This window comes from Nicotiana tabacum, chromosome 17 (genome assembly GCF_000715075.1).
Source record: "Nicotiana tabacum cultivar K326 chromosome 17, ASM71507v2, whole genome shotgun sequence".
Classification (NCBI taxonomy): domain Eukaryota; kingdom Viridiplantae; phylum Streptophyta; class Magnoliopsida; order Solanales; family Solanaceae; genus Nicotiana; species Nicotiana tabacum.
In genome coordinates, this window is record NC_134096.1 from 81,519,316 (window position 1) to 81,663,494 (window position 144,179).

The following is a 144,179-nucleotide window of genomic DNA, read 5'->3' on the forward strand; positions in this document are numbered from 1 at the left end:
CCTTTAGGGGATCGTATGTAAGAGATTTCTGGAGAAATGCAAGAAACAATTTAAAGGACAAGATGTTTGTGCACAAGGAAAAGACTTCTTTTTATTCTTGTGCATAATAGTTATACATGTATACATGCTTTGTCTAGGGTTTGAGTAGTCTATGTGGGCATGATTCATTTGAGCGTTTGGCCCTTACAATAAATCCTATCGATTGAGACCCTTCAATCACGAAGTCTCTTTCCTTGCTAAAGTCGATATCCGAGGGTAATGCCCCTCAGTGTTCGAGGCTGATCGAAGAGAGGCCTCGAATGCTGTTGTGATCATCGTCACCGGTTCATAACCGGCCTTCGATTCTAAGTTAGCACGATTTACTTGTTGCCTCATTAAAAACCTTGCCAGAAAAACCATTTGGGACAAAATTGATTCAAGGGAAAAAGCGTGCAACGCGTGCTTTCAGACCTAAAATCTCGTATTGTCCCTTGTTGGTTACCTACAAGCGTTAGTTTAAAATGTAAATAAAAAAAAAGAACGGGGTCGTACCTTAGCAGTAATATCGCTTCAGGTGAGTTATATTCCAGTTGTTCGTCAGTTGCTTACCGTTTATTGTTCCGAGTTTATAGGATCCCTTTTCGGTGATCTCAATAATTTGGTACGGCCCTTCCCAGCTCGACCCCAATTTCCCTTCGTTCGGGTTCTGGGTGCTCAGTGTGACCTTCCTTAGAACCAAGTCCCCGGTACTGAAGTGTCGAAGGTTGGCCCTATAATTGTAATACCTTTCGATCCACTATTTTTGAGCGGCCTACCGAACAAGGGCATCTTCGCGCCTTTCATCTAATAGCTCCAGGCTCTTACTCATGGCCTCATCGTTCGATTCCTTTGCTGTATATCGGAATCTGATACTTGGTTCTCCAACTTCGACCAATATCAGAGATTCGATACCATAAACCAAAGAAAACGGGGTGGCCCCACTTCATGAACAGCCACAGTGACAAAATCGAATGCAGCAGCTCCCCGGGTTGATGGATCATCAGAGCATGTCTTTGGCATCCATCACATTTTTGAACGAAATCCTTTGCATCTTTTTCCATGTTGATCCAGTAGTAACCGGCTCTGATTATTTTTCGAACCATCGATTCAGCGCCTGAATGATTTCCACAAGTACCTTCGTAGATTTCTCTCAAAACATACTCGGTATCCCCTAGCTCTAGACATATTGCAAGTGGGCCATCGAATGTTTTTCTGAACAAGGTTTCGTCTTCTGACAGGCTAAACCGGGCTGCCTTTGTACGCAGGGCCCTCGATTATTTTGGATCCGAGGGCAGTTTTCCGGTCCTAAGAAATTCTACATATTTATTCCTCCAATCCCAAGTTAGGTTCTCTGAGTTGATCTCGGCATGGAATTCTTCCACCACCGATCTCATAAGTTGTACGACTGCCCCCGAATTGAACTCGTCATCTTCGACCGATGACCCTAAGTTAGCGAGGGCATCGGCCTCACTGTTTTGATCCCGAGGTATGTGTTGCAAAGTCCATTCTTTGAACCGATGTAATGTCACCTGTAACTTGTCTAAGTATCTTTGCATTTGTTCTTCTCTGACCTCGAATGCTCCATTAACTTGGTTTACCACATGGAGGGAATCACACTTGGCTTCGATCACTTCTGCCCCCAATCTTCTGGCTAGTTCAACGCCTGCAATCATGGCCTCATATTCGGCCTCGTTGTTAGTTAATTTCGCAGTCTTAATAGATTGTCTAACTATATTGCATGTTGGTGGCTTCAATACGATGCCAAGTCCAGACCCTTTCGCATTTGATACACCATCTATAAAGAGGGTTCAGATTCCCAAGGAAGTCCCAGAGTTAATTAATAACTCTCTTTCGACCTCGGGTATTGGGGCTGGCATAAAGTCGGCTACAAAGTCTGCTAAAATTTGAGACTTAATGGCGGTTCGGGGTCGGTACTCAATATCGTACCCGCTTATTTCCACGGCCCACTTGGCCAACCGGCCCGAGAGCTCGGGCTTATGCATAATGTTCCTCAATGGGTAAATAGTTACGACACATATGGGGTGACACTGAAAGTATGGTTTTAGCTTCCTAGAGGCGCTTAGCAAAGCGAGTGCCAGTTTTTCGAGGTGAGGGTACTTAGTTTCGGCCTCACCTAGGGTCCTGCTAACCAGTGTTTTAAAAGGCGTGGGCGTAAGGCAAGGCATTTTACATATGCCTCAGCGGGGCGTAAGCCCCATAGGTATTCAATTTTTAATATTTTATAAAATAATATAGTGACAGTAAATATTTATAAATAGGTAAAATTGCATAAAAATTATATGTGTGTGTGTGTGCGCGCGCGCGCGCGCTCCATCCCCCCACAAAAAACTAATCAAAATAATCTATTATACGTTACTTACAAACACAAGTAATTTGAGTCTAAAAGAATAAAGTTTTCTATATGGAGAAACAAAAAGGATGATTAACCCCCAATTTGAACTTTGAATTTGCTGCTATAAAGGAGAATGTAGTTCTCTTTGTATTTGTAAAAAAAATTAAATATTCATTGCTTTTTGGAGATATTAGCAGACTAGCGGACAAGAAAAAAAATTGGGAAAGACCATGAATTAGGGCTTAAATCAATAAAAAAGGTTTTGACTTTTAAATTTAATACTTTTGAGTAATTACCAAACTGACTTTTGAGAATTTGGGTATAATATGAAGGACTTATTCAACAAATTTTGTTTTAATTTGAAAAAGTCTCTAGGGCTTACCCCTCACTAAAGAAAAGCGCCTCGAACGCCCGGGTGTATGCCCCAAATTGTTGGGCGCACGCCTCTTGAGACTTTCGTCCCACACCATCGTCCCGGGGCATTTTTGGTACGCCTCGCCCCGGTGCTGCTAACATAGTAAATTGGAAATTGCGTACCTCGCTCTTCCCGGACTAGGACTCCACTTACCCCTATCTCTAAAACCGCCAAGTACAAGTACAATTGTTCGTCCGCCTTCGGTGTGTGAAGCAACGGCGGGCTCGATAAGTACCGTTTGAGTTCCTCCAAAGATCGTTGACATTCCGGGGTCCATGAGAAGTTATTCTTCTTCTTCAATAGTACAAAGAATCGGTGGCTCTTGTCGGACGACCTCGAAATGAATCGCCCCAGGGCGGCTATGCGCTCGGTTAACCTTTGCACGGCCTTCACATTGTCCACTAACCGTGATGTCTTCGATGGCTTTGATTTTGTCGGGGTTGATCTCGATTCGTTGGTTGGATACCATGAACCCGAGGAATTTACCTAATCCAACTCCAAACACACATTTCTGCGGGTTCAGCTTCATATTGTATTTCTTCAATATGCTGAAGGTTTCCTGTAAATGTTTTAAATGGTCCTCTACTCGCAGGGAGTTAACCAACATGTCGTCAATGTAAACCTCTATTGATTTTCCTATTTTTTCCTCGAACATCCTATTTACTAGGCGTTGGTAAGTGGCATCGGCGTTCTTTAAACCGAACGGCACCACGTTATAGCAGTATGTGCCATATTTAGTGATGAAGGAAGTTTTTTCCTGATCACCCGGGTCTATCTGTATTTGGTTGTACCCGGAATAGGCGTCAAAAAAACTGAGGATCTCGTGGCCGGTCGTGGCCTTATTCAAATCTTTGTAATCTACACACATTCTTAGTCATTCTCTTTTTTTAGGGACTACCACTACGTTCGCTAACCAATCTGGGTATTTAACCTCCCGAATGGACCCTATTTTAAGGAGTTTAGATACCTCGTCCTTGATGAAAGCATGTTTGATCTCAGATTGGGGCTCCTCTTCTGTTTGACCAGGTGGAACTTTGGGTCCAGGCTTAGCTTGTGAGTGGTTATCTCTGACGGGATCCCTGTCATGTCAAAGTGGGACCAAGCGAAATAATTTTCGTTAGTTATAAGAAATTGAATGAGTCTTTTCCTGAGCTCAAAGCTTAACCCCGTGCCCAGGTATACCTTTCGATCGGGCAAGCGTTCTCTCAGTACGACTTGTTCCAGCTCCTCGACCGTCGATTTAGTGGTATCGGAATCATCGGGCGCTATAAAAGATCTCGGAAACCCGTAATCATCATCCTCACCTTCATTTTGTCCGTCTGAATCTGCTGAGGATGGTATCAGTGATTGCTATATGGCCTCGTTTTTGACCATCTGGTTCGGATCTTTCGATGTTGTAGATGCCGGTATCACCTCCTCGACCGCAAACATTTCCTTGGCGGTCGGTTGTTCACCGTAGACTGTTTTGAATCTGCTAGGTGTTGGGAATTTCAGTGCCTGGTGCAGTATCGAGGGGACCGCCCTCATGTTGTGGATCCATGGCCTCCCGAATAAAGCATTGTACCTTATGTCTCCTTCGATCACATAAAATTTTATTTCCTGGATGGTCCCGGCGGTGTTTACTGGTAACGTTATTTCGCCCTTAGTGGTTTCACATGCCATGTTGAATCCGCTTAAAACTCATACTGCAGGTATGATTTGGTCTTGTAGACTGAGCTGCTCCACGACCCTAGATCGAATGATGTTGGCCGAGCTACCTGGATCAATTAGCACATGTTTTACTCGAATTTTATTTACGAGTACAGATATTACCAGTGCATTATTGTGAGGTTGTATAATCCCTTTCGCATCCTCGTCGTTGAAAGATAAAGTTCCTTCCGGCAAGTAGTCTCGAGTTCGTTTCTCCCTAATGATGGATACTTTGGTGCGTTTCAACATCGGCCCCTGTGGAATATCGACCCCACCGATGATCATGTTAATGACGTGTTGAGGTACTTCTTGTTCCATCTGTTTATTAGAGTCCATGTTCCTGAAATGATTCTTGACTCGATCGCTCAAGAATTCTCGAAGATGCCCATTGTTGAATAGTCAGGCTACTTCTTTTCTCAGCTGTCGACAATCTTCTGTTATGTGACCGTGAGTGCCATGATATTTGCATATCTTGTTAGGATCCCTTTGGGTTGGATCGGATTGTAAAGTTCGAGGCTATTTGGTATCTTTGATGCGCTCGATAGTTGATACAATGGTGCCAACATCGATATTAAATTTAAAATCCGAAAGCCTCGGCGCTTCTCTAGGCCCGATGGACCTATCAAAACTATTTCTGGTCATGAGTCCCCGATTGCTCTGACCTCGATCATTTCTCCTTTCGTTTCCTATGGAGTCCCTCCCGGAGCCACTTCTTATCCGATCTCCATTATATAGTTGATACTGATCCCTGTTTGGTCTCGGTTCACGATCGATGTCTCTCTTGAGTCTGTCGAGGGTTCTGACAATATAAACAGACCCTGAAGGGGTCCCGAGTTAATCATCTTCAACTTTGATTTTCAATTGATACCGGATATGCACGTCAGCCCAGGTAACGGCCGGGTATTCTATCACGTTCTGCTTCAGCTACTGTGAAGCCACCGAGCTTCGAATATTGAGTCCCTGAGTGAAAGCCTGAACAACCCAATCATTAGCGACCAGTGGCAGATCCATTCGTTCCATTTGAAAATGGGTACACGAACTCTCTGAGCATCTCGTTATCCTTCTGTTTTACTTTGAAAAAGTCTGATTTCCTGGTCTCCACCTTGATGGCACCAGCGTGTGCTTTCACGAAAGAATCTGCAAGCATAACAAACAAGTCAATAGAATTAGAAGGTAAGTTGTGATACTATATCATAGCTCCCTTTGACAGGGTCTCTCCAAAGTTTTTCAGTAGAACAGACTCGATCTCATCGTCCTCCAAGTCGTTTCCTTTGATGGCATATGTATAAAAGATTATATGCTCGTTTGGTCGGTCGTTCCGTTGTACTTAGGTATTTCGGGCATACGGAATTTCTTGGGGATTGACTTCGGAGTCGCGCTCGGAGGAAATGGTTTTTGCACGAACTTCTTGGAATCCAAGCCTTTAAATATCGGATGTTCTCCTGGGATTTGTTCTACCCTGGAATTGTAGGTTTTCACCTTTTTGTCATTAGCTTCAATTTTTTTCTCCCCTGATTCTATCCGTTTTGTCAGCTCCTCGAGCATCTTTATGATCTCGGGGTTAGCTCCTGATTCATGTTCATTTGACCTTCCTATGACCGGTTCATCCCTGCGAGTGACTTCCCAGGGCGGATCGGGCTCAACCCTACTCGGTGCACGGCTTTGGTTCTGTAACTGAGCTATCGCTGCCTATTGAGCATGTAGCATTTCGAAGATCACCCGTAGACTGATCCTGTCTCCTTCAATGTTTTGTGTGTTTCGAGTTGCCGATTGGGCTCCACCACGGACGCTATTTTTGGGGTCGGTAGGCAAGTTTACGTCGACAACCACATGTGAATTAGCGCTAATCGGATCTACGATCGGAATTCCAACGGGATCAGTAGGCGGTACCTCATTACCGGGCGCTATGTTGTTATTTTCACCTTGATGACCGGACTCGTTGTCAACATGTAGGAGTGCTGATTGAGAGTTTGACATTTTGTATTTTACCCTGGAATCAAAGACACTTTAAAGAGCAAGTGTAAAGTAGTGTGTGTTACGGAGATTTGTATTCAAATAACCACTACTATTCTTAGCCCCACGGTGGGCGCCAAACTGTTTACCCTCAAAATCGGATAACAATTGAATTTGTACGTGGTTTTAAGGACACGTGATCTAACTTTGATACAAAATGATAAATCAGATTGAAGTTGAAATAAATAATGAGAAAGTAAATGCAAACCACTTAAGTTGAATTATCTTAGCCTTGGAAAGTTAGTCACCCTTGGGCAAAAAATGCTTTTGTCAACGCTGGAATAGAATGACAAGATAATAAGAACTAGAAATAACAATAAATTTTCTTGGGATACATGTTACAATGTCTTTTATAAGTAATGAGATTCCCCTTTATATAGTGGGGGAGTCTTACTTTAGATACAATTCTATAAAAGGTAAAAATCTCCTAGTTTGCTGATTTGCCGGTTCTTTACTAACACATGCCGTGATTCCCGCCGAAATATCCGATCGACTACGGATATTTCGGCCTTCTGTTATTTCGGTCTTCTGTTATTTTATACCGGCAATGTTTTCTCGAGCTTATTCGGGGTCAGGGTCGATTCCGGGATCACGGGCTCAATGTTCCTGATGACGGATATTCTGACCTCGTATTCTGGTTCGATGAATTTCAGGGTCGATGTTCAACCCTTCGCGTTCTGAGCCCGATCTGGGGTACAATAGTCGAGCCCGATTTCGACCGTATACAAAGGACAAACAAGTAGTACAATATTGTTCATGTTGAAAGGCACCACTTGTGATACGGTGACATTGAAATATTGGAAAGCGATAGTTTCGCTAAGTGCTGCTAATACATTTAATTTTACATATCTCAAAACTGAAGAATCAATATCCGACATCTCGGTCTTTCTGTTCCTGCTGGAACAACATGACACGGACCTTATTATAAGCTCTTCCTCGGCTCTTTGTTATTTGTATTAATTGAACTCAACATAATACTAAGAAGAAACTGCCATTTATCGATACCCTACATGCTAAAGCCAATCAAGTTGTGGCCAAAATTTCAAAGTACCTTTCCAACTTTGATCCCCATTTCCCTTTTCCAAAGGAGAACTTCTGAAATGCTTTTGTCGTTCTCAAATCTCACACTTCAAACTCAATGGACATTGTATTAAATTGAACTATATGTCAGCTTATTAATTTATCAAATATCAATCCGTATACATATATATCCCAAAAACTCAAGTATTGAAAAGGACCTTGCGATATATAAGTACATACATGTAAACTAGCACTGCAGGTCTCTATCTCTAGGATTCCACACTCACAACAACCACATGAGAAGGTACAAAAGCAGTCTATGAAAACCATAGCACGTATAACAAAATATATGCACACATCGAGCAAATACAAAGAATTTTATAATGTAGTAACGATGAAAGTGATAATAGAAACCAAACATATCTCCAAGGTTCAGTGAAAAGGCACACTGAAAACTCGACTGAAACTAGAAAAAGTTACTGTAAACGCAAATTTCGTAATTCATATGTTTACAGTTACATATATGGCTAAGATTATAATCACTGCTTCAACAACCCCAAGTATCTTGACTCTTCAAGTACATAATAGGGTGATATTTCTTGCTGGGTTTCAGAACAGGATACTGATGGAGGGTAAACAATTAAAGGGCTCAACTCTTCCCAGCCTGTACTAATATCTGGTGATGTAGTGCTAATAGTGCGGCTATTGACCATTTCCAATACACTTTTATCCATTTGTTGAGAATGACTAGAAGTACTGTTAAGCACGTTATCGGACAGGCCAACGGGAACGTAATTATTATACTCTTGGAAACTGTTGTTGCTAACTCCATTAATAATGCTGGGGTAATAGCTGCTTGTCACTGAAGAATCACATGTATTGATATTAAGAGGATTAATAGAGGCAAGCTGATTTGTCGAGCTTTGGCACAGTTGATCTTGGCAGAAATAAACCTGATCAAGGGAATACTGAAAATTGTGGGTGTTTGCACTGCTTTCTGCCAGGTCACTTTGTGGAGCAATTAGTGTAGAGAATAGTAGTGATTGGGGAGGCCAAGAATAATATGCATTTATATCTGGATTAGCAAAGAAATTCTCGTTTTCCTTCATCATCTCTAGCTTATTATTATGATGGTATCCTGTCCGAGGCCGATGATCCTTTCGCTGTTTGCCTAGTAGTTTTTTCTTCAGCTTTGTATTCCAGTAGTTCTTGATATCATTGTCCGTTCGTCCAGGTAATTGAGCAGCTATAATTGACCACCTATGATATTGAAAAAGTTTAACATGTTAACGACTATCAAGACTCTTAATTAAATTAGCAAAGAGAAGCAAGGGCGAAGCTTCGTCTAAAAATTATACTATTATTAATTATTGATCAAATATTATTAATTATTGATCAAAAAATAGACTTAGAGAAGTACTAACACAAAGGATCAAAGAATAATAAATACAATAGCCTCGAGCGTAACCCTAAAAACTGAAATGAGTAATGCATAGGATCGACAAGTTATTGACTAATTATTACCTGCTGCCAATACTTAGATAGAGACTGCATATTATGTTGTCTTCCTCCTCAGTGAACTCCCCGTGCTTGATGTTTGGTCGGAGGTAATTCAGCCATCTAAGCCGACAACTCTTCCCGCATCTCTTGAGACCTAATTAAGAGATAAAAAACAAGATGAAATATAAACTTTAAAGCTCACCACTAAGATGAAATTCACCCTTTTCTCCCTTTCCTTTTCCCGATCCTAAATGTGTAAGTAAAAACTAAACCTTTGAGCTCAAATTAATTATTCGGAGAGAAGCAAGATCATATCTTGGAATTTTGGCATGGCATATATAGGAGTGCAAGGATTACTAACCAACTTTCTGAGGAAGGGTGATCCAGTTACCACCAGTGCCATGTTGCTGGATATAGGACTTGAGCTTGGCATCTTCTTCAGGTGACCATGGTCCTCTCTTCACGTTGGCTTTGTCACAGCAAGGAGCTCTACCCATTCGATCTCAATCGTTTAGTGGCAGGCGCTGAAGCTTCTCTCTGAAAATATTAATTACTATCACATCTGTTTATATATATAGAGAGATAGATAGAAGCTCAAGGGGAGAGAGAGTGAGGGTAAGTATATTAAATTAAAGAATAAGGAGACTGTAATAGCTGGAGAAGGAGAGACATAGGGATGGGAATGATTAGCGGCTTTTTCTAAAAAGTAGGATTGGAAAAAGCTATAGTAGTAGTCTTTTATTAAGATATTAAAATAATAGGGCAATTTGAATGCCAGAAGAGTGAATCAAATGTTTTCTCATTGTCTTACTTAATTAGTTCGGAATCTTATATATCATCATGCAATTCATCATCCACCTACTTTTCACACTCCCACACACATAGTATTCTCTCGCTCTCTGATACACATACGAATTATCAAAATCCTTAAAGTTAGATCTTGAACGTTCATTTATTGATGTGTATACTTGGACATTTAGAACATAGTATATACAAACATAGCAGTGTATATATGCATAATCAATTAAGAAGTACTGTGCCACATTCGTCCTATGTGTGGAAATTTAAGATGGTAATTTATCGCTTTTATATCATATTAGCAATATTTGAAAAGTTTAAAAAAATTTACAAAGTTAATTAGCTCGAAACTTAGAAAATATATTACCTCAAATTTTATGACTTCAATTATATATACTCCCTTCTTATGTTCCTTGACAAATGATACCACAACAACAACAACAAATCTAGTGAGTTTCCGCAAATGGGTCTGGGGAGGGTAGTGTGGGGATAAATGATACCACGGTCTAGCATTTTCTACATCAACAAAAAGCATTTCCGGCAAGCTCAATTTCAAAGATTATTACTTAAAAATCATTTTAAAACTATGAACTGTGGATGTTCTATTCCGACCTTCTTATTTCTTGATCCTAACCAAAAGGCTGAAAAAGGTAGGTTTCTATGTACAATATAATCTAGCTATTACAAAGTTTTCCTCCTCCTGTTTTCTTTTCCTTTTGTGTGCCTCTAGATCTCAAAATTACCATCCAGCACCTCAGGTCCTCAATCCCTTAAGTGCAGATCCCCCTCTGTGAAATTGAATCAAAATACGAAGATTCAAGTATCGAAGAGATCGAAAAGGTGGAGAACTGTCGACAAACCCGTTGGTTCCGACTTAAATTACATGTGTTATTTTCCCTACTATTCATTAAGTCATAATTAGCTGTGATCTTCACGCAAATTTTCCTCTATTATCAGTTTTCATTTTCTCCGATATCTTTTGGGGCCAAATAGTAATGTTCAATTCCCTCTCTAACTTGAGGTCGTTTTGGTCCGCCGCCGTCAAATTCTAGTTGGAAGATTCCTTGTTCGATAGGAGGGACATTGCTCGCAAAGTCCTTTTTTGTCCCTATGAATTGTTGAGGGTTAATTAGAGGGCCTTAGCTAGACATATGGCACGACTCAACGTGCGTCAACCTAGCTATACAATTACAAATTGATGTGATTAGTAACACAACTGGTAGAGTAGCATTTGTATCTCAAGCTTGAGAGACAAGCCTAATAAGCTAATGATACAGTGTTGTCCACACATCATCACGATACCAATTATGAGAGTAAAATATATGCTGTAGTATCTTAAATTTTGAACTTTTGGCGCTCCTGCGATTTAACCACGGATCACACACGCATAAGTAGGGGTGTACAAACTGAATCGAAAAACCGCACCAAATCGAAAAGTCAAATCAAACCGATTAAAACCCCGATTAGATTTGGTTTGATATTGATTAAAAACAATCCGAACCAAACCGACATATAAGTATATAATTTTTATATATACTTAGTCTCTCCATAGTAGTCTACTAGTAGAAGGCTTAGATTATGACTTGATCCAATAGAGTCAGAACACCTTTCTATCTAAAAGAAATGGTGCTCGATGAAAGGATCCAGATTCCACACTATGTTGTGGGCCGGGGAGAGAGCCGCTCTGCGAAGCTGGGCGTTCAGTGTTCTTATGGAGGAACTATACTAGAAAGAGAATTGAAAGGGCCTTCACATTTTTCATAAATTTTATGAACCCAAGCTCTTATTTTCATATTTCTCATTCCTTACCTTAATTCTGAATCTATTTCTTGGAAGAAAATAAGTTTCTTGAAATTATTCATCTCGAATTGTATTCCCACGAAAGGAATGGTGAAGTTGAAAAATTAATCCTTCAAATCTTTGTGGTGGAGTCGATAAATTATACGCTCGTAAGAACTTACTTCAATTTTTACTCTATCTCCTAACAATATCCGTATAAAACTACACCAGATCTTTCTTGAAACATAATTTATAATCAGATCTAAATGAACTCGGAACAGACCGTTGGGAGCGCTTCAATAATTAAAGCTTCATGACTCCATTTTGGTTCTTAAAGTTCCCATGAGGTATCAACTAATAAGAAATGACAATCATATGTTACTAAGAAAATTCTCCCATAAGAATATATTAATTAATCATATGTTAGTCAATTTTTTAAATTTTTACTAAACATATATTTAATTATCAAAAATTTAACAAAGTAAGATTGAAATAATATTCATGTAATAAAAAAATTCGAAAACCCCGACAAAACCGAACCAAACCAAATCGAAATAGTTGGTTTGGTTTAGTTTTGATAAAAATCGTATCAACCCGATCCGTGTACACCCCTGCATTAAGTACACATACAAGGAAACAAATTAAGAAACAATTGCTAATTGACCTCTATCAAGGGTCTATTTTAGGAACAATAATAATCTGAGACAAGATAATCGAAGGAAGATATTTCAATAATCATGTATATTAGCATGACCATATCTTAGTTAGAAGAGGCGAAAAGGAATTTAGGATTAAAATACTGTCCACTATCACATCTTGTGCCTGAATTGCCGTCACCTAAATTGACCGCTGCCCCTATTTTCTTATTGTTGCTGTTGTTTCTTGGACGTTGCCTTCAGCTTTCAAGTTTTAAACTTCAATAGTAAAAAGGGATCCATCTTTTTCAACATAAAAATATAAAATAAAGAACTCAAGGCTACCAAAAAATAAAATTGGCTTACCCGCACCGTGCGTCGGCGTGATGTTTATCTTCAATTTAACACAAGAAAAACATTAGGTGGCGTTTGGTTAAAAATTTCGAAACTTTTCAATTTTGTAAATAAAACTACTCTTCAATCAATAGACCAAAAAAAAGTTTTCAACTTTTGCAAAAAACTAAACTACTCTCAAAGAGTAATACGACTATGTCAAATGCGGAGGATGAAAAGTATTGCCATCAAATTGTCACTATACTAACTTTTATTTTTCAAAGAATTATAATCCAGAACTATTTAATTGTCTTACGACTCGTACTTAGTTTTCCTAGAATAATTTTTAGTCTGGATGTTTAATCAGAGTCTTAAGACTCGTACCTTGGTTTCCCTCTATATAGCCACAATTTTGAGTAATTATCTTAATCAAATCACCATATTATATAAAAGTAACTGCAAATTTCTTAATGCCTCTCAAAACAAATATGGGTTTAGTAGCAAGTAGCAACTTCTTTTGCATAACGTCAATTCTTTCCTTTCTAAAGTATATATATATATATATACATATATTATCAAGGGAAGAAGTCAAGTAACACCTAGAGTGCAGCTATAAAGCAATGGAGAAGAAGCTGTATAATGCATTCTACCAACAGTACACACAAAGGAGTCGGAAAAGTCCATCCTAAAAGTAATCAATAATTAGGGTTTCCATACTGAAAGACACTGGATAAGAATGTCTCAAACATGAGAGAGAATTTATGGTGGTGGCCTACTGCGTGGACCGTTTCCTTCTTTCCGTGTTGAAAAAATCTGTATCTTCTTTTAACAATGGTTTAATTTCCGGAATCACTTATTTTTATGAACTAGTTGTTATATGAAAAACACTTACCAAAATAAGGAAAGACTGTGAAATTCAACAGCCATTTCTAGGTAAACGATAAAATAAAAAACCACCTTTGACTTGTTGCAATTTCATCTTCTAAATTCAGTCCTCAGATATGACCTCCTATTGGTGTTCATACACCTTTAATTTCTTAAGCGCAATATCTCTCTACGACTCTATGAGATACCTGTGTTTTTCTCTATTTTGTTTTCTAGTGGTTTTTTGGGCCTACCTGAAATTTGAGTATCACAAGCCCTACAGCTCATTCTCTTCTAATGTAATGACTAGAGTGGACTTTTCCAAGCTCACAATATTATTTTATTTCTCTTCTTTATCTCAAAAGCCTAAATATTGATGTCGATTAGCGCCAATAATATTACGGAGGTTTATGAAAAGAATTATACAAGCTTGTGTTCATTGATGGAAAGACAAGAAAACATGGAAACACAAGAAAAGTAAATAATGAGAAGAAAAAAAAAAATGATGCATGGAAGAATTAACGTGAAATATTAAGTATAAACAAAAAGATAATGATAAAATTAGATAGACAGAACATGGTAATCCCTAGTTATGACATGGAAAAAATATTTACTAATGATCTATTGGGCAACATATATAATTTTGGTCGGTTGATCGAAATTAATTGTATTAGCTATATATATATACAAAAATATATATTTTATCAATTATTATTTTTGGGAGCAACTAAAAATATACATTTGCGTTTGGTGGAGATTGAGGGCTGGCATTGTGGTGGGTTGTCCAAGGGGAAACCCCAATAAAACTTTACACTTGACAGTAGCTAAGTCCACCCTTAGGTCATTTGGATTGAGAGACTGGACTAGCAATGGTATGGCTTTCTACAACTACAACACCAATTCAGAATCAGGCTCGCTTTGCTTGTTTGATTTTATTTTTGCAAATAGTTTATATGAATATATGGGATTCAATCTTTTGGTACAAGTTATTTCATTCTACTTTTCGGTACAAAAATCATTTTTATGAATACAATGAAATTGGAACACACAACTAAGTATAACAAAAGAGCTAAGCTTTAAAGCATGAGATGTCAGCCATTCCAATGCTTAAGACAGTAAACATGAGTTTTAATTATTTGACTTTAATCTATGGAAAAACACTGTATCGCTAGCTTATTAGGTAGAAAGTAGTATTGGGCCTTTACAGTGGGCCTGTGACTGTAAAAGGCCCATAATCCCCAGTTGGCCCGCTGAAGCATCTGGTGATCCGGTTCACTTAAAGATGGACCCCCACAGGCTAACCGACGCCTATTCCCAACAAATAAATAAATAAATAAATGCTATAGACTTAACATGTTACAATTATTAGCTTTTTAAGGAACGGCCTGATCCACTCGTTGTACATTTAGCATATTCAAACTAGGGTTTAATAAACCATACTACGAATTAATTTTTATGATTGGCGTGGTCTAGTCAATATTGGATAGATATGTAAAAAGCATAAGTCACCAAATATAACAGCAGACACATTTTTTTATAACAGTCTTTACCAAAATACATCTGTTAATTTTCAACGCCGGAGCAAGGAGGCCGTGCATAGAGATAACACAAGGATAATAAATGGAGAGCGCCGCCGTGTTCGCCGGCCTTCAGCCTAATCCCGGCCACCATCACCACCTTCTTGCTCCATCACGAAGTGCTATTAAGCTTCTTCCTCCTCCTGTCACCGATAAACACCACTTTTGTCCTCTTCCTCTCAAGGTTCTTTTTTCTTTTCTTCTCAGCTATTGAAATGTCGTTTACTCGTGGGTTTCGATTGAACTTGTTGATGGTTAATGGATACGTGTTTGTTTGTTGTTAGCTAATGTGTACGTGGCTACATAAATCCGTGCATGCCTATGGTTTGTGTTTAGATTGGCTCATTCGTGTAGATTTGGTTAATTTTGTGTGTTGAAATTTGTATTGCAGCTTCAGAAGCAGTCGCATTATGCTTCTTGCATTAATGATAACGCCATAAACAATGGAAATACACTTCGTGTGGCATCTCCGGCAAGGTATTTTTGCTTTTTTCTGTCGGCTTCTATTTCTTTTAATTTTAGTATTCAGATGTCCTGCTCTTAAAGCATATATACTGAATCCTAATTGTGTTGTATCGTGTGTGTAATTGGCAATTACTACTTTTTAATGGTGCATGACCGTAGAATACTCTAGATTAAGGAAATAGAATCAGGTTCATGTGACAAATTGTTGATAGAGAATTTAGAGATCTTTTTGGTCTTGTCTGTTCCCCATCTGCATTTAGGTACCTACATTGAGCAGAACCTGGCAACATGTAGAAACTTTTAGGACCGTTCTGCTCTCAGCTGCATTTAGGTGACAACAAAAATTACACAATGATGCTACTTCTCTTTTGCCACTTTTGCCTTCTTCTATACTCATGATTTATTTTAGAGAGAGAGATTGAACTTGGAATATGTTAGTAACTATTTTCTTGTCCTTTCACACAACCAGTGGTGGTAGTAATTAAGCTATCAACTTATGAAAAAAATGCTCACTACTATGAACTAGTGACACATGACCTGAACAAACTTGCATAGAATCTTATACTTTCAGGGGCTTGATAAAAAAAAATTCTTTTACTTTCAGGGGGCTTGATCTTAAAACATTCTACTTAGTTTCCTTAACCTTAAAACTCTAGCATCATAGGCTAGTCATTCTAGATGTCTAAGATTATACGTTTTTGAAGAACAGAAATGCCTTAACATATTAATCAATTATCTGAAGGACAACGGTGTCATGGAATGCTATTTACAGTGTGAAAGGGAAGTGATTACTTCCTCCAATGCAAGTACCATCAGAATGCATCAATTAAAAAGAGAAAAAAAAACTTCTTGGTAGAGCTCGCGGACTTAGTCAAATGCAGTTTCCATGTGGGTCATACAGTTATTTAATTTACAGACGATCTGTGAAGTGGCTCTACATCTTTTGCATTACTTGTATATTGCTTTCCACATAACTGATAAGATCTTTGTTTTTATAACAGCAACATAACATCTGAATTGGCCGACATTGATTGGGACAACCTTGGGTTTGGCTTTATGCCTACTGATTATATGTATGTCATGAAATGTTCGCAAGGTGAAAACTTTTCTAAGGGTGAATTACAGCGTTTCGGTAACATTGAATTGAGCCCATCTGCTGGAATATTAAATTATGGACAGGTTAGTTTTTATCCTTTTGTATTATGACAGTATCTCACGAAACCTTTCTTATTCTTAAATATATTTCTTCTTTGTTACTCATTTGAATGGTTACTGATTCACTTCATGTGTCAGAGTCACTAAAAATTCTATTGGAAATATTAACAGGGATTGTTCGAAGGTTTAAAAGCATATCGAAAACATGATGGCAATATATTGTTGTTTCGACCTGAGGAAAATGCAATGCGCTTGAAGATGGGTGCTGAACGCATGTGTATGCCTTCACCGTCTGTTGAACAGTTTGTGGAAGCAGTAAAAGCCACTGTTTTAGCAAATGAAAGATGGGTAATGTGTTACTTCTCTTCAATTAAAAATTATGTTATTGAGTGACTCGTGCGCCCACTAAATCCTTTTTTCTTTGCTTACTTCAGATTCCTCCTCCAGGAAAAGGTTCATTGTACATAAGACCTCTGCTTATGGGGAGTGGAGCTGTCCTTGGTCTTGCACCGGCTCCTGAGTACACATTTCTGATTTATGTATCTCCTGTTGGAAATTATTTCAAGGTATTTTTTCTGGATCCTTGGTTTTTCTGATCCATGCTTATTACTGGTTTTAGTGTACCTTCTCCTTTTAGTGCTTGCTTCTGCCAATAAAGACTCTAGTTTCTGCATGTCAATATTTGAAATACAGCTCAGACTATTAAATGTTTGATATGTAGTTAAACTATCTTTTTTATTTGATAATTGCTAAGTGAGCATCATGAGAAAAGCTAGAGTTACAATATCAGTCTGGTCTCAGTGTATCTTCTCTTTTTAGTGCTTGCTTCTGCCTATAAAAAAACTAGCTTCTGCATGTCAATATTCGAAGTACAGCTCAGACTATTAAATTTTTGAAATGTAGTTAAACTGTCTTCGTTAGTTTGATAATTGCTGACTGAGTATCATGAGAAAAGATAGAGTTACAATGTCGGAGTGTAAGTTATATCAAAATAGTTAACTTTTACTATGATATATCTCATTAGTCATTGGAATACCTTCAACTAGCTATGAGATCTTGAAACTTTGAGTGTGGTATATAAGTCCTTGACATGATGGATTTTAGCAAATAATTTGGGACTGAGAAAAGGGGAGGTATCTCAACAGCAGTTACTGGAACAACTTAGATACTTATACAAAAGTAAAAATAAGTTACTATTTTTTTAAATCTTTTGAAAAGTTGTACGAATGTAAAAAAAAATTGACTGCAAGACAATCTCACAACCTAAAACACAAAAGAGGATGGTGTCCATGGTCCAGAATTTAGAAAGGACTGGAGGATTGTAGTTTTGTTGTTTATTATCAAAAGGTTTGAAAAATAAACATGAAAATTTTACAACAATCATGCTTATTTTTCAAACCTTTTGATAATCATGTTATATGGCAGGTCCCTCTCTCTGCTCATCTGTTTCCCTTTTTTCTTTGTCCGCAGGAAGGTTTGGCACCAATAAATTTGGTAGTTGAGACTGAAATGCACCGCGCAACCCCTGGTGGTACCGGAGGCGTCAAGACTGTTGGAAATTATGCTGCAGTAAGCTATCCTTGTGGAGCTTTAGTTTATTAGAATATTTGTTTGAGTAAAGCACAAATTTATCTGCCAAACGCCTTAATTGTAGCCTTAGCCCTTAGTTACATTTTCTTCATAGAGATTCACAAGAATTAACAACCATGAGTTCCCACTTGAGCTTCTTTATGTCATCCTCATCTTTTTGTATTTCACAAAGATATGATCAAATATTTTGCAATTAGTTTTCCCCTTACACTTCGATATCTCTCTTAACAAGTTTGTGAAGTCATTTTCTAAGAATTGTTTGAATTCTTACGCAATTGACCTAACTGGAGTTCCTTCATGTATTTTGGACTACACTTCATGTCATTACTTCACATGTATCAAAGGTGAAGAACATTAATCTAGTTTTTGCCTACACATATGTAAAAAGAAATGCGAGATGGATTCAACAACAACAACAATAAACCCAGCATAATCCCATACTAGGGGTCTGGGGAGGGTAGTGGGTACGCAGCCTTACCCCTACCCTTTAAAGGGAGATAGACCGTTTCCGATAGACCCTCGGCTTAAGGAGCGAGATGGATTCATGGGAAGAAATGCTACTTGCACAGTTCACTAATTGTTGATATTTTATCAAGTTTGCCATCCTTGATGATTTATTTTCATCTTTGGGTTTTAACTGTAGGTTCTGAAGGCACAGAGTGCTGCTAAAGCAAAAGGCTATTCCGATGTTTTGTACCTCGATAGTGTTCAGAAAAGATACCTAGAAGAGGTTTCCTCTTGCAATGTCTTTATTGTGAAGGTATAAAGTTAGGCCAATACTCCGTGTCCTCCTTGTAAGATATTTTGTGGTGCCTGAATGAGAATGTGATACTGGTTTTGTAGAAGTAACCAATGACATAAGAACTTTATTTTCGATAGAGAAGACAAAAAATTTCTTTCTGAATATGTTCTTGCAAAAAATTCTTTTATGCCTTTTACCTTTATTCTTTTTGTCTTAATTATGAACATGTGGGTTTTCTGCTAATAGATGGACTTTTGTAATGTCTTAGCTTTTCAGTTATCACAATCTTTTCATAAGTTTTGGTTCTTGTATTTGAAAGTTCAACCCTTGATACATACGTTCTATTTTTACACTTAGACTTGGTTTTGTAGAAGATAATGTCTTATTAATATGTGAGCTAATATTCTGTGGATTTGTTAATCAATTTAATCTTCTGGTAGTCTAGAGAAGAATTGTCTCTACTGATCACCCAAAAAAAGAGATCTTAGGATTCTTGTGTGCAAAATCTTTTTCGACTTTTATCTACACAAAATCTTTTTTTTAAGCTTTCTCAAAGATTTGCATAGGACTTATTATTATTACTCCCTGTGTTCCAATTGTTTAGCATTATTTCCTTGTTATTCTCTCCTAAAAAATTGGTATATTTCAATATTTGGAAACAGTCAATTTTAAAATTCATTTTACCTTTAATAAGAAGCTTTTATAGCTACAAAAATGTGATGGCATGTTTAAGACCACTAGTTTCAAAAATCTTATTGCCACACAAATGTTCTTTAAGACCAAAAGTTTTAAGATTCCATTTTCTTTTTAACTTTGTGTAAAACTATGCCAAACAAATTGGAACAAGGGATTATTTTATTTATTTGTTTGTTGCACATGGATATATGTAACTATGAGTTCTCTGAACAATCTCTTTACTTAAATCGATATGAAACTGTCATATTAATGAAGGCAACTATGTTATTTGATACCATGTTTCCAGGGTAATCTGATAGTAACTCCTGCAATTAAAGGGACAATTCTACCTGGTATTACACGAAAGAGCATAATTGATGTAGCTCTTAGTCAAGGATTCGAGGTACCCCAGATTGTTTTCAACATAATATGCTTGCACTTATGCTAATGCTGGTTTAAATTCTGTTTATTTTTTGTGGTAGATAGTTTCATTCTTAATTTATTTAGTGACTGTCATATAAAAATATTAAGATGTTTGATAGACTTTAGGAAATTGACCAATGCTTGATTAAAATTATCACATAATTACTAAACTAAGTTTGGATTGGATCTACAAACTAGATTTGTTTTCCGCCATTTCTAGGAGTATTTTGCCCCTGGTTAGTGGTATTAAAATGCTCTGATATTCTCTCTAAGTTTGATGAAAAGGGGCCATTTTATCTGCCAATAGTATTGGCCCAATACAATTATCACTGATGATCTATTTTTCCCAATTCGCTTCTTCCTTTTTCTTCCTCTCAGCTCCAGCTATCCGCATTCTCCCAATGACCTCCTGTGAGTGTTAACTACCCCAGCAACCATCTGGTCACCATGTCCCCCCTCCCCCTCCCCAAAACAATCCCCTTACCATCAGTGTCTTCTCTTTTGTCTTCTTTACCTTGTGCCGGAACTACGCCTCCCCTAATCCATCTTAGTCACCTTGCCTCCCATAAATTTGCCTCCCATCTCTGTTAGTCATCCTTGCCATCGCTCTTCCTCTCTTGACTATTTCTTTTTCTTATACTTGTTCATGAACTTTATCCTTTTTTTCTTAGTTTTCTTTTTCATTTGCAGGAGGGAGGGGGTCCTCTTCTTTTCTGCATTTTCTTTTCCTTTTTTCGAGGTGCCTTTGTTGATCCAAGACCCCAGGATGCACAACATGTTACCGAGCAGCCCATAATAAGATCCCCTAGTCTTTACCCATAAGGAAGATTCAAACTTATTGTGTTATATTTTTTATGAACCATAGTCTAGAAGGCTCTGAAGCATTGTTTTTTTACAAAATCAAAATGACGATATAATCGAGATCAGTGAAACTGAGATCAGTGAAACTAATACCTGGGAAGCTATAATTTTTACAATGACTAAGCATTATAAACTAAGTTGGTCGGATTCTTCACTTTCAATGCCGCACCCGTGTCGACACGACGTGGGTGTGGGTGTGGGATCCGTGTCGGATCTGGTCAACCGATTTTGGGTACTGTGACCAAAATCAACGGAGAAATTTGGGACAAATACAATGATTTTTGAAAACAAATCAAAAGCTAGGGTGATATGGAAGAAAATCGAATACCTTGTATATATAAATTTCTATGTCAATCCTTTTCCTTTTATCTCCTTCTAAAATTCTACTCTTGTTCAATATTTTCTCCTTCTCGGAATACCTTGTAAGTTTTCCACATAATGTCTCATAATTTAGACATATTTTTATAACTCTATTTTTAAATAATTGAATTATTTTTAACCAAATCCCCGCACCCGTATCCGTACCCTCGAATCTTTAAATTTAGATCATGAAGGATCTGACCTCTAGATCCGCACCCGTATCGGACACCCGCACCCGAGTTCGAGCAACTTAGATTATAAATATTGAGGATTGAACATGTGAATGAAGTGAGGCACTTAAGGAAGTGTTGGTGGTGAATATCCTTCATAGAGAATCATGTTTGCCATTAGAATTCCACTATTTTCACTAAGTCTCTTACTGGTTCTCGTATTAGTTACATGTGTAACAAGCTCGGTACATATGATGTGTATGCACCGGCTTGAGGGGGAGTGTTAGTTTATAGATATGTATAGTGTAGTCTTGTCCCACATTGGAAGAGGAGTAATATCTCCTTGTAGTGTATAGCTATAAATAGGGACCTCTTGTATTGTATTTATCATCCAATATCAATAACATATTTTCTCCCGTGCCTTCTCACATGGTATCAGAGCATTAGTGAGAAAAGATCGTTGTGCGTCATTCCAGCGTTAACCGGGAAGAAAGAACTTAGTCATCGTGTAATTTTTCCGGTGACCTAAGGCTTGTCTAAGTGAAAGTCACTTTCTGTCGGTGTTGTGCTAAAACCAACACCACCATCAGGTAGATCACCCTCCGACTACCAACCCCTTGAAATTTTATCCGGCAGAAAAGCCGCCACGCTCCTCCACGCGCCGGAAACAACTTTTCCGGCGAGGGTTCCGGCCACTTTCCGGCCATTTTTTCGCGAAGCTTCTTCAGGACAGTGTGTTCTCCTCAAAATTCCGAGCCTACCCATCTAATTCAAATCAAATTCCGGCCACTTTTATATTTTTCCGGCGTGAACAGTGACTTTTCTGGCCATTTTTTGAAAATATTTCTTCAGGACAGCTTGCTCACAAAGGAATTCCGAGTCTATCCATCCTGGTTACAACAAATTCCGACAACTTTGGAATTTTCCCGCGAGCTACAGTGTTTCCGGCGTGAACAGTGTTCCGGCGCAGAACAGTGTTCTGTTTTCCTGCTGTAAACAGTGTTTTTCAAGCTATTTCTTCAGCTACTACTACAAATTGTAGCGACATGGGGACCGATGCTTTGAATAGTCGGATGGTTTCTTTAGCAGAGTATATTGAGTTCCTTCAGTATAAAGCATGTAAGCAGACATCGTCTGAGATAGCTTCTGTTGTTCAAACAGGTAATAGCGTGACTTGTTTCTCCCAATCTTCATCCTCTGAATTTTGGGTCATTGATTCAGGTGCATCAGATCATATTTCTGGTAACAAATCTCTTTTCACTACTATTTCGTATTCTCAATCTCTTCCAAAAGTCACAATGGCCAATGGGTCTCAAACCATGGCAACTGCAATAGGTCAAGCAAGCCCACTTCCTTCCTTACCTTTAAATTCAGTCCTTTATGTTCCCAATAGTCCTTTTAATCTCATAGCTGTTAGTCGCTTAGCCAAATCACTTAAATGCGTTGTTTTATTTCTTGATGACCATGTTTTTATACAGGAATGCAGTACGGGGCGGATTATTGGTACCGGGCGTGAATCAAACGGACTTTATTACCTTATCCTTGCTAAATCACATGGACTCACATCTTGTCTTCCTTCTACAACTTGTCCTGTTACTGATTCACCAGATTTATTACATAAACGGTTGGGACATCCCAGTTTGTCAAAACTTCAGAAAATGGTATCCGGTTTATCTCACTTGTCAGCTCTAGAGTGTGAGTCATGTCAGCTTGGTAAGCATACCCGCTCCCATTTCCCTCGACGTCTTGATAATCGAGCAGTCACTTTTTACTTTAGTCCATTCAGATATTTGGGAAGCTATAATTTTTACAATGACTAAGCATTATAAACTAAGTTGCTCGGACTCTTCACTTTCAATGCCGCACCCGTGTCGACACGACGTGGGTGTGGGTGTGGGATCCGTGTCGGATCTGGTCAACCGATTTTGGGTACTTTGACCAAAATCAACGGAGAAATTTGGGACAAATACAATGATTTTTGAAAACAAATCAAAAGCTAGGATGATATGGAAGAAAATCGAATACCTTGTATATATAAATTTCTATGTCAATCCTTTTCCTTTTATCTCCTTCTAAAATTCTACTCTTGTTCAATATTTTCTCCTTCTCGGAATACCTTGTAAGTTTTTCACATAATGTCTCATAATTTAGACATATTTTTATAACTCTATTTTTAAATAATTGAATTATTTTTAACCAAATCCCCGCACCTGGATCCGTACCCTCGAATCTTTAAATTTAGATCATGAAGGATCTGACCTCTAGATCCGCACCCGTATCGGACACCCGCACCCGAGTTCGAGCAACTTAGATTATAAATATTGAGGATTGAACATGTGAATGAAGTGAGGCACTTAAGGAAGTGTTGGTGGTGAATATCCTTCATAGAGAATCATGTTTGCCATTAGAATTCCACTATTTCACGTATACACCTAGTATGCCGGGCTTTCTCATCACATCGATAAAAAATTATCTTCACAAAAGAATAAAAAGAGGTGAGACACATTAGCATCAAAATGTCTGACGTATCTTTCAAAGTTAAGCAACCAGAACATTGATTTTCTGTTGCTTAAATCACCTGTGTAGACATCATTTGTTTTGAATAACTCTGACTTATATGTTTATCTTCTTGCTAGTAGGATGTTAAGAAATTCCTCTGAATTCAGCTTACTACAATAAGTCAGCTTTTTTCTTCTACCTCACCAAATTTATGTCGGGGTCACTTGGAAAACCTGGGAAAAAGAAAAGGCTGGCCTGCAGCGAGGGGAACTGCATGCGCCGCACGGGCTATTCGGTGCCGCTGAAGAGCGTAAGAAAGTCGGCCCGTGACACGTGGTGTCAGAGCTGATAAAGGCCATACTATGCCATGACGATGTCAAGGAAAGCAGTTGAGATGACGAGTGCATTTTGGATGTTAGTGCGGAGATCACGTCAAAGCAGATATCGAGAACCCGATACTACTGGTCGAAGAAAGAAATGGGTGACTCCAATTTCTTTCGAAAGTCTGTGCTTCTATTGAATGTGGTGATATGCCGATGAGTCGGGTGGTCAAGAAAAGGCCATGTTTGCCAGGTCGAGCAACCGTATTGCAAAGAGTGGGAGCTGTGGACTATAAACTTTGGGCATGATTGCATCGGAGATCTTGCCAAGGATGCGTGCATCGCATCACTTGAGTGTCTTTCCTGCGGGATAGACTTGTGGACTGCCTGAGGGCATTGAGAGGAGCCAAACCATTGTCATGGGGAGGCCTAGTGCTGAAATGCCAAGGTGAGGAGACGGATTCGAAGGAAATAGCGAAGCTTCAGAATTGGGCGGATTTCCAAGTTGGAACGTGTCATTCTGGAAAGGGGTACGCCGAATGATCGGGGACCATTGAGATGGGGCTAAGTGCGAAGCACACCGGACCGGGAAGCCGTGCTAGCAGAACTAAGAGAGTTCTTGACTATAGGGCGAGTACAGACGTACTACCGGGAACATTGGGTACTTGCTGAGGAAGTGGCAGTTGGAAAACAAAGAGCTTTGTTCGTGAATGTGGCGATGCTATAACTTTGAGAATGTAGTACTCACCAAGAGTACGTCCCAAGAGCTGGCCGAATGCCAAGTGGGACGAGAGCGCTGAGAAGTATCCTTGATGTGTCATCGGGGACGATGACAGAATGAGTGTGGGAGGATGTCACAACCCGCATTTTGGGGTTGTAATTTCGTTCGGAACCGGTGAGAAAAGGTCCTTCTGATTCTCTAGCGTAGACAAGTCTATTCAGGAACCTTGGGCTTTTTAATTTTAAGCATATATAAGGGGGTATAGGTGTTGAAAGCTCAACCTGCCTCTTCCGTGCGTGCTGCCACCAAGCCGTACAGAATGAGCGACCTTGAGGGGGACCTCAAGGGCCTGCCTGGACAACTCAAAGGAGTGTCATAGGTATCCATACGAGTTTGGGAACTCTATGGACGGTGCGATGCCTTAGGGCTAGCGTTGGGCACCAAACGGGCGCTGGAGGCTCGACGTGTGGGACGGGTATGCCCCGCGGGCTACCGAAATATTGGAAGAAGACCTCCGTGCCGATTGGATACTTGAAGCACCTATCTTCGGGGCTTCATGTGTCGACTTGTGAGCATGGCTCGGGTTCAGCCATGCGAGCAAGGGTCCGTTGGCCTAGACGTGCAGTTGTGGGGCGACACTGCACTATACGGGATGGACGTGTGTCGCGAGGGCCATGTATGGGCATGCCACGAAAGAAGCACATAACAATGGCCAAGGACTAAAGGTTGCCTTACTCAGGTGAAGCACAAGTAGGGTGCAGATGTACGAGGTGAGTGTCAAGCTTGAGGATTGGACTGTGCACGCGAGGGCGATGCTCAGTGTCCGGCGAAGGACAAGACATGTCCTTAGCCAACCCCAGGGCGCACATGGATTATGATCCTAAGATGAAAAACGCCACAGCTAGTCGAGGCCAAGAGCCTAGACATCATACGGGCGACACAGTTGGAGCGAGCCTCCTAGGCAAGCTTCACCACATGCACAGGATCGTGCTTGGAAAACGTGGGAAAAAGGAAAGGCTGGCCTGCAGCGAGGGGAACTGCAGGCGCCGCACGAGCTATTCGGTGCCGCTGACGAGCGTAAGAAAGTGGCCCGTGACATCAGTGAGTAATAATACTTAACCACAACCGTTTTTAATGGGGACAAGTCAGAAAACATGCCATATATAATATGCAACAAAATGCCCATTTAAAAACGATAAACAATAATCAGTCTTATGTATTTCCTGTAAACAAAAATCAATTTAACAATTCGATAATAAACTCGGGAATTACTATTTCATGTCAAATATTCATGTTTGGGAGGTTTCTAAGAGTGGATCATGTAATGGGTAATAACTGTGGACCTCTTCGCAAGAAGTCAAATATAATAGTAGTCCCTACTCCAGAAAAATCAGTAATTGTATGCTAGTTCTACCTCCCGTTAGCTACAGGATCCTTCAAAGTCTCCTATTTATACTTGTCTTTGTAATCAGTCAATACTTACATGAAAATATTTTTAAAACAGTACAGGGCATTTCAGTTCTTATCAAATCATGTAATTTCATTCGGTAACGGTAAAGTATGTCTAGTAGCAGTGAGAATATTTAAAATAACGGTAATCATCTCAAATAAATATTTCGATATCATATCAAGTAAAGAACTTGTCCCACATGCAAATTCAGAATATTCGATAACACTTTTTTTTTTAAAATCATGTATAAATCATGCAAGTTATAGGAACACAAATTGCGGTAAGGTTACTACTCACAGTACTCATGCCGAAATACCAACAGCGTCAACTCGTGCAATCTGTACGACCTCCTTCAGTCAATCTTTAATCACATCATATCGATCTCGTATCAATTTTGTTGTTTAGGCTAATCCGTAACTAATTTACAATATCCAACTCTTGGAGTTTCCTGTTGATTCTCAATTATTTTTTTTAAGTTGGATTCGCCTGTGCGAAACCAATTCTATATCTTAATCATGCTCATTAAGTCATATGTAAATTTTTGAGATTTTACTGTAGAAAACATAATTCCATATTACTTTTAAAAACTTCTAAAACATGCTTAAGTTAAATAATTGCACTATGTCATCATGGAAGCAATTTTCTGTAAGGAGTTCTTCACTCAAATTGATCTTTAATCTATCAATTTCAACCATTTCATAGAACATATTCATCTGATTTTAATACCACATGATGCCCGATATGCGCACAAGTCTAAACCAAATAGAACCACTGTCCATAATAAAAAATTTTCCCAGTACCCTATGAAGTTTCATAAATCAAAGAACAAGGGAAACAAAACTATAGAGAAGAACTTACCCTTCTTTAGTTGAAAGAGACCTGCCACAATTTACTTAAGCTTTAAAGCTTCTTGCTATTTGGTTTCGATTGTTTGATGAATCTAAAACCTTTGCCGATAGGTTTAGTTGTGGCAGAAGCTTTGGCTTCGTTTCCCTCAATCCCCTTTTCTGTTCTTGTTTAGTCTTTCCTATTGGGCTTTATCCTTTTTTATTATTATTATTATTATTATTATTATTATTATTTTTTTTTGTTTAAGCTATTAAATGACTAGTATGCCCTAACTTAAATATGGGGGTATTACAGCATCACTACTATTCTGATACCATGATGTCAATTTGTAGGTTGAGGAACGACTGGTGTCCGTGGACGAATTGCTTGATGCTGATGAAGTTTTTTGTACGGGAACAGCAGTGGTTGTTTCTCCTGTGGGTAGCATTACTCATCAAGGGAAAAGGTATACACATATTTTTTGGTTTGGTTTTGTTTTACCCAGCTGATGATGCATCAAATGATGTTTTCCTGTATATATTGATTGTGTCGATGTGTGATTCTAATATGTGCGCATCTATACTAGATATCAATTCTTATTGGAGTTACTTTTGCAGGGTAACATATGGAAATAATGGGGTTGGTCTTGTGTCTCAGCAATTATACTCTGCACTTACTAGGCTACAAATGGGACTCACAGAGGATAAGATGGGTTGGATTGTCGAGCTTAAGTGAGCTTCCAATCAAGAGTAGTATTTTCTGTTGGTGCAAAAAATTTTAACTTGGAAGTTTTCAGACACTTGTGATCCAGAATGTATCTTGATTATTCATCCCATGATGCTTGTCAAGTATATCTGTGTATTTGATATGTATCCTTCATCTATAAATAGTCATTTCCACCCAAAATTTGCTGATTACTCGTAAAATTTTGTTATTTCACAAAATCACCGTCATCTGGTTGTTGCACAGTAAATAACTTTATGTCAGAAAACGTCAAAGGACAATATGTTCTGAACTTGGGTCGTCTGTTATGACATACCAATGGTTATCTGGAAGCTGGAAGAGGACACTTAATTTAAGCAAGTTGGAATTTCGAGATCTTCCTAGTGAATTTCTTATTATCCCATAAGTTTTTGCAAGTAGAATGAAGGGAAATTAATACTATATGGCCTATAATGAACTAGCATGTGAATAGCATAGTGTGGCATCTTCTAAAGAGTTTAAACTTGCGAAGAAGAAAGACCAAACCCAGAAATCTATTGATTGAGCGTTGATCATTAGACTATCCAACATTGACATTGGTGAACCTTGCAAAACTGCCAAGTTGGTACATGGTGTGGGTCGTTGACTAGGAGCGGGATTAAGTTTACGGTGTAGAAAAGGTGGACAATCAAATTTTTTGCTGATTCCCTGCTCTACATTGTTTGATTGTTGTAAATCCTGTCTCCATTAAAAGTTGTAAATCCTAACACCAAACAAAATTTAACTTTTCTCCATTTGACATGCTTTGATCATTTATGGATTCTATGCGAGATTCAGATTTGTGCGACATATGAGCGGATTACATTATCAATGGGACAACAGAGAAGTTTGACTTCAAAGTAAGTTTGAAAAGTTGACAGAGTAAGTTCATTGTTGGAAATTTGTCTTAAGCAAGATCATTGTTGGACTTCAATTGCTCCAATTTCTCTTGTATAGGTCCTGATGTCAAACAGTCGTCCACCTTAAATTCCAACATATCTCCGAAAATAAAGTTAGAAACGCTTTCTTCATTTCCTTCTCGAATCCAAAGGGGACTTTCTCATATTTAAAATCTTTCTTCTCTGTGTTCCATTTATTATTATTTTTACCACAGGATAGGTCTGCAAAGTGAACCATACAAAAAGAAATGAGGAAAAAAATGACTTGGCCAGAGCGCCTTAAATTGAACCTAGAAGCCTTAATAATTCCGTAAATGTAAACAAAGAACTTGAAGCATGGTCCTGTATTTAATGTGCAATTTACATTTTCTGTTAAATAATAAAAGAACTCTAGAGATCAAAATCTCATACCAAATTTTACGTTCTTTTTGGAGAGCAATAAACGTAAGCCTACATTTTAGTATAATGGACATCACACATTCTACATTTACCAACTTGAATATTGTCAAATAATACATAAGTTTTACAACCACAACACTTACAGATCATTGAGAGAACCCATCTCCTCATTCATCCCCTGATACCTCGTCATTGCTCAAGCATCATCCTTAGAAGTAGATACACAAATAAATCTAAGGAAGTTCAATATATATATATATAATTTTTACCTATCTAAGAGGTGGATAGATATTGTATCTTTGTATTATTGCTTCAGTTTTATAATTGGTGCGATTGTTGTTGCCCTTCCTTTTTTCTTTCCTAAGCCGAGAGTCTTTCGAAAACAGTCTATCTGCCTTCTTGAAGGTAGGGGTAAGATCTGCGTACATACTATCATCTCCAAACCCCACTTGTTGGATTACATTGGGTTTGTTGTTGTTGTAAAAGGTGGAACACCCCTTGGAGCTATGTGGCTCCGCCACGGTAAACATACATGGTATAATAATAAAATAGATCAACCAAATACTAATGCCTTGGTCTAAAAACTCGTAGAACTGGGGAAAAAGCACAAATAACTCGAATTCACTACTACATAATCCCCAAAATCTCAGTGCTAAGTTGCATTTACCACAATAAGCAGAACAAAATAGCAGATAACACGCAAACCACTTGATATAATGTTACTTACAACCACAGCTCTTTGATAAACACTAAACATTCACAACCGTACCTATTCTAAAAATTACCATTTACAAAATACTTAAAGAGTATGAGTTAGCCTGAGACATTTACATGTTTGGGATGCACATAATGAGTCAACAAACATGGCACCACCAGTCACGATCAGTCGTTAGCTTGAAATTTTTTGTAGGAGGACCTGAAAATTTCAAATAAAGAACAAAAAGCAAACAGCAAATTATTTGAGGCTCAAGTGCTACTCTTCTCACATCTGGCAATCTCACTACTTCCTCTTTGCCCTAGTCCTTCGGGATCTGCCCTCAAGCTTCCCATTTTGATCTGATTCCAAGCTACCATTGTTCCTCACCTTCTGACCACTTTCCCCAGACAGAGTCTCCTGCAGCAGCATGCTTTAATGATTCACATCAAACAGAACATGAAAAGAAAAAGGTAATTTGGGGAAATTCTCACGTAAAAAAAGATAATTTGGGGAGAAGAGAGGCAAATCAAAAGCTGAATTCAACAGCCACAACCAATACCAACAAGGATAGCCTCTTCAATTCGATGAAACCAGACTCTTAATCATACTCTCTTCGTAATATAACTGGGAGAGAACAGGTATTAAAGTGAAAGTTGGAATTTATTGTACTTACATATGTGAGGGTCTAAAAGTAGAAATATTGTATTTGTGAAAGATTTCAAACTCTCTTTGGTGAGAAAGTAGGCCCCACGATAACATTTTTATGGTAGGATATTAAAAAGGAACTGATATTTTAGAGAAAAGTTTCCTTTCTATGAGAGGACACAAATTTCAGATTACTCAAAATAGAATTAGGACTTGAACTAATAGAGTTTCCTTTCTATTAGTGCATACGACAATATAGACTTGCCTCCTAACTTATATCTATCAGTGTATTGGTATGTACATTGAAAAACGAGGATACAATTCACTGCCTGAGTTTCACATAATTAGAATGCTGAGTAGTTATCTAAAGTTTAAAAGCATAAATGTGGGTTATAGAAAATAAAATAAAATAAGGACAAACAGAGAGTACAACAGGAATCAAGACAGAAGATTACTCAATGTATCCCATAATACCTAAGACTACTCTAACACTACTCTACGGTGTTAAGGCGGAAATCATTCCATATATAAAATTATAAAAAGTAGATAATTTCAAATCATCATGAAGCTGTAAGCAATCGTAACCTTATAAAGACAATAGGCTTACCTGACTTGCCTCCGTGGCTTTTTTAACATCGATTGTTGTCACTTCTCGAACAGTAACAATTTTATCAACATACACAGTGGTCTCCGCTGCAGCAATGGGAGTTTGGTCAGGTGGCACTTCCAAGTGTTCAACTTCTGGTGCGTCTGGTGCTGTTGATAATGGACTAGAAAGGACCAGAAAAAAAAAATAAAGTCATCAAAACAATATTCAATTTCTACTTTATAACATACAGAAGGGGAAGTGGGATAACAGAAAAGTGTGTGCTACTCCACATGTCAGCTATTAAGAGCAGAGAATTACCGTGATGCACCATTCTCGGTCGATTGACTTGTAAAATCCCCATTTTCCCTCCGCCTTTTGTTACTTTGTGTACGATCAAGCAATGTATCAGCACATCTCTTAAGCCACGAGAATGGAGTAGAGAGAGGAGAAGATGAACTGTCGTTTTCTTTAATGATGGAAGAAATATCTTGTCTAACACCATTATTATAATTACCATTCGGACTAGCATCCAGTACCGAGGGATGCTTCGGAAACCTTTTTGCAGAATGTTTATTGGATTGTAGATCCGAATGTAATTTTTTGGGAGTGACAATACGATCTGGTATGATCTTAACATCCTCCAATTTTTTTAACTGCTCAATCTGAGCAAGAATCTCCTCCCTATCAGCATGAAGTAATTCCCTTTGTTTCTCTAATTTCAGCCTTTGCACCTTAAGCTCTTCTATAGCATTATTTAGCTCTGCCCACTCTTTGTCCCTTCTCTCACGATCCAAATTGATATCTTTTCTCTCAGCATCTAGTTTCTTCAACTCCAGCCCAACATGCTCCAATTCCTTCTCCACAGTCTCCCTCTGAGATGCAATATCCTGAAGTTCTCTTTTCTTTTGTTCCTCAAAGGCCTTTTCCTTTTCTTTTAGGTCAGTCTCTATTTCTTCACGCCTTTTTTCAATGCGGTTCTCTAGCTCTTTCTTCTGCATCTCAACATCCAACAAAAAGTTTTCACGTTCTTTCTGAATTTTGCTAAACCATTCTGCACGCTCACACTCAATTTCATACATGAAGGCTTCACGGTCACGAGAAAGTGACTCCAGATTTTGTTTATATTCTTCTTGAATTGCATTCTTCTCTGCTTTCAGGCTGTCACGGCTATCCTTAAGAAGCTTAGAAATGGCTATCCTCTCCTCAGCCACACGTTCAGCTTCTTTCTGCAACTCTTCTCTTTTCTCATCAATTACCTCCCATTCAGTCTCAAATTTAGCTTTCTCTGCTTTCAACCGATCTGCCTCCTTTTCAATCTCTTCTTTCTCCTCTCTAATCATATCAATCTCTTGCTTTAGCCTTGTTTCCAGAATCAGCAACTCTTGAGTTTCACTTTTCATAGCCTCCACATTTTCTTCCTCATGGTCGATGGTTTTTCTTTTTTCATCCAGCATTTTCGCAGACTTTTCAAGATCATTTTTCATTTTGTTAATTCCTTCCCTTTCTTGCTGCAAAACTGTTCTCTTCAACTCTATCTCTTTTTCAGTAGCTTGGAGGTTTCTTTCCTTTTCCTCAATAACATGTAACCTGTCTTCCAACTCTTTCTCCTTCTCAACCAGTGTTCTTGATTGAATCTCCAAATCGTGTTCCTTGTCAGCAAGTAGGTCCTCCCGATGCTTAATATCCATATCTTTCAACTCCCAAGCCCGCCTCTTGGTCTGAATCTCACCTTCCACCAATTTTCGTTTTGTTTCCAACTCCACCTCGATAGAGGAAATCTTAGTTACTAGCGTGGCCTCCTGATTAGCCATAACCTGTTTAACGCCACCCTGCATGGTTCATCAGAGTAATCAGAAAACAAAGGTATTTCTCAGTAAAGGATGGAAAGATAGTTTACTTTAGTGTCAAAACTTACGATCTCCTTGCTTTCAAGCTTCCCCTGTAATAGCAGTAGTTCTTCCTCTTTCTTGGTAAGCTCACATTCCTTTTTTATTACGGCCTGTGAAAAGACACGACAATTGGGTAAATAAATTCTTCAATATCTTTCATCAGAAAAGGCTAATATACATAATAAGCTCAGTATAGAAGAAGAGAGAAATAGGCTCACTTCCTCTCTTGCAGATATAGGCTTAAGTTTCAGCTCCAGATTGTGCTTTTCCTCATTCAGGGCTTTAACGTCATTCTCCAAATTTAATTTAGCATTGTCTAAGTCTTTCTCGCGTCTGTTCAGTTCTTGAGATCTGTTAAATATAAAATCTTCCCTCTTATTGAGCAAAGCCTGAGCATCAAGTAACTCTTCCTGCGACCGCTGTAGAGTTTTCAGCCTTTCAGATAAAGATTGTTTCTCCAGATGGATCTCTTTCTCTTTAGCTTCACAACTGACAGATTATAGAAAATGCTAACTTAATCATGTGCATGAGGAAAAGAATAGCACGTGTGCCTCCATAGAGGATATCATCAAGCAATTATCTTTTCCTACCTAGAGTCCTAGACTACCTAAAATATGATCATTCCCTTAGTTGAAAGGAATGAAACAATTGAATCTTTTGATGTGGAAAATTCACATAGTTACAGATAAGTGTCAATTTCATGAATGCCGTTTTATCCTTTATTTTTTAGAGATAAGATAGAAATCTTTTAATCAACTAACTTCAGCACCAAGTGGGTACTGAAAAATATGACAAAATATATATGACTTTCATTCCTTTAAGTAAGCAACTAATCTATGAAATTCAGTCCGCAGTCAAAATTATTTACATAAAGTCTTCCTACACCAAAATACATATTCTGTAAACATCTAATTTTTTCAGAAGACTCAAGTAAATATTTATCCGCAACAAATGTCTATGATTTTTTTTTTCCAACCACACTGGGCAGGCAATCCTATAAATAATACTTCAAAGAGAATAGCATATTTTCCTTTTCTTTTCTTTTATCCTAACAACCGACAAATCCGTTTCCTAGATTCGGAACTCAGTGGATAACGGGCACATCCCTCTACCCTTCTCCACTTAAATAGCAGATGTGCGTCTACCACATATACCGGGCTGTACTACCTTTGCCATTGAACCAAAGTCCTGGCGAGTTTGAAGAGAATATCATCTTAGTGAACAAGGTACAATACATGCAAGCAGTTGAACCTGAGTGGTGTTTCTCAGTCTAGAATCCTTTTTTTTAAAAGAAGAAGCTAATGGTCGAGTAACAATAACTACTAGGAAAACATGAGCCCAGCACACATCAAACCACATTACAAATAGAAGAACATCCTTATCAACTTTAAGCACATACTCTGACTTGAATGATAATGTCTGTCTCCTAAGATCATCTTCTCGTGCCTCAACTTCACGTAATTTTCTTTCTGCACTACGCTGAAAAAGGCTGGCTTCTGCTTCCAAGGATTCTGCTTTACGCAACTTTTCCTCTGCATCAGCGTACTTCTTCTGAGCATCCTCCATCATGCTTCGTGCTTCAGCCAATTTAATTTCAGATGCAACTTTTGATTCAGCACATTCTGCTCGCATCTCATGCAACGCTTTCTCAATCTGTTTAAAATTCAAAATATGTCAGCAAGATCATGAAAGAACAACTTGGGGAAGCAAACAAGCAGAGTAATCATACGTTTGCAACGCATTCTTTCTCAATCCCAAGAGCTTTCTTCAGATTATCTTCACGTTTCTTAGCTTCAGCCTCATCAGCCTGACGTGCAGCGCGTTCGCGCTTGTATAAGAATTCAGCTGACTCGGAAGCTGCTTTAAATTGTTCATTCTTGGAATCCCACTCCTTCCTTTCCAGGATGAGAAGACCCATCTGATATTGATGGTCATACAGCTACATCCAGTACAGAGATGCCATCATGAACCAAGTTAGCCAATAAATTGAAAATACCAAGGTGCAATATAGACTTTGATATTTATTACATTCAAGCAATATTCCTAAAGGGGCATAAAGAACATTACTAGAATGGAACTTGGGCAAATTAAACAGTAGGTATGCCCTCAACAAAAACGAGTATATATGACAATACTATGATAATAAATTCAACCGCCCCAAAAAAAGAAAGCAAAAAAAGACATAGCAGAATTTAAGGGGGTATATCATTAACCAATCAATACGCTGAGCCTTAGTCACAAACAAGTTGGGTCTAGTAATAAATCTTTAAAACGTAAAATAATAAAGTGTAAAATTAATTAACAGACCTCAGCTTCGAGTTTGGCAATATAGGCAATAAGAGCTGCTTTATCTCTGCGTTTAATGGAGTCCTCATCAAACCCAGCTTCACGCAGTCGCTTCCATATGACTTCATCTGTCAAAGGGGTTCTTGAACTTGAAACCCTACCTGACGCCGAAACAAGCGTTCGATTCACCGGAGTCAAAGCCAGTCTCTCTGACCCTGGACTTGTCATTCTTGATTTCTCTACACTTTTGATGAAAATCAAAGATTCGACTTATCTTAATCAATTTGTTGAATTCTTGCCTAATAAGCCCCTTTACTTTCCCCTTCACAAGAACAATGCAGTTGATGGTATTGGGGGGGACTCCACACAAACTTTTTTCTGCTTTCTTCTTTTGCCTTTTTTGCTATTTTTCTCACTTTCACTCACACTTGCTTTGTTGGCTCTGATTCTCTCTCTCTTTCTCTATGCAAAGTGGACTTGGCTGCTCCAACGTTTGACGAGTAATAATAATCGATTTGAAGTCTTGAAAATTTTACTGGTTTTTTGCTTCAACAAGACTTCAGTGATAAGCTTAGCCGACTCTCAACGGCGTCGTTTTATTAACGGTAAATTTTAGGTCGAGTTTACGGATGGCAAGTTTAAAAAAGGAAAAAGACTTTTTTATTACCTAAATTAGAAGCTAATTTTTGAAATTTAAAAGTGGGTTTAATTTAGAAATTTTTGGTTTGCGGATGGAACCTTAGCTGGCAACGTCTCCCATCCAGATTAGTGAGAGCAAATTTAATTTTTAATTATTCAAATCTTGAACTTCCGTTTGGCAACGGATTTTTCTAACTAGATTATACAATATGATATTAATCAATTACTATGAGTTTTGATACTTAAGATCCCAAGTGGATTATTAAAGCTTAAGACACTAAAGTCAACCAAGTTAAATGAGGTAATTAACAGAACTATGACTTATTGCATGGATCTACTCTTTCTTTTTTTAACTTTAGATAATTTAATTTAAGCGTAAAGGAAAAAGTTTGCTACGTCCTTTTACTTTTCCAAAAACCTCATTCAAATTCAAATTTACTGTAAGTTGAGAAGTTAAGAGGAAAAGTTAAGAACTTAGTTCAATACAAAACAAAAGATTCCTTGAAAACGTATACTTTATAATCATTGTAAAACAGAAAATTATAAGAAGTTACGATTTCCCTGAGTATACATAAAGTTTAAATGCTTCACTTTTAACCATGCCAATCCACATTAAGTTTATGATTACTCAATTACATTTGTGATTTGACCAATACACAGATGACCCAAGTTCGGAAAATTACAAATATTCCGAATTTAGTACTCAATTACATTTGACCAATACACAGGTGACACAAAGTGAATATAGTAAATCACTTAGCTAAAAAACAACTATACATGAGATACTTATATTAGGTATTTCAGGTTTACAATATATCCCCAAATGTACAAATCTGATTCTTTGTCTTGAGTTAAGCACATCTAATTATTTTGTGATAACTTGCAATCAGATTCAAAACCAAGGTCATAGTTTGATCTAATACCATTAGTAATGTATTTATATAGATGCATTAACTACAATATAATGATTTGCTGGCAAACATGTGCTTCTTGCATAAATTTTAATCCAGATGGACCAGATCGTTTATTGAACAGGGCAACGTTAAGCATTGTTCCTTCTCTTTATTATTTTGCTTTGAGTTGAGAGTGGCACGTTGAGTCGTTGAGATTTAGAACCCGTTTGGACATAAGAAATTTTTTTCCTTTTTTTCAAAAAAATTTTAATTTATTCCGAAATCAGCGTTTGTTCATAAAATTTTCAATTTTCACTTGAAGATGCATTTTGAAAATTTTCGAAAATTTGAAAAAATTCAAAAAGCTTTTTTTCAAAATTTTCACAACTCACTCACAAAACTTCAAAAACAACCCAAAATTATATTCATGTCCAAACACAACTCTAATATAAATTTCAAATATCACTTTCACTTGAAAATTTTTTTCCCCCTATTTTGAAATTTTACAATTCTTATGTCCAAACGCCCACTTAGTTTCCCTGCAAATTGGTCAAAAATACACTATCCGTACCGAGATTTCACTATATAAGTACTGAAACAGACCTATTCAATATCTCTGTGGATAAGAGGGAAAAATAAAAGAAGAATTAACCCAAATAGCCACCCACCTAACCGCTTAAACTAAAAATAGCCGGTGGAGGTATAATATATGCATAATTTATGTATTATATGTATATATTTATGTATAATAAATGTATAATCTATGTATATGGCTAGAAAAAGTAAACAATGAATATGACCGGCTATTTGTGTAAAGATAGAAATTCTTTGCCTTACAGGAAGCTAATTAATTTCATTAGGCTGACCAAATGAGACTCAAACAACTTTTACTCGAGTAAAATATTTTGTTGTGATATTCACTAGTTCCTCCATCCTAAAACGAATAACACGACTCAAAATACGAGAAAAACATTTACTAAGGGTAAACTCAAACCACTTTCTCCGATTATTTTTGAAAAGTATAATTAATAAATTCAGAAACTACATAAAAATACTATAAATTTTGTTGCTCAATTAAATTTTTTAAAGGAATGTTTGAAAAAAATTGGTTGTAGTAAAGAACCGTTACTCAAGTTCCAATATAATAATAGTAGCATAAAACAAAGGGACAAAAGGAGTCCTAGACTATGCAATGATGTAACAATGGAAGTAAACATAACAAAGTCTTTAAATCCCTTCATACTTTTCCAGCAGATGCTTGGCACTAAGAAGTAGGAAGAAAATACTTCTCTTATTTCGGAAATACCTGTTCAAGGTAACAGTTTGTTAATGCTCTAATATGTTACCTTTGATAGTTACCACAAGTGATCATATGATGATGGAGAGAAAAGGCATTTCAGTTCCATATGCTGCACCAGGACCGATGATTAATCCCTTGAAAGTAATATGTAGAATGGTAAAAACACTGAGGCATTTGTAAAAGGTGGTTTCTCATGTTAGCAAAGGCAAGTACAATTTGCCAGTTTTCTGGTGAATGAAAGATATTATTATCTACATGCTGAAAGTTGACTTCTTTTCATCATAGTACTTGTCCAACCAACCCCTTATCAGCTTAATCTCACTTGACCTTTGCTCCAGAAGCCAATCAGGATCTGAAGCTGTTCCTGCACGCAGATCCAAGTGATGGGCACCTAAACATAAACAAAAAATTCAGGTATCATGTTGTGGTGAAGTGAACTGCTCTTGTCTTGTGGTTTTCAGACAATTACCAATGTTATATAGAAACATATACATTGATGTCAAAGCCATTGTATTCGTTGAACATCTATAAACAAAAATGAACTGAATCCTTGGACCCAAGCTAGTCAAAGGGACAGAAAGTTGATTATGATCTTTTTTTATCAGTAGAAAGTTGATCACAAATTTTTTTATGACGGTGGTGTCCATGCCAGCTTGTGCACCTCGACTATGCCACCGGGTACCTCTACATCACCAGCACAGCTAGCAAGTTGATCACGATCTTATGCTCAAGCAATGGCCCATCAACTAGCAAACATTCTTCTGCTACCTCAATCTCAAAACCATGAACTTCCCAAAACAAATATGAAGTATAACAGGAAGTACAAACACAAATGATAATATAATTGGTGGAAGAGAAAACCAAAATCCAAGAGGAACTAAGAAGGTAGTTCCTTCTCTCAGAACAGATGATTTCCTCCAGGGGTTGGAGTGCCCTCTATAGGGGCTTTCTATTACCCGCAACTTCATCAAGTTGAATTATTAATAGACCCTCAGAGCCTAAATGGCAAGTTGCTCACTAGCTATAAATGTGAAAGAGGAAAGCAGGCAGCCATCAAATTTTTATTGCCAAAGTGTAAAACAGAAGAATCCTTTAAAAAAGAAAGCAAGTGTTTGAAATTGATTGTCATTCTTACTGAAAAACATGTTCGCTTAGGTACTTAAGATGGTAGCCATGTGCTTATCCCAACCTCAGACAGTAACTGAAATTAATAAATAAGGAAAGAAAAGAAGAGATTGGTTATAATTGGTATCAATCAGGATTGACTGAAGAAACAATGAGAGGATCAGCAGGGGCGGAGCCACCTTATGGGAAGCGGTGTCACATCGTCGGAAAAATTTATTAAATGTATGTATATAGACATAAGTAAAACCAAATAATACGTATAAACCAAAACGGGTGACACCGCTTATAATGTAATGGCTCGCTGGTCTGGTGGTAAAGCGCTTCAAATACTTTGCTGAGGTCAAGAGTTCGATTCCGTTTGGCAGCATGCTTATTTATTTATCGTTTTGGAGGCTTTATTTATTAAAATATAATTTGTAATTAGTGAGGCTTGAACCACTGATCTCTAACAAAATTAAGGAACAACAAAAACCCATTGAGCTAGAATCCATTTGTTTGTCAAGTAGACAATAAATATGGTCAAATCATTCTTGAAATAAGACATATTAGTACTATTTCTAATGAGACTATCATTGATACATTTCAAAAAATAAAAATCACCATAGAGAGTTAGAGTAATGTTTTGAATTTTGTGTTTACTTTCAATATGATGTCATTATAGTAGTTATTCATTTGTTCACCTTTTAAGAAATGTGACAATGGTTACAAAAAATTCTGCGTACGTCACAGAGAGGATGAGGTCACATGCACTTTATCACATCAACTTAGCAGACAGAAATAACGACAACCGCATTCACTCATTGCTTGCTTATGAGAAAAGACAGTGCATTGGTACACCGTTACTTATATCAAAAGAGTAATGAGAATGAGAAATTATTTAAAATGCAGTCAGAGAATTACCTTTCTCAGTAGTCAAAGCAACTATAGTTTTTGACACATTCTCCAGAACACTACACAAAAAGTTTTGACATATAAGTTTAGTAAAACCTTTTTGATTGAGTTTCCATAGTCTACAAAAGAAACTAAAGAAAAAAGACTACCTGCCACCACTCCAGGGATCTAGCAGGCCATTTGAGAATATGATGTTACTCCCAAATGCTTTTAGCGCACTCTTGAATGCCTTCAATGCAAGATAGAAACAACACATAACTCAAACAAGGAAGCTGAAAGAGAATTAAAATCGAGAAACTAAGCAGTTTAGAACCATTACTACATTCTAGACTCTATACAAGGTCCTGCACACTGCACATGAAATGCCACTTTATTCCATATTCTATGCATTTTCCAAATAATGAAACTTATAGTAAACTGAGCAATTTAAACATAAAATAAGTATTTAATCCTTATAAAATTTTAAAAAAATATTTTTCCATCAAAAATAAAAAATTCAAAATTGTTATTCCCCTTCATATTCTATCCACACCTACAAGAACATGAACCTGTCATAAGCTCTTCTGAGTGAATAGACCACGTGATCTAGACCTCAAAAGCTCTTACTTTTACCACTACACACGGTATACATAATTTTCATGGAACTCTAAAGGATATACAGAACGGTGACAAAGTTTTTGCACATTGTCATACATGTCCACCAAATTCAGTTGTTATCCATGTCGGCCTCGGTTTGACATGAAAGTCTTTCAAGCACTGCTCTTCATTCGACGTTGGGTCATAATAGAACTCTGGAAACATACTAGTCGTCCTGTTACTTGCCATAGGCATAACCATCTCAGTGCATGCCTGTAGATATTTTACAAAAGATGAAAGCAACTTAGTTGGAAGGAATTTTTGTAGGAGTGCATCCTTTTATGACTGAACTCAAATTATGAACAACAGAGCAAGAGCGCGTATATTTATCATCACTATACCTGCCAATCCCAACCACCCATACCATGAGGATCATCGTCCAGATTGAAACAGTCAACTGTCCCAGTGTAATTATAATAGACATTAATTCCTTCAAATATACGCTGCAGGACACTAGCACCATCAGGCAAACTATCAATCTTCCTACATACCTGAAAGCAAAGAGGTTGGAAGGATATTATTCACAGGAAAGAATTGACTACTTGTTGATCACCATGCAGGGAAAAGACATCTGCTATTTGCTACACTGCATCAATTTTAACGCGAATGCTTTTCCTCAAAAAGATGGCTTCTGCATGAGCATTCATTGTAATCTTGAAAATACCAGGTAGCTTCATGGAGAGTATAAGGTCCAGTGCTAACCTCTTTTATGGGACTTCCAGGTAAAGGCATCAAGAAGTCGGTAGGATAGGGGTAGTTGGCCATTGCCAAGTAACTATAAGCAGATTCTAACCAGTTAGACAAGCCGTCAACACTATCCAGCTTCCTGCCACTCACAAAGTAGGATCAAATTGCCTCAACTTGCAATTTGAATATTGAAATTCTAAAAGTCAATGGCACTGTTAGCTAACAAAACAGCTAAGGGTGGTGCCATAGGCATCTTACCTACAGAGGTGGAAAGTCTTTGTCAGTTGTGCAAGTCCACCATTTATCTGTCCTACCGAGTTAATCACATCCCAAGACTCTTTGATAGTGTTAAAGCAACTCATACTCTCGCCCTGCAGAAGGTGATACAGCATAGATGTCATAAATGCTAATCTAGCTGGAGCTTTGGAATTGAATCACAAGAACTAGATTAGTGAAGGACCCCTGTCCTAATTTGGCAAGGCAAAATATGGATCAAATCGGCGTGATTGGATTTTTTCGCCAAGTGCATACTAGATCCAATTTACGTAGTTGAGATTAATATTAATGTGAATTAAATATCAGTACTGAAGTGAATGACGTAAAACTTTGTAGTGGTTTGTAATTCTATTTTATAGTTTATAATTAACAATTGACAATAGTTTTATACATTGAATATTTACATAGATTAATATGCTCTAAATTTGAATTATAGGTTAAATTTCCAAACTATGATCAAGTGGACTCCTGCTTATCTCCAAATCCTAGGCAAATAAGATTTGGAGGCATGATAGTATTCAATTGCACAAAAGTTGTGCAGAAATAGTAAGAATTGTGCATGCCATCCAATTTTTGACACGTGGCGAGATTACTCTACTACTCTATAAATGGACGCTAGATAAGTGTCTACACTTAACAAATTCAAATCAATGAAATGAAGGAGACTAAACCTAAGAGGATTTCCAAAAAAACGAACATATTCCAATAAGACTATAAGAGAACTTATTTGGTTAAAATTTGTAGTATCAAATCTGATCTGATCCTAACAAAACAGCTAAGGGTGGTGCCATAGGCATCTTACCTACAGAGGTGGAAAGTCTTTGTCAGTTGTGCAAGTCCACCATTTATCTGTCCTACCGAGTTAATCACATCCCAAGACTCTTTGATAGTGTTAAAGCAACTCATACTCTCGCCCTGCAGAAGGTGATACAGCATAGATGTCATAAATGCTAATCTAGCTGGAGCTTTGGAATTGAATCACAAGAACTAGATTAGTGAAGGACCCCTGTCCTAATTTGGCAAGGCAAAATATGGATCAAATCGGCGTGATTGGATTTTTTCGCCAAGTGCATACTAGATCCAATTTACGTAGTTGAGATTAATATTAATGTGAATTAAATATCAGTACTGAAGTGAATGACGTAAAACTTTGTAGTGGTTTGTAATTCTATTTTATAGTTTATAATTAACAATTGACAATAGTTTTATACATTGAATATTTACATAGATTAATATGCTCTAAATTTGAATTATAGGTTAAATTTCCAAACTATGATCAAGTGGACTCCTGCTTATCTCCAAATCCTAGGCAAATAAGATTTGGAGGCATGATAGTATTCAATTGCACAAAAGTTGTGCAGAAATAGTAAGAATTGTGCATGCCATCCAATTTTTGACACGTGGCGAGATTACTCTACTACTCTATAAATGGACGCTAGATAAGTGTCTACACTTAACAAATTCAAATCAATGAAATGAAGGAGACTAAACCTAAGAGGATTTCCAAAAAAACGAACATATTCCAATAAGACTATAAGAGAACTTATTTGGTTAAAATTTGTAGTATCAAATAAGATCTGATCCTACTCTGGAAGTTTCCCAAATAGATACTAGTAGTAAATTTTAGATGTCACTAGAGATAGAAACTCAGTCGTACAGACCTTGAAATCATTGGAGACAATGTTATAAAAGGTTTCAGGTGGCACAAGATCTTCAAACTGAAGAATTGGTGCAGAAGAAGCAAGTGCACCAATGGAAATATGGGGATATTTGAGCCTCATCCAAGCTGCAAGCACTGTTTCAAATAGAGAAAACCTCTAAGTGAAGCACAACTCAAAAGATTGATTAAAAATAAGTGTGCAGCATACATACTTGCAAAGTAAAAATCACTCATGTACTAAACTAATAAATGATACCTTATTACTTACCATATGATCCACCAAATAACACAACAGGGCATGCCTGTGCAGATAAATTCCTTTTAAGCTCAGTGATTAACACGGCATAATCAGCTAGTGCTTGTTCAGCTGTTAGATAAGATAAAGTGGTAGCATTCTTATATGCTTCTTCCTTACTTCCAAACGGCATTGACTCCCCATAGTATCGGTGCTGCAAAAACCAAATTAAAACAATTCATCAATTATCAACATCTTAAGCAAGTCTACTGATTACAAATAGTCTACAGTGTTAGAATTAAATGTATAATTACCTCCGGGAAGATAACCATGGCACCGAAACGAGGGGCAATTTCCCAGACGAAGCCGGTATTCGCAGCGAACCATTCAATATCACCTTCATTCCCACAGTAGAGGAAGATGGGGGCCAAGCGAGAGGGACCCATCCAGTGTTGGGTATTAATTAGGTAACGCTGTGGAAACGAAGGTAGATCAGCGAAGCTGAAGTGATCCAGCTTCTGCTGAAAATATTTGGTCTCGTACTCGTACTTTGGGGCTTTACTTTTAGCAGCAAGTGGAAGTGTTTTGCTTGAGCTCCAGAAATTGCTAAGATAGCGAGCACCATTCTTTGAAGGTTGTTGGATAGCTGATGCTTGCCATAAAAATGAGATAATCAGTATGAGAAGAGGGTATAGAAATGGCGGAGGAGTTGCCATGTTGCCGGAGGCTTTGTTTTCGGACAATAAAGGAATGGATACACCAAACTCTCAGTTAAATTCCGTTGAGGGATCGTTTGCTAACTATTTTCAAACATATTAAGAAATTTGCTTATTAACAATTAACCTTATTTTGCTTATTGTAAATATAATAATTAAATTAATCATATTAACCTTAATTTACTTATGGAAAATATAACAAACTACTCCTAGGCTCTTTGCTACAAGGGCAACTTTAGAAGAAAAAAAAAGCTAATTACTTCTTGATATCTTTGATTTTGAACCACAAAAAAGCTAAAAAATGACTTAAAGTGAACTGGAGGAAGTAGAAAAAATAATGCAAGCAATATCTTTGTACATTGTTAATCCATTATTGGGTACATTGTTCATCCTATTTGGTATTATGTACATAACAAACCATGGTACTAGCAATGCAAGAGTTTTTGATACTTGTATAAGTATGGTTAAAGATATAATTGTCCCTCAAATCCCCCAGAGTGTACCAAAGTTAAAGAATGTGGAGGGTATTGAAGAATGTGGAGGGTATTGATTCAGAAATAGTGTAGGATTTAATAGAGTACTAGTTTTAGGGTACGCGTTTTGCGCGTGTACCCCATATCGATGAGTGTGTATATATATATATATATATATATATATATATATATATATATATATATATATATATATATATATTCATTTAGCCTAAATGATAGGCTAAATATTATTGTATTGAACTTATGCATACTAGTCTATTCTTAAAGCATGTTTTGTTGCTAATTTTATACTGCATCACCCAATGGTTCTAAGGTTGAGACTGTAGAGCCCAGGCAGTTTAACAGTCCAGGCAATAAGCCTTAGTTATGGTAATTTGTAAATTTCTTTGAGTGATAAAAACTCTCTAAATGCTTTAATATTAAGTATTAAGCTTCATGGTTATGATTATATGCCAGGAACAGAAGTTATATGTATATGTTATAGGATTTATTACAAACCTTTATATACTTTGAATCCTATGTGCAAAATTATGGATTTCAAAAATAAAACTATTCTTATAGAAACTAATTTTGGTAAATCTAAGATTACTACCAGAAGACCTATTAAGTGGGATAAACTAGATTTTCCCAGGAAATGGGTCATAGAGGAGGCAATAGCCCCTCGAAATGACACTAATAATGAAATAACATAAGTTGAACAAACTTCTGATGGAACTGTTAAAATCAGGTTCAATGAACCCGATCAAAAAGATAATATCAGTTATTCATCTAGATTAACTAGATCAAATTCCTCTTATATTTCACCTGTTGATTATACTGTAGATTTCTCATCAAGAGCATCTACATCACAGATTAGGGAAAATAATTGAATAGATGTCATAAAAATTGGTAATGATAATATTGTTAGTGCTATTCCAGATCCAATTGAATACGAAATGGATTTTTCAAATGGTTAAAATGGATAGAAACCAAATAGATTTTAGTCAGGGTTCACCGGCAAGAAAAATAATTTCTGAAGAATTTAAAAAACTCAGATGGGAACTTTTCAGAAATTAGTTTTTTGATAATTTTGATAAAAAATAATAAAATTCTTTCAAGATAATTTTTATAATGATATTAGTGGTCACAACAAAATAATTACTTTTGTGCTATGGTTCATGTCTAAATATGTTGATTGTTATATTTCCATGATAGAAAGAGATTATAAGCTCAACAATGGTGAAATTACTAGATCTGTTTTCCCCCCCACAGACATTATTTTAAATGGGAGAAAAAGATAAAGTAATTTATTGTCACGATCCAAAAATCTCACCACATGCGTCGTGATGGCACCTGATCTCTAAGGCTAGATAAGCCGATTTCAGTTACATTTTTGAAGCCATTTTTTTTAATTAAATAAGTAATCAAAACTAACAGCAGAACAAATATAAAAAAAAATACAACCTCCCAAGACTGGTAGTAGTCACGAACTCTAACTGAATACATGCAATGATCACGAGGACCGAATATGCAATATTGTTTGATTATAAATTAACAGTACAATGAAATGAAATGACCCCAAGGGACTGCGACGACCAAGCAGCTCTACCTTGAATCCTTACGATCCCGCTTTAACTCTGTTCAAGTCCGATATCTCCAATACCTGACTCTGCACAAAAATGTGCAGAAGTGTAGTATGAGTACACCACAATCGGTACCCAGTAAGTATCAAGACTAACCTTAGTGGAGTAGAGACGAGGTACAGTCAAGACACTCACTAGTCTAATAACATGTGCAATATAATATACAAAATAGTAGGAAACAAATAACAATAAGGGCAACATAAAACAACAAGTGATGTGCACAGTAAGACAATAAAATTACCATTAATATCGTTCAACAATTGATAAATACAATTATACCCAATTAAATCAAGTTCTTCAATTAAATATCTTTCACACATAATTCTTACGAATAAAACTCTTTTTCAAATATAATTTCCTCAAATAAACATCTTTCGAATAAAACAATTCTTTTAATAAATATCTTAAAATATAATTTTCTCAAATAAACATCTTTCGAATACAATTCTTTCGTATAATTCTTTTTGAATAAAAATCCTTCCAAATAAATATTTTTGAATATAATTCTTTCGATTAAAGAGTCACCATGTGACACCTCATTTCAAAATCATAAAAATACAGGTCTCAATCCATTTTTATATTTTTCGTAAACACGGATCTCGGCCTTTTTTTATATTTTCACGATACCTCGTGCCCATAATTAAATCATCATATTTTTCCGACACCTCGTGCCCTCATTTCATATCACAACTGCACGGACAATTCACGTGCCAAATATCCTCATTATTTACTCACGGCACCTCGTGCCCACATTTTATTTTATAATCCGCCTGGCAATAACCACAGACTCTCGATTTCAACATAAATCAGATTGTTATCAATTTACCAACAACAAGACAAATTGCACAAGGTATAAAAGTAAATACAAGAAAATCACAACATCATATGAAAATCATCAACACCACAAACCCACATCATTACATATCGTCCCTGACAATAGCCACCCTTATCGCTCATATTGCCACCCTTATCACTCCTATAGCCACCCTTATCGCTCCGCCCAGACAATATCAATAGTCACCCTTATCGCTCCTATTGCCACCCTTATCGCTCCGCCCAGACCATATTCCAACAAACACAACCACAGTGAAATGCCACCCTTATACCCACATAATATCAACGATGAAATGCCACCCTTATATCCTCATAATAATAATTAACACAACACAACAATTTACACGAAAAATTATTACGGCAACATAACAAAATCAATATATATCACAATTTGCCCAATGGCTACAACCAAATTCCAAAGCTACAACCAAGTCAATTAATTTCACAAAAAATAGCCAAAATCTCCACACAATGTGTACAACACCCCAAAATAATCAATAGAGATAGAAATTACTCAACATAAAACAAAGTCTTCATTAAATTTAAATTTTCAATAATTATATAAACACCTCTTCTTAAGCTCATTTAATTAATTATTTGCAGAGGAAAAATCTATAATGAAATTAAATTTCAATAATTATCAAACCAACAAATTCACGAAATTACATAAATAATCAAGTAACAATCACATCAAATTGTCATATAACAACAGATTCAACAACAACAAGGATTTAGGCACGACAAATAGATGATTAAATATATACCAACAATTATCCAATTTACCACACAATATACTCAAGACTTTAACTCAATAAAATTTACACATATAAGCCGATTATGTACTCGTCACCTCGCGTACACGGCTTTTCACATTTCACAAATGGTACATAAGACTCGATGCCTAATGGGTAATTCCCCCACTCGAGGTTAAGCAAGACACTTATCTTTTTGAAGTTATGCCGATATTACAAAATCATCTTTTTGCTTGAATTGACCTTCGGACCGCTCAAATCTAACCAAATTAATTGTATAACTTTATTAAAATTCATCAAAAATATTTCCGTATAATAATACGTCGACTTAAAAATTTATTCCAAAAAAAGTCAACAAAAGTTAACACAGGGCCCGCCCCTCGGAACCCGATAAAATTTTCATAAAATTCAAACACCCATTCCGATACGAGTTCAACCATACCAATTTTATCGAATTCCAATAACAACTAGACCTCCAAATCTTAAATTTTCGTTTTCACATCCCTAAGTTCAAACTCCCGATTTACACCTCAAAAATATGTAATCTAATCAGATTATTCACTGATAATTCAATATTATGGAGTAGAAATGATCACAAGGGACTTACCTCAAGTTTTCCCATGAAAACCTTGCTCACAAATCATCCACCCTGAGCTTGAAATGCCCAAAAATGGCAAAAGCTCGGAACCTCTCTGTTTTTGTATTGTCCAGGGGTTTTATCACCCGCGGTGATTTCTTCGCACCTGCGACTTCGCACCTACGGTAAAACTTTTCGCACCCACGGCTTCGCACCTGCAGCTTCGCACCTGCGATGGATTTCTTCTCGCTTGCGGCTTCGCGCCTGCGATGGATTTCTTCGCGTGAATTTTTGTTAAAGTCTTGATTTCATTAATTAGATTAGTCTATTGCGGTTGTATTTATGATATGTAATTATTTTTGTCTAGATTTGGGTCATTTGGAGTGGGATTTTTGTGGAAAAGGCATTGTTACCGATTGATTGAGATTGGTTCGAGGTAAGTGTCTTGCCTAACCTTGTGTGGGGAAAAGTCCCTTAGGATTTGGTACTGTCGTGATATGTGAGCGTCGTGTACGTGAGGTGACGAGTACGTACATGGGCTATTTGTTGAAAACCCCGATTTATTTTACTGAGTAGCAACCAATTTTTACTTTAATTTGAGTTATACTGTTTAAATGAGTATTAGTCTGTTTTATTTTTAATTGAGTTATTCTAACATGCGTAGTTATCCTGTTTAGTCTAATATCGCATGTCTACGTGCTTTAACTGCTTATTTGAACTCTGTGAAGCAAGCCTAGTTGATTTCCAGCTTTTCCTTGTTCTTTATCAGTCTTAATTGTAGAATTCTTGTTGTTAACTATGGTATTTATCGGTTGAGCTGTGTGTTTACTTTTGATACTACGAGGCGGTTCCTCGGGAGTTCTCCATGCATATTTACTTTGAGACTACGAGGCAGTTCCTTGGAAGTTCTCCCTGCACATTTACTTTTGAGACTACAAGGCAGTTCTTCGGGAGTTGTCCCTGTATATTTACTTTTGAGGCTACGAGGCGGTACCTCGGGAGTTCTCCTTGCACATTTACTTTTGAGACTATAAGGCAGTACCTCGGGAGTTCTCCTTGTATATTTACTTTTGAGACTACGAGGCGGTACCTCGGGAGTTCTCCCTACATATTTATTTTGGGAATACGAGACGGTATCTCGGGAGATCCCCTGCTGTTTATCCCTGTGTGTTGCATTGTTATATTGTTGTATTTCCTTTTGTTAAATTCTAGTATCTTATTATACTGTATATTCTCCTGCTTTATTTATTATATACCAGTGGGCCTGACCTGACCTCGTCACTACTCGACCGAGGTTAGGCTTGACACTTACTGGGTACCGTTGTGGTGTAATCATGTTACTCTTCTGCACATATTTTTGTATGCAGATCCAGGTGCTTCTTATCAGCCCCCGCTACTAGCTGAGAGTGTTTGCTGTTGTACGGAGACTTCAAGGTATATCTACCATGTCCGTAGACCTCGAAGTCCCCCTCTATTCTCTCTTATGTCATTTACCTTCCGTACTTCTTTTGTTAGACTCTGGTGTATAGAGATACTAGTTTCCTTCTGTAGCTTGTGACTTATGATGTTCCGGGTTTTGGGAAAAGCTGTTTACGTCTAGCGTATTAGTTATTGTACATGCCGAGTGGCATTGGTATTAGTTATTCAGTTATCCACTGTTATTAGTTGCCAAGTTTTACTTTCATTTTTTTGTTATATTTATGCAATTTGTTAGGCTTACCTAGTCGTAGATACTATGTGTTGTCACGACATTATACGGAGGGAGTTTGGGTCGTGACAAGTTGGTATCAGAGCTTTAGGTTCATAGGTGTCGTGAGTCACAAGCCGGTCTATTAGAGTCTCACGGATTGGTACGGAGACGTCTGTACTTATTTTTGGGAGGCTATGGAACTGTTAGGAAAAATTATACTTCTTTGATTCCTTGTCATGCGAAATCTGATGACCAGGCACCCGCGCCCCCTGCTAGAGCCGCAAGAGGCCGGGGCCGGGTAGAGGTCGAGGACGTCCACGCGGTGCAGCCAGAGCACCCGCGCGAGCTATTATAGAGGAGCCCCCAGTAGCTCCAGCTGGAGGGCAGGCACCTGAGGTGCCTATTGCTGCACCAACTCTCCAGGAGACTCTAGCCCAGTTTCTGAGCATGTTCAGCTCCTTAGCTCAGGACAGGTTGATTCCACTTGCTCCTGCCACATCTCAGGCCGGGGGAGGAGCACAGACTCCCATCGCCGGTACTCTAGAGCAGCGGGCTCAGGTCGACCAGGCCCCAGAGTTCATCCCTATCCAGTCAGTAGCTCCGATTCAGCACGAGACTAGGACAGCCGCTTCTGAGGCGGAGCAACTCAGACTTGAGAGGTACAAGAAGTACCACCCACTTACCTTCAGCGGATTGGCTACATATGATGCTCAGGGTTTTCTGGAGGAGTGTCATCGTATTCTTTGTACTATTGGCGTAGCGGAGATGAGTGGGGTTTCTTTTACCACCTTCCAGCTTAGAGGAGCAGCCTATCAGTGGTGGCGTGCTTATGAGTTGAGTAGTCTGGACGAGGCAGCTTCACTTACATGGACTCAGTTCTCAGACATATTTTTGAGAGAGTATGTCCCTCAGAGCCTCATGGACGCATGGCGCGTGAAGTTTGAGCAGCTGCGCCAGGGTGCTATGACTGTGTCAGAGTATGTAGTTCATTTCAGTGATTTGGTCCGACATGCACCGGCCTTGGTTGCCATAGTTCGAGAGAGGGTTCGTCGGTTTATTGAGGGACTCTACCCTAGTATTTGGATTAGTATGGCCAGGGAGTTGGAGATGGATATTTCTTATCAGTAGGTTGTGAGTATTGCCAAGAGATTGGAGGGCATGATTGCTCGGGATAGAGAGAAGAGAGAGGCCAAGAGGTCTCGAGAGACTGGTTCTTATTCTGGTGCTCGTGCCCCAACAGTTCTCCGTGGTAGGGGTTATGTGAGTCGCCCCGTTCATTCAGCTCTTCCAGTCGCCAGTGGTATTCTGGTCCCTTCTAGGCCCTAGGAGCCTTATTATGCGCCGCCAGTATCTAGTGTGCCTCCTGTTTGGGGTGATTTTAGCGGCCAATCCAGCAGACATGGCCCGAGTCAGTCACAACAGCCACGCCCTCTGATGGATTATTTTGAGTGTGGTGACACCCGCCATATGTTGAGGGATTGACCCAGACTTAGAAGGGGTGCACCTCCATAGACTTCTCAGCCACCACGTGTTCCACAGGGTCCTCAAGCTATGATTCCAACACCAGCTACCGCCCCACCTACTCAGCCATCTCGAGGTCGAGGTCGAGGTCGCCCTAGAGGGGGAGGCCAGGCTAGATATTATGCTCTTCCGGCTCGTACCGAGGCAGCTGCTTCCGACATTATCATTATAGGTATTGTTCCGGTCTGTCATAGAGATGCATCAGTATTATTTGACCCAGGCTCTACATATTCCTATGTGTCCTCTTATTTTTCCCCGTATTTGGGCATATCTCGGGATTCTTTGAGTTTTCCTATTTATGTGTCTACTCCTGTGGGAGATTCTTTTCTTGTGGACTGCGTGTATCGGTCGTGTTTGATTTCTCTTAGTGGTTTTGAGACCAGAGCCGATTTATTATTACTCAGCATGATAGACTTTGATGTTATCTTGGGCATGGACTGGTTGTCGCCCCATTATGCTATTCTTGATTGTTACGCTAAGACCGTGACGCTGGCTATGCCAGCTTTACCGCGATTTGAATGGAGAGGTACCTTAGAGTATACTCCAAGCAGTGTTATTTCATTTCTTAAAGCTCAACGAATGGTTGAGAAGGGGTGTGACGCGTATCTAGCTTATGTGAGAGATGCCAGTATTGATACCCCTACAGTTGAGTCAGTTCCAGTAGTGAGGGACTTTCCAGATGTGTTTCCAGCTGATCTTCCGGGCATGCCGCCTAACAGAGATATTGATTTTGGCATTGATTTGTTGCCGGGCACTCAACCCATCTCTATTCCTCCATATCGTATGGCTCATCCTGAATTGAAGGAGTTGAATGAGCAGTTACAGGAGTTACTTGATAAGGGTTTCATTCGGCCCAGTGTGTCACCTTGGGGTGCTCCTTCCTTATTTGTGAAGAAGAAGGATGGTTCTATGCGGATGTGTATTGAATACCTCCAGTTGAACAAAGTTACAGTGAAGAACAAGTATCCATTGCCTTGTATTGATGATTTATTTGATCAGATACATGGTGCCACAATATTTTCCAAGATTGATTTACATTTCATCTATCATCAGTTGAAGATTCCGGAGCCAGATATCCAGAAGACTGCTTTCAGGACTCGGTATGGTCACTACGAGTTTCTTGTAATATCATTTGGGCTGACCAATGCCCCAACAACTTTTATGCACTTGATGCACAGTGTGTTCCAGCCTTATCTTGACTTATTCATCATTGTGTTTATTAACGACATTCTGGTGTACTCCCGAACTCGGGAGGATTATGAGCAGCACATGAGGACTGCACTTTAGACCTTGAGAGAAAAGAAGTTATATGCGAAATTTTCAAAGTGTGAGTTTTGGCTAAACTCAGTGGCATTTTTGGGTCATGTAGTATCGAGTAATAGGATCTATGTGGATCCGAAGAAGGTGGAAGTAGAGCAGAGTTGGCCTAGTCCATCCTCAGCTACGGAAATTTGGAGTTTTCTTGGTTTGGCGGGGTATTACCTTCGATTTGTAGAGAGTTTCTCATCTATTGCAGCAACTATGACTAGGCTGACCCAAAAGGGTGCTCCGTTCAGGTAGACAGAGGAATGTAAGGAGAGTTTTCAAAAGCTCAAGACAGCTTTGACTACATCCCTAGTATTGGTATTGCCTACAGGTTCGGGGTCTTATAATGTATATTGTGATGCATCGCGGATCGGTATCGGTGCGGTGTTGATGCAGGACAGTAGGGTGATTGCCTACGCGTCCAGACAGCTGAAGGTGCATGAAAAGAACTATCATGTCCATGACCTTGAGTTAGCAGCTATTGTTCATGCCTTGAAGATTTGGCGGCACTACTTGTACGGTGTCCCTTGTGAGATTTACACCGATCATCGGAGTTTGCAGCATCTGTTCAAGCAGAAGGATCTTAATTTGCGTAAGAAGTGGTGGTTAGAGCTGCTTAAGGATTATGATATCACCATTAATTACCACCCTGGGAAGGCCAATGTGGTGGTCGATGCTTTGAGTCGCCGGGCAGAGAGTTTGGGGAGCTTAGCATATCTACCACCAGCAGAGAGGCCATTGGCATTGGATGTTCAGGCCTTAGCCAGCCAGTTTGTTAGATTGGATATTTCTGAGCCAAGTCGAGTATTGGCTTGTGTGGTCTCTCAGTCTTGTCTTTTTGATCGTATCAGGGAGCGACAGTATGATGACCCCATCTGCTTCTCCTTAAGCACACGGTCCAGCACGGTGATTCTAAGGAGGTCACTATTGGGAATGATGGTACATTGAGGATGCAGGGCAAACTATGTGTGCCTAATGTGGATGGTTTGCGTGAGTTGATTCTTCTGGAGGCTCACAGTTCGCGGTACTCCATTCATCCGGATGCAGCGAAGATGTATCAGGACTTAAGGTAGCATTACTAGTAGAGGAGGATGAAAAAGGACATAGTAGAGTTTGTGGCTCGGTGTCTAAATTGCCAGCAGGTTAAGTATGAGCATCAGCGGCCAGATGGATTGCTTCAAAAGATAGAAATTCCGGAGTGGAAATGGGAGTGGATCACTATGGATTTCGTTGTTGGACTCCCACGGACTCAGCGAAAGTTTGACGTAGCTTGGGTGATTGTGGATAGGCTGACCAAGTCAGCTCATTTCATTCCTATGATGACTACTTATTCTTCCGAGCAGTTGGCTCGAATTTATATCCGCGATATTGTCAGGCTTCATGGCATACCAATATCTATGATCTCTGACCGGGGTACACAGTTTACGTCACAGTTATGGAGGGATGTGCAACATGAGTTGGGTACTCAGGTTGAGCTGAGCACAATATTTCACCCTCAGACGGACGGACAGTTCGAGCGCACTATTCAAATACTGGAGGATATGCTTTGTGCGTGTGTGATCGATTTTGGAGGTTCTTGGGAACAGTTCTTGCCACTTGCGGAGTTTTCCTACAACAACAGTAATTAGTCGAGCATTCAAATGGCACCGTATGAGGCTTTGTATGGTAGGCGGTGTTGGTCTCCAATGGGTTGGTTCGAGCCGGGCAAGGCTAGATTACTGGGTACAGACTTGGTTCAGGATGCCCTGGATAAGGTGAAGGTGATTCAGGATAGACTTTGCACAGCCCAGTCCAGACAGAAGAGTTATGCGGATCGGAAGGTTCGCGATGTTGCATTCATGGTTAGAGAGCGGGTCTTGCTCCAGGTTTCGCCTATGAAGGGCGTTATGAGGTTCGAAAAGAGGGACAAGTTGAGCCCAAGGTTCATTGGTCCCTTTGAGGTGTTGCGGCGAGTTGGGGAGGTTGCTTATGAGGTTGCCTTACCTCCCAGTCTAGCAGGAGTCCATCCAGTATTCTATGTTTCTATACTTCGGAAGTATCACGGCGATCCCGCTCATGTGTTGGATTTCAGTTCAATCTAGTTGGACAAAGATCTATCTTATGTTGAGGAGCCAATGGCTATTTTGGACAGGCAGGTTTGAAAGTTGAGGTCAAAGAACATTTCTTCTGTGAAGGTTCAGTGGACGGGTCAGCCAGTCGAGGAGGCAACTTGGGAGATCGAGCAGGATATGCGCAGCCATTATCCTTATCTTTTCACTACTTCAGGTATGTCTCTATGCTTGTTCGAGGATGAACGATTATTTTAAGAGGGGGATGATGTAACAACCCGACTGGTCGTTTTGAGAGTAATAGTCCCGATCCCCTATTAACTGTTTCCCCCCATATCTTTTTCTACTTACGTGACTTGTCAGGAGGTTTTGTTTTTGGTTTCGGAGTATTTTGGGACACTTATTCCCTAAACGGAAGCTTAAGCCTTAGGATTTTGACCGTAATTGGAACAATGTGAAGACGACTTCAGAATGGTGTTTTGTCGGTTTCGTTAGCTCCGTTGGATGATTTTGGACTTAGGAGAGTGTCCGGACTGTGAATTTGAGGTGTGTAGCTGATTTAGGCTTGAAATGGCGAAAGTCGAATTTTTGAAGATTTTGACCTGTAGTGGACTTTTTCATATCGGGGTCGGATTCCGCAGAAGCGGACGGGATTCTGCGGGCGTGCACATGCAGGTGCGGCCCCTTCATCGCAAGTGCGGAGGCAGAGGGGAATAAGTGAATTGCGTAGAAGTGCTCATTCTTTGCACAAGCGCACGCGCAGGTGCGAGCCCAGGCTCCGCAGGTGTGGAAATGCCTGGGCAGTGTTTAAAAACGAAGGGCTTCGTGATTTTTGTCATTTTGGACTTTGCAAACTAGGTTTAAGGCGATTTTTGAGAGCATTTTCAAGAGATTTCTTGAGGTAAGTCCCTTGTGCTTATTTTTAATCAATAATCTTGCTTCCCCATTTATTTTTTCACCTAGTTAGTGTGTATTTAAGGTGGAATTTGGTATTTTGAGGCTAAGGATTTGAAGAGTTTGATTTTGGGTTTTGAGTGGTCATTCGAGGTCGGATTTTGATAAATTTGGTGTGGTCGGACTCGTGAGTGAATGGGCTTTCGAATTTTGTAATTTTTGCCTGATTGCGAGACATGGGGCAGGGTTGACTTTTTAGGATGGATTTTGGAATTTTTGTTAAAGTCTTGATTTCATGGAAAAGGCATTTGGAATATGTAATTATTCGTGGAAAAGGCATTATTACCAATTGATTGAGCTTGGTTCGAGGTAAGTGGCTTGCCTAACCTTGTGCGAGAGAAATCCCCTTAGGATTTGGTATTGTCGTGATATGTGAGCGTCGTGTACATGAGGTGACGAGTACGTACATGGGCTATTTTTTGAAAAACCCGATTTATTTTACTGAGTAGCAACCTGTTTTCCCTTTAATTTGAGTTATACCGTTTAAATGAGTATTAGTCTGTTTTCATTCTTAATTGTGCTATTCCAACATGTGTGGTTATCCTGTTTAGTCTAATATCGCATGTTTACCAGCTTTAACTGCTTATTTGAACTCTGTGAAGCATGCCTAGTTGATTTCCAGCATTTTCTTGTTCTTTATCAGTCTTAACTGTAGAATTCTTGCTGTTAACTTTGGTATTTATCGGTTGAGCTGTGTGTTTGATTTTGAGACTACGAGGCGGTTCCTCGGGAGTTCTCCCTGCACATTTATTTTTGAGACTATGAGGCCGTTCCTAGGGAGTTCTCCATGTATATTTACTTTTGAGACTATGAGGCAGTACCTTGGGAGTTCTGCTTGCACATTTACTTTTGAGACTACGAGGCGGTATCTCAGGAGTTCTTCTTGTATATTTACTTTCGAGACTACGAGGCGGTACCTCGGGAGTTCTTCCTGCATATTTATTTTGGGACTACGAGACGGTATCTTGGGAGATCCCCTGTTGTTTATCCCTGTGTGTTGCATTGTTATATTGATGTGTTTCCTTTTGTTAAATTCCAGTCTCTTATTATATTGTATATTCTCCTGCTTTATTTATTATACACCAGTGGGCCTGACCTGACCTCATCACTACTCGATCGAAGTTAGGCTTGGCACTTACTGGGTACCGTTGTGGTGTACTCATGCTACTCTTCAACACATATTTTTGTGTGCAGATCCAGGTGATTCTTATCAGCCTCGCTACTAGCTGAGAGTGCTTGCTATTGTACAGAGACTTCAAGGTACATCTGCCGCGTTCGCAGACCTCGGAGTCCCCCTCTATTGTCTCTTATGTCATTGACCTTCCGTACTTGTTTTGTTAGACTCTGGTGTATAGAGATACTAGTTTCCTTTTGTAGCTTGTGAATTATGATGTTTTGGGTTTTGGAAAAAGTTGTGTACGCCTAGCGTATTGGTTATTGTACATGCCAAGTGGCATTGTTATTAGTTATTCAGTTATCCACTGCTGTTAGTTGCCAAGTCTTACTTTCATTTTTTTTGTTATATTTCTGCAATTTGTTAGGCTTACCTAGTCCTAAAGACTAGGTGTCGTCACGACGTTATACAGAGGGAGTTTGAGTCGTGACAAAAATCCAATAAGCCTAATGCATGTTACAAATGTGGCAAAGTAGACCATTATGCTAGAGATTGTAAAGTCAAGGATAAGATCAAGAGCCTTGACCTAGATGATAATATTAAGGACTCTTTATACAAGATTTTGTTAAATTCTTCTCGAGAAAATTCACCAAAAAATAGTGATAGAGAAGATTCATCAACTGATGAAGATCTAAGGGTTCTAAATGAGGTAAATTATATTTCTTCAAATGATGAATGTGGAACCTGCAAACATAATCAAAATGATCAGTGTTGTAATAACAACACAGATGATGAGTTTTTTAATATTTATTCTCAATTCAAAGACTTAGAGGTCAATGTCTTGACCAATGATAATTTATTAGAACTTTTTAGGGTTATTAAGGACCCAGAGTTAAGGTCCCAGATAATTGATAAGGTGGACAATATTCAGGAAAATATTCCTACTAGTTAAGCGATTGAAGAAATTCTGTCTAAAAAGGGATCATATACAATGTCTGATATTAAAAGAATTTTGAGAGAAAAATCTCAGGCCATTGATAGACCAACTACTGTTCAAGATTTGAAAAATGAGATTAATAATCTCAAAAGAGAAATCTTGGACTTAAAGGCTTCTTATATAGCCTTAGACAAGAGAATCATCATATTGAAAAATTCTCATGTCCCTACAAGTCAAGAATTCAGTACTAATATTATTGAAAAAAGTTTTGATGATATTAATGCTAGTACCTCTAAGAATGAGGTAAAAGATGATTTTCTAGGAGCAGTTAATATGGCTGATGATGAATTTTTACAAAAATTTCAGCTATTTATTACTCAATTTTTTTTATAAAAGTTAATCTTTTAATTGGTTATAATTTCAAAAAAGAGTTTGTTACTTTATTTGATAGTGGTGTAGATTTAAATTATATTAAAGAAAGGATTATACCTTCGAGATATTTTCATAAAAATACTCATAAATTAAACAATGCTAGTGGTAATAGAATGAGTATTTCTTATAAATTACCTAAAGCTTATATTTGCCAAGAACAAGGTCTGTATACCAGAAAGTTTTGTTTTAATAAAAGACATTCACCAAGATATAATATTAGGTATCCCATTTTCCCACCACCTAATTCCTTTTACTCATTGGGATGCTCATAGTTTTACAGGAACTTTTAATGGGAAAAAGATTACTTTCGAGTTTATAACTCAACCAGTCCGAAGATTTTTGAATCAAATAATTTCTAAAAATATCACTGCAAAAACTAGACAAATTGATTTTTTAAAAAAATGAGATTTGCAGTCTTACTATTGAACATGATTTAAAAACCCCTAAACTAATTGAAAAAATTAATTTATTGAAAAATCAGTTTTCATTACAAATTTGTGGAGACCATCCAAATCAATTTTGGAATAGGAAAAAGCATATAGTTAGTCTTCCCTATGAAGAAGACTTTTCGGAGAATGATATTCCTACTAAGGCTAGGCCTTTCCAAATGAATTATGAATATTTGGAATTATGCAAAAAATAAATAGGTTCTTTGTTGCATAAAGGTCTTATCAGACCTTCAAAGTTTAAATGGTCTTGTATTGTTTTTTTATGTTAATAAGCATGCTGAACAGGAACGAGGAGTTCCAAAGTTAGTTATTAATTATAAACCCCTTAATAAGGTTTTAAAATGGATTAGATATCCAATCCCTAATAAAAAGGGTTTGCTGGACATATTACATGATGCCATAATATTTTTAAAATTTAATTTAAAATCTGGTTATTGGCAAATTCAGATATCTGAGTTAGATAGATATAAAACTGCTTTTAATGTCCCAATGGGCCAATATGAGTGGAATGTCATGCCTTTTGGATAGAAAAATGCCTCTTCTGAATTTCAGAAAATTATGAATGATATTTTCATGCTTTATACAAATTTTATAATTGTTTATGTTGATGATATGTTAGTATTTTCAAAAAATATTGAAAATCATTTTAACCATCTAGATCTTTTTAGAAAAATCATTATTCGGAATGGTCTGGTAATTTCTAAACCCAAAATGCATCTTTTCCAAACAAATATAAGGTTTTTAGGTCATAATATTGAAAAGGAAAAAATTATTCCTATTCAACGGAGTATTGAATTTGCTTCTAAATTTTCGGATATTATTACTGATAAAACTCAACTTCAAAGATTTTTAGGAAGCTTAAATTATATTTCTCCTTTTATAAAGGATCTTGCTAAGGATACTGCTATATTATATAAAAGGTTGAAGAAAAATCCAAAGTCTTGGACTGATAGTCATACAGAATCAGTCAAAAGAATTAAACAAAAGGTTAATAACCTTCCATGTTTAACTCTTGCTAACCTAGGCTGGGCAAAGGTTGTGGAAGTTGATGCCTCGGATATAGGATATGATAGAATACTAAAACAGCGTTCCCCAAATGATAAACAAGACTATCTTGTTCAATTCTATTCGAAAAAATGGAATACTTCCCAAAAGAATTATGTTATTGTGGCTAAGAAAATCCTTGCCATAGTAAAATGTGTATTAAAGTTTTAGACTGATTTATACAATCAGAAGTTTTTAATAATAACTGATTGCCAAGCGGCAAGATTTATCTTTAATAAAGATTGTAAGCATGATGTTTCTAAACAAATATTTACAAGATGGCAAGCATTACTAGCCCCATTTGATTTTGAGATTATTTATAAAAAAAGGGACAAATAATAGTCTCCCTGATTTTCTTACTATAGAATACTTGAATTAATAAATTCATTGTTGTTATTTACAGGATATGAGACCCATTTACAGGCCTCCTCAAGGACGAGGAAGAAGAAATGGCAGAGGTAATATCCTCGCCCAAATTGAAAACCGACAGTTGGTAGCTGCTAATATAGTAGAAACTTCAGGTGTTAATACAGAACACCCAATGTATAAGGAATTCATGGATTTCATAAAATTCAAGCAGAAAGAAGGTAATACACCAATATACTCTTCAGTTATAACAGAAAAAAGTCATGAGAATTTAGAGGTTTATAACCAAAAGGAGGAAAAAGAATTAATAATTCTTTTAGAGCAATCCGACCTTAAATAGAAGGATAATCCATGGCAGTTAATGACAAGGTATTTCGATACAGTGTCATATGCCACTCCTTCTTATAAGTACAGGATGCATTATGAGGTAATACTCTCATCTACAGGATCAACTGAAATTTAGCATTTTTATCCTGCTAATAAAAGGAAAATTTATAATTTTTCTAAGATCATTATTAAAAAGGTATTTTCCTAAGATGAATGGGGACTTAGTACTTGAAAGGAAAGGAAATTTACCCATCCTGAACATAAAGTAGTGGTAAGATTCAATTACTAGGACTATGTTGAAAGTTTTAATAAAATATTCTTATATAGAAATCCTAATAGGAAACATTCTTGGTTCATAAAACTGTGTTCTAATATGATAGAGCAGTTGTTACGAGCTAAAACTTAACCCGTCGTGATGGCGCCTATCGTGATACTAGGAAAGACGACCTTTCCAAAACACTTTCAAAATTTAAGAGAAATGACTTAAGACATTTAAAATAACCGGAGATTTTCATAAAAATGGGGGTAAAACCCAAATAAAATATAAGTGCGAAAAAATAGCCCGACATCGGGGTGTCACTGAGTCATGAGCATCTGACAACCAATCTAAAAACAGAGTCAACTATAGTTTGTGCCAAATGCCAATACAAGAGAGAAAAGATAATACGAAAGGAGAAACAAGGAATGCGGACGCCGGCAGCTACCTCGTAAGTCTTTGATAATCAGCTCGCGCACAAACTCAGCGACTGCCAGAACCGTACACACCTGGATCTGCACATAAAGTGCAGGGTGTAGCATGAGTACAACCAACTCAGCAAGTAACAGAATTAAATAAGGAACTGAGAAGCAGTGACGAGCTATAAAAATACAATTCATTTCAAAAGTATTTCAGTAAAGAGTGAACATGCTTTCAAATCTGGTGGTGTAAGTAAAATCAGTTCGAGCTCAAGTAAAAAGATAGGAATCTTCCAAGAAATTTTCACAACAATAACAGATAACAACTAAGTGCAACAATAAATAAAAGCAAGTACAGCCTCTCAAGGCAGCAGTCACTCAACTCATCTCAACAACTCATACTCTCGGCTCTCAGCCCTCAATACACACTCTCAATAGGTACCTGCGCTCACTGAGGGTGTACAGACTCCGGAGGGGCTCCTTCAGCCCAAGCGTTATATTGTTGCGGCGTGCAGCCCGATCCAATATTATTGCAGCGTGCAACCCGATCCAATATTATTGCGGCGTGCAACCCGATCCAATAATATATATATAGCCTGAAGGCTTATTGTGACATGCAACCCGATCCATATACCTCACAGCTCGCAGCTCGACACTCAGGTGGCGTACAACCCGATCCAATATACCTCACAGCTCGCAGCTCGGCACTCATGCCCTATCTCAGTCACTAACCTCTCTAGCCCCTCGGGATCACAGAATATCATAATAATTAGCCCAAACAGAGAATACAAAAAGTATCAAGAAGAAATGAGAGGGAACGGAGATATAACACACAAGTAAGATTATGACTGAGTGCAAGACAACAATTAGCAGTCAATTCAATAAGTATTCTATCGTTGCGGGTCCCAACAGTGATATCAAATGACCTAAGCATGGTTTCTAACATGAAAGGCAGTCAATTTCTCAAAGACAAGGAAAAACAAGTAATAACAATGTTATTCGACTTTACAGTCTCACGGGACGGACCAAGTCACAATCCCACACGGTGCACACTCACACGCCCGTCACCTAGCATGTGCGTCACCTCCAAATATTCACATCATACAAATTCTCGGGGTTTCATACCCTCAAAACCAGATCTAAGACTATTTCTTACCTCAATCGCGCAGAAATCCTAGTCCGAAATGCCTTTGCCTCTCGAATCGGCATCCAAATGCCCCGAATCTAGCCACAAATAGTACGAGATAATCAATATTGGATAAAAGGATCAATTCCATAAGAAAACTACTAAAATATAGTCCAAAATCCGAAATCGGCTCAACCCGGCCCCACGTCTCGAAACACGACGAAAGTCACAAAACCCAAAATTCCATTCATTCACGAGTCTAACCATACCAATTTTATCAAAATCCGACCTCAATTACCCCTCCAAAATCCCAAAATTCACTCTCCAATTCCCAAGCCCTAATCTCCCAAATATCATCTCAAACACTCACCAACTAGATGTAAAATCAGTGGGGAAATACCATTATTGAAGATAAATAAGCACAAGGAACTTACCTCAGTGATTACTCCGAAATCTCTCTGAAAATCCCCAAAATCCGAGCTCAAAATGATGAAAATGGTGAAATATCTCGAAGTGTTCTATTTATAGGTTCTGCCCAGACTTCTCGCACCCGCGGCTCCATTTACGCATCTGCGGGCAAAGCCCCGCTTCTGCGTAAAAATCCCTAACTCTGCCTCCTCTCTTGCGATCAAGTGACCGCATTTGCGCTCTTTGCGGGTGCGGGAACTGCATCGCACCTACGGTCCTAAATCAGCTTCTACGACCATCGCAGGTGCGGGAATGCCATCGCACCTGCGTCCTATGCCTAGATCCTCCTTAGCTGCATCTGCGGCTCCTCCTTCGCTTCTGCGGGCTCGCACCTGTGGTTCCCACTCCGCAGGTGCGGTTACACCAGTAGCAGCAGCTTCAGTTGCAATTCCTCAACTCTCATCAAGCCGTTAACCACCCGAAATCACCCCGAGGCTTCCGGGACCTCAAAAAATCATATCAACAAGTCATATAACCCCATGCGAACTTAGTCGAACCTTCGAATCACTCAAGGCAACATCAAAATACCAATTACACCCGGATTCAAGCCTAAAGAACTTCTAAACTTTCAAATTCCACAAACGACGCCGAAACCTACCAAACCAGGTCCAATTGACCTCATATTTTACAGACACGTCAAAAATGACACCACGAACCTATTCCATCTTCCAGAAATCGAATCCGAACCCGATATCAAAATTTCCACTGCCGGGCAAAATTGCCAAAATTCTAACTTTCGCCAATTCAAGCCTAATTCTACTACGGACCTCCAAATCACATTTCGGACACGATCCTAAGTCCAAAATCACCTAACGGAGCTAACGGAACCATAAAAATTCAAATCCGAGGTCGTTTTTCCACAAGTCGATGCCCGGTCGACTTTTCCAACTTAAGCTTCCAATTAAAAGACTAAGTGTCTCAATTCACTCCAAAACTACTCCGGACCCGAACCAACCAACCCGGTAAGACATAATACAGTTGTAAAGAACAAAAGAAGAAGAAATGGGGCTATAACTCTCGAAACGACCGGTCGGGTCGTTATATCCTCCCCCACTTAAACAAACGTTCGTACTCGAATGGGTCTAGAAACATACCTAGAGTCTCAAATATGTGTGGATATCTACTCTGCATCTTTGACCTCAACTTCCGAATCTGCCGCTCCAAAATGGCCACAGGCTCCACATCATAAGTCATATCACCATCCAACTGAACCGTGTTGAAATCCAAAATATGGGACAGATCGCCGATATACTTTCAGAGCATAGAAACATGAAATACTGGATGCACACTTGACAAGCTAGTTGGCAAGGCAAGCTTGTAAGCCATTTCCCCGATCCACTGAAGTACCTTAAAAGGCCCAATGAACCGAGGGCTCAACTTGCCCCTCTTCCCAAACCTCATAACACCCTTCATGGGTGATACCTTCAGGAGAACCTTCTCCCCGACCATGAAAGACACATCACAGACCTTCTTGTCAGCATAGCTCTTCTACTTAGACTGTGCCGTGCGAAGCCGCTCCTGAATCAATTTCACCTTGTCTAATGCATCCTGGACCAAGTCTCTACCCAAGAGCCTAGCCTCACCTGGCTCAAACCATCCCACCGGAGATCGACACCACCTCTCATATAAAGCCTCGTACGGAGACATCTGAATTCTCGACTAATAACCGTTATTATATGCAAACTTCGCGAGCGGCAGAAACTGGTCCCATGAACCCCCAAAATCAATGACACAAGCGCGTAACATGTCCTCCAATATCTGGATAGTGCGCTCGGACTGTCCGTCCATCTGAGGGTGAAAGGATGTGCTCAACTCAACCTGAGTACCCAACTCTCACTGCACGCCCCTCCAAAACTGCGATGTAAACTGTGTGCCTCTATCTGAAATGATGGAAACTAGGACACCATGAAGGCGAACAATCTCTCGGATGTAAATCTCAGCCAACCGCTCTGAAGAATAAGTAGTACCAACTGGAATGAAGTGCGCGGACTTGGTCAGCCGATCCACAATCACCCAAAATAGCATCGAACTTCCTCGAAGTCCGTGGGAGCCCAACTACGAAATTCATGGTGATCCGCTCCCACTTCCACTCTGGGATCTCTAACCTCTGAAGCAAGCCACCCGGTCTCTGATGCTCATACTTAACCTGCTGACAGTTGAGACACTGAGCCACAAAATCAACTATATCTTTCTTCATCCTCCTCCACCAATAGTGTTGTCTCAAATCCTGGTACATTTTCGCGGCACCCGGATGAATGGAATGTCGCGAGCTGTGGGCCTCCTCAAGAATCAACTCCCGAAACCCATCCATATTGGGTACACATATACGGCCATGCATCCTCAACATGACATCATCACCAGTAGTCACATCTCTAGCATCACCTCGTCGAACCCTATCTTGGAGGATGAGCAAATGGGGGTCAGTATACTGACGCTCCTTGATATGATCATAAAGAGAAGACCCAGATACCATACAAGCCAATACCCGACTCGAAATATCCAATCTGACAAGCTGGCTAGCTAAGGCCTGAACATCCAATGCCAAAGGTCTCTCTACTGCTAGAAGATACGCTAAACTTCCCAAAATCTCCGCCCGGCGACTCAAAGCATCGACCACCATATTGGCCCTTCCGGGATGGTACAAAATGGTGATATCATAGTCCTTCAGAAGCTCCAATCACCTCCGCTGACGCAAGTTAAGATCCTTCTGTTTGAACAGATGCTACAAACTCTGATGATCAGTATAAATCTCACAATGAACCTCGTATAGATAGTGCCGCCAAATCTTCAAGGCGTGAACAATAGCTGCTAACTCAATATCATGGACATGATAGTTCTTCTCATGGGTCTTCAACTGGCTCTAAATATAAGCAATCACTCTACCCTCCTGCATCAGAACACATCCAATACCTATCCACGAGGCATCACAATACACTGTGTAAGAACCAGAAGCTGATGGTAGAACTAGAACTGGAGTCGTGGTCAAAGCAGTCTTGAGCTTTTGAAAGCTCTCCTCGCACTCATCCGACCACCTGAATGGAGCACCCTTTTGGGTAAATTTGGTCAAGGGCGATGCAATAGATGAAAAACCCTCCACAAAATGTCGGCAATAGCCCGCCAAACCAAGAAATCTCCTAATCTCCATGGTTGAGGACGGTCTGGGCCAACTCTGCGCCGCCTCTATCTTCTTTGGATCCACCTGAATACCCTCGCTGGACACCACGTGCCCCAAGAACGCCACTGAACCGAGCCAAAACTCACACTTGGAGAACTTTGCATAAAGCTTCTCCTCCCTCAATCTCTGTAACACAATCCTCATATGCTGGGCATGTTTCTCCTGGCTACGAGTACACCGGGATATCGTCAATGAATACAATAACGAACGAGTCCAAATAAGGCTGAAACACACTGTTCATCAAATGCATGAACGCTACTGGGGCATTAGTTAGCCCAAAAAACATCACAAGGAACTCATAATGGCCATATCGGGTCCTGAAAGTTGTCTTAAGAATATTCGAATCTCGAATCTTCAGCTGGTGATACCCTGACCTCAAATCAATCTTGGAGAACACCCTCGCCCCCTGAAGCTGGTCAAATAGATCATCAGTACGTGGTAAAGGATACTTGTTCTTGACTGTGACCTTGTTCAACTGCCTGTAATCAATGCACATCCTCATAGAACGATCTTTCTTCTTTACAAATAGAACCGGTGCACCCCAAGGTGACACACTAGGCCAAATAAACCCTTATCAAGGAGTTCTTGAAGCTGTTCCTTCAACTCCTTCAACTCTGCCGATGCCATATGATACGGTGGAATGGAAATGGGCTGAGTGCCTGGCACTAAATCAATACCGAAGTCAATATCCCTATCAGGCGGCATGCCCGGCAGGTCTGCAGGAAACACATCCGGAAAATCACTCACCACCGGAACAGAATCAATGACAAGAGTCTCTGCACTAACATCCCTCACAAAAGCCAAATGGGATAGACAACCCTTCTCAACCATCCGCTGAGCCTTCAAGTATGAAATCACTCTACTGGGAACATAGTCTATAGAACCGCTCCACTCAACTCTCGGCAAACCAGGCATTGCTAACGTCACAGTCTTAGCGTGATAATCTAGAACAACATGACACGGAGATAACCAATCCATACCCAATATCATATCAAAATCGACCATACTGAGCAGCAAAAGATCCACTATGGTCTCCAAACCCCCAATAGTCACCACACATGACCGATATACGCGGTCCACAATAATAGTATCACAAACAAGAGTAGATACATAAACAGATGAAACTAAATACTTATGGGGTATATCCAAAAAATGAGCGAAATACGAGTAAACAAATGAATAAGTTGAACAAGGGTAAAATAATATAGAGGCATCTTTGTGGCAAACTGAGACAATACATGTAATCACAGCATCTGAAGCAATGGCATCTGGTCTGGTAGGGATGGTATAGAAATGGGCCTGGCCACCCCCTGATCTGCCTCCCCCTCTCGGGCGACCCCTAGCTGACTGGGCTCTACCCGGGCTGGCTGAGCGGGTGGTGGAGGGGCCGGTGCCGATGACATAGACTGGCTCCTCTGTGGAGTTGGACGTCCCACTATATGGGGACACTCTCTCCTCATGTGACCAAATTCCACACACTCATAAAAACTCCCCGGTGCTGGTGCAGGGGACTGAAGGGAGCCCCGGGCACCGGGATAACTGGCAGAAGGACCTGACATAGACGAACCCTGACTCGATGGAGCATTGGACGAACTCTGCGCTGGGAGGGCACCGAGAGATGAATGGCCCTGCTGATAACTATGAGAACCCTGTCCAGATGATGCACCACGGTGACCTGGACGAGCCGTCTGGGTATGTCTAAAAGGACGACCTCTACAGTGCTGGAACTGGCCCCCAGAAGGAGCACCGCTAAATCCTCCCTGTCTACGAGGCCTCTTGGCCTCCCTCTCAACCCTCTCCTGACTGCAAACCATCTCAATCTGACGAGCAATGTCAATAACCTCATCAAAAGTATCACCAGACACTCTCTCTCTGGTCATTAGCATTCGCAGCTGATAACTAAGGCCATCTATAAACCTCCTGATCCTCTCCCTATCTGTGGGAACCAACCATATAGCATGACGGGCCAACTTCGAGAATCGCATCTCATACTGCGTCACAAACATATCACCCTGACAAAGCTACTCAAACTGTTTACGCAGCTCCTCTCTGCCGGACTGAGTCATGAACTTCTCTAGAAAGATAACGGAGAACTGCTGCCAGGTAAGAGGCGCTGCGCCGACCGGCCTACGCCTCTCGTAAGACTCCTACCAACTGAATGCTACCCCAGAGAACTGAAAGATAGTGAATAAGACCCCACTGATCTCCAGAATACCTATTGTACGGAGTATCCTCTGACACCTTTCCAAGAAACCCTGTGCATCCTCTCCCTCTGCACCACTAAAAGATGGAGGTTGGAGTCTCCCAAACCTCTCCAATCTATGCTGCTCATCCTCAGGAATAGCAGGAACCACATAGTCCTGAGCAGCTGCAACCAGCTGGGCTGGTGGTACCCCCGGTGTCTGGAATCCCTGTACCACCTGCTCTCGTGTACGGGCAACGGGAGTCTGAGTACCTCCCCCGACCTGATAAGTGGTTGCTGCGGCCGGAATAGAGACCGCCTGAGCAAGACTGGTACACACAGTCAGAATCTGAGCTAAGGCCTCTTGAAGGTCTAGAATCACAATAGGCACATGTGGTGCCTGAGCTGGTGCATCAACAATAGGAACCTGGTCCTGATATGGGACAACTGGTGGATCTGCAGGTACTGCCCCAGCTATTGTGCGGGCTGCACCTCTTCCCCTACCGCGACCTCTACCGCGACCTCGGTCTCTCGCGGCCCTGGTTGGGGGTACTGGTAGCTGTCCATCCTGCCCGGTAGTACGAGTCCTCACCATTTGTGAGAGAATGAAACAACAGATGTTTAGTTGCTAGAATCAACAGATTCGCACGACAAGAATTCAAGAATGTGGAGTTTCCTAAGGATTCTGCAGCCTCTCAAAGATAAGTACAGACGTCTCTGTACCGATCCGCAAGACTCTACTAAACCTGCTCATGACTCGTGAGACCTATGTAACTTAGGCTCTGATACCAACTTGTCACGACCCAAAACCTAACCCGTCGTGATGGCGCCTATCGTGATACTAGGCAATTCGATCTTTCCAAAACACTTTCAAAATTTAACAAAAATGATTTAAGACATTTAAAATAACCAGGGTTTTTCATAAAAATGGGGGTAAAACCCAAATAAAACATAAGTGAGGAAAAATAGCCCGACATCGGGGTGTCACTGAGTCATGAGAATCTGACAACCAATCTAGAAATAGAGTCTACTACAGTCTGTGCCAAATGCCAATACAAGAGAGAAAAGATAATACGAAAGGAGAAACAAGGACTGCGGATGCCGGCAGCTACCTCGTAAGTCTCCGATAATCAGCTCGCGCACGAACTCAACGACCGCAAGAACCATACACACCTAGATATGCACATGAAGTATAGGGTGTAGCATGAGTACAACCAACTCAGCAAGTAACAGAATTAAATAAGGAACTAAGAAGCTGTGACGAGCTATAAAAATACAGTTCATTTCAAAAGTTTTCAGTAAAGAGTGAACATGCTTTCAAATCCGGCGATGTAAGTCAAATCAGTTCGAGCTCAAGTAAAACAGATAGGAATCTTCCAAAAATTTCACAACAACAACAGATAACAACTAAGTGCAACAATAAATAAAAGCAAGTACAGCCTCTCAAGGCAGCAGTTACTCAACTCATCTCAACAGCTCATACTCTCGAATCTCAACCCTCAATACACACTCTCAATAGATACCTGCGCTAACTGGGGGTGTACAAACTCCGGAGGGACTCCTTCAGACTAAGCACTATATTGCTGCGGCTCGCAGCCCGATCTAATATTGTTGCGGCGTGCAACCTGATCCAATATTGTTGCGGTGTGCAACCCGATCCAATAATTAATATATATATATATATATATATATATATATAGCCCAAAGGCTTGTTGCGTCGTGAAACCCGATCCAATATTGTTACGGCGTGCAACCCGATCCAATATACCTCACAACTCGCAGCTCGGCACTCAGACCCTATCACACTCACTAACCTCTTCAACCCCTTGGGCTCACAAAATATCATAATAATTAGCCCAAACAGAGAATACAAAAAGTATCAATAAGAAATGAGAGGGAACGAAGATATAACACACAAGTAAGATTGTGATTGAGTACAAGACAATAATTAGCAGTCAATTCAATAAGTATTCGACTGCTGCGAGTCCCAACAGTGATATCATATGGCCTAAGCATGGTTTCTAACATGAAAGTCAGTCAATTGCTCAAAGACAAGGAAAAATAAGTAATAACAATGGCTATTCGACTTTACAGTCTCACGGGACGGACCAAGTCACAGTCCCTCACGGTGCACGCTCACACGCCCGTCACCTAGTATGTGCGTCACCTCCAAATATTCACATTATACAAATTCTCGGGGTTTCATACCCTCAAAACCAGATTTAAGACTGTTACTTACCTCAACCGCGCATAAATCCTACTCTGAAATGCCTTTGCCTCTTGAATCGGCCTCCAAATGCCCCAAACCTAGCCCCAAACAGTATGAGATAATCAATATTGGCTAAAGGGATCAACTCCACAAGAAAACTACTAAAATATAGTCCAAATTCCGAAATCGGCTCAACCCGGCCCCCCGGGCCCATGTCTCGAAACCCAACGAAAGTCACAAAACCCGAAAGTCCATTCAATCACAAGTCTAACCATACCAATTTTATCAAAATCCGACCTCAATTGCCCCTCCAAAATCCCAAAATTCACTCTCTAATTCCCAAGCCCTAATCTCCCAAATATTATCTCAAACACTCACCAACTAAGTGTAAAATCAGTGGGAAAATACCATTATTGAAGATAAATAAGCACAAAGAACTTACCTCAGTGATTACTCCGAAATCTCTCTCAAAATCCCCAAAATCCGATCTCAAAATGATGAAAATGGTGAAAAATCTCGAAGTGTTATATTTATAGGTTCTGCCCAGACTTCTCACACTTGCGACTCTATTTCCGCATCTGCGGGTAAAGCTCCGCTTCTGCGAAAAAATACCTAACTCTGCCTCCGCTTCTGCGATCAAGTGACCGCGTCTGCGCTCTTCGCGGGTGTGGGAACCGCATCGCACCTGCGGTCCTAAATCCGCTTCTGCGACCATCGCAGATGCGGGAATACCATTGCACCTGCGTCCTCTCCCTAGATCTTCCTTAGCCCTATCTACGGCTCCTCCTTCGCTTCTGCGGGCTCGCACCTGCGGTTCCCACTCCACAGGTGCGGTTACACCAGTAGCAGCAACTTCAACTGCAATTCCTCAACTCCTATCAAGCAGTTAACCACCCGAAATCACCCCGAGGCCTCCGGGACCTCAACCAATCATACCAACAAGTCATATAACCCCATGCAAACTTAGTCGAACCTTCGAATCACTCAAGACAATAGCAAAACACCAATTACACCCGGATTCAAGCCTAAAGAACTTCTAAACTTTTAAATTTCACAAACGACGCCGAAACCTACCAAACCACGTTCGGTTGACCTCAAATTTTACACACAAGTTAAAAATGACACCACGAACCTATTCCAACTTCCGGAAATCCAATCCGATCCTGACATCAAAATTTTCACTGTCGGGCAAAATCGCCAATATTCCAACTTTCGCCAATTCAAGCTTAATTCTACTACGGACCTCCAAATCACATTTCGGACGCGCTCTTAAGTCCAAAATCACCTAACGGAGCTAACGAAATCATAAAAATTCAAATACGAGGTCGTTTTTCTACAAGTCAATATCCGGTCAACTTTTTTAACTTAAGCTTCCAAGTAAGAGACTAAGTATCTCAATTCACTCCAAAACCACTCTGGAACCGAACCAACCAACCCGGTAAGATATAATACAGTTATAAAGCACAAAAGAAATAGAAATGGGGCTATAACTCTCGAAACGACCGGCCAGGTCGTTACAATAGTAGATCCCTAATTGGTTCTGTAAATGGTAAAAATCATATGTACCATCATTAGAAATACTCCCTCTGCTATTTAAGAGTTTATATAGTCAATGGATATATATCTCCCAAAATTATTTCTTTACAAAAAGATGATATCTTTTATGATGGTATAGCAGCCATGTATTTCTTCATAGAACTTTCAATCCCTTGGATAATGAAATAGGATGTAGAAATTGATTATACTACAGAAGGATTCCCCAGCCTAAACAGAATCTTTTATACAAAATTCTGGAGTAAATTACCCCAAACAAATAAGCAAGAAAAAATTTATGGCGAAGAGTTAATAGAAGAAATTGAAGTCAAAATTGAAGGTTGTGTTAAGTAAGAGGTAACAAATGTGGCAATGGAGGAATTAAGTCCTTTCCAAAAGGTTACCAGAAAACTTCAGATAAAGAAATGAGCCATCTCCAAGAAAGAAATCCTAGCTTCATATTTCGAAGAAATAAAAAAGGATTTAGCAAGAAACTTCGAGATCGAATTAAGTGATGATGTGTCAATAACTTCTCTGGGTAATAACTCAAAAGAAGAAACATGTCTGGCAGGAGAAGCCCAACAAAGCCAGCAAGAACCAATTAATTTGGAAGAAATTGAAGAATTACTCAAGAAAATGAAGGAAGGAGCAGAAGAATCTTGTGTAAAAATAATGAAGGAAAGGACAAAATTTGAAAAAGATTGAAGACCCCACCACTGAATTATTGGGGTAATAAGGACGAAGGAATCTACTTTAATAAAAGCAAACGGACCCCGCCATGATAAGATGATGTGAATATTCTTTTATAAAGTATTTTATTTTATTACTTTTTCTTTTTCTTTGTCGGCCGTTTTACTATTTATATTTTGTCCAGTTTTGCAGGAGATCCATGATATAAGGATCTATAATTCATTAATAGAGGTAGGCTTCGGCTAACAAGCTCTCACCTCTCTCTAGAATCAGATAACTCTCCATTCTCTCTTGATTTCTTTTGTAAATCTCCCTTTGTAAAATTTTTATATTGGAAATAAAAATCAGAAAAGGCTACTTGGCCACAACCCCGACAGTCTCAGGTACCTCTAATTTTTAATTTTTCTTTTAATATAGATATTCATTTAGCCTAAATTATAGGCTAAATAGTGTTGTATTGAACTTATACATACTAGTCGATTCTTAAAGCATGTTTTGTTGCTAGTTTTATACTGCATCACCCAATGGTTCTAAGGTTGAGATTGTAGAGCTCGGGCAGTTTAACAGTCCAGGCAGTAAGTCTTGGTTATGGCAACATAACCGGTGGTCCTCAAGACGCAGACTACTGTTAAAAACAGTAGGAAAGAAGAATATGATATGCCCCAACAATTAGATCTACTTAATAAATGGACAATTCCTAGAATCCAACCTAAGGTTATATACCAATTAGGTACCTTTGAAAAATTAGGTTTAAAATAAGTAGTTAAAACTACTGAAGAGACTATCATGGTAGATAGTGATCATGCTACTTTTAGATTATTATCTGAATATGATTTAGCCCCTTATATAGGGAAACTCATAGACTTTTACATATTGGTTTAATACATGTTGTCTTCAAGCCACTTACTTTAAGAGGCTTACCTTAAAGCTTTATAGCAGCTCTCCGAGATGGCAGAAATCAAAACTGAAAAAAATCCCTGAAATTGGTTATACCACAGAAGGATTCCCTAGCCTAAATAGAATCTTTTATACAAAATTATGGAGTAATAAAGGTTTACATAATTCTAGTAAGAAAAGAATTTGTACAATATATTTAACATTAAAAATCATATACGTTTCAAATAAGTGAGAATTTAATGCAAAAAATTTAATTAATTAAAAACTTCAAAATATTAGGAAAAACGTAAATGATGATTTTGGGCAAATGATGATAATACGTATATAGATCCATTTATTGTTCTAATAAAGTTTAAATTAAATGGTGACGATTTTGGACTTCTATTTTTTGTGCCTTCGATTACACTATTTATTCTTCTTTATTTTTGGATTAATTAATAGAATATACTTGATTTACATAAGTTAAATGATAAGAATGTAGTAATAATATTTTTGTCTCCTCTAAATTTAGATATATTATTTGAAGTTGATGTGCAATTATTAAGTGTTCTTTTATTAATTAAGTATTTCTAGAATTTTATATTGAATTAGTGAGTAAAATGATTTATTAGAATTTGTATTATTTTTCTGTACATAAATATTATAGAACGAGTGCTTGTATTTAAAGTTAAAAGGCTGTTCAACTTTACATAAGAGTTTTGATCAATCGGTTCGAGTGAATTTAAAAAGAATATCTTTTAATATATCTTTTGAAAAATATTATTATTTGTATGGACAAATAAATCCTAAAATTATGGATATTTGTTACTCCGTATGTTTTTATCATAATTTCTCAAAGATTTATTAACTAATACAAACTAACTTAATATATGAAAAACGACATTGAATTATTTGTTGGAATCAACGGAAAAAGAAAAAAATTCCAATGGTGAATTAACTTTCTTTGTTTGAGAATAGACATGGCAAATTCATTAATGATTTCAAACTCCAATATATTAATAATTTATTTATAAAAGAAGATTTAGTGCATTCAATATCGTTATTCAAAGATACATATTTCAAATAAGGAAGTATTTAATAACCAAATATTTAGCTAATTTTAATCCTAAAAATTAGAAAAATATTTAAGTAACTATTTTGTCCATTGTGAAATCTATTTTTAAAGGTTAAAAAAGGCGAACGACATTTCGGTAAGGGCATTTGTGATTTTAATATAGTATATAGAAATATAGATATAGATAATTGAAGAATCGATTGTAGAGGACAAGCACCAAGACAAATTTCGGCATTTAATTAGTCATACAAATTTAAATAGAAACTACCAGCTATCTCCATTTATAAGTAGCTTATTACAAAAATTGTTCAATTCATAAAATATTATTAATATTAATCAAATACTACCAATATTAACCCATTAGCTATTTGTAGCCAAAAAAGGTCAAATTTTTTCTTTCTTTTAAGTCGGTGTTATTAGAATAGATTGGGTACATCTTAAGGAGCTTGAATCTCAGTTTTGGGATAATTTGGTGGAGTTTTGAGGTGGTTTGAATTGAAAATTCGAAGTAGAAGATGAACATAAAAAATGATATGCGCATCACACTGTGTATCGCATATGTATCATACTTATATCAAATTTGTATCACATGTATATCCATGTGTATATGTGTGTGAGATACATGTTTGATACATGAGTCACAGAAAAAAAATTTGAGCTCGAATTTAACTACGAATTTTGATACAAAATCAATCCAAATCACCCCCAATCTTCCTTCAATTTTGTATATTGACTCATCTATATGTTTTTTAATGAATTTCAACCATACCCATTGAAAAAGATCCTTTTTTTTTTGCTTAGAAGAAGGAAAGAAAATTTCATGAATGAGGTAGCAAGGATTAGATTTAAACAGTGTTCGCTAGTCAAAGATAGTATATTATAATATCGTATCCACAAGGATTTGATTTAAACAGTGTTCTCGTAGTTTTTATCTTGATTGCTATCTAAGAGGATCAATAATTTAGATTTGTATGACTAAGAATTGAAATTAACTAAGAATCTAAAGCTCTACAACTATTGACTAGTGACTATCGAAACAAAGAATAAGCAATTAAGGTTATTAGTGGAATATGATAGGATTTTGACCGAATAAGTGCTAGAAAATTACTTGGGATCTAACTCTAGATAATTTACTTTCAATGTTCAAGTGACTCTCTCGAATTCACTCTATTATTAGTTTAAATGTTCGGCAAAACTCCTCTCTCGATTAAGTCTTAACCTCACGAGATGAACCAATTTAAGCACTGTGAAGATATGCAAGAATGCGTGGTGGATCGACCTTTAGAAAAATCTCTTTCGATTATTCTCCTAACTAGATTTAATCAATGATTCAACTAGCCTCTTTCGATTACTTAGAAGAATCTATGAATTCAACCAACAATATAATGCAAAGACATTACAAGTTATGCCTCTTTCGATTACAAGAACAAGTGAATATAGATGCAACAATTAAATCTTCCAAAAACGGTTTAAATACATAAAAATAGAGTTATAATCCACAAACAATCATAAATACACCCAATCCATCAGAACCCAAAAGGATCTACTCCATAGACATTTAGAAGTTCTTTACAAATGTAACTAAAGTATAGGAAAACATAAATTCAATCCAAACCCGGATCTTGAGTGAGGAAGTGTCACGACCCAAACCGATGGCCCGCGATGGGCACCCGGTACATCTTCTAATCATACTGACCAAATAGTAACTCCGGAGCAAATGGAGTGCACCAACACCTTCCGCTGAGCTGATAGCCTACTTGGAGGACTCTCATCCTGTCTAACGGGACCTGCGGGCATGAAACGCAGCGTCCCCAGGAAAAAGGGACGTCAGTACAAATAATGTACCGAGTATGTAAAGAATAAAAATCAGTAAACAATAGACATGAGAGAAACATGGAATAAAAGACTCGACATATATGTCTGAATAACTCTGTGAATCATTTCATATTTATAATGTCATGCATATGCGTATAAATATCATACCATACATAGGTATATGCGTTCATAATATCATCAAACCTCTGAGGGCATCCCATCATATCATCTCGGCCACTGTGGGCAATTCATCAACGTATACCAACTGATCAGGTGGTGGTGCGAATATAATGCCGTAACCTTTTTTCATATCCCATATACATATATATAAATATAAATACGCGTATATAACGCCATCTGGTCATGGGTCAATGTACATGTATAAATGAATGCAATGCATGAAAAGTACGTCAATAAAATCTTTCGGAATGTCATAAGACTATTATACCTCTGATTAATATCATGAAATAAACTTTATCAACTTACGTATTTTCTGAGACCCATGAACAGATGGTAAAATAATAGGATACATGGGGAATCAAGAATATAGACACCCCTAATATTTCTATGAATAGAGTTATTTATGAAAGTTGCGTATTTTGCTCGTTTCGTTTGTATCATGCCAAAAAGAAAGAAGGGATAGCCTTAACATACCTGAGCCGATTCTCTTGACAATCTCTTTAACACCCGTTAATTGCGATAACACGTAATGGCAGATCGAAGTAGGAAAAAATCCGTATGATGTTTTTGATAAAGATTGTACCGTGCTCTCTTAGAATTGCAAATCTCGTTGCGATTACACCGAATAGCTTTGTTGCAAATCTCTTAGAGTTACGAATCCGAATTAAAGCTTAATCCGTCTCTTGCCATGCTTAGAATCATACCTTAATAAGGTAAATTTCTTAAAATTTTTGGATTTTTGTGGGCCCTACTTGATAGGGATGTCTTGTATGATTTCGCATAAAAGTTGCTTGGCAGATCCGTTACATTGTAGATGAGATTAAGCATCTCAATTTTATGCTTTAAAGAGGCTTTTATATTAGTAGGTGTGGGCCCCACTTCATGTGGCTTAATTGGCCAAAAACACCTCCACATTCTAGCCACCTTTTATGTGACTTTAAGAGTCACCATCTCTTAATACAAGGGCTGCCACATTTTGGGGGTTTAGCTTATCCAAAGAATTGTAATTAATTACCCATTAAGTTTTAATTAACTTGCTAATTCTCCAATTAACCAATAATTCACATAATTAAGAATTAACTCAATTTACTTAAAATATTACTCACTTTTAACATACTTTATACACCTCACTATCATGGCCATGTGGTACCTTGTATGATATTAGTCCATAAATATCGAGTATTTTAGCTCGGGCAGTATTTTATCCCAAAATGTCAAATTTCGACGAAATTCATTTTTTTCGATTTGCTTACCCTCTCTCATTCACGAATTTACTCATCACTTGTTTTGAAATAGTAATGCTTATAATCTCAAAATAATCTTATTCCCGAACTTTACGTCGATTAACTTACGATGAAACTTTAACATACGTAAATGCGGGATGTAACAGGAAGGAATGATGAAATCCTTGTGCTTGTGTTCTTCCAACTCCTCCTTGGCTTCCTTAGGTCGAAATTGTGTCAAAAGTCGTTCTAAAATAGTGTTTTGATGTATTTAAGCCGCCCCAAAACAAACCTCGGACGAAACTACCCTTTTTAGCGAAAATGGGAAGTCACTCTAATATTTTTGTGCTACCGCGCCGCAACATGCGACGCGCTTTTGGCATTTTCCAGAACATATTAGAAAACAAAATTCTGGGCATAATATTTGCACTGCCGCACCGCCCCATGCGACGCGGCTGTGCAGTTTTCTTAGAGTGAAATCGCTGATTCAGTTTTTAACTTTTAGACTTGGTTCTCGATCCCCAAACATGATTCCGGCTTAATTGCTTGGGCTTCTACTCAGACTTCAAAGCTCCAACTTGTTTGATTTAGCTTCCGAATAGTCTTTACTCGAAATCACTTCCTACAAGACATAAAATACACAATAAGTGCAATAACTAACATTCAAGCTCAAACACAAATAAAAATACAGTAATTTGAGTGCAATACTACGGCTAAAACACGAGCTTCTAACCCACCATCAATTCTTAAAAGTTTTTAAGTTGCATGTAATGATAAAGTTATAAAAATAAGACCAATCATTTTTGGATGTCGCTAGTTAAAAAATTACGTAAATTAAGATTGAATTATTAAAGTGTACCAAATAAATTCATTGTTACTGATATATTAAAAATTGGAAAAATACTTTTGAATTGGGTCCGAGGTGGTGGACATAGTCCATGGTCCAATCCCAGAAAGCTGTTGGGCCGCGAGTAAACTGTCTTGGTTTGGGATAATATCACTTTATGTCCAGTATAATGAGGCTCTCTCGGCTTCAAATAACTGTCTTGATTTGGGCCTAATCACGTTGGCCCAAATCACGTTGTATTGGTCCAACGTAACGAAACTTAAGCCCGAGAAGAAACGTTGTTAATTTACCTAACGTTTCCAAAGACAAATGAACTCGGTCATTGCATGGTCAATTTCTGCATCAAGTAAAATTTAAACAACAATGTTAGTTAGTGCTATTATGTAATGAGTTTCATGAGTTGTAGCAAGAAAAATACCAGAAGTCATCTGCCTAATAAACGGTGCTCTTTGAATTACAGTTAATTATGAGTCAATTAGCTTCTCGTGTTTAAGTCCAATTTCTTGACCACTAGTTCTTAAGTGATTAGATTAAACTTCTTAAAGTGATTGCTAAGATACTACTCAGAAAACACTAGAAAAGTAAGTGGAAAGACAAAAAGGGTAAGGAAATACATTAAGAAAAAAAAAGTTAAATGCTTAAAACTATGGAATACATTAAAAACTGAAGCATTATGATGTGTGCCAATAGTTGGAAAGTGTGTTTCAACATTTTAATTTAATAAAGCACTGTTCTTCGACGTATGAGCTCAACTTTTATGTCACGACGAGTTTTATTAACATCAATTCATTGCTAGAGACGAAAGAGCAAATGAAATCCATTTTTTCCTACAAAGCACCACTGGCTGTTGTCTTAATAAGCCCCCTCACATCCAAAATATGAAAAGAGCTAACGAACAGAACAGTTCCCCACACGACAACACTAAAATTCTATGGACAACTTCCCTTTTCTCCCTCTTTTTTTCAGTTTCACATTAATTTTTCTTTGAGAATACTAATAGGAGTAAACTGATTGCTGAAGTTTGACCACTGGTCAGCAGGAGTACTTTCATTTTAGATGTCTTCTGTCCTTTGTTTTCGTCCCTCGAGATATTGAGGATAATCAGTTTCAAGGCAAATGTTTGACACTCGAGCAACTTCGTTCCTCGCAATCAAGGGTGCACCCTCCTATATTCTTTTGTTGGTAGTTTTTGACCCGTATGTAATCAACATATAGTCCTAGTAATATGTAAGTGAACAATTATTTTCTCTCAAGAAAAAAAATTCTCTAAAAATATGGTATATTATGGATTCAAATATAATACTTGTTAAAATTTTAGTAGGGTTTTACATATAAATTCATACTCCGTGTCAAAAGGTTATGAATTCAACTGTACACGTAGTCGTCTGTCATCAACATATAGTCCTAATAATATGTAAGTGAACCCTTATTTTCTCTAGAAATGTGGTGTCTGATACCCCTCATGATTAATTTACATTTACTTCAAGTTAATCTATTAAGACATATAAAGCGTTCTCTATCAAAAGTTCTCGATTTTCAAAACTCAAACCAAATACCTTTAGAAAAAGGAAGAATTACAACCGTTCTACCACTACTATGTGGTATATGTAAGTGACAATTGCCTAATCCAAGGGGGAAACATCTTTAAAGAAACCCCAAAAATAATAGGAGTGCAGTAGAAGCACCTTGAAATGACATGGACACACGTGGAGCACACAAATAAAGAATGCCATTGGAGAGAATAGGAGATCAAATTAGGGGACCAGTTGACATAACTTTGTGCCACAATTGGAGCCGGCAAACCCTCAATTGTGTTTTTCTGCACAAACGACCAAGTCAATTTTGCAATCATCTCCTTAACTAAGGTTTGGGTCATAAAATAAGACCCTCCCACCTATCTTATTTTTTTTCTAATGGATGACGAGAAAGTTAGTCACCAAAGTGGGGTGATGACATGGCCAAGACCCCTTATTGGAAAATGAAAACTATGGAAAAGAAACAGGTTTTACTTTTTACCTTTTCCAACATTTAAACGCAAGCAATGATGCTTCCCAACTGAAATCCTAATCCATGAAAAAAGTCTTTTGTTTAGAAAAGAAATTTAAAAAGTGGGGTAAAGATAAGAAAGGTCATCCCCTTGCTTTTGTGAAAGTCGGTGCAATTTGATCATCTTCCTTTCCTTTTCTCCTTTTTGCCCTTTGTTGAAAAAGATCCAAACCCCGACATGTCACTAAGCTATACTTTCTTACTTGGACTCTTTGTCCTCACGCTAGGCCACAACCACATCATCCTTATTCATATTTCCTCTTTTGCCCATCCACATCCCCTGTTCATGGTTGGATTTGGGTTTTTCCCTAAAAAGAAATCAAACCAAGTAAGTCAATTTTTCAAATATTGGAACCAAACCAAACCAATTAAGTCGATTTTTTATCGATTTGGTTTTTGTCGGTTTTTCGATTTTCTCGGTTATTTATCTGTTTTTTTTTAAATATGAGACATATACTACCAAACGCATATTCCGACGACTACATTTTTAACGTAACGCTATTAAACTAATTGCTCTTTGAGAAATCTATCATTTACCAAGATATATTGATGATAATTGACTCAAATAGTGATGAATAATTTAAGTACTCAATTAAAAATCGATTATTTTAATAATGAAATAAATTATTATACTTTGCAGAAGAAAACTACTAATCAAACTAAAAGACAAAAAATTAAATTATTATAATAGCAAAGAACTAGACTAAAAATACAAATGACTAATATGTACCATAAAATTTCATAAACTTTATATAAAAATATACATATATATAGGTGTAATAATAAATTTAAATAGCTACTTTTACAGTCGGTTTGATTCGGTTTTTTTCGGATATTTTTTTATTAAAACCAAAACCAAACCAAATTTGATCGGTTTTTAAAATTTAAAACCAAAACCAAACCAAACCTAAAAAATATCGATTTTTTTAGTCGATTTGGTTTGATTTTCGGTTTGGTTTGATTTTTCGGGTTTTTATGAATACCCCTAAATCTCATGTAGTATCCAGAGTGCTTTTTATATTAAAACTTAAATATAGTAGGTTTTAAGTCGAAACTATGTGTTCTAAAATATTCATTTAATGATATTTATATAATTCTATGTTTAATATTAGCATAGGTTAAGTTGTTAACTGGGTTTTGACTTGTAAAATAGGTTAACATGTTAGAGTAATAATTAAAAGAGCAAAGTCACCTCTAGCCTCCGTCAAAATTCTTTATATTCAGTGACCATATATATATATATATTGACTATTATTTTAATAACGACTATACAATTTCCAACACACAAGCTTCCCCACTCCCTTCTCGCACCTATTCCAGCAGATAGCATCGTCTCCCAATCCATCTTCTAATCTATAAGGGAATCAGGCTGCAGTTGCCATATAGGAAATTTTGAGAATCTGAACTATATCTTTTTTTTCCTTTTTGTTCTCTCTTGACGAGAAGTGCTAACTTCCCTCCCCAAAATAAGAATATTTGCCTCACTTTTGGATTGTCCCAAATCAAGACTTTTTAACAAAATTTATACTTATGTGTTTAATTATACTCTCTGTTGAAATTTACATCAATTTATTTCTTTTCAAGTTTCTTCAAATTAATATTCACTTTATCGTAATCGACTTTCTTGAGAATGAATATTACATGACTTCTAAATATTAAAATAAACTAAAAATCTAAAATTTTACTCCGCCTTCTATCCACATTTTAAACACTACGTTAATAAGCTCATTTTAAGTTTACCTTTTAAAATTGATAACTCATATAGAAGTTAAAGAAACACAATTTGAACTTTACGAGAGGGAAAAAAAGCTATATTCAATGGTGTATTTACTATCTGCATTTCATTTTTTAAATGTTTAATATACATATATACCTATTTGGGTATATTCCTAAAAGTGTGTGGACCGGAAATTTATCAAAAGGTAAACTTGTCAATTTTATTTAACTTCATCGGAGAATGATTAAGCGTTTACTTTCAAGTAATTGGACGTTAAATGTGTTCAATACACTAATGGAATCAAGACTTATGGGATTTAAAGGACTTAATTTCATGACATACCTTTTACAACTTTTACAATAGACAACTCCTTTTTAGACCATTCTTTTTTTTAAAAAAAGATGAAGAATAAATTGTGAGCTCCGTTTGTTTATGGTCAGATTAATACAAGATTCTCATTTTCTATCATTCACGTTATCTCAAAACATATCACTTTTTATCATCAGTAGAACAGTATTTTTCTTTTCCTTTATCATTATAGCAGTTAGGAAAACTTTATAAAGTGGAAAAGATATTCTGCCTTTTATGGATATGATTTTCATGTATAGTAGATGCATTATTTTTTCACAAGTGTTTTGGAGTAAATATTCCAAATTGATGACAAGAATTTTAAGAAGGTACGGAACAAATAAAAGATAGGTCCTCACACCTCAACGGAGCACAGTGCATACAGCAGTACAAAATAGAATATGAGGTAGAGCTGAATTCATGGAAATTTCCTAACCAAAGCTTTTTCATTATCAACAACAACAATAACCCAATATAATCCTACTAGTGGGTAGTGTCAGACCTTACCCCTATCCTGGGGAATCCTACTAGTGGGTAGTGTCAGACCTTACCCTTACCCTGGGGTAGAATGACTGTTTCCGATAGACCCTCGGTTCTCTCCCTTCAAGAACTCCCCACTATGCTCTTGGGGTGATTCGAACTCATCATCTCTTCGTTGGAAGTGGATGATGCTCACCACTAGAGCAACCCACTATTGTCAGCTTTTTCTAGATTATAATATATTATTTTATTATTGTAAACTATTAGTATATATAATTATATATATGTTACCGTTGTTATCTTAACCTGATAACATAACATATTAATATTGTCCATGTACACTTTATTTATTTAATGAAAAAATGTTTAATGAACATAGTTTAATTTTTGTAAATGGATAATACTAATATATATTTTTACATATTAATAATTTTGTGAATGAGAAATATTTATATATAAGGAAATACATATTAATATTGTTCATATACAAATATTAAACTTTGTTCATTAAATAAACGTGGAAAATATAGATAAAAGAAAACCTTATCCACCTCCCTAAAATTCTGGCCTCCATCATTGCCAACTTCTACGCTCCAAATTCCTCAATCCCCCACGGAATCAAATGCCTATAATACCAAATCATTGGCGGGTCCCTATCTTGTCTCATCCCCCATCTTTTTACTAATATCTCTAGCACATCCTTCGCACGTGACAATGTGTTTCTCTTTTTCCTTTTTTCCTTTTTCCTTTACCTTTTACTATATCTTGCGGGACCTATATTATTATTTTCCTTTTCTTTTGATTTATGATAATGATGCTCACGCTTTCGACTATTTTATTGGATATTTATTATCTATATTAGTATATGTTGTGTAATATGTTCTTTAAGACTTAGGCGGATAGAATAATTACCCACTATTATTTTTATTTTTTTAAAACCATATGCGTACAAGAACATTCTCTATATGTATGAATTTGATTAAATAAGCCATCAATAGCTAATCCAAAAGCTCTCGGCGTATGATAGAGTGAAAATACTATCGTACGCCACCACCATCGGAAATGTCGCGAGGATGACCTCGGAAACCTGCGATAAGCGCGGAATTGAAGGAGATACCATTGAAAGGACCTATAAGAAAGACTGTAGAGGAATTAGATAAGGTAATTACAGATGTAACAGGAAAAAGCCCAATGGAACAGTGGTCAACCCTAACTGCAAAGGGGTTAAAGACCCCTCTGACAATGGAGGGGAGCTCAAATTCAGTACAATCAGTGCAGAACAAGAGTGCAACTATCACAGTTGAAGGACCAAAGCAACTAGGAGGTGAAAAGGGACCGGAAACATCTGGTGCATAGAGGAAATTGGAATTACCAACACAGCCGGCAGAAACGACAAAATGGAAGAACCTTTTCGCTGAGAACAAGATGACTTCGAGAGGTATGAATTTATAGTACATAGCACATACTATTAAGAATGGAGTCAAAGTTGCAAAACTAGACAAAGAGGTGGTTGAACGAGCCACTGAGCGATGGAAAATGGCCTTAATTGTGTATGTAATAGGAGATACTCCTACTATAGCTGCTTTTGAAAGATTTGTCATATTTCAATGGAATTTTGTTACTAAACCTACAATATACCTGCATAAGGATGGGTAATTTGTGGTCAAATTTGTTGCTATGGATGATAGAGATGGTGTTCTTTATTCAGGGCCTTACATGATGAATAGCAAATCAGTTATTGTTAAAATGTGGAATGCTGATTTTGATTTTAATGATGATGGACTGAAGACCATCCCACTATGGATTCAATTTCCAAATCTACCACTGAATTGCTGGGAGGATGACTCATTGAGCATAATTGGAAGCACATTGGGAGTTCCTCTATATGCTGATGCTTGCACCAAAAAGGTAGAATGTATAGCCTATGCTAGAATTTTGGTTGAAATAGATATCATAAGGCCACTTCCCAAACAGATCATGGTGGAAGATCCAAATGGAAGGGAATTTGAACAGGAAGTATGGTATGATTGGATGCCTATGTACTGCAATAAGTGCTTGCAATTGGGGCATGTGTGCCGGGAACCACAGAACAAAGCTATGCCAAAACAACAGAAAGGGAGATATCAGAAGCCTCAACAATTGTGGAAGAAGATAAGACATTAGGAGTGGGGACTACAAAGTGTTCAGGGCATAATAAAGGTTGCTATACCACAAACTCAAATACACGGTGTGAAGCTGAAGGGAAATGAAACTATACATCAACAAAGTCTCTCAAAAGGCCCTGATATACCTACAAAGGAAGAAGGTTGGTAGACTGTCAAGAATAAGTCTGTTTCAAAAGGGGCCAAGAATGTGGAAAAGAACCTAGGGGTGAGCACATCTAATGGGTTCAACACTCTTGCACCTTCGAGCTCTCAAATGCCAGCACCAGTAAATCAGACAAGTACCAGAGGTATGAATAGCATGGAAGTGATGCAGGATACAAATGACCCTTTTATACCAAGATAAATATATTAGCATGGAATGTTAGATGCTTGAATAAAGTCTATAAACATAGAGAAATAAAGTAATATGTTAGAGAAAATAAAGTAGTTTTGATAGAAATAATTGAGCACAAAGTGAAGCAACATATAGCAGGGAAGATTATTCAAAAAATTACTAGGAATTGGAAGTGGACTGACAACTATGTAGCAAGTAACTGGGGGAGACTATGGATTCTGGGGGATCATGGGATACTGGATTTTACTATACATAGATTTTCCACACAGCTGATCAATGGGAAGGTTCTTATCCACCGAGTAAAGAGAGAGTTCTGGATATCAACAGTATATGGACTGCACACTATTGTCCATAGAAAGACCATGTGGAAAAAGTGATGGTAGGCTAGAAACTCGTATTTTAGCTGTAGTATTGCACTCAAATTACTGTATTTTACTTGTGTTTGAGCTTGAATGTTAGAGTATTGTACTTATTGTATGTTTTATACCTTTTAGGAATTGATTTCGAGTAAAAATAATATTCGGAAACTAAATTGAACAAGTTGGAGCTTTGAAGTCTGAGTAAAAGCCCAAGCAATTAAGTCGAGATCACGTTCGGGGGTCGAAAACCAAGTCTGGACATCAAAAAAATGAGAAAACGAATTCATTTTGAGAAAATTGCACTGCTCCGCGGGCCTCATAGCGCTAGTGCAAGTTTCCTGCAACGTGAAACAAAACTCAATTTTCTGGCCAACTTTATACTGCTGCGCCGCATGGGGCGGCGCGAGGTGCGGCGCGACAATGCAAAAAGTGTCTAGAAATGAATTTTTGGCACATTCTGGAATTCCCTACATGCGCGCCACTTGGGGCGGCGCGGGTCGCGGTGCGGTAGCACAAAATATTAGAGTGACTTCCCATTTCCGTTAAAAAAGGGTAGTTTCGTCCGGGATTTATTTTGGGGGAGGCTTAAATACACCAAAACACTATTTTAGATGGACTTTTGATACATTTTCGACCTAAGGAGGCTTGGGAAGAACACAAGCATAAGGATTTCATCATTCCTTCCTCACTCAAGATCCGAGTTTGGATTGAATTTATGTTTTCCTGTACTTTAGTTATATTTGTGAAGAACTTCTCCATGTCTATGGAATAGGTTCTTTTGGGTTTTGATGGATTTGGTGTATTGATGATTATTTGTGGATTATAACTTTATTTTTATGTATTTGAATCGTTTTGGAAGATTTAATTGTTGCATCTATATTCACTAGTTCATGTAATTGAGAGAGGCATAACTTGTGATATCTTTTCATTATATTATTGGTTGAGTTCATAGATTCTTCTAAGTAATCGAAGGAGGCTAGTTGAATTATTGATTAAACCTAGTTAGGAAAATAATCGAAAGAGATTTTCCTAAAGACCGATCCACTACGCATTCTTGCACATTTTCACTGGGCTTAAATTGGTTCATCTCGTGAGGTTAAGACTTAATCAAGAGAGGAGTTTTTGCTGAACGTTTGAACTAATAATAGAGTGAATTCGAAAGACTCACTTGAATATTATAAGTGAATTATCTAGATTTAGATTCCGAACAATTATCCTACACTTATCCTGTCAAAAACCTATGCTCTCCCACTAATAACCTTAGTTGCTTATTCCTTGTTTCGATAGTCACTAGTCAATACCTGTAGATTTTAGATTATTTGTTAAATTTTATTATTAATCATATAAATCTCAACTGTTGATCCTCCTGGATAGCAATAAAGCTAGAAACTACGAGAATACTATTTAAATCTAATCTCTGTAGACACGATATTATACTATACTATCTTTGACTAGCGAGCACAATTTAAGTGTGTGTTTTGCGCTCGTCAAATTTTGGCGTCGTTGCCAGGGATTGGCAATCTATAGTGTTTGAAATAGTTTGTAGTACTAATTTAGGAATTTATTTTTGTTCTTACTTTTATTTTATTCTTCACGGGTTTCTCCTCCGTGTGCAAGCAACAAGATAAGTCCGTGGTGTATGACATGATCTTCTTGTAAAGAAGTAATACCCTACAACTCGGAATTGGAAAAATACTTGCAGGAACTGATGAAGGAGAAAGCATTCACCGTAAAGTTCTTGGGGCAACCTTCAACCCAAGAACACATGGCTAATAACGATGACAACGAGGTAGAGGCAGTTGCAAGGATAACAGTTGAGGTAGCCCGTAGAGCTGCTGAGGAAAATGTCGAAGACAATAGAGGTCAAAGATTCAATCTAAATCGACCCTTGATTGAAGACCAGTTCGAGAATGTGGTACCAAGGCCTAGTAGAGCATTGCGTGACGATGCCAGACCAGTCTACAATCAAGGATTTTCAAGTGTTAGACCACCTCCAATTGCAGCAAATAATTTTGAGTTGAAGCAAGGTTTCTTCAAACAATTCAAAACAGCTGCATTTTCAGAGGGAAGATGAACGAAGATCCAAACATGCATCTGATAGACTTCGAGGAGATTATGAACACCTTTCAATACAATGAGGTGTCACAAGATGCATGTATTTAAGGGCATTCCCTTTTTCACTTAAAGATGATACAAAGCAGTGGCTTCGAAGCTTGCCAAATGGATCATTTAGAATATGGGAGGAAATGACCAGAAGATTTCTTGATAAATATTTTTCCTCAGCTAAGACGGCCAAGTTTAGAAGAGAAATCCATAACTTCTGCCAGAAAGAGAATGAAACTGTTTTTGAAGCATGTGAGAGGTTTAAGGTGATAGTTAGAAGGTGTCAACATAGCAGAATTGAACTCTGGATGCAACTCCAGGATTTTTGGGATGGATTGACAGCAGCCTCGCGTAGAACATTGAGCAATGCAGTCGGAGGCCCTTTTATGAAGAAGGCTCCAGAGGAGATAGTTACAATTCTTGATGAGCTATCCGAAGATGTGAATCAGTGGCCCTCTGAGAGTGTGGAAAGAAGAAAATCAACTGGTGTTCACCAAGTTAATGCTACTACATCTGTGCAAGTACAACTTGGTGCTATGGCTAAAGAAATACGAAAGCTAACTGTAGCTTCGATGCAAAATGTACACCACGCAACTTGTAATATATGTGAAAGAGGACACCCTACTCATGAGTTTCAAGCCTCAACTGAGAAAGTGAATGCTGTAGGAAACTATACTTTTAATGCAATGGGTCAGAAGCACCCTGGCTTTTCATGGAGTTCACCTGGGGGTACTGCAAATGCATGGCAACAAAACAACCCCAGATTCCAGGAACAAGGAGCTCCAGGTTTTCAAAATAAGCAGAGGCAACGATATCAATCTCCACAGTCGAATCAATCCAGCATGGAAGATCTTATAAAGACCTTCATAATCAAGACAGATGAGAGGCTTGATGCACAAGATGCCACTATCAAAGAATTGGGTACATCTTTTTGAAGCCTAGAAAAACAGGTTGGGCACTTAGCTACTCTAATGTCTGAGAGAGTTCCAGGAACACTCCCGACTGATACAGAAAGAAATCCCAAAGCGGCAGTAAATGTTTTAACTTTGAGAAGTGAGTAAAAGTTAAAAGATCTCACCCCAATCCAAAAGGATATGAAACATGAAAAATAAAGCGGGGAGCAACTGAAGAATAGTGTCGAAAAGAAAAAAGAAGGAAAATTGAGAAGGGAGGAACCTGAGGCGAGCAAGCATATGCCTGCGCTGCCTTTTCCCCAAAACCTAAGTAGAGAAAAGCTGGACAAGCAGTTTGACAGATTTCTAGATGTGCTGAAACAGGTTCATGTAAACCTACCATTCATAGAAGTGCTCTCACAAATGCCGGCTTATGCCAAATTCTTGAAGGAGAGCCTGACAAATAAGAGGAAAATAGAGGAGACCTCAATGGTCAAGCCCACAGAGCATTGCAGTGCAATATTGTAAAATAAACTCCCACAAAAGTGTGGAGATCGAGGGAGTTTTACCATACCTTGCTCTTTAGGCACTGCTAATTTTGATAAGTCTCTATATGATTTTGGTGCCTCAACTAATCTAATGCCTCTATCTATTTACAAGAAACTGGAGAAGTAGATTGGAGAGATAAGGTCTGCACTAATATCTTTGTAGTTGGCAGACCAAACGACTCTAATACCCGAGGGAATAATTGAAAATGTCTTAGTTCGGGTAGATAAGTTTATATTTCTTGTAGATTTTATAGTGGTGAAGATGGAGGAGAACAAGGAGGTACCCCTCATCCTAGGAAGACCATTCCTAGAAACGGGTAGAGCAATATTAGATATACATGAGAGAAAACTCATGCTTAGAGTGGGTGAGGAGACTGTGACTTTTGAGATGAATGTAAAAACAGGGGTGAAAAAGGAGAAGCTAGCTGCTAGTGTTGTGTGGAAAGTGAAGGGCGTGAAAGAGAAGGTTGAACTGAGTGAGAAAGATAAGTGTGGGGTGTACCCCAAGAAGGCTGAGAAGAAGCTATCTGCATGGATGCGTACACTAGTTCGGGCACGAGGGATGGAGCCCAACTTCGACTAAAACCCCGACTAGATATTCAGAGAAATGTTCCTTACCTCTTACTCTTTATTTGTGTGTCATAGGGATATGCCACAATTTAAAGTGGGGGGTGAGGATGCATATATATATATATATATATATATATATATATATATATATATATATATATATATATATATATATATATATAGAATGTATAAATGTATATGTGTGTTTTTGTAATTCAATTGATTGGAAATTTTGACAATTTTGACTTTTCCCGATAATGGATTTCCTCGGTTGTCTTCTTGAGGGATTAAAGTTGAAGAAAATCCCCCTTGGTTTTTCTTTGTGTCGCGGTTCTTTTCAAGGGTTTTGTTTAAACGAGGTGTAGTTAGTTTTATTTTTTTAGGAGTAGAAAATCTTGTGCTGCGATTTTAAATGAAAGCAATATCTCTTGACTTTATTATGCCTTGAGAATAGTAAGTGCTTTAGTTGTGACGCTTATGCTTAGTTTTTGACTCTTGTATAAGTATCTTAAATTGTATGATCTTAACTTTGCTTAACTGCTTTGACTAGAATATCTTGATGTGTCCTATCGTGAGTGAGTTTTGTGCCATGTGTGTATGAGGTTTTGTGTTATTCTGTGCATTGCATTTGATATTTAGAACTTGCCTCGTGTGTTTGCAAAGCGAAATAGTAGTTTTATTCAGTACTGGAAGTGATATAGGCATTTCTTTGTTGAGCTAGTTATATGTTGTTACCCATCTAATTGTTATATATCCTAGTTAACCCCTTTGAGCCTGTAATTCTATTTCTTTGGAAATCATATTACAAGACTTATCCAATTGTTTGAATTGACCATCTATTTGAACCTTCTTATCTCTCACGAGCACTTGAAATTGTTATGAACTTTGTAAAAGTTAAAGTGTGGGGTGTTGGTTTGGCTTTTGAATGGAACTATTGAAATAAGAAGAAAGGTGCATTGTTTTGAAAAAAAAAAGAGCAACTTGAATTGAAAAAGGAAATGAAAAAAATAGTTGGATGGTTGCGAAAAAAGATTCCTTGATAGTGGTAATTTTTGATGTAATTGTGCGTAAAGAAGTAAGGAGTTGAAATATATTGACGTGAATGTGGAGTTATGGTTTAACATAAGTGTGGGTTTTGAATGGTTAAATTATATGTATTAAAGTGCTTAGGTAGGTGTAGTCATACTTATATCCAAATGTGTCTTACCCATCCCACAGCTTACATTACAACTAAATAAAGTCCTACTTGATCCTTGACTGAATGAGCTCAATTAGTTGAGTAGTACATTACGGGCAAGCTTATGGTACGTCTCATGTGGCACATGAATTTTATTTCTGAGAGTGAGTTAATTATTTCTATCTTGAGTTCCTAATTGTTCTTGAACTTTATTATGTGCGGAACTATTCTCTATTGATTGTGTGAGGGCACACGACTTGTGAAGGAAATGTAATCTCTATCGCTTCTATGTTAGAGTAAGTGACCAGGTTTTTGAAGATAATGCATGGTGCTTTTGAGTCAAATTTTGAGGCAAGGACGTTACGTGAGAGTGCTTAGTCTATTTTAAATATTCTTGGCATGATGCGTTAGGGAAGTTGTCTGATAATAAGGTCGTCTCTCTGTGAAGTGCAGTATGATTGCTCGAGGATGAGCAATGGTTTAAGTGTGGGGTGTTGATGGTAGGCTAGAACTCGTGTTTTAGTCGTAGTATTGCACTCAAATTACTGTATTTTACTTGTGTTTGAGCTTGAATGTTAGTGTATTGCACTTATTGTGTATTTTATGCCTTGTAGGAATTGATTTTGAGTAAAAATGATATTCATAAGCTAAATCGAACAAGTTGGAGCTTTGAAGTCTGATAAAAGGCCAAGCAATTAAGCCGGGATTACGTTCGGGGGTCGAAAACCAAGTCTGGAGATCAAAAAAAATGAGAAAACGATTTCACTCTGAGAAATTTGCATTATCGCCCCGCGGGCCTCATAGCGCCAGTGCAATTTTTCTGCAAAGTGAAAAAAACTCAATTTCTAGCCAAATTTACATTACCGCGCCACATGGGGCGGCGCGATGTGCGGCGGGACAGTGCAAAAAGTGGCTAGAAATGATTTTTTGGCACGTTCTGGAATTCCCTACATGCGCGCCGCATGGGGCAGCACGGGTCGCGGCGCGGTAGCACAAAAATATTAGAGTGACTTTCCATTTTCGCTAAAAGAGGGTAGTTTCGTCCGGGTTTTTTTTGGGGGCGGCTTAAATACACTAAAATACCATTTTAGATGGACTTTTGACACATTTTCAACCTAAGGAGGCTAAGAAGGCTTGGGAAGAACACAAGCACAAGGATTTCATCATTCCTTCCTCACTCAAGATCTGGGTTTGGATTGAATTTATGTTTTCCTATACTTTAGTTATATTTGTGAAGAACTTCTCCATGTCTATGGAATAGTTCCTTTTGGTTTTTGATGGATTTGGTGTATTGATGATTGTTTGTGGATTATAACTCTATTTTTATGTATTTGAATCATTTTAGAAGATTTAATTGTTACATCTATATTCACTAGTTCATGTAATCGAGAGAGACATCACTTGTGATATCTTTGCATTATATTGTTGGTTGAGTTCATAGATTCTTCTAAGTAATCGAAGGAGTTTAGTTGATCATTGATTAAACCTAGTTAGAAAAATAATCGAAAGAGATTTTTCTAAAGACCGATCCACTACGCATTCTTGCACATTTTTACAGTGCTTAAATTAGTTCATCTCGTGAGGTTAAGACTTAATCGAGAGAGGAGTTTTTGCTGAACGTTTGAACTAATAATAGAGTGAATTCGACAGACTCACTTGAATATTATAAGTGAATTATCTAGAGTTAGATCTCGAATAATTATCCTTCACTTGTCCTGTCAAAACCCTATCCTCTCCCACTGATAACCTTAGTTGCTAATTTCTTGTTTCGATAGTCACTAGTCAATAGCTGTAGATTTTAGATTCTTAGTTAAATTTTATTATTAATCATATAAATCTCAACTGTTGATCCTTCTGGATAGCAATCAAGTTAGAAACTACGAGAATACTATTTAAATCCAATTCTTGTGGATACGATATTATACTATACTATCTTTGACTAGCGAGTACATTTTAAGTGTGTATTTTGCGCTCGTCAAAGAGATGACATACTTACATAATATGTTAGATGGACCTTGGATTGCCATGTGAGATTACAATGCTATACTAAGTTTAGAGGATAGATATAATGGCAACCCAGTTTTGGAGGCAGAAACTAGGGACTTCTCAATTTTTTGCAAGACACAGGAATTACAAAGCTTAAAACAGTTGGCAGAGAATTTACTTGGACCAACAATCATGTACATAGCAGAATAGATAGAGCTTAAGTAAATACTAGATGGATGATTGACATGACACAGTTAGAGGCGATACTTCATGATCCTTCTTTCTCTGATCATACTCCAATATGCTTATACTTTGAACAAGGCCAACAACCTCCTCCAAAACCTTTCAAATTCTTCAATAACCTAGCAGATCATAAGGATTTTCCTAGCCTAGTCAAGAAAACCTGGGAAGTTAACATGCAGATCCCTGCTATGAACAAAATTTGGAAGAAGATGAAGCTGCTGAAACAAGGCTTGAAGAAGCTAAATGTTGAAGAGTGCAGTAAAATACTTGAAAAGATTCAAGCTACTAAAAACAAATTGCAACAAGTACAACGGGAAATGAGAACAACTGATCACTCAGAGGAATTAAAAAGCACTGAAAAAGATTTGAAAGAGAATCTGGAGAAATGGGTAATGGTAGAGGAAAGTATACTCAAGCAGAAGTCAAGAATTCAGTGGTTAAATCTAGGTGATTCAAACGCTACTTTTTTCCATGCAAGTATCAAGAATAGAAATGCTCAAAAGAAGATCACTAGATGGCTCAATCAGGCAGGAACATATACACAAACTGAGGAGGAGGTGCAACAGGAGATAACTCAGTTCTATAAATAGCTTCTGGGATCATCAGCAGAGATAATTCCATCTATAGAACCTGAGGTATTGAAGAGGGGAAATGTGCTGACAAGAAGCCAACAGTTGAATCTAATAGCTCCTGTTTCAAAAGAGCAGGTCTTCCAGGCTTTGCAAAGTATAGATGATTCTAAAGCCCATGGTGTGATAGTTATAATGCATTATTCTTTAAGAAGGCATGGGGAAATATAAGGGAGGAGCTAGTAGAGGCTGTTCAAGAATTCTTCAAAACCTCCGAGCTATTTTAGCCTATTAATTGTACTGCAGTGACTTTGATACCAAAGGTTCAGAATCCTTCGAAAGTATCTGAGTTCAGACTAATATCCTGCTGCACCACCATCTATAAGGTTATATCCAAAATTATCACTGGCAGACTACAAAAGGTAATGGATTATTTGGTGGATAACTGCCAGTCAGCTTTTGTACCTGGTATGGTGATATCAGATAATATCATACTTAGCCATGAACTGGTTAAAGGGTATAACAGGAAGTCTATTTCACCAAGATGTTGTATGAAGATTGATATGAGGAAGGCTTATGACTCTTTGGAGTGGTGCTTTCTAGAATAAATTCTAATGCAGCTAAATTTCCCTGAGATTTTCATCCAATGGGTCATGAAGTGTATAAAAACAATATCCTATTCCATTCTCATTAATGGTAATCCTAATAAGACATTCCAAGCAAACAAAAGGACCCAGATAGGGATACCCTGTGTCTTCCATCTTATTTGTACTTGCTATGAAATACTTCACAAGAGTTCTGAAATGGCTGAAGGATAACAAAGAGTTCATATACCATCCAAAATGTGCAAAGCTGAACATAGTACAACTTGGGTTTGCAGATGATATCCTATTGTTTTGTAAAGGTGATATGACATTAGTTAAAGCTTTGTATACATGTTTCAAGTTGTTCTCAGGGGCTTTAGGTGTGGAGGCAAACGTGGATAAAATAATGTGTATTTTGGTGGAGTTAACCAGAATCTGCACCTTGAAATTCTTGACCATCTAGGATTCATAAAAGGGGAACTTCCTATAAGATATCTAGGGGTTCCTCTTAGCACAAAAAGGCTGTCCATAATCCAATGCAAGACCCTCATTGACAAGATGATAGGCAGAGTTACAAGCTAGAATTCAAAGCTATTGTCTTATGCAGGGAGATTACAGCTGATTAGAAGTGTCCTCTTTTCAATACAGACATTTTGGTCCCCAATTTTTACTCTACCAAAGAAGCTGATTCAAATGATTGAGAGTGTCTGCAAAAGATTCCTATGGACAGGTGGAGTGGAAGTCTAAAAAAGGGCACTGATTGCTTGGGATAAGCTCTGTATTCCAAAAGTAGCTGGTGGTCTCAACATAATAGATATTCAATCCTGGAACAAGGCTGCTATATGCAAATTACTTTGGAATATATTCACTAAGAAGGACAAGCTATAGGTGAAGTGGATACATTGCTACTATGGGAGAAGAACCGCTTTGTGGATGAATCAACCTAAGCAACCATCTTGGATTGTACAGAAGATCCTAAAAGCAGCTAAATACCTAGAAGAAGTGGAACTACATGAGAGGGAATTTGAACAAATAAGGAACTTCTCTATTCAAAAAATGTACATGAAGATTCGAGGAGAGTACCCTAAATGCTCTTAGAGAAGACTAATATGTAACAACTATGGTGCTCCTAGATGGGTGTTTATATTGTATCTAAACTTACAAGGGTGATGGTAGGCTATAATCTCGTATTTTAGTCGCTTATTACACTCTAATTCACTGCACTTTACTTACATTGAGCTTTAATTAGGCGTATTTTGCACTTATTGTGTGTTTTATGCCCTGTAGGAGTGATTCCGAGTTATGTAGATGTTGTGGCATGGACTCATGCTATTTTGGAGCTTTGACGTCTGAGTAAAAGCCCAAGGGTTAAGTTGGGATCGTATTCGGGGATCAACGGATGATAATGCACTTTAAAAACGAAACGAAGAATCGAGCAGGCACACTGCGCATTGTCCAGTCAAATGCACATAACATTTCGCTCATAAATCCGTTTGGGCTCCATAATATATCGTTTGAAAGCTATTTAAAAGGTCTATAACTTTCATATTTTATGTTTTCCCAAATTCCCAACTTACCACCCAGGTGCGCGACCAAGTGCGCGATCGAGCACCTGGGCGTGCACTTGGGGCAGAACAATGTGCAAAATGCGCGACCAAGTGCGCGAGTAGGTCTCCAGGTGCGCGACCGCGCATGTCCTATTCGGGAAAAGTTTTATTTCGCTAAGAAAAGGGTAGTTTCATCCGGGATTTGTTTTGGGGCGGATTAAATACCCCAAAACACCATTTTTGACAGACTTTTGACATACCTTAGACCTAGGGAAGCTAAGGAGAAGAGGGATAAGCAAGAGCACAGGGATTCCATCCTTCCTTCCTCGCTCAAATCCGGGTTTGGATTGTATTTATGTTTTTCTCTACTTTTATTTCATTTGTGAAGAACTTCCCCATGTCTATGGAGTAGAACCTTTTGGGTTTTGATGGATTTGGTGTATTGATGGTTGTTTGTGGATTATAACTCTATTTTTATGTATTTGAATTATTTTTGGAGGATTTAATTATTGCATCTATGTTCACTTGTTCTTGTAATCGAATGAGGTATAACTTGTGATATATTTGCACTATATTGTTAGTTGAGTTCATAGATTCTTTGAAGTAATCGAAAGAGGCTAGTTGAATCCTTGATTAAACCTAGTTAGGAGGATAATCAAAAGAGGTTCTCCTAAAGACCAATCCATTACGAATTCTTGCATATCTTTACCGAGCTTAAATTGGTTCATACTGTGAGGTTGAGACTTAATCGAGAGAGAAATTTTTACTAAACAATTGTACTGATAATTAAGTGAATTTGAGAGACTCAATTGAATATTGGAAGTGAATTATCTAGAGTTAGATCCCGAACAATTATCTTGCACCTATCCTATCAACCTATATTTTATCTCATTGATAACTTCCTTGCTTACCTTTGTTGCGATTGTCATTAGTCAATAGATTTAGGTTCTTAGTTAATTGTAGTTAGAATTCATATAAATCTCCATTGTTGATCCTCCTGGATAGCAATCCAGCTACAAACTACGGTAATACTATTTAAATCCAATCCATGCGGAGACGATATCATATTATACTATCTTTGACTAGCGAGCACAATTTAAGTATGTGTTTTGCGCTTGTCAAAGAGAGACTGCAAACAAGGGATAGAATAGACAAATGGAGTCAGATAGAAGATATGACATGTCCATTGTGAGCAAGCGAGCCTGAAACATCTGATCATCTATTCTTTAAATGTGCAGCGACATCACAAGTGTGTGAGAGTATATTGGAATGGCAGGGAATCACAAGGAGGGCACATGGATGGTCTGAAGAAGCCAATGGGCAGAGGCTCATGCAAATAGTCATTCAGCGATGTCGAATATGTATAGGCTATGCATGTCTGTGAGTGTTTATCATATATGGATGGAAAGAAATTTGAGGATATTCCAAGGAAAGGCCAGGCCAATGGAAAATATTATACGAGTGATAGCACAGGATGTCCATAGTCGTGGAAATATGAACATGAAGTTAGCTGGGAAACTACAAGATATGAAATGGTACCATAGAGGTTGAGAATATCCTAACTTGTATTCCATCAAGAACACACTGGTAGAGTAGGAAGAAGTTTTTTTTGAGTCTAAGACTTGGGGCATGATGTCCAAGTTTTAAGAAATAGATGCGCTGTAATGGTATTTTGGTTTGTGAAATGGAAAAATTTACTTACAAAACAAAATGAATTTGATTAAGCAAAAATTTGAGAAGGAACTTATTTTCAGATTGATTTTGAGTATTATGCGGTTTTCACTTTGTTTCAAGTTGAGTAGGATAAAAACTGAATACTTGGAGTGCAAGTTCAGTGTGGGGATGTAGGAAATAAAAGTGGAGGTGAAGCTTGATACACAAGTCATCCCCAAGAAAGATAGTTTCAAATATCTTGGATCTGTTATTTAGGGGAACAAGGAGATTAACGAGGATGTTATGCATTATGTTAGAGCGGGGTGAATGAAATGGAGGCTTGCATCTGGTATTTTGTATGATAGGGATGTGCCACCAATTACTTAGGGCAAGTTCTACAAAGTGGTAGTGAGGCCGACTATATTGTATGTAGCCGAGTGCTGGCCAGTCAAGAGATCTCATGTCCAGAAGATGAAAGTAGCAGAGATAAGGATGTTGAGATGGATGTGTAGGCAGACCAGGAATGACCGGATTAGGAATGGAGTTATTAGGGAAAAGGTGGGTGTGGCCCCTGTGGAAGATAAGTTGCGGGAATCGAGGCTGAGATGGTTCGTGCATGTGAAGAGGAGAGACACCGATGCCCCAGTGAGGATATGCGAGAGGTTGATCATAGCGGGGCAGATGAGAGGTAGAGGGAGGCCTAAGAAGTATTGGGAAGATGTGATTAGGCAGGACATGCCACTACTTCAGCTTACCGAGGACATGACCCTCGATAGGGAGTTGTGTAGGTCGAGGATTAGGGTTGTGGGTTGACACGTAGTCGAGAGTCTCTTCTAGTCATACTACTAGTAGTAGTAGTACTAGTCTTATATTATCTTATTCCGAGTTCCTTGTTGTTAGACGATGTGGTATTATTGGCCCTAGTTTTCACACTTCTCTTGTAGCTTCGTATTCCTTTGCTATTACAAGTTGTGCTATTTGTTTCTGTTATCTTATTTTCTTGTCATTGTTATTTTTTATTTATTGTGATTTTTTTATTGTCCGGGGGTTTGTCGGAAATAACCTCTCTTCCTTCATAAGGTAGGGGTAAGGTTTGCGTACACATTACCTTCTACAGATCCCACTGTGTGGGATTGCACTGAATTTGTTGTTGTTGTTGTTGTCGTCGTCACTTTGTTTGTATTAAAATCTTTTGAGCTAGACAGCTTAAAAACTTTTTTTTGGTTAGGATAATATCGGTTAGTTCTCTGCATGGACATTCTTTAATTTGGAAGATTGACTGCTATTTTTCCCTTTCTTCACAAAAGAATAGTAATGCAAGCAACAAGAAGTAAAATAAGTTTAAACGAAAAAAGTTATTAATACCATGATTGAAGGAACTCAAAAATTCATTCAGCTTTATGGACTATTTTTCAAATCTACAAGCTGCATAAAATTTCTCAAAACCATTATGTGTCCCATGTGAAAGTTATAGCGAAAATGTCTAAAAAATAAAATTATAGATGATTATCACTAGAGCAAGGCCCTAGAGGGGAGAAAGTATCTAATTTATAAGCAATTGTAACCAGCGGGGCGTATCTAGAGAATAGTATATGAGTTTCCGGAAACCCAGTAACGTTTGCATAGATCCTGTATTTTTTATTAAAAAATTTATTAAATATTTAACTGTGAACCCAATTATTATTGTATATTAATTTGAGATTGCGACACGAACTCATAAATTTCAAATTCTGGATCCGCCTCTTTGCAACATGCTCTAGAACGGGGAATTTGTAGCCGTACTCTATATTTGAGCCACCTTTTAACCTGTACCCTATTTTTTTAAAATTATTGATTTGGTAGCTATCTCATAAAAAATCAGTAATAATATAACAATTACACCCCTGACAAAAGATATAAAACGATTTCTTCCTCTCCGCTCAGTAACTTTATAAAAAAATCAGAAACTTGTCTAGATTCATCTTCAGAATCACACTTGCATGAAGTTGTTTCACCTTGAAGCTAAAACTTCATGCTAATGTAGCATGAAGTTATTTCATGTTGAAGCTAAGGCTACTGACCCATATAGCATGAACTTGTTTCACATTTAAGCTAAAATTTCATGCTAATGCATGCTGGAGTTATTTATCCTGCATTCTACAGTTTTGCCATGAATTGTATCAGAAACTTCAGTCTAAACATGCTGAAGTTATTTAGTTCATTTGCTACAACTTCAGACTAAATATGCTAAAGTTATTTAGTTCATTTGCTAAAATTTCAGACTAAACACGCTTAAGTTATTTAGTTCATTTGCTAAAATTTCAGACTAAACATGCTTAAGTTATTTATTTTATTTGCTAAAATTTCAGACTAAACATGCTTAAGTTTTTGTCTTGCAGTATGTAATTTTCTAAAGAGTTTTTGCTAATGCATGCTGAAGTTATTTAGTTCATTTGCTAAAATTTCATACCAAAACATGCTGAAGTTTTGTAACGCAGTCTACAGTTTTGTCCTGAGTTTTATCTGAAACTTCAGTCTAAACACGCTGAAATTTTTTAGTTTATTTGCTAAAACTTTAGCCTAAACATGCTTAAGTTTTTGTCCTGCAATTTGTCAATAGTCTTTTATTAAAGAAAGGCAAAATTATCTTTTTTAAAATACTTTTAACAAAAAAATAGATACAGATACAAACAGAAAAACAAAACGGATATAAATTAAAAAGTGACGTCCAAATAGGACGCCCCATGCAATTTTTACCTCTAGAACCCATCGAGTTCTACAAACCAAGACTGTCGTTTATTTACGCTTTGTCTACAAGTTAGGAAAGGAATTAAAAAAGAAGTAGAAGGGGTTTGACAGTTTGTATATGGAAAATGTTTTAAATTTTATACATTGATATCGTAAAATTTTGTTTACACTCTAATGTCATGCAAGAGGAATTTACAAGTAACAACCCATAATCAGAAAACTAGTGACATAAAAATAGGATAAATAACTTCATATATGCAATAAGCTAAAATACATTAATAGTGTAAAAGGTTTTGCACACTAATTAGTACTATATAGTGTATATAAGTTAATTTCATATAAAATTACTCAACAAAGTACATTTATTGCCTAATTATTGAGTGTTTTGAAAATTTCTGTATTGTTTTGAATTGTCGACACAATGTCATTACGTACTTTTTGGACGAAGAAAAGGTCAAAGGCAAGATCGATATTTTATCCCTTTATAGGCACTAAAACTCGTTCATCAGTTTCATCATTTTTAGGGAACAAAGCTCGCGGCGCTATCGTTTCACACTTTTTTCTTAGAGAGATGAAAATGCTTTGCTCCTTACATCATGTTTTATTGCTTTTCTTTTCCTTTATTTTAGCAATTATGATTGAATTTAATTTTCGATAATAAACATAAATAGCTAGCACTTAATTTTTATCTCATATATTGAGGAACTAAAAATACAACCAACTTGGGAAAAAGGATGATAATATAGGTCATTTGCCTGGCATGTAATAATATTCCATCGGAAAACCAACTTTGCATGTAATAATATTCCAACTTTGGCCCTCGAGCTAGGTTGCCCTCGAACCAACTGAGTATATTATTGAGAAGCAAGAACTGAATAACTGAATAAGAGAGCTTAAGAGAGAAAACATAATATATTGCTTTGTTATGCGTTAACCCCCCTACAAAATGATTGGAATCCCCCTTTATATAGTAGAGGAGTTCTACATATGGTACAATTCTAAATACAGAAGAAAATCTTCTGATTGGCTAATCAACCGATCTTGACTTGATATATGCCGATATCTCTGCCACAATCCTCGCCCGGTCACGGATTCCTCGGCTTTCTGTTATTCGACTTAGCAGGCTTCCTTCGATCTCGCTAAATTCTATCCTTCTCGGTCTCGACCTTAGCTGGTCTCGATCTCGATCGATCCTTGAATCACTAACTAGGAAATATTTATTCATGCAACGATCCAATATAACTTGGGATTGAACCTTGGTCTGTCACCCCGGTCTCGATTAACCATACAAAATCGAATAAGAACGATTTTGACCGTATACAGATAGTCCCTTCGTTTTTGGGAGAGTAATGACAAGAAACGATTTGAGCCTTCGATCATGACGTAATCGTCGTGACATAAGCAGTAGAAGTGACAGAAATGTCTCATCGGTACAGTTTCCCAGGTATTTAGTACGTGTCAGTCGATAGTCGGCCACTACCAGTTTTGAACCGTCGTTGTGAAAACGATAAATAACCCCCTTCTTCATTATTTCTAACTTTACTTTCAAATCTTCTTCATTTCAATCTCCATAGTTGTTTGCTTTGTTCAAAGCTTCCTATCTTTAAATTTTTGAGTTTCTTTGCTTGATCTTCCTAAAACACCAAATACTTCAGTCTCCATTCTACTTTGCCCACAAAAACTAAATGTCCAAAATATCTAAAACTGTTCTGCAGAAAGAGGATGCTTCCTCATCTCGACCAGCCGGCGAGAAAACAGTGGAGGAGCCACGCCCTGAAGAACCTATTCCCGGGGTGTGTGTCATAAATTCTGACTTTAGGGTCAAGAAAACCTCATCGGTTCCTGGTCGATGCGAGCCGATATCGAGATATATATGCTCGATACCCAAAAGCCTGCTCGACCAGGTGAAGAAAGATTGTAACTGGGGAAACAAAGAGGTTGTGATACCGGCACCAGAAGAAGCGATCACCACCCACGTGGAAGGGTTCGTGAGTGTTTACACTTATCCTTTCACGTTGGGTCCTCTCGATCCGATCATCGTAGACTTCTACAAGAAATACCAGGTGACCCTCGGCCAAATTCACCCCTCTTTCTGGAGGATCGTAATACTGCTCCGTTTCTTCTTGAGAAAAATTGACGGGCTTGCTTTCACCCTCGACTACCTCATAAGATTATATAGCCCTCGACTCTATCGAGGTGGGCTGATAAAGCTTCAACGTTGGGCCGTCAAGGCGCTCATCTCGAGTATAGATGAAGACAAAGATCGGGGCAGGATGGGCGGGTTCATTCGGGCGAAGACCACAGAGCTAATCCGGCTGAGAGCATGCCATTTCCTGAGAAGTAGAATATGAAGCGTAAGTATGATTCCGTCTTTAATTTTTGTTCGTTGTTTTTACTTCTTCATCCTTTCTTATCAGTGTTTTTCTCGATGCAACTGTTGCTTGGATGCCAGGTGCGGTTCTCCACCTCGAGAACTGGGTTAGGAGCCTAGTTTCGACGTCAACATACGTCGAGCGCGCATGGCGTGATTTGTTAAAGGGCCGGTGGGAGGCTCGTACTCATGGTAAGCCTTCTTCCTGACTTGCCGATTCCTGACTTGCCGATTTGCCTATCGTTCAAGTATCTAAGTTTACTTATTTTCTCATTTTGCAGGTCTCGGAAAGGATGCGACTATGAGACCCCCACCCGGTGATGAAGAAGTTTCACCACCTATTTCAAAACCGGCGACGGAGAATAAGAGGAAAAGGGCCTCGAACTTCGAGGGTCAAAAACCCAAGAAGAGAACAGCCCGTAAAACCAAGGGGAACACAATCCCGCTGTCTTTGGAGTCAGTCCAAAGACTAAGGGAAGAAGAAGAAGAAGAAGAAGAAGAAGAAGAAGAGAAAGAAGATGATTCCGGGCTGCTGGCCCGTCCATGAGCTAGCACCGAGATTCGGAGATCTTCGGAACTAGTGGGAGTTGATACTGCTCAGTCTAGGCTTGATGAGGTCGAGGAGGAGACTTCGGCCCAAGTCCCCGAGCCGAGAGAAACCGAAGATGTTTTATCTCGGGGCGAAGAGACCGTTGAAGAGGCGGTGGATACCAGTGGAGAAACTGGGCTTGAGGCTCTCCAAGACGGAGGCGGCGCCCCAAAAGACCCACTTGGGGCAATAGAGATCGGGGATTCCCCCTCGTTTCCTTGATTTTTGGAGTTGATGATACGCGTCGCTCAGGCCGTCGAGATTTGTCATGGGGAGGGAGCCCACAGAGAGGAAGATCCTTTCCGTGGTTATTTTGTTGGGGTAGTAGATGTCACCGGTCTGAATGACTTGGAGTCTCCGAAGAAGAGCTCGGGCGAGGCTTCCTCGAGTTTTAAACTGACCAATCGGTTTTCGGCCCCCAGTGTCGATCCAGGGCGTAAGCGAACAATCGTTATCACGGTCCCGGAGGATGCCCGTGTTCTTGCTGCCCCCGTAGGGGTGGCTGGCTACCTCCGATGTTTGGTCACAGAAGAAGACCAAGCCCAAATAGATGAGATGGGAGTGCCTTATCTTTTTAGCGAAGCCCAATAGGCCCTTAATCGGGTAAGTTCATATATTCTTTGTCAATTTTCATACTTGTACTTTTCTCCCCTTGTATAATTCCTTCTTTCTATTTTTGTAGGCTTATGTGCTTTATAACGAGGCTTTCTTCTGATCTCGAGAGGAGCTGAGCCGATACGAAGCCGAAAACCGAGGGCTTACTGAGGAGAGAGATGCCTTCAAGTTTCTTAGTGAGTAGAGAGAAGGGGAAGCAAAAGGACATTGGGCTGAGCTAGAAGCATCTCAGAAAGAACAAGATGATCTGGCCGAGTAGGTAAAAAGAATCTTTGAAGTTAATGAAACTGACTCGGCTGTGGTGGCTAACTGTTCAGTCCCACAGGTCCAGCGAAAGCTCGATGTGATCAGGCAACTTCGTGAGGAAGTGGACGCAGTGAAAGCGGAGGCCGAGGCGTGGAAGAAGAACATGGACTGCCTTGCCTTAGAAAAGGAAGCTGCCCAAGCTCATTTGGCCTCGGCTGAGACCCCACTCCGAAGCTTGAAAGAGAAAGCCTTGGTGCAAGCCTAGAAAATTGAGGAGTTCCAGTCTCGGTTAGGTTCAATAACTTTCAATCGAGAGAGGCTAGCCACAGAACTTGCAGCGGCCAAATCAGAGGTCGAAATGGCCACGGCTAATGCCGATGCATTGGTGGCCGTCTACCGGTCTGACGCTGAAGAGGTTCGAGCAAAGGAGGTTGCCGAAGCTGCTCAGGATCGAGCAAACTGGGTTGTCGAGCATGCTAAATGCAAGTCTCGAAGGGAGACTCTCGAGGAGATCCATGCTCGTGGCTTCGATCTTACAGCCGAGATCGAGAGTTCTAAGGAGCTCGAAGCTGAAGCCAAAGTATTGTCCTTTCCTGATGATGATGATTCTAAGAGTATGAGCGGATCTGAAAGCGGAGAAGGCCTCTAGAGAGAAGATGTTATTCCCGGAGAAGACTAAGTCCTTTAGTATTTTTTATGTTTCTTTTAAGACCGTTTTGGTCTTTTGTTGTGAAATTTGATCGGGCCATGTTGCCTTTGTAAATGATTTTTTACGTGTATATATATAATAACTTTCTTCCTTTCTGCCTTATAAAATTATAAAGTTGTATTCTAGGGTCTGAGATTTAGACAATTTGATTGAAATCGGTCTAGTATAGTCCTTAGGCTTTACGATCGAGTGAGTGCTTGCTCGAACTCGAAGTAAGGTAACCCTTAGGTTTTTTATTTGAGCGAGGATGGTCTCTCGAACTCAAAGAAAAAACAGCCCTTAGGCTTTTGTATTAGGCCGATATAGCCTTTGTAAAAAGATTGTTTATGGCTTTCTCCCCTTTTTGGGTTGAAAATATTTTTTATCATTTGCATTTGCAAAACTTGTAATGCCTTATCATGCAATAAGGAACTATTCGGGAGTTCGAACAATTTTGTACTCATTAGAGTTTTCGAGGATTGATATTATCGAAGCCTTTTATGATTTTGCTGGGGGTAGCCCTTTTAACCGGCTTTATGAGGGAATTCGAAGGCCTATTTTGGTACGGAATTCGGACGTCTCCAAACCGTATTAATTTGGCCGTAGCCTTTTTAGTTCGGGATTTGTCCCTTGGGCTAATTTTCCCGTTTTATTTCAAGCTTGCCCGAAGTGTCAGTCCCCGAGTGGGGTGGCCGTGGCCTAAGAAAAATCAAGGGTTGCCTAAAAGGTCTTATGATCTCGGAGTTTTAATGATTCGATCTCATTTATTTTTCGGACGGTAGTCCCCGAGCATGGGGGTAATTATCCGAACTCTGATTATGGTCGGCCCTTAAGACTGTTTACATAGTAGATCGAGAGTATAAAATTGTAAAGTAGAAAAATAATTCTAAGGCATGAGATATCGGCAAAGAAAAATACTTCTCTTTATAAATGATTATACATGCGTACATGTTCTGTGCCAGGGCTCAAGCAAACTACACGGGCACGGTTCGTTTGACTGTTTGGCCCTTACAAATTTTTCCTATCAAGACCCTGCTGCCATGAAGTAATTTCTATGCATCAAAGTTGACATTCGAGGGCAATGCCCCCCAGTATTTGAGGTTGATTGTAAAGCAACCTCGGATACCATTGAATTGTTCTAAGTTAGCACGATCAATGGTTGCCTCATTAAAAACCTTGCCGGAAAACCGATTTAGGACAAAACTGGTATAAGGAAAAAAGAGTGCAACGCGTGCTTTCAGACCTAAAGGCTTCGTGTAGAAGAATCCATCGTTGTTTCTTGTCGAACACCTGCCAGGGTTAGTTTAAAATATAAATAAAAATGGAAGGGGCCGTACCTTAGCAGTAGTATCATTTTAGGTGTGATACGTTCCAATTGCTCGACAGTTGTCCGCCATTCATCATGCCGAGCTTGTAGGATCCTTTTCCGATGATTTCGAGAACCTGGTACGGTCCTTCCCAGTTCAGACCCAGTTTCCCTTCATTCGGATTTCGGGTGTTGAGAGTGACTTTTCTTAGCACCAAGTCTCCGATATTAAAATGTCGAAGATTGGCTCTTCGATTGTAGTACCTTTCGATCCGCTGTTTTTGAGCGGCCAATCGGACGAGAGCGACTTCACGTCTTTCGTCCAAAAATTCTAGGATCTTTTTGATGGTCTCATTATTCAACTCCTCTATTGCATATCGAAACCTGATGCTAGATTCTCTGACCTCGACCGTTTATCAGAGCTTCGACGCCATAAACTAACGAGAACAGTGTTGCTCTGGTGCTGGATTTCGATGTTGTGCGGTATGCCCATAGAACCTCAGCTAGTATTTCTCTCCATTTTCCTTTGGCGTCGGTCAATCTCTTCTTAAGATATTGGATGATGGTTTTGTTGGTCGATTTGGCTTGTCTGTTCCCACTGGGATGATAAGGTGCTGATAGGATCCTTTTGATCTTGTGATCCTCGAGAAATTTAGTTACTTTACTGCCGATGAATTGTTTTCCATTATCACATACAATTTTGGAGGGCATCCCGAATCGACATATGATATGGTCCCAAATGAAGTCTACGACTTCCTTTTCTCTGACTTTCTCGAAAGCCTGTGCTTCAACCCATTTAGAGATATAATCAGTCATAAACAAAATAAATTGAACTTTACCTGGGGCCGACGGGAGAGGGCCAAGGATATCCATTCCCCATTTCATGAAGGGCCATGGCGATAGGACCAAGTGGAGTAGTTCCCCGGGTTGATGAATCATGGGTGCATGCCTTTGGCATTTGTTGCATTTTCGAATGAACTCCCTTGCATCCTTCCCCATATCGGTTCAATAGTACCCTGCTCTGATTACTTTGTGGATCAACGGACCAGAATGATTTCCATAAGCGCCCTCGTGAACTTTCCGCAGGATGTAGTCGGTATCTCCTGGTCCTAAACATATTTCTAACGGTCCATCGAACGTCTTTCTAAATAACGTTACGTCTTCGGACAACGTGAACTGTGCTGCCTTTGTGCGTAGAGCTCTTGACTCCTTTGGATCTGATGGAAGCTTCCCACTCTTTAAGTACTCTATGTATTTGTTTCTTCAATCCCAGGTTAAACTTGTAGAGTTTATCTCAGCGTGACCTTCTTCGATTACCGATCTTATGAGTTGTACGATAGTCCCCAAGTTGAGTTCTTCGTCTTCGACCGATGAACCTAAGTCTGCAAGAGCGTCAGCCTCGCTATTCTATTCTCGAGGTACATGTTGCAAGGTCCATTCCCTAAATTGATGTAGAGTTACCTGTAGTTTATCCAAGTACCTCTGCATTCGGTCTTCTCGGACTTCAAAAGTCCTGTTAACTTGGTTTACCACGAGGAGGGAATCACACTTAGCCTCTATGACCTCCCCCCCAAGCTTCTAGCTAGTTCGAGACCTGCAATCATGGCCTCATACTCGGCCTCATTGTTAGTCAATTTTGTAGTTCTGATAGACTGTCTAACTACATTACCTATGGGTGATTTTAGTATGACGCCTAATCCGAACCCCTTCGCATTCGAAGCACCATCTGTAAAGAGGGTCTAGACTCCCGAAGATGTACCCGATTTTATCAATAGTTATTTTTCAACCTCGGGTACGAGAGCCGGCGTAAAGTCAGCCACGAAGTCCGCCAAGATTTGAGACTTGATGGCGGTTCGGGGTCGATACTCAATATCGTACCCACTGATTTCTACGGCCCATTTGGCCAATCGACCCGAAAGCTCGGGTTTGTGCAAAATATTTCTAAGAGGATAAGTCGTTACAACACATATTGGATGACATTAGAAATATGGTTTTAGTTTCCTAGAGGCGCTTATTAAAGCAAGCGCTAATTTTTCTAAGTATGGATATCTAGTTTTGGCCTCACCTAAGGTCCGACTAACATAATGATAGGGAATTGCGTACCTTGTTCTTCTCGGACCAGGACTCTACTTACCGCTATCTCCGAGACTACCAAGTACAAGTAAAGTTGTTCGTCCACTTTCGAGGTGTGAAGCAGCAGCGGGCTCGATAAATACTGCTTTAGTTCCTCCAAGGCCTGCTGGCATTCCAGAGTCCATGCAAAATTGCTGTTCTTCTTAAGCAGCGAGAAGAATTGGTGGCTCCTATCTGAGGATCTCGAAATGAATCGTCCTAGTGCAGCAATCTGCCCAGTCATCCTCTGCACGACCTTTACATTATCCACTACCGTGATATCCTCGATAGCTTTGATTTTATCGGGGTTGATCTCGATTCCCCGATTGGACACCATGAAACCAAGAAACTTGCCCGAGCCAACCCCGAATGCACATTTTTTGGGGTTGAGCTTCATATTGTACTTCCTCAGTATATCAAAAGTCTCCTGCAAATGCTTTAAACGGTCCTCTGCTCGCAGGGACTAAACTAACATATCATCAATATAAACTTCCATTGATATTCCTATATGTTCTTTGAACATTCGGTTTACTAGGCGTTGATAAGTTGCACTAGCATTTTTTAGACCGAATGGCATTACATTATAATAGTAGGTACCATACTTAGTGATAAACGAGGTCTTTTCCTGATTCTTCGGGATCATCTGTATCTGGTTATACCCGGAGTAGGCATCGAGAAAACTGAGATTTTCGTGGCCGGCCGCGGCATCGATCATACGATCGATATTAGGCAAAGGAAAAAAATACTTGGTGTTGATACCTAATTTTGCCCTCATATTTTCTCAAATAGTATATATACCTTTCAAAACATCATTTTGCATCATTATTTAGTTTACAAAAACCTATAAAATATTTTTCTATAATTTGCCATAATTTTTAGAACTTTAGAATCAATTTTCTTGCATTTAAATTACTTGAATATTTATTAATTACTCCTTTAAATTATTTTGTGATGACTTAATTATCTAAAATTATTATTTTCACCTATAATACATGTTTCAAATACTTTTATTTCATTTTATATAATTACAATAATATTGTTTAGCTATTTACAAAATTTTGCAATAATAGTCTATATTTGCATTTTTGTTTATTGCATTTGTCATTTTATTCAAGGTCAAAATAATATCTTACATATTTTATAATTTTCTAATATTCTTTTAAAGTATTAATTTGCATAAATAGCATTTTTATATATTTATTTAACTATTTTATCAAATTATTTCCCTTTTAATATCCTAATTAAAAATTGGCACATTTTTTAGGCTAATTTTCCGACCAATTGTGGCCCAAACACTTAGCCCATTCACCTCAGCAGCCCAATCAAATAACCCTCTAATTTAACGGGGCCAAAGACCCGTTCACTTGACCCGCCCGTCCCCAATCCGATCTTGGCCGTTGATCTTAAATGATCAACGACCCTTAATAAACTAACCCCTTTTAATTACTCAACCCTCTAACCCTAATCCCCATTTCCCTAAAGACCGCCGCCCCGTTTTCCTCCATCTGTTCTCTCTTCTCCTCTCAAACCCTAGCAGTCGCCTCTTCTAAATCTCCCAACTCCAGTTCTAATATGGAATCTCTCCACAATTTGCCTTCCATATATGCTTCATCTCCGTGTTACTTACATGATTTTCGGTATCACTTAGTACTTGCCTACTTTTGGCAAGTACCATGCCTGAATCATGTGAAAACCGTCTTCAATCTTCAAGATCTAGATAGTATTCCGTCTATATACATTCATGGCAAGGCGATATAAAGCCGATTCACCAAAACCTTTGGTCAATTCCTTGATTTCTGTCGAATGAGGGTTCGAAATTTTATACTTTTCCTTTTACCCATTCCATTACTGATAGCATGTGGTACTTTCTTTCCATATTTATGTTTGATTGATTGTTTTCCTTGTTTGTTCGCTTGATTCCTACAACTATATAAAACCCTCCCCTTTCCTCTTTGAAGGGGATAGGGGGAATCACCCGGATTCACTAAAAATCGAAGCTATTACTCTATTGTTTTCTTATTCTCTTGTTCTATACTCTGAACCTTGGCTGGCTGAAAGCCAAGGTCACCGGGATTCGATTTTCAACTTTTCTTGGTGCGAGCACTGCCCGGGGTTTATTTGAAACCCTTGGGAACTCTGACACACTAATAATTTGGGTTCTTGCTCTCTGTTGACATCCAGAGCACTGTGGAATTTATTCTTTCTTGTTGTTTGTTTATTCAACTTATAACTGGTAAGTCTCTTAGTTTTACGGTTTCATTCTTCTATGTTCATGTCCTGCATATTCATGCCTATGAATTTCATGACCTAAATGTGCTCTTAGATTATCTCTATGTGTAACTTTACTAGCATTGCACTCGTATTCTGATTTGAACCTCTTTAGCATTTGGCCTTTTACCTAAAATCTCCAGTTTTTTGAGATATGTTATTTGAATATGCTTCGCCTGAATAATTTAGGCTCTCTTAAGATTATTTAGCCTAATGTATTGGTACTTGAATGTCTACATCACTGTTTGACATGAGTCTGCTTTCCTACTCTACTTTGAATCCCTGCAATGACTACCTCACATTTGTAATGTGTTATAATCTGTGACATGCTCCCCTGCTATTGTATCACTCAGCATGTCTTTGGCTTACTTAATTCCATGTCCCTTTAGTGATTATTTGAGACTTTAGAGTGGCTATCTTAATCTGTGTTTCCTTATAATATTTGAGACTGTTTGTCTTACTAATAAATTGGCATGACTGCTTTCTTGTGTTGTGGAGGATATTCAGCATGATTTGGACCCTTAGGCTTTAACCCTTTAAGTTAGTGCCTTACTCAGACTTGTTTGGCATTATGCATCTTTGTGTGTTAATCTTGCAATCTCAGGAAATTCGACTCTCCTCTTTTATCTCAATGTGTTTTCTGGCAATATGTTACTTCTTGCTAAGTATTAAACCTGTAATAGCAACTTGCCTCTAAGTCTTGTTGACCTTCTTAACTAGTACGTTATGTATTTTAGACAACTTTGCTATGTCTGCTTTCTAATAAACAAGTGCATCTCTTCAAATTCTCTCCCTTAACCATTGTTCTCTCACTCTCATTTTTTGCCTACACTATTCTGAATCTATCATTCTTAGCCGGCTGGAAGCCAAGGCCACTAAGACTCTCTCTATTGACCTCCCTAGTGTAAGCACTGCTCGAGGTCCATTTGAGACCCTTGTGAACTCTGACACACTAGGGTTTGGGGTATTTTAGCCACTTTCTCTACTATTGAGACCTGAATTACCCCACTCAATTCCTTCATCCTATTGTCTAATGAACATGTAAGATGGTTGGTTTAAGTGATTTAATGCCTGGGTAATATGGTTGATCTATGGTTGTGTGATTTGGCTTTGAGCTCTTCTATGGATTCTGAGATGTGCTGATGAATATGGTTCCTTGTTGAAAATCTGGCTATACCACGGGAGAATTGTTGAAGGTTTGGGCCTGCTGTGGGCTTACTGTTATTATTTGTATAATATTTGTAATCATATTCATTATTGGGCCTGTAATAACTTTATAATAAATAATTGGGATGTTAGTAAAAACGGGGGATGGGTAAATTCTGATGTTTGCATGCAAGGGTAAAAAACATGCCTATAGGATTCAATGATTCATCTGCTATATATACCATTCAATCTCTATGTGCACTATAGAAATCATGGCATTAAGAGAAGCACACACTCACACTACTTGTCTACTAGCAAAGCATGAGTTCAAATGCTTCAATTATCCTTTCTGCTACATGTTATTAGAAAACTTGCCCATAGGAAATAAATATCATTGAATTTTCCTTCAATTAGCATCGCTACAGTATTTCCACTAGAAATCATGTCTATAGGATTTTAATCATTTCATTCGCTATTTTATCTCACTGTTCACCTTGAAAACATGCCTATAAGGTTAAAGTATAACAATAGAATTGGTTTTCTAAAAATTCATGGTTTCAAGAAAAATGATGAGTTGCTTTGTTTGAAGAAGTCATACATCCCATTTGAATTACTTTATGAGCATTACAGGCATATTAGTTCATATTGTCTTCATCATGAGGAACTTGGCATTACCTCTTTAGGTTGTACACACTGCCGAGTTTATGTATTCATCATTTGCTTATGGGGTTTGTTGATATTTCCAATGAAAGGGGGAAGGATTCACACTCGTTTAGCTATGGTTGCAAGAACTTTAATGGAAGGCATCGAGGGGAAAACCTACACCATCATCCCTATGATCCTAGCTGAACTGTATCGCGCCCTAGATCGGTGCAAGCAGGGTTTCAGACATTTTGAATGTTGTAATCTATTATTGCAAGTGTGGTTATTGGAACACTTTCATAGGGGAGAATACCGCCAAGAGATTCTACGACGACCGTTGAATGACTACATAGCTTACCATCACCCAAAGAAAATGACATTCATCCCAGATAGGTTTGCACAGCTCGGAGGTGTTGTAAGTTGGGTATGTTTCTTCAGCAATCTGACAGATGAGAAGGTACATTGGATGTTTGAGTGGTTTTCCAGCAGTGAGTTCATCATCAGGTCGAGGGATACTACTCATTTGGTATTGATTGGGTTGCGAGACATTTATCCTTATGCTCCTATAAGGGTAATGAGACAAGCAGGAAGAAAATAGGTCATATCTCGGGTTTCCAACATGGTCTAGTACAAGGTAGATTTCAAAGGGGACATCATTCCTTTCAAGTTCGAGGCGCAACATATGTGGAACCAGAAGGTCATTGTGGAAAGAGAGACTATCGAGCTAGACAGGTACCATGCCGGTCATGTATATTTTTATCCATCATGGTTGGTAGATGATATAGCGGGAGACGTCAAGCCGGGGGTCAATTTGGAAAATAAGATCATTGATGATGCTGCCGAGGCACAGGTTAAGTATAGAAGGCTTCGCAAAAGGATTTTTGAGTCTGAAGCTAGACATATGGAACAACATAAAGTGGACATGGAGGCAATTGGAGCAAGGGTTGATGGAGTTTGAGGGAAAGATGAGGAAGAGGCTTTCAGATTGTCAGAACACGGATGGCAATGAAGGAGGGAATCTAGCAAAGGCTTACCTATTGTTGGATATGCGCAACCTGGGGAACCTGATTGACGGAGTCAAGAGAGCCAAGCATGGAGAAGGTCCCTCAAGGACCAAATAGATTTAGCAAATGATGTTCTTTACTATTTTCTAGCTTAGTTTAGATTTCGATTGTAATAAGGCTAAACGCCATTAGTAACTTCATTATTATTGTTGATTTAGTAAAAGTTTGGCTCGTTTTCACATTAATGAAATGACACAATATTGGCATCAATTTTCTCCGAGTCTATGTGTCGCTTAGGCCTACCTCGGGCACAATGAGGTGCCCAATTAGGACACGAATTATTGCATGATTTTACAAAACATGTTTAAATACCACAAGCATTCTTTCAAATATCCCTACTGACTTGGTTATCTTTGTTTGTTTTTCTTTCTTTTGATTATTCCCATTCCCTAAGGTTGGTTCGTGCATATTGGCATTATCCGCATATCACTCTAGATCCAGAGGTCCTCCACCTCCTCCTCCACCAAATGATCCTAAAGGCAGAAGCAAAGGGAAAGGAAAGACGGACGATTTAAGTGGTATTAGGAAGGACAATGTAGAAAATGTTGAAACTTCGGATGGTCGGTGTACTCCAACACAGAACGAATTGGTCCTATGCCTGGAACAAAAAATACTGGAGCTACAAGGAGAACTTGAGCAGGTCCGGAATGTAGCAAACCTTTCCCTCACCTTAAACGTCCCTGATGTCAACCAACAAAACCCAAACGCTCAAAACCCGGCACTTTCCCAAAATCCACAGAACCAAAATCCACCGCCAACCCTCCCGTACCACATCAATACGCTACGCCTCCTCAGAACCATAACCCTCTACCGGTACCTACTCCTCCATAACACCATCACTATCCAACTCAATACCCACAAACTACCACTTACCACAATACTCAGATTGCACCACAACCTACTCCTGATCCCCAAAACTCAAACAATGACCACCATTATGCCCAGATTCCCAGAGTCCACCAAAGCAGTCCCATATATGTGGAAACTTTACCCCATACCCTACAACAAACCCTATATATACAGGAATCCACCGAGAAGGACCTACTCATCAAGAACATGGCGGAAGAACTCAAAAAGCTCACTGGCAGAGTTCAGAGTGTCGAAGGTGGCAAGAACATTAAGGGTTTGAATTATGAGGACTTGTGCATTCAACCAGATGTAAAACTGACGGAGGGTCACAAACCTCCCAAGTTCGAAATGTTTGACGGAACTGGTGATCCGAAAGTGTATCTAAGTACATACTATTACAAACTTGTAGGGGTTGGCAAAGATGAACGAATTCATATGAAGTTGTTAATGAGAAGCCTCACAGGAGATGCTTTGTCTTGGTACATCAGTCAAAACCCGTAGAAGTGGGTTAATTAGGTGAGCATGGCGTCAGATTTCATGGATAGATTCAGGTTCAACACAGAAAATGCACCAGATGTTTTCTACATTCAAAATCTCAAGAAGAAACCAACAGAAACTTTCCGCGAGTATGTTACTCGGTGGAGATCTGAAGCTGCAAAGGCAAGGCAAGAGCTTGAATAAGAACAAATGAATAAGTTCTTCGTCAGAGCTCAAGACCCGCAGTACTATGAAAGGCTGATGGTTATTGAAAACCATAAATTCTCTGACATCATCAAGCTGGGAGAAAGAATAGAAGAAGGAATTAAGAGTGGAATGGTGACAAATTTCGAAGCACTACATGCCACAAATAAAGCTTTGCAGTCAGGAGGTATCGCTAAGAAGAAAGAAGTGGGTGCTGTAATGGTGGCCTAGGGTCCTAAGTCTCCCCTCACATACCAACCACCTCCACCCATATACCAGCCTTCACCCCCCAGATACCAATAACCCGTTGCCACCTACCACACTTATAACACCTAACCCGCATATTACTACTCACCACCACCAGCCTGCCAAAATTACCAAAAACCAAGACCACATTTCGACCGCAGACCACCCAGACAATGCACTCTGATTGCTGAACCCATAGACCAACTATACGAGAGACTGAAGGTTGCCGGTTATGTCACTCCCCTTCTCGTTATTTCTATGGAAAACTCTTCTCAGTGGATTATCCCAAACAAGACATCTGCCTATCACTCAGGCATGAAGGGTCATGCCATTGATGGGTATCGCACTCTGAAGGACAAGATTCAGACATTAATTGACACTAAAGTCATACAGGCAAAGGCGTCTGCACCCAATGTTCGTAACAATCCTCTTTCGGATCACAGAGGTAAGGGAGTAAATGTGATAGAGACCGATGAAGAATGGGATCCGGAAGGGTCAATTGGACTCATTTGGGAGGGGGATGATCCTAAAACATCCCCAGTCACTCTCATGCCTTTCATGGTACAAACCCACACACCGATCGAAGTTGAGGTAGACGTACCAGCGCCGTTTGAAGTCGAGGTGACCACACACTTCACCGTGATGGTAGCACATACGCCATCTTATAAGTCTGATGTTATACCATGGGATTATGTTGCGAAGCAAGAAGGAAAGGAAAAGCGAAAATGGAAGAAACAGGTGCAGCATAAGGCATGACTAGAACTGGTAGGGTTTATACACCCGAGCACTTGGGAGGAACAAGCAAATAAGCTACATCTAAGTCGCATGTCATTGAGACTGGCCCTGACGACCTTTGGAGAAAAGTGCAAGCGAGAGAATACTCTGTGGTTGACCATCTAAACAAAACTCCTACTCAGGTTGACCATATGAACAAAACTCCTGCTCAGATATCCATTTTATCACTGTTGTAAAACTCCAAGACACACAGGAATGCCCTGATGAAGGTACTGAGTGAAGCTTATGTACCCACCAACATCACTAGTGGGGAAATGGACAACATGGTCGGGCAGGTATTGGAAAGCCACAAAATCACTTTTTATGAAGGCGAGCTGCCACCGGAAGGACTAAGTCACAACAGGGCACTACATATCACAGTGCAATTTGAAGATAAACTCATCGCCAGGGTACTGATAGATGGGGGTTCGAGTCTCAATATATGTCCATTGACCACTCTGAAGAGATTGGGTAAAGGCCTGCACGAGATACGAGCACGAAGCATGAATATAAGGGTGTTTGATGGATCTCAAAGAGCCACAATCGGAGAAATTAACCTCAGCCTACAGATGGGCCCAACCTGATTTGATGTTGAGTTTCAAGTGCTGGATATATCTTCTACCTATAATCTATTATTGGGACGACCCTGGATACATGCCGTTGGGGCAGTGGCCTCTACTCTACATCAGGCCGTGAAGTTTGAATGGAACCACCAGGAGGTGATCATCCACGGAGACGGAAGTAATCCAATTTATACAATCAGATTGTTCCGGTCATCGAGAATAGGAAGAAGTTAGGTGGAGAAACATACCATCGCATTGAGCGTGTCAATGCAATTGAAAAGGACAAATGGTGGAGGAACAAGATAGAAAGCATACTGCTATGGATAGGGTATGAATCTGGCAAGGGTCTCGGCAAGAACCTCCAAGGGATCACCAAACCGGTACAACCGAAGCATCATGGTACAACTTTCGGACTTGGGTACGAATATACTTGGTAAGAGTGCCAGGATTGGTCGCCACCATGGTGCGGTCCTTATTATCCACTGAAACAACCGGTACCACATTTGCACCAGACATTTCGTCAAGCTGACATGATATGGGAGTCTGAGGAAGATGAAGCCTTAGCTGGCATAAGGAAGTTATTTCTGGATGACGAAGACATGGATTGCAGTGCGATAGTTGAGAAGGAGGAGGAGGAAGACCTTACCATTCAGACCGTTGAAAAAGGAGTTGCTCTCAAGAATTGGACTGCTGCACCATCCCGGGCCCGTCGAGTTCCTGGGTAGCCTGGAAATTAGCATCAATTATTTTAAAGCAATCTTTTGAGCATCTAAGATATTTTCAGTATTTTGTTTTGAAATAATTGCTCGAGTCATCGAGCCGTACTTGTTGACGTTTTTCAAATTTTATTAATGCATTGCTATTTTTAGTATTTATTATTATTCTTTACATTTTCTCTCTCTACAACATTATTATTACCTATCTCGATGAACCTACGACTGTGACATGTAATGAGGCAACGCGACATAAGGATAATGATTCAGAGGATCTGGAAGACGACGTAATACCTAAGGAAATTGCAGAGAAGTGGAAAACTTTAAAAACAAGCCTAAGTCTAATTTGGACGAGACTGAGACAGTTAACTTAGGGGACTCCGAAATGGTCAAGGAAACACATATAACCATTCACCTCTCACCATCATAGAAGGAAGAGTATGTACGATTCCTAAAAGAGTGCAGATATCTTTGCATGGTACTACGATGATATGACCGGTTTGAGCACATCCATAGTGGCTCACAAGCTACCTACCAATCCCATGTGTCCACCGGTAAAATAGAAGCTCAGAAAGTTCAAGCCGGATATGAGTTTGAAGATAAAAGAGGAGGTCACCAAGCAAATCAAAGCCAAGGTTCTCAGAGTGGTTGAATATCCGACTTGGTTGGCCAACATTGTGCCGGTTCTGAAGAAAGATGGGAAAGTCAGAGTGTGTATTGATTACCTAGATTTAAATAGGGCGAGTCCTAAAGATGATTTCCCATTGCCCAATATACACATACTGATTGACAACTGTGCCAAGCATGAACTCCAGTCCTTTGTGGATTACTTTGCGGGGTATCATCAGATCTGGATGGATGAAGAGGATGCCGAAAAGACAGCCTTTATCACACCATAGGGAATATACTGCTATAAAATGATGTCGTTTGGTTTGAAGAATGCTAGAGCCACTTACATGAGAGCCATGACAACCATTTTCCACGATATGATATACAAGGAAATAGAGGTATGCGTGGATGACGTCATCATCAAATCCAGAAGAAGCACAGAACATATAGCAGACTTGAGGAAATTCTTTGATCGGCTTCGAAGGTACAATCTAAAGCTGAATCCTGCAAAGTGTGCGTTTGGAGTCCCTGCCGAAAAATTGCTAGGATTCTTCATTAGTCATCGAAGGAATGAATTGGACCCGTCAAAGATCAAAGCTATCCAGTACTTGCCACCACCGAAGAATAAGAAAGATGTGATGAGCTTCTTAGGGCGTCTCAACTACATCAGCCATTTTATAGCACAATCAACCGTGATCTGTGAGCCGATCTCCAAAATGTTGAAAAACAATGTTGCAACAAGCTGGACTGAAGAATGTCAGAAAGCCTTCGACAAAATCAAGGAGTATTTATCCAAACCGCCTTTTCTGGTCCCACGAGAGCCAGGAAGACCACTGTTGCTTTATTTGTCTTTACTGGATGGAGCTTTCGGTTGCGTTTTGGGACAACATGATGAAACTGTAAGAAAGGAGCAGGCAATATATTATTTGAGGAAGAAATTCACACCTTACGAAGCCCGAAACTCTTTGCTGGAGTGCACCTGCTGCGCTTTAACATGGATAGCTCAAACGTTGAGGCATTATTTCTGTGCATACACCACATATCTCATATCAAGGATGGATACGCTGAAATGCATCTTCCAGAAACCCATGCCTATGGGAAAGTTAGCAAAATGGAAGATATTGCTCAGTGAATTTGACATCATCTATGTAACTCAGAAGGCGATGAAAGGGAAAGCATTGGCAGATCATTTGGCAGAAAATCCTGTAGACGGAGAATACGAACCATTGAAAGCGTATTTTCCCGATGAAGAGGAGTCATTCGTAGGAGAAGATATCACCGAAGCATATGATGGTTGGAGAAAGTTCTTCGACGGAGCTACAAACTTTAAAGGAGTGGGTATCGGAGTTCTCTTAGTATCAAAAACTGGCAACCACTATCCGGTATCTACAAAACTCAGGTTTCCATGTACCAACAATATGGCAGAATATGAGGCTTACATCTTGGGACTCAGGTTGGCCATTGACATGAATGTTCAGGAGTTGCTGGTGATTGGAGATTCCGATCTTTTGGTGCATCGGGTTTTAGGAGAATGGGGTACCAAGAATACGAAAATATTACCATATCTATACTGTGTATGAAAGCTGATCAAGAGGTTCTCGAAGATAGAATTTAAACATGTTCTGAGGATTCAAAATGAGTTCGCAGATGCATTGGCCACTTTGTCTTCCATGATACAACACCCAGACAAGAACTTCATCGATCTTATCCCAATAGGAATTCATAAACAACCGGCTTATTGTGCTCATGTTGAAGAAGAAAGTGACGGGAATCCTTGGTTCCACGATATCAAAGAATACTTTGCAAAGGGAGAGTATCCAGAACATGCAACTCATACTCAGAAGCGCACACTCCGAAGGTTAGCCAACCATTTCTTTCAAAACGGAGGAATTCTGTACAGAAGGACTTCATACCTGGGATTATTACGGTATGTCGACGCCAAGGAAGCATCCAGATTGCTCGAGAAAATACATGTCGGAACCTGCGGACCGCACATGAATGGCTTTGTCTTAGCCAAGAAAATACTAAGAGAAGGATATTTCTGGATGACTATGGAAACATACTGCATCAAGTATGTCCAAAAGTGTCACCAGTGCCAGATACATGTTGATATGATACGAGTGCCACCTAATGAACTCAATGTAACAAGTGCACCCTGGCCTTTCTCCACTTGGGGCATGGATGCCATCGGTCCAATCGAACCCGCTGCTTCAAATGGGCATAGGTTCATTCTAGTCAGTGGCAGATCCAGGATTTTAAGGCCGTGGGTGCTCACTTCCTTTAACATAAACTTGCTACCAACCACATAGTATAAGTGTACAACTATATGAACGCAACAGAGAAAAAATTTAATAAGAAAACGATGGTTAATATTATCATTATCAAAAAAGACTTCTAGTCACAAGTCAAGTAAGAATCAAACCCGCACCTCTAGCTTCAGACACACCTTTACATCAAGCTCAACACCGCAACACCCATTAGTCTTTTTTGTTCCTCGGTGCTTGCTAGCATATTATATCTGTTTCTTATATTGTTTATATAATTATACACAGTTTATGTTGAGGTCAATGGGTGATAAAGCACCTTAAATTAGTACATAGATCCGACTGATTCTAGTGGCCATAGATTATTTCATAAAGTGGGTTGAGGTCGTATCTTACAAAGCTGTAACTAAGAAGGTCGTCGCAGATTTTGTTCGAGATCGCATTGTATGTCGGTTTGGTGTACCAGAGTCAATCATCACCGACAACGCCGCCAATCTCAACAGTGATTTAATGAAGGCCATGTGTGAAACTTTCAAGATCAAGCATAAGAACTCCACAGCATACAGGCCGCAGATGAATGGAGCTGTAGAAGCCGCCGACCAAAACATCAAGAAAATACTAAGGAAAATGGTAGACAATTACAAACAATGTCACGAGAAGCTACCCTTTGCTCTGCTCGGGTATCGTACCACGATTCGCACATCAACTGGGGCAAATCCTTACCTGCTGGTCTACGGTACGGGAGCGGTTATCCCTGCCGAAGTAGAAATCCCTTCTCTAAGAATCATACAAGAAGTTGAGCTCAGCGACGCAGAATGGGTACAGAGCCGATATGAATAACTGGCTCTCATCGATGGAAAAAGAATGAATGCGTTATGTCACGGTCAAATCTACAAGAATAGAATGGCAAGAGATTTCAACAAAAAGGTTAGACTAAGAAAATTCACACCGGGGCAGTTAGTGCTAAAGCGGATCTTCCCACATCAGGACAAAGCCAAGCGGAAGTTCTCACCCAACTGGAAAGGTCCCTACATGGTTCATCGAGTACTAACCGGAGGAGCACTCATACTTGCAGAAATGGACTGAGAGATTTGGCCAAAACCTATCAACTCGGATGCATTCAAGAGACACTATGTTTAGGATTGTTTACATGTCTTCACTTGATATAACTGAACTACGCTTGATCTGATTCCCACTTAAGAGGGGATACGTAGGCAGCCCTATGGGTTCGGTCACATTTTAATAAAATCTTCATTTTCCCCACGATCAGAAACTGGGGCAAGATCGGAAGTTCAGCCAACTTCGTCATATGCGGAACATCCAAAAGTATTGTTAGAAGTATGCATTTAAATTGGGGCATAATTTTAAGAGGGACCCTCAAAATTCTAAGGCAAGGAGGTCGCAATGCCTCTAAAATGTGTCACAGTCACCGGTTCATCTAAATTATTTGATGTCACATACTACTACATTTCAAATAACTATATTTATCAAATACATTGCACATTTTTTGAAAATTTTATTTTTATGACAGCCAGATGTTGCCTAGGGTAACTTAAACGGGATCCCAAGACAGGAGCAAAGACCGAGAAAGAAGACAAAAGCACGAACCAACCTTCCCCCCACAAAATTCACGATTTTTCTTTGGATGCATGCACGATAAAACAACATTATTCGCAGATACATTAAGTCACTACCTCCATGGCGACAAATTACCTAACGCATAAACCTCCAGCTAAGAAATACTTTACTTTCTCACCGCCTTCTCATCATTTGTATGAGGCTAAGCTCTACCTCTTCTTCTTGCATGAGGCTAAGCATTGCCTTTCTTCGCATAAGACTAAGCATTGTCTCTTCATCTTGCATGAGGCTAAGTATTGCCTCCCTAATTGCATAAGTCTAAGCACTGCCTTTCCCAGCATGAGACTAAGTATTGTCTCTTCTTCTTGCATGAGGCTAAGAATTGCCTCCCTAATTGCATAAGGCTAAGCACTGCCTTTACCTGCATGAGACTAAGCATTGTCTCTTATTCTTGCATGAGGCTAAGCATTGCCTCCCTGATTGAATGAGGCTAAGAACTTCCTTTCCATGCATGAGACTAAGCGTTGTCTCATCTTCTTGCATGAGGCTAAGCATTGCCTCCCTAATTCCATGAGACTAAGCATTGTCTTCCCTAATCGCATGAGACTAAAAATTGTCTCCATGAGACTAAGCGTTGTCTCCTCTTCTTGCATAAGAGTAAGCACTACCTTTCTTGCATGAGGCTAAGCATTGCCTCCCTAATTGCATAAGGCTAAGCACTGCCTTTCCAGTATGAGACTACGAATTGTCTCCTCTTTCCTGCATGAGACTAAGCTTTGTTTCCTCTTCTCGCATGAGGCTAAGCATTGCCTCCCTAATCGCATAAGGCTAAGCATTTTCGTTCCAGCATGAGACTAAGCATTGTCTCCTCTTCTCGCATAAGGCTAAGCATTTCCTGCCCAATTGCATAAGGCCAAGTATTGCCTTTCCCCGCACGAGACTAAGCATTGTCCCCCCCCCCCCAGGCATAAGGCTAAGCATTGCTTTTTCCTTGCATAAGATTAAATACTATCTCCACTACGCTATCTCTTTTTTCACCTAGGGCTAAGCGCTACCCTCATCTCACACAAGACTAAGTCTTGTCTTGTCTTGACCTCGCATATGACCAAGCATCATATCTTTGCATTTCATGGGCTGAAACATCGCCATTTTGTCCAAAGGTTTCATAGTCCGAAGGCATCATCCTCATAGCCGGGAGACACCATTCCATGGCCTGAGGATCTCTCAAAATTGCACACCATTATTCAAAGGCGTCATAGTCTAGAGGCACCATCCTCACAGCCTGAGGATACCATTTCATGGCCTTCGAATCCCTTATCACACGCTTCATGGCCCAGGACATCATGGTCTAAGGATATCATCCTCACCGTCCAAAGACAACCTTCATGGTCCGAAGGGAATTTGCATCATGTTCAAATTTTCGCAATAATCCATATATATAATCGCATGCACCGTGTTTTAAGTCTTGCAGGTAATCCAAGAGGTAACCGTTCTACAAACGGGAGAAATCTTCGCTCCGGTTTCCGTTCACAACGTTCACATCCTTCAATTGTTTCAAACGTAACCGACCACCAGCAATTGCCCACTTTTACTCTATGACCGTTCAGATATTTGCTCTGTGATACATCCGTAACATTTTAGATTGACATGCATGACTCCGCATAAATTCATCGGATACTATCCTACCCGAAAGAACCCTCTCCGAAACATGCAAACACTCCTATAACAACTCAATCGGTTTCATTCATCGTTGGATCCAGAACTATACATGACTTGATTCCCGTAACACCAGGGATATGTAGGCAACTCAGGAACCAGGGTTCGGCCCCCCTTTTGTTTTCAAATCACATCATTCCTCACTCAATTCGGCCAAAATTGGTCATCATTTTCTTTACCCGATAACTCTTTCATCATTCCCAGGTAAAGAGGGGCTGTTGTTGATACCCAATTTTGCCCTCATATTAACTCAAATAGTATATATACCTTTCAAAACATCATTTTGCATCATTATTTAGTTTACAAAAATCTATACAAGAATTTTCTATAATTTGCCATAATTTTTAGAACATTAGAATTAATTTTCTTGCATTTAAATTACTTGAATATTTATTAATTACTCCTTCAAATTATTTTGTGATGACTTAATTATCTAAAATTATTATTTGCACCTATAATACATGTTTCAAATACTTTTATTTCATTTTATATAATTAAAATAGTATTTTTTTTAGCTATTTGCTAAATTTTGCAATAATAACCTATATTTGCATTTTTTTATTGCATTTGTCATTTTATTCAAGGTCAAAATAATATCTTACATTTTTTATAATTTTCTACTATTCTTTTAAAGAATTAATTTGAATAAATAATATTTTTATATATTTATTTAACTATTTTATCAAATTATTTCCCTTTTAATCTCCTATTTAAAAACTGGCACAATTTTTAGGCTAATTTCCGGACCAATTGTGTCCCAAACACTTAGCCTATTCACCTCAGCAACCAAATCAAATAACCCTCTGATTTAACCCGGCCACAGACCCGTTCACTTGACCCGCCAGTTCCCAATCCGATCTTGGCCGTTGATCTTAAATGATCAACGACCCCTAATAAACTAACCCCTTTTAATTACTCAACCCTCTAACCCTAATCCCCATTTCCCTAAAGACTGCCGCCCCATTTCCCTCCATCTGTTCTCTTTTCTCCTCTCAAACCCTAGCAGTCGCCTCTTCTAAATCTCCCAACTCCAGTTCTAATATGGAATCTCTCCACAATTTGCCTTCCATATATGCTTCATCTCCGTGTTACTTACATGATTTTCGGTTTCACTTAGTACTGCCTATTTTTGGCATGTGAAAACCGTCTTAAATCTTCAAGATCTAGATGGTATTCTGTCTATATACATTCATGGCAAGGCGATATGAAGCTGATTCACCAAAACCTTTGGTCGATTCCTTGATTTCTGTCGAATTAGGGCTCGGAATTTTATACTTTTCCTTTTACCCATTCCATTACTGATAGCACGTGATACTTTCTTTCCATATTTATATTTGATTGATTGTTTTCCTTGTTTGTTCGCTTGATTCCTACTACTATATAAACCCCTCCCCTTTCCCTTTGAAGGGGACGGGGGGAATCACCCGGATTCACTAAAAATCGAAGCTATTACTCTATTGTTCTTTTATTCTCTTGTTCTATACTCTGACTCTTGGCCGGCTGAACTCTAAGGCCATCGGGATTTGATTTTTAACTTTTCTTGGTGCGAGCACTGCCCGAGGTTCATTTGAAGCCCTTGGGAACTCTGACGCATTAAGAATCTGGGTTCTTTCTCTCTGTTGACATCTAGAGCACTGTGAAATTTGTTCTTTCTTGTTGTTTGTTTATTCAACTGATAACTTGTAAGTCGCTTAGTTTTACGGTTTCATTCTTCTGTGTTCATGTCCTGCATATTCACGCCTCTGAATTTCATGACCTAAATGTGCTCTTAGACCATCTCTATGTGTAACTTTACAAGCATTTCACTCGTATTCTAATTTGAACCTCTTTAGCATTTGGCCTTTTACTTAAAATCTCTAGTTTTTTGAGATATGTTATTTGAATATGCTTCACCTCAATAATTTAGGCTCTCTTAAGATCATTTAGCCTAATGTATTGGTACTTGAATGTCTACATCACTGTTTGACATGAGTCTGCTTTCCTACTCTACTTTGAATCCCTACAATGACTACCTCACATCTGTAATGTGTTATAATCTGTGACATGTTCCCCTGCTATTATATCACTCAGCATGTCTTTGACTTACTTAATTCCATGTCCCTTTAGTGATTATTTGAGATTTTAGAGTGGCTATCTTAATCTATGTTTCCTTACAATATTTGAGACTGTTTGTCTTACTGATAAATTGGCATGTGTGCTTTCTGGTGTCGTGGAGGATATTCAGCATGATTTGGACCCTTAGGCTTTAACCCTTTAAGTTAGTGCCTTACTCAGACTTGTTTGGTATTACGTATCTTTGTGTGTTAATCTTGCAATCTCAGGAAATTCGACTCTCCTTTTTTATCTCAATGTGTTTTCTGGCAATATGTTACTTCTTGCTAAGTGTTAAACCTATAATAGCAACCTGCCTCTAAGTCTTGTTGACCTTCTTCACTAGTATGTTCTATGTTTTAGACAACTTTGCTATGTCTGCTTTCTAAAATACAAGTGCATCTCTTCAAATTCTCTCCCTTAACCATTGTTCTCTCTCTCTCATTTGTTGCCTACACTATTCTGAATCTATCATTCTTGGCCGGCTGGAAGCCAAGGCCACTAAGATTCTCTCTATTGACCTCACTAGTGTAAGCACTGCTCGGGGTCCATTTGAGACCCTTGTGAACTCTGACACACTAGGGTTTGGGGTCTTTTAGCCACTTTCTCTACTATTGAGACCTGAATTACCCCACTCAATTCATTCTTCCTATTGTCTAATGAACATGTAAGATGGTTGGTTTAAGTGATTTAATGCCTGGGTAATATGGTTGATCTACGGTTGTGTGATTTGGCTTTGAGCTCTTCTATGGATTCTGAGTTGTTCTGATGAATATGGTTCCTTGTTGAAAATCTGGGTATACCACGGGAGAATTGTTGAAGGCCCAGCAGTGCTGGGTATTTCTTTTGGGCCTGCTGTGGGCTTACTGTCATTATTTGTATAATATTTGTAATCATATTCATTATTGGGACTGTAATAACTTTGTAATAAACAATTGGGATATTAGTAAAAATGGGGGATGGGTAAATTCTGATGTTTGCATGCAAGGGTAGAAAACATACCTATAGGATTCAATAATTCATCTGCTATATATGCCATTCAATCTCTACGTGCACTGTAGAAATCATGGCATTAAGTGAATCACACACTCACACTACTTGTCTACTAGCAAATCATGAGTTCAAATGCTTTAATTATCCCTGCTGCTACATGTTATTAGAAAACTTGCCCATAGAAAATAAATATCATTGAATTTTCCTTCAATTTGCATCGCTGCAGCATATCCACTAGAAATCATGCCTATAGGATTTTAATCATTTCATTCGCTACTGTATCGCACTGTTCACCTAGAAACATGCTTATAAGGTTAAAGTATAATAATATAATTGGTTTCAATCACCAATTGTTAGAGATACTGCCTATAGGGTATTACTACTCGCCAAAAAGTGTTGATTTTCTAAATGTTGTTTGCTGCTCGAAAAGCATGAATAACTCTGGGCTTTCCTCCAATAGATTTCATTGTCACTTAGTGCGTAAATCACTTAGACACAATATCTATAGGTTAAATAACTGGAAATCTGCAATCTCAAATCAGCATGCAACAATCGTATAGTTATTTGGAGATAAGCAGCGCCTAGCCTCTGAAGCTGCTTGTATGTTTTAATCCATAGTCACATAGAAATCATGTCTATAGGGCTTAAGGTTCTTAATTCTGAAACGGCCTAACATGAAAACCTGTTTCACATACCTTTGTTGCTTAAGTGTGGAGGCTAACTTTAGCCCTTAACTGCCCATATTTGAAGTCCAATATGTGTTTTATATGTTGCCTAGTTTTGATATTTCTGAGCCACCTAAGTAAGGTCTAGAATCACCCTAGTAGAGGTTCAATACCTCCTGGACCATAGAAATGGGACGGATAGTGCTCGCATAGAGCACGACATAGAATTGAATTAGCACACTTCAGGTAAACAACTTTAACATAGTAATCGGGTAACGGGAGATGATAGTCTGTGTCCACTGAATAATATGAGTAACTCCCTATCTCAAGGGAGTTGCAAAGTATTATTTATGTTGCACGGGGTGATCCTTTAGGCTAAAAAAACTTAGGACCCCCCTCCCCCTCTTTCATATGTTGTTATTAGATCCAAATAGTTGTATCCCTATATTCGTACTAAGATCTGTACTAATCATGTTGTAATGAAATTCTTTGACCTTTACATTCGCTTTTTTTATTTGATCACTTAGCCTAATTGGAATCCACATATCTTAAGTTCGGCCGGGACCCATAGTTGTGGACCTCGAAGAGTGCCTAACACCTTCTCTTTGAGGTAATTTGAGCCCTTACCTGATCTTTGGTGACGCTGAATAGTCAAACAGAGTCATTTGCATAATAGGTGCCCTAACGCACCTTAAAAACCGTTAGATGGCGACTCTTCTCTTTTAATACCAATCCTCTATTTAAAAGAGTTGTCACATGTCGAAACCCACTTTCGCGAGAAAATAGGGTGCGACACTTGGGGCATGCTTTATTCAAGTCTTTATAATCTACACACATTCTAAGTTTGTTTCCCTTCTTAGGGACTACCACTACGTTTGCTAACCATTGAGGATACTTTACTTCCCGAATTGATCCTATTTTGAGAAGTTTGGTTACCTCGTCCTTGATGAAGGCATGTTTGACCTCGGACTGGGCCTTTCTTTTTTGCTTCATCGGGCTGAATTTAGGGTCCAGGCTCAGCCAGGTGGGATCCCTGTCATATCAAGGTAGGACCAAGCAAAGCAACACATGTTAGCTTTTACGAAATGAATAAGTTTTTTCCTGAGCTCGGGGGTTAGCCCCGTGCCCAGGTATACCTTTCGTTCGGGCTGATCTCGGCCAATGTGACTTGTTCCAACTCTTCGACCATCGATTTAGTGGCGTCGGAGTCATCAGGAATTACGAAGGATCGAGGGATCCAGTAGTCGTCATCCTCGTCGATCCCTTGCTTCTGTAATTGGGTCGTGGCCGGTAACTGTGGTTGCTATTTGGTTTCTTGCTTTCCCTTCGAATATGATCCCTTCATTGACGAGAGCGCCGATACCGGTATCGCTTCATCGACTGCAAACATCTCCTTGGCGGCGGTTTGTTCCCCATACACTATTTTGACTCCCTCCAATGTCGGGAACTTCAGAACTTGGTGAAGGGTCGAGGGTACTGACCTCATGTTATGGATCCAAGGCCTTCCACGCAGGGCATTGTATCTCATGTTACCCTCAATCACATGGAACTTTGTTTCTTGGATGGTCCCGGCCACGTTCGCTGGCAGAGTAGTTTCACCTTTGGTGGTTTCGCTCGCCATGTTGAAGCCGTTAAGTACTTGGGCTGCGGGCATAATTTGATCTTGTAGGTCAAGCTGTTCTATGACCCTCGATCGAATAATGTTGGCCGAGCTACCTGGATCAATCAAAACATGTTTAACTTGAATTTTATTCATAAGGACAGATAGCACTAGTGCGTCATTGTAGGGTTGTAAGATCCCTTCTACATCCTCGTTATTGAAAGACAACGTCCCTTCCGGTACGCAGTCTTGAGTTCTCTTTTCCCTCGTGATTGACACCATGGTGCGTTTGAATACGGGACCATGACGAATATCGACCCCTCCAACAATCATGTGGATCACGTGTTGTGGCTCCTCTTGCTCATTCTTTCTATTTGAATCTCTGTTCTTGAAGTGGTTTTTAGCTCGATCGCTTAAGAATTCTCGAAGATGCCCTTCGTTGAACAAATGGGCTACCTCCTCCCTCAGCTGCCTGCAATCTTCTGTTTTATGACCATGGGTGCCATGATATTTGCACATTTTATTAAGGATTTCTCTGGGCCAGATCAGTCTGCAGAGGTCGAGACCACCCGGTGTCTTTGATGCGCCCAATGGCCGATACAATAGCTAATGCATCAATGTTAAAGTTGTATTCCGATAGTCATGGTGCTTATTTGGGTTCGACATTCCTATTGAAACCGCTCTTACTCATGAGCCCTTGAGAACTCTATCCTTGATCATTTCTTTTATCAATTTGAACGGGGTTAAGTCCAGGCCCGTTGTTTCTTCGATCTCCACCGTATGGCTGATATCGATCTCTGTTTGACCGTGGTTCCCGGTCGATATCCCTTTTAACTATGTCGATGGTCCTGTTTGGATAGACGGACCTAGAAGGAGTCCCCAACTAGTCATCCTCGACCCTAATCTTTGACTGGTACCGATTATGCACATCGGCCAAGGTTATAACTGGATATTCGATCAAGTTCTGCTTTAATTGTTGTGAGGCTACCGAACTTCGTACGTTTAGGCATTGAGTGAAAGCCTGAACGGCCCAATCGTCGGCGACCGGGGGCAGATCCAAACGCTCCATTTGGAACCGGGATACGAACTCTCTGAACATCTCCTTGTCTTTCTGTTTTACTTTGAAGAGGTCCGACTTTCTAGTCTCGACCTTTATTGCTCCGGCGTGTGATTTGACGAAGGAATCTGCGAGCATGGCAAAAGAATTAATGGAGTTAGGTGGCAAATTATGGTACCATATCATCACCCTCTTTGACAAAGTTTCTCCAAATGTTTTCATGTCACGACCCAATTTCACCTATAGGTCGTGGTGGCGCCCAACACTACAGCTAGGCAAGCCAACAAATAAATTAAACATATATCAATTATTTTCAGAATAATTTTTTAAGTAATTTTATTATTTTTCTAGCAATATTAAAAAAATTTGAAAAGATACTGATTAACTTAAATCCAAGAAAATAAAACCAAATTCCAAATTCTACCAATGTGTGTACCAAGACCTGGTGTCATAAGTGTATGAGCATCTAGTAGATTATACAAAACTCCAAATACTGTCTGAAATAAAATAGACAGAATAAAAATGCAAGAAGAGGCACTGGTAGCTGCAGAACGGCTCAGAAAGGCAACTCACCACTATGTCTCTGGATAACGTGGATGTGCGATGATAGGTCCTCCACTAGTACCTGCCTCAGATCCTGCACAAAAAGTGTAGCATGAGTACGTAAACAACATGTACCCAGTAAGTATCAGGCCTAATCTCGAAGTGGTAGAGATGAGATGGCCGACTTTGACACTCACTAAGAGTCAATAATAATAAATAAAATAAAAATAGCAATATCTAGATCAACATGATTTATAAAATTTACAATAATTTTCTTTAACCAGCAGAAATAATTAAATTCTTTCAAATGCAACAATTCTCAATATATTAATTAAAATCCTTCAATTCCAATAAACTTTTAATTTATCAATTAGCTTTACAAGTTGCAATAAACTATCAAAGTATTTTATAATTATTATTATTAGGCACGATTTCTGCCGAGGTCGTACGGCCTGATCCAGAGGGTCGTGTACACTGCCGAGGGACGTGCGACGCGATCCATAGATGCATCTATCCTGCCGAGACGTTAGGTCCGCTACACAAAAAAGGAGGACATTTTCTTATGTACCTCCAGAAGGAGAGTATATTTATTATAAGATAAATTCGAGAGGATGAACAATTTCTTTAATAATTAATTAATTTAAACAGAAAATTAAGCATATGAGATTTTCACCTTTTAATAATTTCTCTAACAATTCACAATATATACCAAATAATTTAATTAAATAACGGATACAATTTACACAAGTAATTCTTGCTTTGAGTCTTAAACTACCCGGACTTTAGCATTAATAGTTGCTACGCATGGACTCTCGTCACCTCGTGTGTACATAGCTCCCCACAATTAGGAACAATTATTAATTTAATTACCTATGGGGTAATTTCTCCCTTACAAGATTAGACAAGAGACTTACCTCAACTTGCTCCAATTTAATCCACTAGAAGGCCTTTTCCACGACTATCCAACTCTGTCTCGCTCGAATCTAGACAAATAATTCCATACAATCACTAAAAATTAAATTCCATAATAAAATACTATATTTTTAAATAAAAATTCGAAATTAATTTAAAAATCGTCCGTGGGGCCCACGTCTCGGAATCCGGTGAAGATTAAGAAATATTAACGTTCATTTAACCACGAGTCTACCCATACCAAAATTACTAAATTCCAATAACAATTCGGCCCTCAAATCCTCAAATCTATCCAAGAGGGTTTTCAAACTTTTCTAACTTAATTCACCAATTAAATGATAAAAATAGTGATGGATTCACGTAATTTAACCAATATTGAGTTAAGAACACTTATCCCGTTGTTTTATCTGAAAATCTTCCAAAAATTACCTCAATCCGAGCTCCAAATCGGTAAAAATGAAAAATAGGACGAAGTCCCATTTTCAGAACTTAAACTCTCTGCCCAGTGATTTCTTCTACGCGATCGCGAAGAAAAATTTCAACACTGCGCAAAATTATCTCTTCGCAATTGCAGAAAGTCCCGCGCGATCGCGAAGCATTGACTCCACAAACCTACGCGATCGTGAACCTCCTCACGTGATCGCGAAGCATTAAGCATATGGCCCAGCTCCTCCCCCCGTTCCTCTTCGCGAACGCGGCCTTAGCCACGTGTTCGCATAACACACCTTGCCCAACCTACGTGATTGCGGACGTTCCCACGCGATCGCATAGAACAAATTTTGAGCTGCCCAAATTACCCTACGTGATCGCAGACGAACTTACGCGATCGCGTATAAGGAAAATCAGAAGAAAATAACAGCAACTATCAGCTATCTCCCAAAGGCCAAAAATGATCCGTTAGCCATCCGAAATTCACCCGAGCCTCTCGGGACCTCAATCAAATAAACCACCAAGTCCTAAAACATCATACGAACTTAGTCGAAATCTCAAATCATATCAAACAACGCTAAAACCACGAATCATACTCCAATTCAAGCTTAATGAAACTTAAAATTTCTAACTTCTACATTCGGTGTCGAAACCTATCAAATTAAGTCTGATTCACCTCAAATTTTGTTCACAAGTCATAAATGACATGACGGAGCTATAAAAATTTTTAGAATTGGATTCCGACCCCGATATCAAAAAGTCAACTCCCCGATCAAACTTAATTCCTCTTTTAGCCATTTCAAGCCTAATTTAACTACGGACTTCCAAATAAAATTTCGAACACGCTCCTAAGTCCAAAATTACCATAAGGAGCTATTGGAACCGTCAAATCCGGATTCCAGGGTCGTTTTCTCAAAATGTTGACCGAAGTCAAGCTTAGCATTCTAAGGCCAACTTGAGGAACCAAGTGTTCCTATTTCAACCCGAACACACCCAAATCCCGATCCAACTATCCCCGCAAGTCATAAATTAATAAAAAGCACATACAAGGTATTTTTATTTAGGGAACGGGGTTCTAAAAGTCAAAATAACCGGTTGGGTCATTACATTCTCCACCTCTTAAACAAACATTTTAAAATTGTACTCGGAGTGCTGAATAAGTGTAGATATCTACTCCGCATGTTTTCCTCGGCCTCCCAAGTCGCTTCCTCGACTGGTTAGCCCCTCCACTGGACTTTTACTGCAGAAATCCTCTTGGACCTCAACTGGCGAACCTGTTTATCAATAATGGCAACTGGTTCTTCTTCATAGCCCAAACTATTATCTAGTTGAAATGTGCTGAAAGTCTAATACATGTGATAGGTCAGCCTGATGCTTCCGGAGCATAGATACATGAAAAAACGGATGAACTCCTGATAGATTGGGAGGAAATGCAAGCTCATAAGCAACCTCCCCAACTCATCTCAACACCTCAAATGGGCCTATAAACCTTGGGCTCAACTTGCCTTTCTTCCCGAATCGCATGATTCCCTTCATCGGCGAAACCTTCAAGAGAACTTTTTCACCCATCATAAATGATAAATCACGTGCTTTCTGATCTGCGTAAATCTTCTGTCTGGACTGTGCTGTATGAAGTCGCTCCTGAATCAACTTTACCTTTTCCAAGGCATCTTCCACCAAATCAGTACCATATAACTTAGACTCACTGGGCTCAAACCATCCAATGGGCGAACGGCATCGCCGACCATATAAAGCCTCAAATGGAGCCATCTCGATGCTGGATTGGTAACTGTTATTATAAACAAACTCGGCCAAAGACAAGAAATGATCCCACTAACCTCCAAAGTCAATCATACATGCCCTGACCATATCCTCCAAAATCTGAATTGTCCGCTCTGACTGCCCGTCGGTCTGCGGATGAAAGGCTCTGCTGAACTCTACATGGGTCCCCAATTTAATCTTTACTGCTCTCAGGAAATTTGAAGTAAACTGATGGCCCTTATCTGATATGATAGAAATTGGCACACCGTGCAACCGAACTATCTCCTGAATATAAATTAGGGCCAACCTCTCTAAAGTATACGTAGTCACAATCGGAATGAAATGTGCCGACTTGGTCAACCTGTCAACAATCACCCAAACTGCATCAAATTTTCGCAAGGTCCGCGGCAACCCAACTACAAAGTCTATAGTGATGCGTTCCCATTTCCACTCTGGTATAGTCATCTGCTGAAGTAGGCCACTTGGCCTCTGGTGCTCATATTTAACTTGCTGACAATTTAGACACCTAGCTATATGCTCAATAATGTCCTTTTTCATTCTTCGCCACCAATAATGTTGCCTCAGGTCACGATACATCTTTGTAGCACCTGAATGAATAGAATACCGAGAACTCTGTGCTTCCTCTAGGATCTTTTTCCTCAGTCCATCCACATTAGGAACACATAAACGATCCTGGAGTCGCAGAACACCATCCGCTCTAATAGTAACTTCCTTGGCACCAACCCGTAGTACCGTTTCTCGAAGAACCATTAAGTGTGGATCATCATACTGGAGAGCCTTGATCTGTTCAAATAGTGAAGACTGAGCTACAATACATGCAAGAACTCGACTGGGCTCTGAAATATCCAGCCGCACAAGTCTGTTGGCCAAGGACTGAATATCTGAAGCCAATGGCCTCTCCTCTGCTGAAATGAAAGCCAAACTACCCATACTCTCCGCCTTTCTACTCAAGGCGTCTGCAACCACATTTACTTTGCCCGGATGATACAGGATAGTAATATCATAATCTTTTAGTAACTCAAGCCATCTGCGCTGACTAAGATTTAGGTCCTTCTGCTTGAACAAATACTGCAAACTGCGATGATCAGTGTAAACTTCACAAGACACCCCATAAAGATAATGCCTCCAAATCTTAAGAGCATGAACAATCGCAACTAACTCAAAATCATGTACTGGATAATTCTTCTCGTGGGGTTTCAGCTGACGTGAAGCATATGCAATAACTCACCCTTCCTTCATCAATACACAACCCAAGCCAACGTGTGAAACATCACAATACACTGTATGCATTCCCGAACCGGAAGGCAACATTAACATTGGTGCTGTAGTCAATGCTATCTTGAGCTTCTGAAAGCTCACCTCACAATCATCATACCATAGGAACGGAGCACCTTTCTAGGTTAATTTGGTTAAAGGTGCTGCAATAGATAAAAAACCTTCTATGAACCGACGATAATAACCTGCTAAACCCAGAAAACTCCTGATCTCAGTCGCTGAAGTGGGACGATGCCAATTCTGAACTGCCTCAATCTTTTTGGGATCACCTTAATGCCCGCGCCCGATACAATATGCCCCAAAAATGCTACAGACTCTAGCCAGAACTCATATTTGGAGAACTTAGCATATAGATTTTGTTCCCACAACGTATGAAGCACTACTCTCATATGTTCTCGTGCTCCTCCTTACTGCGCGAGTAATTCAAAATGTCATCAATGAAGACAATGACAAACGAATCAATATACGGCCTGAATACACTGTTCATCAAATCCATAAACATTGCCGGGGCATTAGTTAAACCGAAAGACAACACCAGAAACTCATAATGACCATATCTAGTCCGGGAAGCAGTCTTCGGAACATTCGAATCCCGAATCTTCAACTGATGGTACCCTGACCTCAAGTCGATATTAGAGAACACCTTAGTACCCTGCAACTAATCAAATAGGTCATCAATACGTGGCAACGGGTACTTTTTCTTAATAGTGAGTTTGTTCAATTGACGATAATCAATGCACATTCGTATCGTTCCATCCTTCTTCTTCACAAATAATATCAGTGCACCTCAAGGCGATACACTCGGTCTGATGAACCCTTTGGCTAGTAACTCCTCAAGCTGTTCTTTTAATTCTTTCGGAGCCATGCGATACGGTAGGATAGATATAGGCTGGGTATCTGGAGCCAAGTCAATACAGAAATCAATATCACGATCAGGTGGCATGCATGGAAGATATGAAGGAAATACATCGGAGAACTCCTGAACTACATGCACTGAATTAATAGCCAGAGTCTCTGTAGTAGTATCCCGCACATAGGCTAGATAAGCTAAACGACCCTTCTCAACTATGTGTTGAGCCTTCACAAAAGAAATAACCCGATTAAATGCACTAACAGACAAACCCTTCCACTCCAGCCTAGGCAATGCTGGAATAACACTCTTGGCATGACAATCTAGAATATCATGATATGGAGATAACCAGTCCATGCCCAGAATAATTTCAAAATCGGTCATCTCAAGCAATAGGAGATCTGATCTAGTTGTATAACCACAAAATATAATAATAATAGACCATTAGATCTAATTCACAACAAAAGAATCGCGCACAGAAGTGGACACATAAACAGGAGTACTCAAGGACTCACGAGAAACACCTAAAAATTGAGCCAATAGAGAGGACACATATGAATATGTAGATCATGGATTAAATAATACGGAGGCATCTTTTCCGCAAATAGAAATAATACCTGTAATCACAGCATCTGAGGCCTCTGCATCTGGGCTGGCCGGAAAAGCATAGAACCGAGCTGGAGCGCCAACTGGCTGGCCTCCACCTAGCTGACCTCCACCTCTAATACGACCCCTACCCACCTGGCCTCCACCTCTTGGTGGTCGGACAACTGGTGGTGCAACTGGTCCGGTAATCATAGGCTGCTGACCCTGTTGCACTAGTTTACCCCGGAGCCTGGGGCAGAATCTCCGTATGTGACTGGGATCCCCGCACTCGTAACAAATCTTCTGTGGGATGGGCAATAAGAGTCTGGCCCTGGGGAACTGAATACCCATTGGGAAGACCCTAAATAATTGGTGGGCAATAAGAACTCTCTAGTATAACACTGAGATAGGGTTGCACTGGAGCATCTCGAGGAGGCGGTGGTGGTGGATATAGGGGCCTGCTGGACTGCCCTCTCACGAACCGACCTCTGCCCCCAGACGTAACACCTCTGAACTCTCCAGAATACCTAAACCGCTTATCTCTAGTAACCTGCTCTTGGCTACGCTGATGTACACCCTCAATCCTGCGGGCTATCTCTACGACTAGCTCATAAGAAGTACCCTTCTCAACCTCTCGAGCTATAATGGCCTGAATGCCAGTATGTAAACCCGCAACAAACCTCCGCGCTCTCTCCGCCTCAGTAGGGAGTATCATAAGTGCATGGCGAGATAACTCAGAAAACCTCGCCTCATAATCGGTCATTGACATCTGACCCTGTTGGAGCTGCTCAAACTGAAACCGCAATTCTTCCCTCTGAGATGGTGGAATATACCTGTCCAGGAAAATACGAGTGAATCTGTCCCAAGTCATGGGAGGAGAATCTGCTGGTTTGCCAAGAACATAAGACTTCCATCATCTACGGGCCCTGCCTTCTAGCTGAAAAGTAGCAAAGTCAAACTCGTGAGACTCCAATATCCTCATGTTGTGCAGTCTGTCCCTGCACCGATCAATGAAGTCCTGGGGATCCTCATGTTGCTTACCCCCAAAGACAGGAGGATGTAGTCTAGTCCATCTGTCCAATAGTTTCTGCGGATTAGCGGCTGCAGCTGGCCTGGGCTCAGGTGTAGCTGCTGCCACTGGCTGGGCTCCACCCACGGGTAGTGCACCCTGGGTCTGATATATAGCAGCTGCCTGCCCATAAGCCTGTGCGATAGGGGTCTGTGCTCCCCCGCCCGCCTGAGATGTGGCTGGGTCTGCCAGAAATAAACCAGCCTGAGTCATAGTGTCCATGAACCGCAACATACGACCCATGACATCCTAGAATCCCGGTGCAGATGTCAAATCCACCGGAGCTGGCTCTGCCACAGGCACCTCACTCTGCTCCTCAATAATAGGATTCTCTGTTGGACCCACTGGCGGCATAACTCGAACAGTCCTGGGACGTCCTCGCCCCCTACCACGAGCTGGAGCCCTCCCTCGGCCTCTAGCAACTGGGGGAGTAGCTCTTCCTTGGTCTGGAACCTCATTAGAGCGCGTTCTCACCATTTGTGAGAGAATAAGAGAAAAATATTTAATACTACATCAATTGTACAATAGAATATGAAGAAAGGTAGTTTTCTAACACCCTATAGCCTCTCGAAGATAAGTACAGACGTCTCTGTACCGATCCGCAAGACTCTATTAGGCCTGCTCATAACTGTGAGACCTACGTGAACCTAGTGCTCTAATACCATGTTGTCACGACCCAATTTCACCTATAGGTCGTGATGGCGCCCAACACTACATCTAGGCAAGCCAACAAATAAATTAAACATATATCAATTATTTTCAGAATAATTTTCTAAGTAATTTTATTATTTTTCTAGCAATATTAAAGAAATTATAAAAGATACTGATTAACTTAAATCCAAGAAAATAAAACCAAATTTCAAATTCTACCAATGTGTGTGCCAAGACCTGGTATCACAAGTGTATGAGCATCTAGTAGATTATACAAAACTTCAAATACTGTCTGAAATAAAAATAGACATAATAAAAATGCAATAAGAGGCATTGGTAGGTTCAGAACGACTCAGAAAGGCAGCTCATCACTACGTCTCTCGATAACGTGGATATGCGATGATAGGTCCTCCACTAGTACCTGCCTCAGATCCTGCACAAAAAGTGCAGCAAGTATAGCATGAGTACGTAAACAACGTGTACCCAGTAAGTATCAAGCCTAATCTCGAAGTAGTAGAGACGAGATGACCGACTTTGATACTCATTGTGGGTCAATAATATTAAATAATCATGAAATAGAAATATTTATATCAACGTGATTCACAGAGTTAACAGTAATTTTATTGACCAGTAGAAATAATTAAATTCTTTCAAATGGAGTAATTCTCAATATATTAATTATTATTATTAGCCACGATTTCTGCCGAGGTCGTACGACCCGATCCAGAGTGTCGTGTACACTGCTGAGGGACGTGTGGTGACGATCCATAGATGCATCTATCCTACCGAGGCATTCGGCCCGCTCCACAAGAAAGGAGGACATTTTCTTATGTACCTCCGGAAGGAGAGTATATTTATTATAAGATAAATTCGGGAGGATGAATAATTTCTTTAATAGTTAATTAATTTAAACAGATAATTAAGCATATGACATTTTCACCTTTTAATAATTTCTCTAACTGTTCACAATATATACCAAATAATTTAATTAAATAACGGATACAATTTATACAAGTAATTTATGCTTTGAGTCATAAACTACACGGACTTTAGAATTAATAGTTGCTACGCACGGACTCTCGTCACCTTGTGCGTACATAGCCCATCACAATTAGCAATAATTATTAATTTAATTACTTATGGGGTAATTTCCCCCTCACAAGATTAAGCAAGAGACTTACCTCAACTTGCTCCAATTTAATCCACTAAAAGGCCTTTTCCACGATTATCCAACTCTGTCTAGCTCGAATCTAGCCAAAATAATTCGATACAATCACTAAATATTATAGGAATCAATTCCATAAGAAAATACTATATTTTTCAATAAAAATTTAAAATTAATTCAAAAATCATCCGCGGGATCCACATCTCGAAATCCGACGAAAGTTACGAAATATTAATGCTCATTCAACCACGAGTCTACCCATACCAAAATTATTAAATTCCAATAACAATTCGGTCCTCAAATCTATCCAAGAAGGTTTTCAAACTTTTCCAACTTAATTCACCAATTAAATGATAAAAGCAGTGATGGATTCGGGTAATTTAACCAATATTGTGTTAAGAACACTTACCCCATTGTTTTCTATCAAAATCTCCCAAAAATCACCTCAATCCGAGCTCCAAATCGGTAAAAATAAAAAATGGGAATAAGTCCCATTTTCAGAACTTAAACTCTCTGCCCAGTGATTTCTTCTACGCGATCGCGAACTTCCTCACGCGATCGCATAGAACAATTTTAACAATGCCCAAAATTAACTCTACGCGATTGCAGAAAGTCCCACACGATCGCGAAGCACTAACTCTGCAAACCTACGAGATCGCAAACCTCCTCACGCGATCGCGAAGCATTAAGCGTGTGGCCCAGCTCCTCCCCCGTTCCTCTTCACGAACGCGACCTTAGCCACGCGTTCGCATAACACAGCTCGCCCAACCTACGCGATCGCGGACGTGTCCATACGATCGCATAGAACAAATTTTCAGCTGCCCAAATTACCCTACGCGAGCGCAGACGAACTTACGCAATCGCGTATAAGGAAAATCAGAAGAAAATACCAGCAGCTATCAACTATCTCCCATAGGCCAAAAAAGATCCGTTAGCCGTCCGAAACTCACCCGAGCCCCTCGGGACCTCAACCAAATATACCAACAAGTCCTAAAATATCATACGAACTTAGTTGAAACCTCAAATCACATCACACAACGCTAAAACCACGAATGATACTCCAATTCAAGCTTAATGAAACTTAAAATTTTCAACTTCTACATTCGGTGTCGAAACCTATCAAATCAAGTCCGATTGACCTCAAATTTTGCACACAAGTTATAAATGACATGACTGATCTATGAAAATTTTCGGAATTGAATTCCGACCCTGATATCAAAGTCAACTCCCCGATTAAACTTCCAAACTTAAATTCCTATTTTAGCCATTTCAAGCATAATTTAACTACGGACTTCCACATAAAATTCCGAACACGCTCCTAAGTCTAAAATCACCATACGGAGCTATTGAAACCGTCAAATCCCGATTCTGGGGTCGTTTTCTCAAAATATTGATCGAAGTCAAACTTAGCATTCTAAGGCTAACTTGAGGAACCAAGTATTCCTATTTCAACCCGAACACTCAAATCCCGAACCAACCATCCCCGCAAGTCATAAATTAATAAAAGCATATACATGGAGTTTTATTTAGGGGGACGGGGTTCTAAAAGTCAAAATGGCCGGTTTGGTCATTACACTACAGCAGTACGGACTCGATCTCATCGTCCTCTAGACCGTTCCCCTTTCTTCCGCATGTGTAAGAAGTGACATGCTCGTTGGGGTCGGTGGTTCCATTATACTTGGGAATTTCTGGCATACGAAATTTCTTCGGAATGGGCTTAGGAGTCGTGCTCGGGGGGAAGGGCTTTTGTACGAACTTCTTTGAATCCAAACCCTTCCAAATCGGTGGTGCCCCCGGAATTTGATCAACTCGGGAGTTATATGTTTCCACTTTTTTGTCATTCATTTCAATCTTCTTCTCCCCCGATTCAATTCTCTTCAATTCTCTTTGTCAGCTTCTTGAACATTTTCAAGATAGCAGGGTCGGTCCCTAACTCATTCACATTTGACCTCTCCGGCACTTGTTCGGTTGTGTGAACAACTTCCTGTGATAGCTCGGGTTTGACCCTACTCGGTGCATGGTTCTGATTTTGGAGTTGTGCTATTGCAACTTGTTGAGTTTACAGCATTTTGAATATTATTCGAAGGCTAATTCTGCCCTCTTCACCTCTTTGTGCGTTCTGACCGGCTAATCGAACGTCTCTGCGGATGCTATTTTCGGGGTCGACGCCCAGATTTGCATTCAGGTCAACATGGGAACTGGCGTCGATGGGGTCTGTAACTGGTACTCCTTCGAGATCAACTGGAGGTACTTCATTTCCTGGGGCGGCTACGTTGTCGTTTTCACCATGAAAACCAAGACCATTATCGATGTGTGTGGGTACTGCTTGAGAGTTCGACATGATGATCCTCGAATCAAAAATGCTTACAAAAACAAGTGTAAAGTAGTGTATGTTATAAAAATTATCACCGGGCAATCACTATTATCCTTAGCCCCATGGTGGGTGCCAAACTGTTTACCCTTAAAATCGGATAACAATTAAATTTGTAAGTGGTTATAAGAATATGTGATTTCACTTGGCACAAACTGAGAAATATAAGAATTGAAGTTAGAAATTAACTGTAAAATAAAGCAAACCAATGTAACGCGTAACTTTGGCCCTCGAGCTAGGTCGCCCTCGAACCAAATGAGTATATTATTGAGAAGTAAGAACTAAACAACTGAATAAGAGAGCTTAAGAGAGAAAACGTAATATATTGCTTTGTTATGCGTGAATCCCCCCTACAAAATGATTGGAACCCCCTTTATATAGTTGAGGAGTTCTACATATGGTACAATTCTAAATACAGAAGGAAATCTTCTGATTGGCTAATCAACCGGTCTTGACTTGATATATGCCGAGATCTCCGCCACAATTCTCGCCGGTCACGGATTCCTCGGCTTTCTGTTATTCGACTTAGCAGGTTTCTTTCGATCTTGCTAGATCCATATCCTTCTCGGTCTCGATCTTAGCTGGTCTCGATCTCGATCGATCCTTGAATCATGAGCTAGGCAATATTTATTCATGCAACGATCCAATATAACTTGGGATTGAACCTCGGTCTGCCACCCCCGATCTCGATTAACCATACAAAATCGGGTAAGTACGATTTTTGAGCGTATACAATCATGTTTAAAAAAAAACATTCTCCCCCCACTCCATTATATCCGAGCTCTCAAAATTTCGAGACTGTACTTTCATTAGCTTATTAGCAACTTCATTCTTATTTAAATTCTTCTTTCTTTTATTCTTTTCAAAAATGTTCCTGTCCATTTCCTTGATTATTTAGGTGGGTTCTCAATTATTCCCAATCATCTTTGATTAGGTTCAAGTTAGGACAGACATCACACATATACACACGCACGAATAGATTAGAATCTGTATTATAGAAATATTTAAAGCCTTACCAATCATATCAAAGTCAAATGTTTAGCAAGTTGTTTTTGGTATTCCTCCACTAGAGACAAAAAGGTTTGGATGACAATCATTTTAATAAGTTTTTTTCTTTCTTGATACCTTAATTTCACGCATTAAACAAGTGATATAAGATCGATGCTAAACCATTACGCACAAGATTAGGTTTTTGTACTAAGTGGTGCATTCATGATTGCATTGGCACAAGTAAAAACTCTAAACAGGAAGCCACTCTCTCTCTTTCGCACGTTAATGGTAAGTGGGTATGAATCTTTCAGTTTTAGAATATTATCTGCAATCTTTTGAACAAAATATATCCCTTAGTAAAATGCTTTGCATCTTCACTAGAAAACATACATGTATAATGATTAATTATCCTGTTAGTTGACGTCCAATCGAAGCGTGTTTTTTTTTTTTTTTTGTAATGAAGAAGAAGGAAAAAATATTTCTACTACTACTACTCACATTCATTTCTAAAATTACTTGTCCAATTGTCTTTTTCAAGTTGCCTTAAAATGTTGTCTACTTTCTTTACACGAAGTTCTAGTCGTCATAATATTATCTCATACAATTTTCACGAGTCTAAATTCACTCACCAGTCAGAATTTTACCATTTGATGATATGTTTTCGTTATCAAATTAACTATTTAACAAATACTTTAATATATTCTTCAATCACAAACAGTATGATACACGGTCAAATCAACTTTTATTTTCTGTGACAGGCCAAATTATGTCAATAATCCACGTGTACAATTCTATTACCCAAGATATAACTCGTGAAGAAACAAAAGAATAGTATTAGTAAACACAATAGTTATTTCCTCAACTAGTACCAGTTTCAGATGTCTTTCCTTGACTTCATGCATACACTTTCTTTTCCTTAACGAAGAAGTTGTAGTTCATATAGAAGATAGCCATTTGATTGATTATTTTAGTTTTGATCCCAATTGGTTGGTTTAATAAGAATAAGGCATATTTACCAAAAATAATAAGAATAAGGCATGCCTACCTGCTGGCTGCTGCATGTAAA

The 144,179-nt window shown here is 38.9% G+C and overlaps 5 protein-coding genes, 1 non-coding gene and 1 pseudogene across 6 annotated transcripts; 3 read left to right on the plus strand and 4 right to left on the minus strand.

Moving 5' to 3' along the window:
• Positions 1-7,864: 7,864 nt before the first annotated feature.
• On the minus strand, positions 7,865-9,729 carry LOC107789774 (uncharacterized). Its single transcript, XM_016611643.2, has 3 exons — positions 9,370-9,729; positions 9,033-9,162; positions 7,865-8,768 (listed from the first exon to the last, which is right to left on the minus strand). Exons 1-3 carry the CDS (start codon positions 9,503-9,505, stop codon positions 8,048-8,050), a joined length of 987 nt encoding a protein of 328 aa, XP_016467129.1. The 5' UTR covers positions 9,506-9,729; the 3' UTR covers positions 7,865-8,047.
• Positions 9,730-14,812: 5,083 nt separating this feature from the next.
• LOC107789775 (branched-chain amino acid aminotransferase 2, chloroplastic) lies at positions 14,813-28,159 on the plus strand. Its single transcript, XM_075234545.1, has 10 exons — positions 14,813-15,178; positions 15,386-15,471; positions 16,461-16,638; positions 16,786-16,962; positions 17,049-17,180; positions 18,085-18,183; positions 18,848-18,964; positions 19,929-20,024; positions 27,607-27,719; positions 27,871-28,159. Exons 1-10 carry the CDS (start codon positions 15,038-15,040, stop codon positions 27,986-27,988), a joined length of 1,257 nt encoding a protein of 418 aa, XP_075090646.1. The 5' UTR covers positions 14,813-15,037; the 3' UTR covers positions 27,989-28,159.
• A 1,821-nt stretch (positions 28,160-29,980) lies between these two features.
• LOC107815585 (uncharacterized) lies at positions 29,981-35,959 on the minus strand. The gene is made up of 8 exons (XM_016641197.2): positions 35,420-35,959; positions 34,842-35,051; positions 34,512-34,765; positions 33,331-33,601; positions 33,139-33,222; positions 31,542-33,052; positions 31,242-31,404; positions 29,981-30,406 (listed from the first exon to the last, which is right to left on the minus strand). Exons 1-8 carry the CDS (start codon positions 35,624-35,626, stop codon positions 30,293-30,295), a joined length of 2,814 nt encoding a protein of 937 aa, XP_016496683.1. The 5' UTR covers positions 35,627-35,959; the 3' UTR covers positions 29,981-30,292.
• A 2,243-nt stretch (positions 35,960-38,202) lies between these two features.
• On the minus strand, positions 38,203-85,188 carry LOC107815584 (uncharacterized; annotated as a pseudogene).
• Positions 85,189-85,264: 76 nt separating this feature from the next.
• On the plus strand, positions 85,265-85,750 carry LOC142171953 (uncharacterized). Its single transcript, XM_075235683.1, has one exon. It carries the CDS (start codon positions 85,265-85,267, stop codon positions 85,748-85,750), a length of 486 nt encoding a protein of 161 aa, XP_075091784.1.
• A 2,989-nt stretch (positions 85,751-88,739) lies between these two features.
• LOC142172229 (small nucleolar RNA R71) lies at positions 88,740-88,846 on the minus strand. Its single transcript, XR_012701604.1, has one exon. It is a non-coding gene; the product is annotated as a small nucleolar RNA R71 (small nucleolar RNA).
• A 5,121-nt stretch (positions 88,847-93,967) lies between these two features.
• Positions 93,968-94,555, plus strand: LOC142171954 (uncharacterized). Its single transcript, XM_075235684.1, has one exon. It carries the CDS (start codon positions 93,968-93,970, stop codon positions 94,553-94,555), a length of 588 nt encoding a protein of 195 aa, XP_075091785.1.
• The last annotated feature ends 49,624 nt before the right edge of the window (positions 94,556-144,179 follow it).

Coding starts and splice junctions, on each gene's coding strand:
- LOC107815585 (XM_016641197.2), bottom strand. CDS start 35,626: ATGACAAGTCCAGGGTCAGAGAGACTGGCTTTGACTCCGGTGAATCGA. Junction 33,602..34,511: donor ACATTATCATTCAAGTCAGA/GTATGTGCTTAA, acceptor ATAATCTGTCAG/TTGTGAAGCTAAAGAGAAAG. Junction 33,053..33,138: donor AGCTTGAAAGCAAGGAGATC/GTAAGTTTTGAC, acceptor TGAACCATGCAG/GGTGGCGTTAAACAGGTTAT.
- LOC142171953 (XM_075235683.1), top strand. CDS start 85,265: ATGGATGATAGAGATGGTGTTCTTTATTCAGGGCCTTACATGATGAAT.
- LOC107789774 (XM_016611643.2), bottom strand. CDS start 9,505: ATGGGTAGAGCTCCTTGCTGTGACAAAGCCAACGTGAAGAGAGGACCA. Junction 9,163..9,369: donor CACCCTTCCTCAGAAAGTTG/GTTAGTAATCCT, acceptor TCTCTTAATTAG/GTCTCAAGAGATGCGGGAAG. Junction 8,769..9,032: donor TATCTAAGTATTGGCAGCAG/GTAATAATTAGT, acceptor TCAATATCATAG/GTGGTCAATTATAGCTGCTC.
- LOC107789775 (XM_075234545.1), top strand. CDS start 15,038: ATGGAGAGCGCCGCCGTGTTCGCCGGCCTTCAGCCTAATCCCGGCCAC. Junction 16,963..17,048: donor TTTTAGCAAATGAAAGATGG/GTAATGTGTTAC, acceptor TGCTTACTTCAG/ATTCCTCCTCCAGGAAAAGG. Junction 27,720..27,870: donor ATTACTCATCAAGGGAAAAG/GTATACACATAT, acceptor TTACTTTTGCAG/GGTAACATATGGAAATAATG.
- LOC142171954 (XM_075235684.1), top strand. CDS start 93,968: ATGACACAGTTAGAGGCGATACTTCATGATCCTTCTTTCTCTGATCAT.